The sequence below is a fragment of the Microcaecilia unicolor genome, chromosome 3 (assembly GCF_901765095.1).
Source record: "Microcaecilia unicolor chromosome 3, aMicUni1.1, whole genome shotgun sequence".
Taxonomy (NCBI): domain Eukaryota; kingdom Metazoa; phylum Chordata; class Amphibia; order Gymnophiona; family Siphonopidae; genus Microcaecilia; species Microcaecilia unicolor.
In genome coordinates, this window is record NC_044033.1 from 397,424,372 (window position 1) to 397,568,550 (window position 144,179).

At 46.1% G+C, this 144,179-nt stretch overlaps 1 protein-coding gene across 1 annotated transcript; it reads left to right on the forward strand.

The window, feature by feature from the left end:
- The first annotated feature begins 19,141 nt into the window (after positions 1-19,141).
- On the forward strand, positions 19,142-104,902 carry MCM3 (minichromosome maintenance complex component 3). The gene is made up of 17 exons (XM_030198734.1): positions 19,142-19,400; positions 19,848-19,960; positions 22,835-23,043; positions 26,275-26,405; positions 32,766-33,004; positions 35,260-35,368; positions 46,028-46,181; positions 47,209-47,340; positions 51,565-51,773; positions 55,549-55,723; positions 58,903-59,029; positions 63,807-63,957; positions 64,857-64,997; positions 68,180-68,280; positions 69,004-69,110; positions 100,660-100,744; positions 102,089-104,902. The coding sequence occupies exons 1-17, from the start codon at positions 19,323-19,325 to the stop codon at positions 102,285-102,287; spliced, it is 2,460 nt and encodes an 819-aa protein (XP_030054594.1). The 5' UTR covers positions 19,142-19,322; the 3' UTR covers positions 102,288-104,902.
- The last annotated feature ends 39,277 nt before the right edge of the window (positions 104,903-144,179 follow it).

The following is a 144,179-nucleotide window of genomic DNA, read 5'->3' on the forward strand; positions in this document are numbered from 1 at the left end:
CTGGGATTCAGGGACCTCACCAAGCTGCTCTCTCTTCAGCTCTGCACTGCTCCCAACACACTCCAGACCCCCTTCTCCTCCTCCTTTGTTCCTGCCTGTTTTAGTGCCCGCCCCCCCTTATAGGACTCACCAGCTCCCTCTCTTCATCTGGGGCTCATCAGTGGATTCTTCTCTTCCAGCTTGCAGCTCTCTTCTTGCCAGAGAATGCCCTTCTCTGCCCCAGCTTGTACACTCCTGCCTGGATTCGATTTTCTTTTGCCCTCAGACCATGCTTGCAGCCTCCATTCTTTGTCTGGCTTGCCTTTCTTCTCCCCTCAGACCATGCTTTCAGCCACCTTTCTTTGTCTGGGCTCGGACTTCCTCCCGTAGAGCATGCTTTCAGCCATCTTTTTTTTTTTTTTTTGGGGGGGGGGGGGGGGGCTTGCCTCTTGCCTTTCTTCTCCCCAGGCTGCCTTGCTTGATCCTTTAAAACATTTTCTTTGTTCCACCCCTCTTGTCCCCTGGAGTGGCTTGAAATTCGCACCAATCTAAGGGCCAGACTGCCTCCTGCCACCTCATTGGTCCAAATTCGTGCCCTTTAGCAGATCCTGACTCCTATTGGCTGCCTTCCACACTGCCCATCCTCTAATTCCCAGCTTGCCCTGGGGCTTCAGACAGCAAATCAGAAGCTTTGTAACAAGCTCCACTGCCCATTCTCCCATAGATTCAACCTCGTGAAACTTTAAACACACCTCCAGCAGCCATGGCCACCTGAGTTCTTTGTACAACAGTGCTGGAGCATTTTAAACACGTTAAACATTTTAACTAAAAGGTGTCAATGCTGTGCTGCCCTGAGACATCTGTACCTCCCTTTCCTCTGCAGGATGCCTCCCCCTCCCAGGAAAAAAAAAAAGAGGGGGGGGGGGGGGACAAGGTAAAGGCTTCTTTTTTTTCTAAAAACTTACACTTCTCCCGGGGTACACAAATGTTGCCCCCAACATTTCTCCTAACAGTTCATCATACCACATCACATTCACAGTTTTAGGTCAGGCCCATCACAGTAACACTTCTCCAATTTCTCTGCCTGTCTCAATACAGGTAGTAATTATCTGACAGATACCTGGAAGGGTTCCCTTTATTTGATCGGTAGGACCTCCTGGGGGGATACAGATATTCATGAGGGTCAACACCCGCCTCCTCTCCTATTACTTCGGGTTCTACTTCCCCCTCTCCATCAGGCTCCATCCCTAAATCTGGCACTTCTCTGTTTGGGACTACATCTTCCCTTGCAACGTAAGTACCAGGCTTTCCCAATAACAAATGCAGTACACTGTCATTTTCGTCGTCATCATTCTCAGTATCTCCAATATCTGGTATCTCAGATAACCACAAGGTGGACCCTAAATCACACATGGTATTGGGTAACACCTTCACATGGTTTCTGTGCACTACTTTGACAGGACCACCTTCCTCAGGGACAACTTTGAGGCTACTTCCCCCAGGTTCGTTCACCTGGTCTATCACATATATTCTGCCATCCCACAGGTCCTGAATCTTGTGGCGGCCGGCAAACCTCTGGACTCGCAGCAACACCCTGTCTCCTTTCTTCAGTAGGGCCCCCTTTGCTCTCCGGCTCACCTCTTCCGGGTCTGCCCCCTCTTCTCGGCCACCTGTCTGGCGATTTCCCATGACAAGGCCATCTTGTCATGATGTTGTTTGACCCAGCCGTCCAAGTTTGTTACGGTGCCATCCTCCTCTCTAGCAAACACATCTGAGAACATTCGTGAATCCCTCCCAAACATGAGGTAGAATGGGGTGTAGCCTGTCGATTGGTGAACCTGACTATTGTAGGCAAGCATCAGTTCAGGTAGGTAGTCACCCCAGTGTCTCTTCTTGGAGGGTGGTAGCGTCCTCAGCATTTCATGCAGGGTTCGACTGAAGCGCTCACATTGCCCATTTCCTTGAGGGTGATAGGGCGCTGTTCGGCTCTTTCTTATCCCGTATAACTGGCAGAGGTTCTTGATCACCTCCGATTCGAAAGCCCGGCCCTGGTCTGAGTGTAGTCGTTTTGGGGCACCATAGTGGACTATCCAGCGTTCAACAAGGGCTCTGGCAGCAGTTAATGCAGTCTGGTCTCTAGTAGGGACTGCCACAGTATACCAGGTGAACATGTCAGTTATAATCAGAACAGTTTCAACCCCGCTATCTTTGGGTTCTAGAACCATGAAATCTAGTGCAAGGACTTCCAATGGGTATGAAGTCTTGAATCAATTTAGAGGAACTTTCTCTCTGGGTGCCACATCTCTTGCCAAGAGAGACAGCCTTTGTTTACAGTCTCGTCCCCACTTTCAGACATCATCATGAATCTGCAACTAATAGTATTTTCTTTGGATGGCTCTTGTCACTGCCTCCTCAGCTCTGTGTCCCATTTCATCATGGTAGGTGGACAAGATTTCTGCTTTTAAACACTCTGGTACTACTAACTGATCAATTTGCTCTTGGTCTCTGGGGTTCTTAATCACTCTGTATAAGAGGCCATCTTTCAACTTCAATCTCTCTCGCATTTTCCAAAGCATTTTGCTGTCTTCGGACCAAGTCTCAAAATCTTCTGTCCTGGCACTCAAAAGAGCTTCGATTATGGGGTTTAAGGTGCAATCTGTTCTCTGTAGCTCTCTCACAGTGAGGTCAGACAGGTAGAACACTTCAGACTCTGGTTCTCTCACAGGAGGGTTATTGGCTCCAGAACGGATGCTTTGGCATTAGGCTTGGAACCGCTGCTGAATCTCGTTGGCATCCACTATCCAGGATTCAGCACCACCATCTCCCCCAGCCTCTGATTCGTGTAATCTGGACAGTATGTCAGCATTGGTATTCTGTCTTCCAGGCTTATATTGCACCTCAAAGTTGAAGTCAGCCAATTGGGCTAGCTAACGTTGGATTACTGCTGACACCTTTGCTGTATCTAAGTATCTCAGGGGATTATGGTCTGTCTTCACAATGAACTTTTTGTATACCAGGTAGTCGCGAAACTTCTCTGTGATCGCCCATTTCAGAGCAAGGAGCTCCAATTTAAAAGGACTGTAGTTTTTGTCATTTCTCTCGCTTTTGTGTAGGCCCCGGCTGGCATAGGCAATTACCCATTCCACACCATTTTGTTCTTGATTAAGTACTGCTCCTAACCCACTCCGGCTGGCGTCAGTAGTCAGTATGAATGGTCTACTGAAATCGGGATATACCAGGACTGGTGGCGACATCAACTTCTCTCTTAGCACATCAAAGGCCTTCTGGCACTCCAAGGTCCACACAAAGGAGGCCAAACTTGGCTTTGTAGGTTTGCCCATTAGCACATGTAGCGGTTTCGCTATCTGTGCATACCCGGGGACAAATCGCCTGTAGTAACTTGTAAACCCGATAAACTTACGGACATCTTTGGCTGTCTTTGGAATTGGCCAGTCTTTCAGGATCCTGGTCTTGTCTTCGTCTGCTGCGACTCCCTCCTCAGACACCACATGGCCCCAAAACGTCACTTCTCTCTCAAACAAGCAGCATTTGGACGGCTTTAGCTTCAACCCATGTTCTTTAAGTCTGGAGAACACTTTTTCTAGGTGGTCCACATGATCTTCGAATGATGCGGAAAATATCAGGATGTCATCCAGGTATAGTAAGAGGATGTTGGACACGTAGTCACTGAAGACCAGTTCCATGAGTCGGGAGAACGTAGCAGGTGCATTGCTCAATCCAAATGGCATCTGGTTCCATTCAAAGAGACCGAATGGTGTAGTCACAGCCGTTTTGGCCTTGTCTTCTTCAGCCATTGCCACTTGGAAGTAGCCAGACGTTAAGTCAAGTGACGAAAAGTATTTGGCTTTTCCCAAAGCATCCAGTGACTCTTCAATTCGTGGGAGGGGGTACGCATCTTTCACTGTTACTTGGTTTAGCCTCCTATAGTCCACGCAAAACCGTATCCCTCCATCCTTCTTCTGTACGATCACTGCTGGGGATGCGCATGGACTGCAACTCCTTTGCAGGATCTTCTGGTCTACCAGTGTTTGGATGTGCCTCTTGAATTCCTCATATATGTGAGGTGACACTCTCCGGTACGGCTGTTTTATGGGAACTACATTCTCTGTGTTGATGTAGTGTCTTACGAGGGTGGTAGACCCAATGTCACCCTCGTCTTTAGAAAACACATCTCGGTGCCTCTGTAACAATCCTTCCACCTCTTCAGCCTGCAGGATGGTTAGATTTTCCCACCTGACCTGCGGTGTAGGGGCTAGGCTGTTCTCCAATCCATTTGCCGCTGTCAATTTGATCCATGCGGCATCTAGCAATTTTGGCTTTGCCGTTAGCTTGGTACAGAAGTGGCTAGCAGTAATTGTAGACACTTCAGAGCCGGTGTCCACCCATAAGCACTTCAAAAACGGGTCTTGGTCCAATGGCGCTTTCTCTCTTCTGGGCCTCGGGGATGCACATTTTACTGCCAATGTTTGTAACCTGCCCCTGCTCACGTGACGTAGAAGGTAGGGAGAAATCTCTCCTTTGCACTTCCTGTGTCGCTTCCCTTCTGCCACTCGCCCTGGGGGCCTCTGCAGATCTCCCATCGCGAGCTCCCTGTTCGCCTTCCTGAGGTCCCCTTCCGCTACTTTCTGGGACTATTTTGCTTCAACAATATCTGCTTATGTGACCAGGTTCTTGACAACGATTACAGATAAGTTGTCCCCTCTTGTTTCGCCTGGGTGGGTTCCTTTTTGGCGGAGCTCTGCCACCCTGGTAGGGCCTGTTTTGACTTTCTGTCCGTTGGTCCATGTCTTGCATAAGTTCCTGTTGTCTCTGTTCCAGGCCTTTACCCAATCTCTCAGCAACAGCACACAGCTGTTGTACGGCTTCAGATAACCCATCTGGTTCTCTGACTGCAGCTTTCACGCTGGCCTCACTTCTCCTCGACAGGAGCCTAGGGTTACGATCTCCTTCTACTGGAATGCTCTCTTCTTCCTCTGACCACTAAATTAGCAATGAGAGTAGGTCTTCGTAGGATAGCCCTTCAAACTGGGCTTCCTGCCTCTTGACTTCTCTCCTTAGGGCCGCATCATTCAACCCGACAATGAGAACCTCTTTGAGTGCCCTCTCTACGTTCTCTATGGCAGTGGCTCTCCTGTTCAGGATTTTGGCAGTTTGCTCCTGCAGACAACACCCAAACATGCGTATAGTCTCCCCAGGCAACTGTCTTCGCGCATAGAACTCTGACAGCCTTACAGTGAGAGGGACTTTGTCTCTAAACTCTTCACCAAGTTTCTTGAATAAGGCTGCTACGTCTCCTCTGTTTTGGGGACTGTACAGCTTCATTACGTTATAGGCGGGCCCCTTCAGATGATCAAGAACTACATCCCACTGATGTTCAGGGGGAACTCTCAAGACCTTCAGGGCAGATCTGGTCTTCACGGTCCATTCTTCCACTGAGAGGTCGCCAGCCTTCTGCTGATGGCCATGTATCCGTTTGTCTCTCGGTATGTAGAGAGTGGGGACTTGAGCTGGGGGAGGTGCTGGTGGCTGCTGGCTAAACGTTTCTATAATCGTCCTGACCAAGCGACAGGATTCCTGTTGAGCCTCTCTTTCTTGTTCCCAGGCTGCCGTTTGTTTCCGGTACAGCTGCTTCAGGGCTTCAAACTCCTCTTTCCAGTCGGCACTCATCTCTGCTCCTTCTTGGGCGTGCTGCATATAACCAGAGGCCTCACAGACCGCCACACAACAGAGAACTAACTAGACCTGTTAAAGCAAAGCTTGTACAGAACACTTTCCGTAAGATTCTTGTCAGGATATGCCAGACAAGGATCTTATACAAAACAGAACTCTCACCAAATACTAAAACAGAATTCTAACACAAGTAGGATCCTTACTAAAGATGGTGGACTAGGTAAGGAAATCCTATGTCCGTGACGCCACTTGTAAACCCCCTAGTCGCGGAGCAGGTAAATTACAATAATTAAAGAGATAAATATATATGAATGTCACAGTTTCAAATAGGGTTCCCAAATAAACTCCACGCAGCCAAGGGATTTTAACAAGAAAAAAAAAGTATTAAAGTTTATTAAATGATAAAATAAATAGCAACACTTGTTGGTTATGTTCCTAAATGTTGGTACCAATTGTTAAGCTTTGATGGTATTAGATAAAGCTAGTGCAAGTTGTTAAATATTTTGTGGTAAGTTACAAAGGAAATAAAGATAATAACATGTTCAAAATTACAATCACAGTTACCAAGACCCCAACCCCACTTCTGCAATAACACAAAACATCCCAAACATGTATACAGCTCTAATTATTGCACTCAGATCTGATATATATTTTTTTGCAGTTTGCACACAATAATGTTACCGGTATATCAAATCTTCGCTAGCATCGCTGCTTTCTTGCGTTGGGTACCTTGGTCTTCTCCACATCCACGTCTCCTTGGTTGGCAAGGTCAGCTCACAGGCTCAGGAACTCCAGGATACCTACTGCTCTAACTCAAAAAAAAATCAAAAAAGGAAAACCCTGACTTTCTGTGCTCGGTGTATGTGAAGGAGTGGAACTACTGACCACCAGAACAACCTCATGTTTTGTGCCTACTGATGGACTTATACTTATGGACTCTACCTCTGCTTTTGGCCTTTTAGCCATACTTTATAAATGCACTGGACTTTTGTGCCTTACCCAGTTTTATTGTTTACTAATGTAAGACAGAATGCAGGGCTAGTAGACATATAGCTTGTAACTGTAACTGTAGTAGCAAGGCCAGTACAAGATCAGCTTGCACGTAGATGCCACATGAAAAGGTGGCCTTGGAGGGTGCTAACACCCCCGCCCTGCATCTCTGAGCCGACGAGCCTTATCTCCTGTGCTAGAAAGGAGCATTGTGTGTATGTAGAATAAGCTGCTAAGTTTCGTTTCTCTCGCCAGTATCTTTTCAGTATTATGACGTATGTGCGTACTGAGAACTACAACTATGCACTGTAAAAACTACAACTGTTTACTGCGCATGCCAAATGTGACGTGTAAGGGGCCTAGTGCGCAGGCCCAGTAGGGAAGTATAAATGTAAGTGTCAGGTGATTCGCGACACACAGTGTCCCGAGACTACTCGGTACTGTTCACTTGCTAGCAATAAAGTTGCCTTGTTTGGAACCAAATTTGGCCTTTTGTCTTCTGATTCACTAGCCTGTTTCATTGGCGAGCCAGCCAGGAGTGTTATCAAAAGGGAAATCGGATTATATTCTTCCCCTCCCCCACTGCGGTCGGATCGGGTCATCGATCCCCTCCCGAGAAGGTGGTGAGTGGCCACCGCTGATTTCAGCGTCCATCTCCCGGAGGAGGGCCGATCAACTCCGCCCGACTGCAGAGGGGGCTGTGTGGTTCCGGCAAGGCACCTTTTCTATTTCAGGGAGAAGCGTACGACGGCGCGGCCTGCGACCCCGGCGGACAGGCGAGTATACTCTACGTAGTGACCGGCCCAGTAAGGGCCGAAGAAGAGGCGTGATCACCCTCTTTTAGCCAGTGACTAATACGGGCTATTGGTAATAGAGACCAGGTCCCGAAACTCACTAGGCTCCGACGAAGAAACCGAGCGGCGAAGGGGAGGGTTTCTTGTGGCGTATGAGAGTGTGTGAATGGGCTTGCAGTTCCAGGCCGGGCGACCGCGATCTGGTCAGGCCGAGTGTTGAACCTTCTGTGTCTGGTGGAACGAGACCCCCTACTCCTCCACCTCCCCTTTCCCCCTTTTGTCCGTCACCTATCCTTTGGCACTCAGGTTAGGATGGGCGGGGGTGGGTCCACACCGTTAGAATTAATGACGAAACACTTTAGCGAAGTGTTCGATCAAGATAAATGTAGCAGGGCCGGGATGATACAGCGATGTCAATTTATGTGGCCAGGGCTAGGGATTGCTGAATGGCCCCCGGGAGGGTCATTTGAGTACGAAAAGGTGGCGGCAGTCATGAATATAGTCATAGTGGAAGGGAACCCAGGCTGTCCCGAGGACATTCCGTACATCCAAGCGTGGTTGGATGTAGTCCGGGATCCGCCGGCTTGGGCCCAACGGAAGGTAGAGAAAGCCGCCCTCAAGGTGGTAAAGCAGAGAAAAGGCCGGAAAACTAAACTTAAAGCCCTGCCGACCTATGCCTTCGCTCTCCAAAGCCCGGCAACCGCTGCCGTTCAGAAGGCCGCAGGGACCGCCCCTATATGGCCGACCGCCCCTAGCGTAGAAGCCACTGAGACCACGCCCCCTGCTACCATTGTTAAGGCAGGAATTACGCCCCGTACTACCAACACACTTTCTAAAATAAAAACCCCGAAGGAAACCCGAGGGAAAGTTCAGGGTTTGCCCGAAAAGAAGCCTCCAAAGGCCCCGATACTTGCTACGGCGGAAGCATATGAAGATGATGTTGCACCACCTCCATATGCCCCTTTATACCCCGATTTCGCGGGCCTAGCAGAAGGCCCGGATAACGCCGAAGCTACCGGGTCAGAGTCGGAGACCGAAGAGATTTCCCCTCCAGCCTCACCTGAACCAGCTGGCCACGCGAGTACCCGGAAGAGCAAACGGGTTGTGAAGAACATTACCCGGTTTCCCCAATCAAGTCCGCGACAGGCCCTCCCTCCCGGCCGAAAATGGGGGCCCATCAATATATACCCAGTCCGACTATCTACCACTTTTACCCCTAACCCGGCAGAGGAAGGGGGCCAGCCCATTGAATCAACAGTTTACAGCCACGTTCCCTTCTCCAGTGCCGACTTGTATAATTGGAAATTGCACGGGCCATCATATGATCAGAAACCCGAACAGTTGGTAGAATTGGTGGAAGGAATTATATACAGCTACAATCCTACGTGGGGAGACCTTAGACAATTGAGCGCCCATATTCTGACAACGGAAGAACGCCGTCTCTTGCAGCAGAATATGGAGCAAGCTGTTCGGGATGCGAACCCAGCCCATGCAAACTTACAGAATCTAATAGAAACGGAGGCGCCCCTCGCTGCCCCTGCGTGGGATTACCGAACGGCTGAAGGCCAGACCCTTATCCGCAGGTATCAGCAGGCGTACCTGGCCGCCTTAAGGAAGGGGAAGCAGAAGGTTACAAATATGGGAAAAATCCACAGTGTAGTCCAATTGAAGAACGAGAGCCCGGGGGATTTCCTTGAACGACTTATGGAGGCATTCAGAAGGCACAGTCCAATAAACCCTGAAGATCCCAAGAACCTCCCAACCGTGGTTATGAGTTTTGTTAGCCAGTCAGCACCGGACATACGAAGAAAGCTGCAGAGAACGGAGGGGTTTGAAGGGATGAGCATCAGCCAACTGAAAGCTATAGCTGATCGCGTATTCGGATATCGCGACCAAGAAGAGAAGACGGAGGCCCGGAAGGAATCAACTAGACGGATGCGGGAGAAGGCAGATGTGCTGGCCACGGTACTGGAGGAGCGCATGAGGTCTAGACCAAAGGGGAGGGCAAGAAGGACAAGAGGAACACGGTCCCCCATAGGACGGAACCAGTGTGCAAATTGTCGGCAAGAAGGGCACTGGTGGGCTGACTGCCCAGAGGAGCTACGGGACCGTCCGAGAGAGGAGGAACCTTGGGACCGCCCGAGAGAGGAGGAGACCAACGACCACGCAGGGGGCCCCAGACGAGGCCGGGGCCGAGGAGGTCGAGGACGGGACGACCAAAGGGAATGGCAGATGGCTGTCGACGCTACCCGGGACAGTACCGCATGAAGAGACCGGGAGGGCAGAGTCCCCACTGACCCTCTGGTGGAAATTCGAGTGGGGACGCAGTTAATGAAAGCCTTACTAGACACGGGGGCCCAGCGATCTGTTATCACCACTGCCATAGCCCCGGCCACGAGAGAAACCATACCAATTGTGGGGGCCTCGGGAAAATCACTTGCAGCACCCCTTCTCAAGGAACGCCAAGTCCAGATCGGAGGGACGATGGTGTCTCATCAGTTCATACACATCCCCGGGTGCCCAGTCCCCTTGATTGGTCGAGACCTACTCTGTAAGCTCCAGGCCACTTTGAAGTTCAAGACCACGGGTGAAGTGGAAGCCAGCTTTGAAGATCGGCCATTATGGCCCGTCTCTGCTGAGCAAAAGGGGTGTTCTGGTCGTATCGACAGTCACCAGGCCCGGCAGTTGGGGGAACGTGTAGTCTCCATTCTTCTCTTACTGGGCAGATAACACTTATCTGCCCAGTAAGAGAAGAATGGAGACTACACGTTCCCCCAACTGCCGGGCCTGGTGACTGTCGATACGACCAGAACACCCCTTTTGCTCAGCAGAGACGGGCCATAATGGATGAGGTGCCTGATGTATGGGCAGAAGTGAACCCCGGAGGACTGGCCGTTAACGCTATCCCCATCTGGATTGAACTCAAACCAAATGCTCAAGTTGTCAACCAAGGACAATACCACATCCCTTATGCCGCTCTGCATAGTATGCAAACTCATCTACAGAAATTCTTTCAACAAGGGGTCCTTAAACCGATCAGATCCGCGTGGAACACCCCCTTACTGCCCGTTAAGAAGCCAGGAACATCAGAATACAGACCCGTCCAGGACCTGAGAAAAGTCAACAACCAGGTGGCCGACATAGTTGCTCTCGTACCGAACCCCTACTCCATTTTAGCCCAAGTGCCGGCCCAGAGCAAGTGGTATAGTGTCATTGATCTGAAGGATGCCTTCTTCTCCATCCCCCTTGCTGCCGACAGCCAGAAGTTGTTTGCCTTCACGTGGGAAGACTTACAGACTGGTAGTAAGCAGCAGTTTACCTGGACACGACTCCCCCAGGGATTCAAGAACTCGCCCACCCTCTTTGGTGACCAACTCGCCCAGGACCTGAAGACGTATCAGGACGAATACGGGCCGGTCGTCCAATACGTAGATGACCTGTTGGTGGCCCGTGAAACGTACACGGACTGTGCAGAAGCTACCCTTTACCTCTTGAAAACCCTGGAAGCCCAGGGGTACCGGGCCAGTCGCAAAAAGGCCCAGATATGCGAGATCGAAGTTGAGTATCTGGGGTTTCGCCTCCGAGAAGGAACCCGAAGGCTCGGTACCCCCCGAACCCAAGCCATTCGCAACCAACCCACTCCTGCGAATAAGAAGGAGTTGCGGGCACTCCTCGGAGCTGCTGGATATTGCCGGATCTGGGTCATCAATTTTGCTATCCTGACCCACAGTTTGTATGCCAAACTGAAGGGGCCTGAACTCGAGGGCCAAGATCTCCGGTGGGAGAAAAGCGAACTGAAAGCCCTTCAGGACCTTAAGGATGCCCTTGTGGCCCCACCAGCGCTCGGACTGCCAGATGTGACTAAGCCGTTCCACTTGTTCATCGACGAAAAGAAGGGATTGGCACTTGGAGTCCTCACCCAACTGGTCGGCACCTGGCAACGCCCTGTAGCATATCTCTCCAAGGGAATGGACAACGTAGCACGAGGATGGCCGGGGTGCCTTCGAAGCATTGCGGCGGCCTGTCTGCTGATACACGAGGCCCATAAACTCACGTTTGGCCAAACACTTTTTGTGACGACACCTCACACCATCCGCGGCCTACTTGAAAGCCACGGACCCAGATGGATGACCAACTCCCGATTGGTCAAATACCAAGCCCTCCTGTGCGAAAATCCGGAGGTGCGGATCCTGGACACAACTAACCTGAATCCCGCCACCCTCCTTCCAGCCCCTGAACCACCATTCCATGACTGTGAGGAGGTAATGGCCACAGTGCATTCCAGCAGGCCTGACCTCAAGGACCAACCCTGGCAAGGGGGCATCAACCTGTTCACCGACGGAAGTAGCCAAGTGATAGAGGGAAGTCGAAAAGCTGGCTATGCTGTTGTATCGGAGGACCACGTGATCGAGGCTATGGCCCTGCCGCCCGGAACGTCAGCCCAGAAGGCGGAACTGATTGCCCTCACCAAAGCCCTCCTGTGGGCGGAAGGAAAAGTTGTTAACATCTACACTGACTCCAAATACGCTTTCCTCACCCTCCAGGTGCATGGAGCCTTGTACAAGGAGAGGGGATTTCTGACAGCTGAGGGGAAAGGACTTGCAAATGCCACTGAGATCTGCCAATTACTCGAGTCGGTGTGGAAGCCAAAGAAAGTAGCTGTGATGCATTGTAGGGCCCACACCGGCCGGACGGACCCTATTGCCCGCGGTAACCAACGGGCGGATGATGCTGCAAAAAGGGCAAGTCACCTCTCTTACTCCTCTCGCCCTTCTGATCCCGTACTCGTCGTCCAGCTCCCCACAGAGACCCCTATCTATGCCCCACAAGAGACTGAGTGGGCCCGGTAGGAGGGCCTAGAATCACGAAATGGCTGGTGGATACTACAGGATGGGCGCATATGGATACCCGAAGCCTTGGCCTGGACGGTGGCCAAGGAGGCTCACGACCGCACCCACCTGGGCAGGGACGCCTTGGGGCGCCTACTTGAGAAAACCTACTACATCAACAAACTATCTCTAAGGACCAAAAATGCTTCTAGTCAATGTGCAACTTGTGCTCGGAACAACCCCAGAACAGGGCCTGGTCCTGCGCCAGGACATGTTCTCCGAGGCACTAGGCCCTTTCACGTTTGCCAGATCGACTTCACGCATATGCCCCCGGCCCGGGGCTACAAAGCTATCCTAGTTGCGGCATGTACATACACCGGATGGATTGAAGCCCTGCCCACTAGAACGGAAATGGCTAAAGAAGTCACTTCCCTCTTGATGCATCATATCTTACCCAGATACGGTCTCCCCAAGCAGATAAACTCTGACAACGGCCCTGCCTTTGCCAGTGAGGTAACTCAACAGCTCAGTACAAGACTGGGCCTCGACTGGAAATTGCATTGTGCCTGGCGACCCCAAAGCAGTGGAATAGTGGAAAGAGCTAACCGATCCTTGAAGAACCAGCTAGCCAAGCTATGCCAAGAAACTAAAGCCAAATGGCCCGACCTGCTGCCACTGGCTTTGCTACATCTCAGGTGTACCCCCAAGGCGACCGGCCTTACCCCTTACGAGATGATGTACGCCAGGCCACCACCACTACCCTCTTTTCCCGACTCCTTGCAGATACAGGGCGAGAATTCCTTAGTGAGACAGATGAAAGCCTTACACGAGGTAGTGCAGGACATCCAGCAATACACTGAGAGGGTAGCTCCCCTGGTTTTTACCAGCCCCATACACCGGTTCACGATAGGAGAGGAGGTATGGGTAAAAGAGTGGGATGACTCTGACTGTCTGAAACCCAAATGGAAGGGGCCCTCCCTTGTTCTCCTAACAACCCCAACCGCTGTTAAAATTGCAGGTAATCCAGTGTGGATACATTGGACCCGACTGAAGCCCGCTGCTTCTACTAGTAGCGCCCCGAAGCACTGGACTGCACATCAACATCCTGACGCTCCACTACGGCTAACCCTCAGGAAAACGTGAATCGTCAGATCCATGCCTGCCCAGCAACAGGAGCTCAGCTTTTGGACCCACTGCGTCTTTGGCTCTTTGTTCATTGCAGCCATCATCGTGGGTCTCATCATCTTCCTGCTGCAAAGGCTCGGATACCTCCCACCACATATATAATGCTGAGCCTACTCCTCCTCCTTTGCTCAGTTTCGAGCCATCCTACCACCCTGAGCCAGAATTGCACTGAATGTTTGCGCCTGGTGCACTATCGTATAGAGGGAGGATATCACCTGGTCACCACTCTCATCCACCAGACGCAGCCACCAGAGGGCGATTGCAAGCTCCTACCGGCGTGTGCCATCATCACCCCGGAAGGCCTCCAACAGCTCCACAGATGCCTCCAAGGCAACCTCACCGTCTGCCATAGCCCCACCAAGCCGAGATATTACAATGTCACCCTCAGTGTAGGACTCCCAGCGTATGTGGCCGGGCCCCCGGGGGTCGAAGGAGATGGCATTCTGTATTACGTCAATTCCACTCGCATCCTTGTTGGCGGTATCCAAACTGTGGCTACACTCACCTTTGACGTTTGTGCCGCCATGGACAAACACCCCTGGTCCCGTAAGTGTGGAAGCCAAAGTTGGCGTCAGGCTTATGTGAACGACCACAAGTATGTCTGCCCCTTCAGTCCAGACATGAGATGCTGCTCCCCTTGGGTTTGGCTCCCCTGTGCTGGCGACACTCGAGCCTCGGGCTGGGAACGAGTCTGCGCTTATACGGGAGGAGGCTATACCGGATGTGCCGGCCTGGGCGAATTCCGTCGAGGTGCTGGTAACTCTGTATCTCTAGATTGGCCCATCCGAGGCCACGACATGCCATGGCGCGGGACGTGGGGCCTTGGCATAGACGGAGGAGGAATGGATCCGCTGACGTATATTACCATATATCAGAGCCTTGAGGAGAAGTCACCCACACACTACCAGACTACGGTTGTCGGGTACCAGGATGTATTCGACGAAATTGCCCGCGCTGAAGAAGCAGCGACTAAGTTCCCCATCTCCACAGAAGCTCGGAATATGTTCCTCAACCTGGCCGAAAACATCGCCTTCTCCCTGGGAATTACCAACTGTTTCGTCTGTGGAGGCACCGATATGGGTGAGCAACGGCCGTGGGAAGCGAAGGAGATCCGACAGCATACGTGGGATGCGCTCAACACCACTAACATTACCTTTCCCCAGCGCCCGAAGCCATACGAATGGGCCCTGAGAACCAACATCATAGGTACCCTCTGCGCTAGTCGAGCGCCATCGAAGCGTTATTCTGTGCCCGTGGGAGATTCCGCTTGCACGGGGGTCCTTCAGTTTAACGGAAGTCGACATACCTGGTGGCAGACGGACCGCCTGCCTGCCCCGGAGCCCATCTGGACTGAACCCACCTTGAACGCAACATGGACACACGGAGGGAATGCATCCCTCAAGTGGGTAGCCCCGGAGGGCTACTACTATATTTGCGGCCGTAGGGCATATGAACAGCTCCCGGTCCGCTGGTACGGTACCTGTCTCTTGGGCACCGTCCGACCTAGTTTCTTCCTCCTACCCCTGCGAGTCGGCGAGACGTTGGGCATCCCCCTTTACATGGAAAAGGGGCCTGCAAACATGGGCAGACGTAAACGGTCCCTGCCAAACACCAAACCCAAAGTCCAGATCGGAGACTGGAAAGACAACGAGTGGCCTCCAGAACGTATCATTCATTACTATGGACCGGCCACATGGGCTGAAGATGGTACCTACGGGTACCGTACTCCTATCTACATGCTAAATCGCATTATCCGCTTGCAGGCGGTGCTTGAGATCCTTACCAATGATTCGGCCTTTGCCCTCAACATCCTAGCCCGACAGAACACTAAGCTCATTACCGCAGTCTACCAAAATCGCTTGGCTCTTGACTACCTCTTGGCCCAGGAAGGCGGAGTGTGTGGCAAGTTTAACCTCAGTAATTGCTGCTTACAGATTGATGACCAGAGCCAAGTCATCAGTGAGATAACTGACCGAATGGTCAAATTGGCCCACGTCCCCGTCCAAACCTGGAACAGCGCTTGGGACTGGACCTCTTCCCTACCCAACTGGCTGCCGACCTCAGGGAGCCTGAAGGGCCTCCTCGTCATGGGTGGCCTGTTCTTGTTGTCCTGCTTATTAATTCCTTTGTCTCTCCCCTTAGTTTTCAGGTGTCTCCGCTCCACCATGGAAAGCATCGCTGACCGCCGTGCTGCTGCCCAACTTATGGCTCTCCAGATGTACTCCCCCATTCCCCAGTCTGATGAAGCTGACGATGAAGCACCTTGTGGCTGACGTGCACCTTTCACCTCCTGAGTCACCTAATGGGCCAGTACCCTTGTGTCAGCATAAGACCGGATACAAAGGGGGGGGGATTCCACTAGGGGCCCTCCGTCTCAACCCCGGCGAAGCAACCAACGGCTGCGCAAGGGCTTAGGGCTCGCTTGTGGCCTCTCGCTAACTATCCTTGTCCTTTCTTTCCTCTTTCAGGGTTCCTGGAGGTGATACTCTCCACCAGATGGATGTTCAAGTATCAAAAGGGGGGAATGAAGGAGTGGAACTACTGACCACCAGAACAACCTCATGTTTTGTGCCTACTGATGGACTTATACTTATGGACTCTACCTCTGCTTTTGGCCTTTTAGCCATACTTTATAAATGCACTGGACTTTTGTGCCTTACCCAGTTTTATTGTTTACTAATGTAAGACAGAATGCAGGGCTAGTAGACATATAGCTTGTAACTGTAACTGTAGTAGCAAGGCCAGTACAAGATCAGCTTGCACGTAGATGCCACATGAAAAGGTGGCCTTGGAGGGTGCTAACACCCCCGCCCTGCATCTCTGAGCCGACGAGCCTTATCTCCTGTGCTAGAAAGGAGCATTGTGTGTATGTAGAATAAGCTGCTAAGTTTCGTTTCTCTCGCCAGTATCTTTTCAGTATTATGACGTATGTGCGTACTGAGAACTACAACTATGCACTGTAAAAACTACAACTGTTTACTGCGCATGCCAAATGTGACGTGTAAGGGGCCTAGTGCGCAGGCCCAGTAGGGAAGTATAAATGTAAGTGTCAGGTGATTCGCGACACACAGTGTCCCGAGACTACTCGGTACTGTTCACTTGCTAGCAATAAAGTTGCCTTGTTTGGAACCAAATTTGGCCTTTTGTCTTCTGATTCACTAGCCTGTTTCATATGTACTAACCTCAATCAGTAGTCTCTTTGGCAAGGAACTTGTGGACTAACTAGGTTCAAATAAAACAGATAGGCAGGGGAAATTCCTATCTAAACTGCCCAAAACATGACCCCTTTTCTTTTGTTCTGCTATACCACCACCCTCTAATCCCACTGATGGCCTGCTAAGCTAAATCTCATAAAGGCAGGCAGACTCTTAAATGCAGACCCTTCCAGGGCTCAAGGGCAGGCTTAGGCTGGACAGTTTTTTCCCAGGACAGGCTTCTGTCGGTATTTTCCTGAGGCAGGCACTCAAAGGAAAAAGTTCCCTTTTAGTCCGGACACTCAGTGTAAAGGGTGGGGGTTGTCTCTCTCTCTCTCTGTGGACACTCAAACTAGCAAGCTTCTGGGCTGGATCCTCCTGAGGCAGGCACTCAAAAAAACAAAACCAAACAGTTCCTTTTTAGTTTGGGCACTCAGTGCAAGGGGGGGTGGGGGTTGTCTCGCTCTCTCTCTGTGGACACTCAAACTAGCAAGCTTCTGGGCTGGATCCTCCTGAGGCAGGCACTAAAAAAAAAAACAGTTCCTTTTTAGTCTGGGCATTCAGTGCAAGAGGGGTGGGTTGTCTCTCTCTCTCTCTTCTTGTGGGGCTTCTTCCCTCTCCGGATAAGCTTCTTCTTTACAGGCCAGACAGTCACACGGCCGGCTTTCTCCTCTCTGGACAGGCAAACACTCACACAAAGGGATGCACTGGGGGGACTTCTGGGATTCAGGGACCTCACCAAGCTGCTCTCTCTTCAGCTCTGCACTGCTCCCAACACACTCCAGACCCCCTTTCTCCTCCTCCTCCTCTGTTCCTGCCTGTTTTAGTGCTCCCTCCCCCCTTATAGGACTCACCAGGTTCCTCTCTTCATCTGGGGCTCGTCAGTGGATCCTTCTCTTCCAGCTTGCAGCTCTCTTCTTTCCAGAGAATGCCCTTCTTTGCCCCAGCTTGTACACTCCTGCCTGGATTCGATTTTCTTTTGCCCTCAGACCATGCTTGCAGCCTCCATTCTTTGTCTGGCTTGCCTTTCTTCTCCCCTCAGACCATGCTTTCAGCCACTTTCTTTGTCTGGGTTCAGACTTCCTCCCTCAGAGCATGCTTTCAGCCATCTCTTTTTTTGGGGGGGGAGGGGGGTTGCTTCTTGCCTTTCTTCTCCCCACCAGGCTGCCTTGCTTGATTCTTTAAAACTTTTTCTTTGTTCCACCCCCGTCCCCTGGATTGGCTTGAAATTCGCGCCAATCTAAGGGTCAGACTGCCTCCTGCCACCTCATTGGTCCAAATTTGTGCCCTTTAGCACATCCTGATGCCTATTGGCTGCCTTCCACACTGCCCATCCTCTAATTCCCAGCTTCCCTGGGGCCTCAGACAGCAAATCAGAAGCTTTGTAAGAAGCTCCACTGCCCATCCTCCCACAGATTCAACCTCAAAGGGGGGGGGGGGGGGGGGGGGGGGGGGGGGGGGAGGTAAAGGCTTCTTTTTTTTCTGTATTTACATAGCATAGCATAGTAACATAGTAGATGACGGCAGAAAAAGACCTGCACTGTCCATCTAGTCTGCTCACGATAAACTCATATGTGTATACCTTACCTTGATTTGTACCTGTCTTTTTCAGGGCACAGACCGTATAAGTCTGTGCAGCAGTATTTCCCGCCTCCCATCACCGGCTCTGGCACAACCCCATCCTAGCCTCTCAACCACCAACCCCCCCCCCCTCCCAATTTCAGCTAAGCTTCTGTGGATCCATTCCTTCTGCACAGGATTCCTTTATGCCTGTCCCACGCATGCTTGAATTCCGTTACTGTTTTCATCTCCACCACCTCCCGCGGGAGGGCATTCCAAGCATTCACCACCCTCTCCGTGAAGAAATACTTCCTGACATCTTTCCTGAGTCTGCCCCGCTTCAATCTCATTTCATGTCCTCTCGTTCTACCGCCTTCCCATCCCGCGATCTGCTTCTGCTTATTCTTCCCACCCGTCTCTAGTCGGGGAGAAATCTGCAAGCAGTCTTACCGGCAGCTATCAGTTTTTCCAAATAGTGTCCCATTCGTGGTAGTTTTAAAATGTTTTTCTATTCCAATGCAGGAGGGGGAGGGGTCAATATGCTGCTTTACCTAAGACCCACCAAAAATGTAATCCAGTGTCAACAGAAATCACAGCGTAACCAGTGCAATGCTGTTCGTTGTATTTAGAAGCTGCTATCAGTAACCACAATAAAATTGTTTTCCCGCGTTGCCGTTTAAGTACACAGCACACAACCCTCCACCCGTCGAGCTGCTGTACTTGAACGAACGAAGCGTGAAGAAAGAAACCGGTTAACCCCACCACGCCGGCGTACTAGATACTCTTCCTATTGGGTGGCTCTCTGAAGGCGCGATTCAGGGACAGCTCCGGCCGGCCAATCAGGAGCTAGGACGGCGAGCGACGGTGACCTTTGTTGGCGGGAAATTGTAAGAGTTTCGCGCTACTTCTGTGGGATTGGTATCGTGCTTTCCTCTAAGGCTTTACCTATCGGAGCGGGGAGATAGCGTGTTTGCCTCCGACATCCAGGTCTAGTGTATCCGGCACAGGGTTCAAGTGGCGAGCGGCGCGTGTCCTGCACAGCGTTCTTAGTATTTTTTTTAATCTCATTTGGGTGCGGAGTAGCAGAGAAAGGTCCGACCATGGCGGTTCCAGCTGTGTTAGATGACCGGGAGATGCGGGAAGCGCAAAGGGATTACTTGGATTTCTTGGACGATGAGGTAATTGGAGTTGATATATTTGTAGTAAACTGCATGGTAGGCGCGCATAGCCCATCAGTTGGGACCGGTCCGGGGCAAGCAAATTAGCAGGTAAGATCTAATTTCTCTTTGTCTCGGGTGAACTTAGATTGTTGTCTCTCTCTCAGGGCAAGGAAATGGCCTAACGTAACTGAGCATAAATTCACTTTGAGCTGCTACTGAAATGGTGTGAGAAAAATAAAAATCGACTTTTTTAAAATCGGGATGAATCTTGGGCTGTGTTTGTCATGTCCTTATACCATTATGCCTTCAGTGCTCTAGGTGCTTTTGAGCTACAGGGCCATGGGGAGACTCGGGGTTCAGACCGCACTGCAACTGCTGATGAAAATATTCTGTGTTGTACAGCAGTTGAATTTTAAAGGATGTTAATGTACCCTCCTAACAACAATGCAAATATTAATGTTGCAGGAAGATCAAGGGATATATCAGAGTAAAGTGCGGGACATGATCAGTGACAACCAGTACCGTGTCATTGTCAACATCAATGATCTTCGCAGGAAGAATGAAAAAAGAGCCAGCCAGTAAGTATATGGCTAGGGATTGAAGGGGCATTGTTGCTACCTAGGGAGGAGTATACTGTTTTATGGAAGACAGATCATTTGTCATAGATGCTGGTGGTAGAATTTTTATTTTTGTTACATTTGTACTCTGCGCTTTCCCACTCATGGCAGGCTCAATGCGGCTGGTTCTGATAAATCTTGGTGAGTGTGTTGCAGATATGTATGCACAGACAGGACATGGTCTCTCTCCCCATACCTGCATGAATTTTGTTTATTTGACATCAGTTGGGAACAGGCCTGGGGTACCCATCAGTGTCTTGAGACCCTCCAGTACAAGTAATTTGCTAACATGTAAAACTGAACTGAGCTTGCAAGTCTCCAGGTTTTTTTTTTTTTTTTTTTTTGGGGGGGGGGGGGGGGGGGACTGATTTAGCGCATCTTGCAAGTCAGCCAGACCTCACCAATCCAAATACTCCTCCCCCCACTTCAGTATGGTGGTTTTATATCAGCAAAAGACATTATAGTGCGTTCTCGCTATTTTGCGCAGCCACAGAGCGAATAGAGGTCACAATTTGGCATTTGGAGAAATGCAAATTTCAAAACAGCCTTCTTTGCTTTTACTTTTGCGTTTTTGGCATTTGCTTCTGTATATGGCCACAAAGGGTCCAGGGAGTGAGCTGCAAGCTACCAATTCTGTCCCGTGCAGGAACTTAAACCTGTATTTCCCATGGTATGGAGTAATTATTCATGTTCCTCAGTTTCGTGGAAACATAGTATAGCTGGAATCTAACCCTTATTTTCTTATATGACATTGTTTGGTATTCCTGGTTTGCGATTTTTATGACACAGCAGAAAAACAGAATAACAGTAGCCCTTGTAGACACACAAACCAAACAGTCAGAACAAGGGTGACAAAAGAGAGCAGCAGACGATGTCCGAATTAACGTCTTTATTATATCATCCAAGATTCAACACGAGTCATGTTTCAGCCTACAAAGGCCTTCCTCAGGAGTCTTTGTATGGATGTATGGTGTTATTAAGCTAAGCTTAATGTTATGCAGGTGATATTTGATATCTTGCACAGTCCACGCACACAAAGCACCACGCAGACCAAAAGGCGTTAATTCAGACATCATCTGCTGCTCTTTTGTCACCCTTGTTCTGACTGTTTGGTTTGCAATCTTTATGAACCATACCATCATGAATAGCGAGAATGCACTGTATTCATCTTTGCAAATCAGTATCTTTAGAAAGCTCCTGCATGGAATTTGAAAGGGAAGAACACCAGGGTGAATTTTTATGATCACAAATGGTTGTAATGAGATTAGATTTGCAGTTCAGAGGGGTCTCAGGTACAGATGGGTTACCTTTCTTTTGATCTTGAAGTCGTATCAATCTTGGTTACATCAGGTACAAACCCAGATTGAAAGCCCTTTGGGGACAAGGAAATTCCTACTATAGTCAAATGTGACATGCTTTGAGCTTCCAATGAAGACTTGAACTAACTCAAAGTAAAACTAAAAAAAAAAGATACAACTTTATAGTTGTGCATGAGTCTTTGGTGGGTAAGATCTGTCATAGCCCATTTCTCTAGGCTTCAGTGATCATCTTCTCTGGTTTGTAGACCTGGTTACAGCCCTTCATCTCCCATCACAAGACCTTAATCTCCTGTTTGATGGGTATAGAGTTCATGCTGAAGCCCTCTTCTTCCCTCAGAATTCACACATCCATAGTGCCAGCATTTGGCTTCAGCAATCTTACTGGGGACCCGGTGAGGATCTGTATCATAGCTGTCAGGAGGAAGGAGGGGTGTGGAGACAGGAAAAAAAAATCAGTTGTTTATTTACAGGCAGTGTATTACTTTTCTACAGTTTAGGTATTATGATTGTTTCATCAAAATGTAACTTGATAGAGTTTTGTGTATTGTATCATCACTGTTGGGACTTGGGGGTGGAGTGGGAAGATGACTCTTAATCCAGGTTTTAAACATTCCTTCCTTGAATATCATGCCCTTCACTATTTGATTAATGATATTCAAGGAAGGAATGTTTAAACCTGGATTCTCTCTCTAAACCTTTTTTTTTTTTTTGTAATCTGTCTCTTGTGGTTTGGCCAGTACTAGGCCTGTTCCAAGGCATAAGACTTGTTTCTGCACTAGAAGATTAATGTTGAATCTTCTCTACTTCCCCACTGAAACATCCATGAAGCTTGACAAAAGCCCACAAACTACTTAGTATATGGCAAATTGGTTTCCGGGATGGGGGCGGGTGGGTGGTAGTAGTGAAGGCTGGTATCTAGATACCTGCTGCTGAAACACCACTCTAATTTATTTATTTATTTTGGTTTGTTTTTTTGTTGGGAGTAAGATTTATTTATTTATTTTTATTACATTTGTACCCCGCGCTTTCCCACTCATGGCAGGCTCAATGCGGCTTACATGGGGCAATGGAGGGTTAAGTGACTTGCCCAGAGTCACAAGGAGCTGCCTGTGCCTGACGTGGAAATCGAACTCAGTTCCCCAGGACCAAAGTCCACCACCCTAACCACTAGGCCACTCCTCCACTCAGATGGGTTTGTCTAGTGTATTTTGACATTTTTCCAATGAGAATTATTTCCATACTGAATATAATTTGGTGGTCTTGCACTATCAGACAATGAGAGTGAGTCATGCTTCTTGGATAGTCTAGAGAAATGCATCCTGTGTTGTTACTGTGGAACACTGATAAAATTAGATAATGGGTGAACATTTTCTTGCACTGCTGATGCTGAGGACCTAGTTATATGTTAAGTGAATAGATAGTGGAACTGGGAAGAACAGGTTTGAGTGTTTGGGGATTGCTGGTGCTATCCATGCTGTGATATAGACACCTAGCTTTTGCATTTGTTCTATACCAGGCTTCTGAACAATGCCTTTGAGGAACTGGTCGCCTTCCAGCGGGCTCTGAAGGACTTTGTAGCTTCAATCGATGCCACTTATGCCAAACAATATGAGGAGTTCTATATTGGTCTGGAGGGCAGTTTTGGGGCGAAGCACGTCACCCCCCGTACCCTAACATCTCGCTTTCTCAGCTGCATTGTCTGTGTGGAGGGCATAGTCACAAAATGTAAGTGTGAATGGGGGGGGGGGGGGGGGCGGAGGGTCAGGATAACCCTGGGTAACTTGAGTTGTTGGAGGTACAAAGTTGTATACAAGCTTGTGTGGTACTGTAAATCTCTAGGGAGATATATAATTGAGAGAGGCATCCTTTAATTTTTCTGTTCAACATAAGTAAGAGGCCAAGGCTAATCAAAGTAGTTTTGGGGTATTTTTTTGGGGGGTAATAAAATTTTCTTTACATTAGCTTCCTAGTTCGTGATACAGATTTCTTGCCAGATTGACATTGATGAAATATGCTTTAAATTTGTATGTAAAAAAAAAAAAGTGTGTGTGTAGGGGGGATGGGACTCTTGGATCCACTGCTGCCCATGCTGTCTATCTCTGGGCATTTGGGGTCCCGTGCAGAAAGTCTTGTGGTAGAGCTCACACTCAACCACAACCCCCCCCCCCCCCACACACACACACACAAAAAAACTCTGCATGTTCAAATCAATGAGCTTGCAAATTACTGCTGTGTTAAAATCGCAGCACTAATCTGCAGCTCATTTGCTAAATGTGATTCTTCATCAGTGACTGAGTGGTAATTGGCTCAGATACTGACAGGAAGTGTAGTAGAGTGGGCAGATCACAAAAACACCAGCATCCAAGTGTATAGAAAACATAGATTATTACAAAGCCTGGAGTTAAATATCAAGACAGCCCAACGTGACCACATTTTGCCTATAAAAGCCTGGGTCAGGTGCAGTAACCAGAAAGGTTCACTCAAGCACACTTCACTCTAGAGCTAGCACAAGCACTGGCAAATTGCCATACAACTCCTTCTCCAGACCTCTGAGTGGAGTCAGGAAAGGACAGTGCAGCATGTAATGTGTTGCACATTATGCCCCATAACCGGCAAAGCCGGTCCCATCAGCCACCCAAGACTGTGGGAAGCTCGTTGAAATTGGCAGAGTTTGTCCTGCCTCTTGCCAAAAACAGGGAGAGTGGGAGACATGATATGGTTGGCAGAGCACATACCTCCATTTGCCAAAGATTGTGGGAACAGGTGGTCACTCCTATCAGCCACCAAAGACTGTAGACCCACACAATATAAAAGGAGCAGTGGCAGTGCAGGGTTGATAGTGCTACCAATATTTGTCCTTGTGGTTCACTGCCTCCATTTTTTCTATGGCATGTACATTTTGGTTGGGTGGAAGTGAAAATAGGATAGGAGAAGACAGGGCATAGATAAGCTACAACTATTAATCTTGCTGTCTTGTATTTCATAAAAATTTGAGAGAGGTGGTGAAAAGGTATAAAGTAGAGAATGACGCGGGGACGGGGGACAGAACTCGCGGGGACAGATCCCACGGTGGTGGGGATGGGGACAGAGCCCACAGGGATGGGGACAGGGGACCATCTTTGTCCCTGTGTCATTTTCTACTTTTGAAGCCTGTTAATGAACTGGACTGTTGTTTATGTTTAAATGATGCCTACAAAGATATTTTGATTTTTTGGAAAAACAAGCAAATATACTGGCTACAGCTAGCAAAATTTGCATGGGGGATCCAGTACATCTTCTAGGAAGACAACTTTATTCCAGGAAGTACTGTGGAAGACAGGAGAGCTAGATTGAATCCTGAGATTGTTGATGACTTCTTATTTATCCACAGATTAAAAAACACATAACAGTGCTTCATAGGGCATATTTTTCCCCTCCAGGGCATATAGAACATGTTGTAGTTTATACCCCTGGACATTTTAACAGTGTGAATTAGGATTCTGTGGTGTAGCTTTTTATATTTTAATAAAAAGATTTAAATATAAAATCATAAATGTTCAAGGCTTCTGCAGAAGACAGAGCCCACAGGGGCAGAACCTGCGGGGACGGGGTGGGGATGGAGACAGAACACGACGGGACAGGGACAAACTGTGTCCCCGTGTAATTATGTACTATAAAGTAGACGGGTGGGGATGGAGATAGAACCCATCGGGACGGGGACAAACTTTGTTCCCGTGTCATTCTCTAGTATAAAGTAGTCATGACTGTGCACTTTAGATATTTTGGACCAACTGTTTCTGGTTTGATTTATCTCTGCTCTCCAGTAAGCTGTATGGCCCAAAGATGATGTTGATGTCATTGTCAACATGAAGTGGCAACTAACCAACTTTCTTAAGTGATAGTACCTTCCAGGAGATCAAGTGCTTATTTTGAACAGAGTACACTTTAGATCAGCTGTTTCTGTTTTACAATTCTTCTCTACATGCCACACTTTCTATCACTCTATTGTGCTACAGAATGTTGCAGATCCTTGCCTCTGTTTTCTGCTGTTACTGACAGGAAGTGTGACTTTTTTTTTTGGTTTAAACTGTCAGCACCCCAACCTGGCTTTCTGCATGTCCCCTATCCCCCAACAGTTAAAATACCTGGTAGTTTATTGGGGCCCCTGATCTGCCCCACCCCCAACATCAGCATAAAAATCCTTGATAGTCTAGTGAAACCCATCCCTTCCCCCACCCTGACAAGCCCACTTTGGACTATAAAAACAACCTCCCTGGTGTCTAGTGGTGCCTGCAAGACCCCCTGTACCTGAAGGCAGGAGTGCCCACTCACCCCTTCCTCTGGTGCCACCATCTTCAAAATGGAGGTGCTCCGCCTCACACAGTTCATCCTTCGATGTACTGTGTGGGGCAAGTTTAGGATACATCATGCAGGGCAGGGCAGGGCGCCACAATTTTGAAGATGATGATGCTGGAGGCAGAAGTGAGTGAGTATTGCTTCTGCCTTCAGGTACAGGGAGGGAACTTGAAAAAGAGTGATGAGTTTCCATGTGGGTTAGTACCTGTGCTGAAACCCTTTCTGCATTCCTGTCCCATGGTAAATTTGGGTTAAACCTGCAGTAACATGTGGGAGGTTTTCTTCATGGGTCTATGTAGGGATCCTGCACTTCAGTTGGATCAGATCCTTGAGAGCAAGATTTCAGCATCCTGAAAAACACAAGGTTTTAGTGGAAACAAATTGTTCCAGTCAGAAGAACTTCTGTTTCATTATCCATTACAATTAGTATTTGCTGTGTTACTAGTCCTGGCTCTCTTTTTGAGTGGGAGAAAAAAGCCCTATGTGACGTTTCCTTAGCCTGCTTAGAAGCCCCCTACATTAGGTTTTCATGTTTTCCATTTTAATAGCATGGATGGTGCGGGTTTTGCTTGAGTTGTTTAACAAGGTTTTCTACTGATGTACTTTTCTTTGTTTCACTAGGCTCCCTGGTGCGACCTAAGGTTGTCCGCAGTGTCCATTATTGTCCTGCCACCCAGAAGACGATTGAACGGCGGTATACGGACATGACCAGCCTGGAAGCCTTCCCCTCTACTGCTGTCTATCCTACTAAGGTGAGCCAGGGTCCTGCATTGAGACGCCAAGACCCTAACGAGTTCTAGCCCAAGGGTGTATCTCCAGTTCCTGAGTAGTAGGTAGCAAATGCATTCTGTCCTGTTCAACCCTTTCGTCTTTCTGCTCTTTTTGCCTTAAGTATGAGTTATATATCGCCCCAGCCTATTTCTAACAGTAAATGGGAAAGAATCTAGTAGCTGGGATGGAAACTTCCTTAAGAGCTGACCCTTAGCCCATCCTCTAATTAGTTACACAAGGTACATGCATTGCCTGTCAGTAGAAATGGAGGTCTGACTGTATCATCTCTGTAACGTGTAACTTTAGGGATATGTTCCTCCACCAGAGGAATTCTCTAGTGTCACGTTTTTGAGAGCTGTAGCTAAAGGCATTCCATTTGGTTTGGAGGTAGAAGACAAGCCCATGGCTGAGATTTTGGATGTCCTTGACCATGAGGATCACCCTAAGGAGGTCATGATGGTACCGTGTACAGCATCCTGTGGCAGGCGCAGATGAAGAATTGGAAGGCTCCTCTATGTGCATTCAACTCTACAGAAGAGGGCCTATGTATTGTCAGAAGGCTACCGGATTCAAGAAGCAACAGCTTCCACGCTACTCTATAATAGTTGAATCTGCTCTCAAAAGGGCTAAGAGTTCTAGGACCCTTGCATCGGCACCCCTGAGGTGAAAAGTTAAGACCTTAGAATCTTTTGGGAGAAAGGTTTACCAGGCCTTTTATGCTAGTGTCCCACATAACAGTCCTACTGGCTCTACATAAGCATTACTTGTGGAACTCTGTGCACAGTGTGGCAGAATTCTATGTATTAGTAGCCAAGCAGGGGGAGTGTCAAAGTGAGCACTGGGTATGGGCAACCTATGATACTTTTGATGTGGCATCCTGGTTTTCCGCATTAGGTATTGACATGCACAGACTCCCCCTCGTTGTGTTTCAGACCTATAACCAGCAGTTCAAGAAAAACTTGCAGACATCTTTTGCTGAAGTGACACAACCTTTCTGGGAACAAAGTGGAAAAAGTTGCGGACCTCATCAAGAAAAGAACCAGTACCATGAAATCCCAATCTCAACCCATTCCTGCGGCCTCCACTTCTCAGAGGTTTTCAGGTGTGAACCAAAGGAGATCCTACTACTCTTTAGGCATAGGTATGTTCCTCTGGTCTGGCCGTCTCAGCAGTCCCAGGGGACCTGCTCCAGACCTAGGCAGCAGAAGACACAACCAACTTCCCATTCAAAGCAAGGGACAAGCTTTTGACTGGCTCCAAGAGAGCACAGCCACAATAAGTGACTCTCCTGGACTACCAGGGGGAGGCTAAACTTTGTTTTTTTTTTCTTCCATACAAGATGGCCTCTTATAATCTCTGACTGGTGGTGGTGGGGGTACAGCTTAAATTGGTGACAAGTTCCTCCAAATTTCCCACCAGAAGCATCAAATTTCAGTTCACTGCACCTAGCATACTTGCAGGGGAATTGTCTTACCCACTAAGGAAAGACCAATTATTATTTTTTTTATTTTTTTGATGCTATAGGAATTAAATCTTGTCAAGCAGCTTTGCTTACTCTCAAGGTTGTAGCACATCAACTACAAATACTACACTATCAACATTTCTTCCTCCAGCTGTTGGAGGAAACAGCTCCATCAGGGTAAGATCTGTCTAACACATACGTCTCCCTTGGATTTCTACTCCCTAAATGCATCACTTTGCATTTCTTCGCACTGAATTTTAATTGCCAAACATTAGACCATTCTTCTAGCTTCTGCAGATCTTTTTTCATGTTTTCCACTCCCTCCGGGGTGTCCACTCTATTACAAATCTTGGTATCATCTGCAAAAAGGCAAACTTTTACCTTCTAAACCTTCAGCAATGTCACTCACAAATATACTGAACAGAATCAACCCCAGTACCGATCCCTGAGGCACTCCACTACTCACCTATTCAAAAAGGCATACCCTACTGACCCAACATAAATGCCTAAACTATGCAACACAACAGAACCGAGGCTTAGATTAAACACAAATAACTCTTCCTCTCCATGAAACCATACTTCATAATGGACACAAAATCATCTGTCACATATTGAACTTTATTCTACCATGACATCACATGTATTTGTTCATACCGGAACTGGTGAATGCCATTACGGATCCATGTAAGCCACATTGAGCCTGCAAATAGGTGGGAAAATGTGGGATACGAATGAAACAAATAAATGAATGTTGGGTCCTATCTTCAGCCTGTCAAGTTTATTCAAGAGCCTCCTGTGGGGAACCGTGTCAAAAGCTTTGCTGAAGTCTAAGTAGATTACATCTATAGCATGTCCTTGATTCAATTCTCTGGTCACCCTGTCAAAGAATTCAATGAGATTCTTTTGGCATGATTTACCTTTGGTAAAACCATGTTGTCTCGGATCCTGCAACTTATTAGCTCCCATGAAATTAACTATCCTTTCCTTCAGCATCGCTTCTATTACTTTTCCAGTAACCGAAGTGAGGCTTACCGGCCTGTAGTTTCCAGTTTCTTCCCTATCACCACTTTTGTGAAAACCTAATTGAAAATAATATGCTTTCAAGTACCTTGAACCTTTTGAAATTCTCCTCAGCTCTAATATATTAAAGCAGCCCATTCCACGAGGAAGGGACTAGCCAAAAAAAACCCCTTTCACAGGTAACTTCCCAGTGAACCTTAGATAAAGGTGGAAGCACTAAAATATTGCAATGAGTGTATTGTTCTGCTTAGATTATAGGGAATTGCCAGAGAACTTTAGTAGTCTGGTTGACACAAATAAAAAGTTCTATGCGCTACTCAAAGTTTTAAAATTAATCCTGTATTTTATTGGAAGTCAATGATATTGCAAAAATAATGGTGTAATATGGTCAAACTTAAGTGAATTCCCTAAAAGTCTAAGCGCTGAATTTTGCAGTGTTTGCAATCGCTTTATATTGCTACTGGAGATCCTTCATATAATACATTACCATAATCTAATCTAGATATAAACAACGCATGGATACGAGTATGTAAAACATTTTCTTACAGAAGGTATTTAACTGACCTTATTTGCCTTAATTTACTAAAATCCTTTTTGACTGAAACTGATATTTGATCATTAAAAGTCAAACTTGTAATCTATTATTACACCCTAAGTATTTAAAACTATCCATAACTGAAGAAGGCTTGCCAAAAAGAATAGGTTTGAAAGTAGGTTGCTCTAAGTGGCCTGATATCCAGCAAGTAGTGGTTGTAAGTTCAGTGCCAGGTGATTTTCCTTCAACCAACTTGAAACTGTTTAATAATCCTGAAGCACAGAAAGATCAAGCATCATGGGAGAAACTTTCATAAAAACTAAAATATCAGTGTAACAGTAAACTCTTAAACCAAAACTCAGAATTAAAGTACACAACAGTCTCTCCCTCAGTGAAATTTCTCTGCCCTGGAAGAAGGCCTTAACCTGTCCAATTTTGAAGAGTTAGCTTGTCGAATTACAGACCTATCTCTAATCCCCCCTGTTCCTGTCCAAACTTTTGAAGAAAGTGGTCTTCATCCTGTTGATTGAACATGTTGAGGTTTTCATCCTTGCGAGTCCGGGTTCCGGTCAGGGCGTTCTATGGAACCATTCTGGCCTCTCATTTTAATGATCTCCATTCAGCCTTGGACAAGCATAATGATGTCTCCTTGGACCTCATGGCAGCATTTGACCTTGTTAGCCACTCCACCCTCCTTGCTAGGCTTTTCTCCATTGGTCTTTCGGGATCTGTCCTTCAATGGTTCTCTTTCTTCCTGTCTGGCTATTCCTTTCAGGTTTCCCTTCCATCCTCATATTCCCCATCTTATCCTTTGCACTGTGGTATCCCCCAGAGTTTTGTCCTTTCCCCTTGTTTTGTTGGCATCCTTGCTTCAAGAGTTTCAAATGCAGTTCTGTATATATGCTGATGACATTCTCCTGGTCTCGCCACAGGATCCCCTTAATCATGATCTGACCAGTGTTTGGACACTACTGATCTTAGGCTATTCTCCAACCGCATGATCTCAAACCCTGAGAAACCTGTGGCACTTTGGTTCTCAGTTTGCCGTCCTCACCCCTCCCTTGTGCGTACCCTTGGCAGCTCCCAGATGACCCTTGTGGAGTCCATGAGATACCTTGGTGTTTTTATTGGACTCTCAACTCTACTTTTCTCCCCAGGTCTCCTCAGTTGTTCAGTCTTGTATTATCTGTTTGCACCACATTTGTGCACATCAGTCATATGTTGACCAGGATACCTGAGCTATGCTCCTTTATAGGCTTGTGGCTTTGCAGCTGGACTACTGTAATGTTATTTACGTGGGTCTTCCAAATTACCAGCTCAAGTGCCTTCAGTCTGTGCAGAATACATCCATTCGCCTACTCACACGCACTGGTCGTTATGAACACTACTACTACTATTAATCATTTCTATAGCGCTACGACATATGCAGTGCTGTACACTTGAACATCAAGAGACAGTCCCTACTCGACAGAGCTTACAATCTAATTAGGACAGACAAACAGGACAAGGGATAAGGGAATGATAAAACATGGGTACTGAACAAATGAGTAAGGGTTAGGAGTTAAAAGCAGCATCAAAATGGTGGGTTTTTAGCCTAGATTTGAAGATGGCCAGAGATGGAGCTTGATGTACCGGCTCAGGAAGTCTATTCCAGGCATATGGTGCAGCAAGATAAAAGGAATGGAGTCTGGAGTTACCCCCCTCTGTTGATCCAACATCACTGTGTCTCCATTCCTCCGTGTACCTGCTTTAAGGTCCTCACACTGGCTCATAAGGCTGTTTTCTTGGTGATGCTTTATCTCGCTTCACTTATTATGCCTTGTCATCCTGCCTGCACTCTTTGTACGTCATTTAATTTTTTAGGGTGTCCCCCTCTTCCCCCACACACTTTCTTCATCCTATTTAGCAGTTACTTGGTGCTAGACTTTCTTCTGTCTGTTCCCTTCGTTGTGGAATTCACTTTCGTCGGAGCTTAAGTTGGAACGTTCCTACCCACGCTTTAAGGCCTTGTTTGAAGACTAAGTTTTCCAAGAGGTCTTTAGGTGAGGCACTTGGGAAATGTTGGCAGAATGGTATGCTCACAGGCTAGTTCTGTGTCTGCCTTTTATTTCTTTTTTTTCTCTGTCCTTGAGTTTTGTAATTCTCTTCTTCCTTATCTTACGAGTGATTCTTTGTCATTGTACATTGCTTTGATTCCACTCCTGAAAGGCAGTATATCAAGTCCAAAAATAAACATACACTAACAATCCTGGGTTACCAGCAGCTAAACACACATCTCGGCTTGGATTGCCGATTTATATAGTCCTCTGCTACACCCACTTGGGTCTCCAACTCCTTTCAAAGATATCTGCTCATAGTCTTAGAACTACAGCAACTTCTGTAGCCAACATCCATTGAAGACATCTGCAAGGCTGCTACTTGGTTCTCTCATTTATTTCATTTCATTTATTTAGATTTTGCTCACACCTTTTTCAGTAGTAGCTCAAGGTGAGTTACATTCAGGTACACTGGATATTTCTCTGTCTCAGGAGGGCTCACAATCTAAATTTGTACCTGAGGCAATGGAGGATTAAGTGACTTGCCCAAGATCACAAGGAGCAGCAGCAGGATTTGAACCAGCCACCTCTGGATTGCAAGACCGGTGCTCTAACCAATAGGCCACTCCTCCACTCTGCACATTTACAAAATACTACTGATTAGATTCCCCACAAGCATGACCTAGCCTTTGGACAGGCTGTGCTCCGCAATCTATTCACCTACTAACTTCCAACCACCTTTAATCATGGGGTTGCCACAGATAAAGGAATAAATGGGTGGCCCTCTGCTAAGGAATCGCTATACAGTTTGCCAGTATTTCCCTCTGCTTTTCTGCAGAGAAAGTGAAGTCTGTTACCTTTTAATTGGGGCTCTCTCTAAACAGCAGGGAAATGCAGCTACACTTAAACACCCACATTCTTTCTTAGTACGTCCTGCTGAACTAGAGGAAAAGAATGATGGAGAGGAAGGAATCTCAGCCAGAGTGGGAATACCTGTTCATGCTCAGGAGAAGTCTGTTGTTATGGGCTGGGGGAGAACTAGCTGTATTTTCTTGCTGTTACACGTAAGCAACTTAGCTAGAGAGGTCTCGTCTACACAGCATGTCACTCCATTCACAACAGTCAAAGCTCTAAACCCTCATTGAGCAAAGGTTATAGCATGTTTTTATATTGCACCCTTGTTGTGGTTATGAATTGAGGGATTCTTAAGTTGCTTTGTCAATGGGTGAACTTCATCTCACCATCATCCAGTAGGAAGCTGAACAAATATTCTTTGCTACCTCTGCAGGATGAAGAGAACAACCCCCTGGAGACAGAGTTTGGCTTGTCATCTTACAAGGATCACCAAACCATCACCATTCAAGAGATGCCAGAGAAGGCACCAGCCGGACAGCTGCCGCGCTCTGTGGACATCATTCTGGATGATGACCTTGTGGATAAGGTGAAACCAGGGGATCGAGTGCAAGTGATTGGGACGTATCGCTGTTTGCCTGGGAAGAAAGGAGGCTACACTTCAGGAACATTCAGGTAAGAACATAAGAATAGCCATACTGGGTCAGATCAATGGTTCATCTAGCCCAGTATCTTGCTTCCAATAGTGGCCAATCCAGGTCACAAGTACCTGGCAGAAACTCAGTTATTAGCAACATTCCAAGCTACCAATCCTGAGGTAAGCAGTGACTTCCCCCATGTCCATCTCAGTAACAGTCTATGGACTTTTCCTCCAGGAACTTGTCCAAACAACCCAGGTACACTAATCACTATTACCACATCTTCTGGCTGCGAGTTCCAGAGCTTAACTGTTCTTTGAGTGAAAAAAATATTCCTCCTGTTTGTTTTAAAAGTATTTCCATGTAAATTCATTGAGTGTCCCCCTAGTCTTTGTTTTTCTTGAAAGAATGAGCAATCGATTCACTTTTACCCATTTTACAGTACTCAGGATTTTATAGACCTCAGTCATATCCCCCCTCAGCTGTCTTTCTTCTAAGCTGAATAGCCCTAACCTCTTTAGCCTTTCCTCATATGGGAGGAGTTCCATCCCTTTTTATCATTTTGGTTGCTCTCTTTTGAACCTTTTCTAATTCCGCTGTATCTTTTTTGAGACATGGCGACCAGATTTGAATGCAGTACTCAAGGTGAGGTCGCACCATGGAGCGATGGAGGCATAATATTCTTCGTCTTACTTTGCATCCCTTTCCTAATAATTCCAAGCATCCTGTTTGCTTTTTTGGCTACTGCCGCTCAATGGGCAGAAGATTTCAGCATATTGTCTACAATGACACGTAGATCTCTTTCTTGAGTGCGGACTCCTAAGGTAACTATGATTCGGATTATTCTTCCCAATGTGCATCACTTTGCATTTGCCCGCATTAAATTTCATTTGCCATTTGGATGCTCAGACTTCCAGTTTCCTAAGGTCTTCCTGCAAATCTTCACAATCTGCATGTGTGTTGACAATTTGAATAGTTTTCTCATTTGCAAATTTAATCACCTCATTTGTCATTCCGATTTCCAGATCATTTATAAATGTGTTAAATAACACCGGTCACAGTACAGATCCCTGCGGTACTCCACTATTCACCCTCCTCCATTGAGAAAAATGGCTATTTAACCCTACCCTCAACAAACCAATTCCTAGTCCACAGAATGACATTACCTCCTATCCCATGAGTACCTATGGGTGACAAAAGTGGTGGTCTTTGTCAACAGTGCTGTGTGGATAAGTACTCGCTGCTTTCTTAAAGTTTTATGTGATTTTTAATTATGGACACTGATGTTTGAGTTTGACAAAATTGAGGGCAGGGGATCTAGAATGATTTGAGGGTTTGGACACACTGTCAATCCCAAATTCATTTCACTGTCTACCTTTGTGAAGTATTGAAAAGAAAATTTAATTTTTAAAAATTAAGAATTAAAAATTAGACCTGTTCATACAACAGTATGTTTTTCCCATTTTTTTTTTTTTGTGATTTGTGTTTAGGTGGGGGTGGGAGCATTTTTACCTCTTTGATATTAGTGAATGTTTTCCTTTAGTCCTACTAGTCCAGAAGCTCTTATCTGTGCTCTCCTCTGTTCAGGTTGCTTAAGTCATTATTTTCTTGATGCTTCGCTGATGTCCTCCATTTTAGGCATCTCATGAGTTGGTGAAAGATCTTTGTCAGTGGAGCACGTGCTATGTTCTTGGCACAAATTTTGGCTTGGTGGCGTTTTGCCTAAACTTCACTTTTCTGCTACCAGCAGTATAAATGGGAGAAACATTGCTTGGCTAGTTGAAATACTGAACATTCAGTGGTTATACAAGACCATAATGGGGCAAATCGCATGGAACTACTTCCTTTTTCTGTCTCCATCTGCTGGTCAGCAGACACAGCATTCCAACTTGTCTAGACCGGTCATCTGCTGGTCAGCGGACACAGCATTCCAACTTGTCTAGACCGGTCATCTGCTGGTCAGCGGACACAGCATTCCAACTTGTCTAGACCGGTCATCTGCTGGTCAGAGGACACAGCATTCCAACTTGTCTGGACCGGTCTGGTAGGACTAAAGGAAAGAAAATTATCAGGTAAGACACAGTTTCTTTCTTGCCCGTCCTTAGTCTGACAGTATCTTGGGTGTCTCACTTGTTCTTCAAGAGTCAACCTGTGTTAGTTTGTGTGTATTTAAAGTATTTATACACGGTCAAAGTGCTGCCCTTACTACCACCACCCCCTACCTTCTGTGTTGTGAGGAAGTTTGGTGCTTGATATATGAGGGTAATAATGGCTGTTTGCACCATTTCTTAGGACCATCATGATTGCCTGTAATGTGAACCAGCTAAACAAGGAAGCACAACCGTGCTTTTCTGCTGATGATGTGTCCAAAATCAAGAGATTCAGCAACAGCCGCTCCAAGGTATGAGAGATGTTCTCCAAATGCTAGTGAATGTATAACTTGCCGATCTGTCAATTTTTATAGCTGCTATATGTATAATATTAAACAGAAAATCCGTTTAATTGGTAGGCTGAGAAAATTACCAGGAGAGCAGTGATAGTCAGTTGCTATCCAAATGAGCTATACCAGTGGTGTCAAACTGCAGTCCTGGAGGGCGGCTAACTAGCCTGGTTTTCAATGAATATGCAATTCTTAACATTCATGCCAGGCCAGCTCAGATGAGTGGATTATGTCCCCCCCCCCCCCTTCCAACAGATGGAGTCAGGTCAGGGCTGACTTCACTCCCCTTTAAAAGGGGCTAGTACTGCCTTCAGCTCCTCAGTATTTCTCTGGCTTCAGCGGATGGTGCTCTTTGCCTGGTGCAGCATCTATATGTAGGCAGAATAGGCTGCTTATAGGAAAACAGTAGGCCCAGATTCCCAGTGGAGCATAAACATAGTTCAGGGGATACTGTGGGCAATAGTCCTTTTGAGCCTAATTTCCCTTCCCCTGGAAACAGACTAGAGAGCTAGGATTTGCAGAGGGTGCCTAAACTTAGTGGTGCCAAGTCCCTTCTCGTCCCCCTCCCCCTGATCCTTCAGGAAATTTATAGCTGCAGTGCCTGCACTTCTGTACTCTTGGAAGGGGACCTGAGTGCTGGCCAGTAAGTTTTCAGAAGAGTAAGGGGAAAAAAATGCCTCCAGTACAGCTTTTCCCCAGAATGCCTACTGGTCTCCTGTGGTGCTTTGTCTGTCAGTGTCTGAAGCGATTACAGTCCCCTTTCCTTTCTCTCTACTTGTTTCCAGTTTGTCTGGAGGAAAAGGTGATGTGCTTCAGGTAAGTCATGGCAGTTTAGTATGTCAGCCAGTGCATTTGGCTTGGCTGAGCAGGTGGGTGGGTTCTCTATCTCCACTGGATGGGTGATCTATCTATCTCATTGGTTAAAAGTTATCTAATACAAACTTCAATATATCCATTAATCTTCATAATATCTGAAGGCAAAGTATTCCATATCAGTGGGTATTGATAATGTAAGGAAGAGGTTAACTGTTAAAATGTGCCAAATTTGCAAAACTTTTGGGTAAGGAGGTATAGAGGCTCATTTTCAAAGCACTTAGCCTCCCAAAGTTCCATAGAAACCTATGGAACTTTGGGAGGCTAAGTGCTTTGAAAATGAGCCTCATAGTAACCCACTAAACCAAAATTGGGCATGAAGAACCACAGTGTATCAGGTAAAGCACCACCAGGCACAAAATGTTGTTCAATTTGTACAAAGGGCTTGGGTGTAGTGGTAACTCTGTAGTGCCTAAGATGCCTAATCTGAGAAGCCAAATAGCAATTTTTTTAAATCAGGTACCCCAAACCATCTAACTATTTATGCTTCAGTAGTATGGTCTTCACTACCCTTGGATGTTTGTTCTGCCAGATAAAACTGTGTAAAAGCCTTTGCCAATAATCCGGTGTAGAAAATGGAATCCTGTGTGTGAGAGAGAAGAATCTTGGGATTCCCCCCTCAAAAAAAAAAAATTCCAATTCTGGAAGTCAGCTTTCACTTTGTTTGCAAGTGGATTATAATTACAAGAATACACCTTGTCTAGATCTGCAGGTACCATGGTTCCTAGATAATTTATTTTATAAGATACCCCTCCTCTCCACCTCAGAAAGTGTTATTCATTGCCTTATTTCTAAATTTACTTTGAAGCCAGACACTTTTCCATAAGCTTGCATCTCATTCATCTCTATTGGCAAAGAGAAGCAAGGTCTAGTAATAGACAAGATAATGTCTGTGAATAGGGAAATCTTCTGGGAAATCTGCACAATCTCTATTCCTGCAAAATTCCCATTAGATCTCACCATCTGAGCAAATCTATATATATAAAAGGCAAGACCAACGTTCTATGAAGCCTCCAGCCTGAAGTGTGAAGCGCCAGAGATATCCGGTTTCCCCATGAGTGAAGGAAAGCAGCACAGCATGAAATCCCTCTCTCTGTAAACAGTGAAGGACTCAGAGGGGGAGGGGAGAAAGATGCCCTCACTCTCTCTGTAACACAGAACAGCAGGAAACTTAACACTGAAGGACTGGACTCCAAGGGGGGAGGGGGAGGGAGAGAGGCCAGAGGGCAGGGACACACACTACATGCACACTCTGAAGAAAACCTTGCTAGCCCCCCGTTTCATTTGCATCAGAAACGGGGCTTTTTTTACTAGTGGTTCCATAACAAGGGCAAATAGCAGGGGAGAAAGGGGGCAGCCCTGCAGTGTACCCCTCCCCATGGAAAAATTCAGAGTGTAACTTTCCATTGATCTTGTACATGCCTGGAGATCTGTATATACCAACAGAGCCATCTTCATGTTGTTTAAATACGTGGGCTGGACTTAATAATTTCTTGAGGGTGGAATTACAGTATTGCAGTACCCTTAGTCTTTTTTTTTTTCCTTCCTTATTAGAACTTAAATAAACATTAGAGTAAGCCATCAAATAAACTTCAGTAGTCTGCATTAAAAGCTGCTCCAAAAGCAAAATTTTACAGAGAGAAGACTGACATCAGAGATGAGAACCCCGGAGCTCTAGCCAATTGCTGCCATCCTGACCGCTGATATCACTTTCTCCTTCATTGCTAATACTTAATGGAGGGTCCTGTCAGTGGAAAGGGGTCCTTCATAGTTTGTTAGTAGTCTGACAGGAATATCTGGGATTAGGGAGTTCATTCTCCTCTGAGTTTGGGAGGACTTTATCAAGTACTTTATTGTAGCACTCCGAGGGAGCTCAGAGAGTAATAGTGCTCCTTTCCTTAGCGTCCCTCCGGACCGGACCAGGATTGGACTGATGGGTTGTGCTCGCCTACCAGCAGGTGGAGACTGAGAAAAACTCTGACTCTTGAGAGCCAATAGGAGCCCTGGCCATGTGACCTTAGCCTCAGTATTTTCTCAGTCTCCCAGCAGGTAGGAAGTGAGCCCTTTAGTCTCTCTCTATCTCTTTCTCTTTTAGAGGTTCATAATTACAACAACAATAATACTACCTCTTCTTCTGTGCCTAGGAATTCTCTATTAGACGCTGGGCAGGTAGGAATTTCTTTTTCCTTTCTTTTACAGCCTCTGGGGGTGTTAAACTCGGGTGTCCCCGGGTCCCTCCCCCCTTCCTCCCCATCTCCCACATGTAGCTGGGAAGGGCTACCCTTTGTTTAGAAAGGTGTATGTCTTTGGGAGAGGCAGCCACTCTAGAAAGTCACAATTTTAATGAGCAAGCTCAACTGTTTAAAAAAAAAAAAAAAAAAAAATGTATATACCGAGGCTGTTAACGAGCAGGCAGCTCTGTGCTAGTCTACTTCTCTTCAGCACTGTCTTTTCTAACTCGGAAAAAAAAAAAAAAACTTAAGAGAATATTTCTCTTTGGGGATTGTACTTTAAAAGAGTTAAAACAAATAGAAGGAAATTACGAGGAGAAGCCCTTTTTTTCTTTCCCCAGATTTTTCCTGGCAGTCAGCTCGGTTGTGATTTATTATGCTTGCGGAGTTTTTTTCTTTTCTACTTCAGCTGTGAAAAAAATAAATAAATAAATAAATAAAAGATTGGAACAATTCAGTGTTTTTAGACTTTAAAGGGCGATTTTTTATTTTCACAATTATGTTCCTCCGTTTTTCTGGCGTTTTAGTAGCTGTGAATTGAAATTAAAAAAAAAAAAAAAAAAAATGGCGCGAACCGCTTCGGCGCACGCCCGCTCTTCTCCGATCGGTCTGAAAAGCTCAGGATGTGCTGCGCTGTCTATTAGCGTCGGAGGAGAGGCTAAAGCATGTTTTTGCTCGGCACTGGAGGGTAACTTTTTGCTTCCTCTACCAGCGGCAGCGATTTCCGGCTTCTTCGTTTGCGATCGCATCTCCTTTCATGTCCTCCGTGTTTTTTCTTCTTTGATCCTCGTTCTTTTACTTTGGGCGCGCTAGGTAGCCATGTTTGCCTCCAGCTGCAGTTCCCTTTACGAGGCAGCGTTTCTCCGGTTCGGTTTTGTTTTTCTCGGGAGTGTAGAAGGAAACGGAGATGTTGTTTCTGGGGTAGTCTGGGGATTTGCAGCAGACGGGTATATTTCCCTCTGGTCTTTTCTTCTTTGGCCCAGGGTCTGGCCATGGGTCAATGACTGCTTCTCTATACTATATGTTATATAAAGACTCATGTGGGCTCTTTGGAGCAGGGATTGTCTTTCTGTGTGAGGTGTTCTGCGCTGCGGGCATCTGGTACCACTATACAAATGTTAATAATAATTATAATAATATTTTGCTTGTCCCTTATGTTCTTAATGTCAGGTCACCCTTTAGGAGATACCTGTATGTTTTGGTGTCGATATCTTTTGCTTTTGTATTTGGTCAGACTGTTTGATATTTGTGTGTGAGTAGATAGAGCACAGTGAGGATAGAGCACAGTGAGGACCTCTTTCACAGTATTTTTTGCCTTTTCTCATGTCAGGTATTTGATTTTTGTGGCAATTCAGGTAGCTGCACTTGCTACAGTCCTGTCTACCAAGCTCCCAATCATTCAGCTGCCTTAGCAGGCATGCTTTATTCATGTCTTCCCTTCTTTTCCAACTGCCTTGAAGCCTCTCATATTTCATTTTAGCTTTCTTCTGGTTTTTACAGGACATATGGTCACTTAGAGAATAAAGTCATCCTTTCACTTAGATAGTGGACGGTCCTCAAACCATCTACTCGTGTTTTTCTCTACTCTATCAGTTCAGCATTGGCAGATTATAAACATCCTGGTTTGGTCCAGTATGCCTATATATACCATCTGCTATCTCTTCCTCTTCCTTAGAGACCTGATGTTATATCAAGCTTTCTTGAATTCAGATATAGTCTTGTCTACACTGCCTTCACCAAGTGGCTGTGGCACAACTTCACCTTTTTCATTTTCATTCTATGCGCCTTCACTCCAGAGTGTTCTTTCAATTGGAAGGGGATTCAATCACTTCCTGTGTATTTAGGCCATAGGTATATAAGTATGGTTATGCTGGGTAAGGCCTAAAGTCCATCAAGTCCAGCATTCATATCTAATGGGCATAGGTACATAAGTTTTGCCATTCTGGGGAAGCTCAAATGTCCACCTTTCTACAGCCAGAACAGCATTAAAAAAAAAAAAAAAACTCTCACGAGAGTATCGAACAGAAATCTCTGCTCCAAAAGCAAGGCTGTGCAGTAATTCTGCAAACTAATGCATACAATATTTGTCATGGCTGTTCACCACTAGGAATACTGGGGACCCTGGGCCTAGGTTCGGTGTTTTAACCTGAAACAAGCTCAACATTCATATCTATTGGGTGTGAGTCTGGTACTACTTCTACTACTACTTAACATTTCTAGAGCGCTACTAGGGTTACGCAGCGCTGTACAAATTAGCGGAGAGGGACGTTCCCTGCTCAGAGGAGCTTACAATCTACATCTCAGTGAGGGAGGACGCATGACCGTGGTACGTGGATTAGTGGTATGTGGATTAGGGAGATCCAAGAAATTACAGGCCGGTGTCTCAGACGTTCATACTGGGACAATTTTTTTCTGTCCGGAGCGTACTACCATAGCTGGTGGACTCCTATATTCAGAACTTTCTATATTCAGAACTTACCCAACTATGGAACGCCATACAGATAGGGTTGGAGTTTGTAGCCCTATTTCACTGGTGTCCTTGGTCACCCTTCCTCTTTTCCTCAGGATCCAGAGAATGGTTAATTTTTTTTGCTTATGCATTAACCGGTCATTTTCAGCAGTACTCTCTCTTCCGTTTTTATAGATCTAAGAGGATGTTCATTGCGCTCTTAGGGTCATTTCATTCTTACCTAGACTGCCTAATTGGAGAAAGTCTTATCAGCAGAGTTCTCAGGTCACGCACCGGGTGTTGCATTTCTTACAGTCTCTAGGTTGGGTGGTGATTGTAGCCAGGCCTCTCATTTGATCTCTCATCAGATATCTCTGATTTTCTCTTTGTTTAGTCAGGTTGGCGCACAGTCTTTTGTCTCCTCTGCAAACATCCCAGTTTATATTTTTCTTGGTGACCTTGGGCCTTCGGCCATTTCCTCGCTCTATTCTGCAGAATGCAATTTTACTTTCTAATGCCCAAGAAGGAATTTTCCTTCATCCTATTGCGAATCTCAGGGTCATCAATCGCGCTATTTAAGTGTCATCTAGTTATCTCAAGAACCTTAGTTCTGTCATTGGGATGCTTCGTGCAGTACACTTTTTGGCAGAAGCTTGGCCTCAGCAATTCGTTTTACCTTCGGGTGAATTTTGTTTTCCCTACTGACAAACAAGGCGGAGAGAGCTATGTTGGTCCTTGCCATGGCAATGGGTTATGTCTTCCGCCAAGGAGGAGTTAAGAGTATACTCTTGAGTTTGTACGCATTTTTTCTTAGTTGTGTCACCCTGCATTTAGGTGAATGGACTCTCATTTTTTCAGCCTTACTTCCTCACTGCGACACTTCAGGGCTATCTCTTTTTGCCTTCAGGCTCACGAACATTTCTTGCTTCTTCCGTTCAGCAACAGTCTTGACGGAGACAGGGACAGATGCCAACGTCCAGCAGGGGTTTTTCAACCTTCTTTATGCGTTTCTTCCGTCATCTCACTAGGTGTTTACGCAGAACCAAGGCACCCTTCTACATCCGGCCCCCCAGTCACTCAAACTTATGGCGTGGTTACTGGGTCCGCAACATCTTTGATATTTTCGCAGGAAGTACTTCAAGTTTTAATTGCTTCCAGACAGAAATCTACATTAAAGTCCTATGAATCAAAGTGGCGACAGTTCACTCTGTGGTGCTCCTCTCGCCTCTTCATTCCACAAACAGTACCATTTTGCATGTTTTGGAATGTCTTCTGCATAGTGCGAAACCTTGTCTGTCTTACTCATCCATTAGAGTTCATTTGGCAGCTCTATCAGTGATGCATGATACTGTTGACAACCGCACGCTTATGCAGCATCCACTGTCAAAGCGGTTTCTTAAAGGAGTCCTGCACCTGTACCCCCCGCTTCGTCCACCAGCTAGGTGAACTAGGTGAACAGACTCTTAAAGTTCTGTTTTCTAGTAGCCATAATTTTTTCTATAAAGTTTTCCTCTTCAAGCAGGGTTTCCTAGTAACCATTGCAGCAAGTAGATCTATGTGTGGAATACTTCTACGGTTGGTAACTTCTTTTTGGTCTGCTGTAGTTTAAAGTTTTCACCTTTCCCAATCGGTTTTTTCTTATTGGTTTTGTCCTTCTAGCCAGTAGGCGTAAAAGTCTTTCATTGTTTCTAACCCGCTATATCGCGAAGGATCAAGGAAATGAGAATGTCTATTTCTCTTCTCGCTGAGAGGGCAGTTCCACAGCGTATTACAACATATTCCACAACTTCAGAAGCGGGCTCTATTCTTACTATGGCGATTTTTGGTGCTCTCGGTGCACATTGATAAGTTGGCAACTTAGTCCTAGTTTCATTTTATTTTTCTCATTGGGTCACACTACATGTTAGTTGTCGCCAGGTGGCCTATGCAGCATGAGCATTTCTCTGCAGTTTTCATAGGGTCCCTCCCTTCAGATTACTGCTTTGGTACTTCCCATCAGTCCAATCCTGGTCCGGTCCGGAGGGACGCTAAGGAAGGAGAAATTAGATCTTACCTGCTAATTTGCTTTCCTTTAGTCCCTCCGGACCGGACCAGGCCCCTCCCATGTTCTCTCTACTCTTTAGCTTCTTTTATTAAGTAGAAAGTGTATTCAGTAGGAAGGGTATTCATTCCTTTACGATTCGTGGAACAATACTATATATATACAGAACTTTACCTGGTTTATATTGCTGGGGAGCTCAATTGCTGGAATCTATCTATAAAACCTTAAATACGCCATACCACTTCTCTGGTGAGAGTTGTGGCTGAGCTCAGTTGCTGGAATATCTATAAAACCTTAAATATGATTTACCACTTTTCTGGTGAGAGTTGCTGGTAAGCTCAGTTGATAGAATATATATAAAATCTTAAGTGGGCCATACCACTTCTCTGGTGAGAGTTGCTGGTGAGCTATAAGACAAGTGAGCCATACCACTTCTCTGGTGAGAGTTGCGGGTGAGCTATATTATACGTGAGCCATACCACTTCTCTGGCGAGAGTTGCTGGTGAGCTATAGTACAAGTGAGCCATACCACTTCTCTGGTGAGAGTTGCTGGTGAGCTATAGTACAAGTGAGCCATACCACTTCTCTGGTGAGAGTTGCTGGTGAGCTGTAATACATATCGGGCCATACCACTTCTCTGGTGAGAGTTGCTGGTGAGCTCTGATACTTGGCATTGCCGAGTGCTTTGTGGCTGCTAGGATTCCATACGGCACAGAAGGTCTTTCTTTCCTGCTTTGTTATTCAAATACTGAGGCTAAGGTCACATGGCCAGGGCTCCTATTGGCTCTCAAGAGTCAGAGTATTTCTCAGTCTCCACCTGCTGGTAGGCGAGCACAACCCATCAGTCCAATCCTGGTCCGGTCCGGAGGGACTAAAGGAAAGCAAATTAGCAGGTAAGATCTAATTTCTCCTTTCCACTTCAACTCTAGATTATATAATGGCATAGCAAGGGTGGATCCTGAGCTCCACTGGATGTTTCCTGGTCAAGATTTTCAGTCTGCATAGTTTCTAGCATCTAGAGTTGGATTCCTGTCATCAGTGTGTGTACCTGGTGTCCATAAAGACTTCACTGGTTTCACTCTTTTGCAGAGTAGAGCTTCCTTTGCATAATTCCTATTCTCTGGTATCCTTGAGAATGGCTTTTATTTTCTTCCCTGGACCCTGCCTCGGTAAGGGGGCCACTGTGGAGAAGATCTGAGAACCTGCGAATCCTTGTGTTTATCTAGGGCTTTTTTTGAGGGGGTACTTGGGGGGCACGGAGTACTTGGCACCTTTTCCATTGTCTTAAAATTGAACCATGATCCCCAAGTTTTAATGAAAGAGCTCAGGCTCTACACACCAATTCTGCCTTGTCATAGATTCTGTGACTGGTTTCAGGGAGCCTGACTATTGTGGGGTGGGTCCCTCAGTGATCATCCCACCTCTGAAGGGTGGCCTGGCATTTGAGTACTGGCACCTTTTTCACTAGAAAAAATGCACGGTGTTTATCAGGCTATTCAGGCTTTGATTTAAGCCTGCACTCTAGTTTTGGTACTTGAGAAAGTGGGAAACAGCCACAGGATTTGGTCTGGTAGGACTGAGGTTCTTGATCTGACAAATTCAGAAAGCTAACAGTATGCTGTAGCTTTCTCTGAAAGTAGTTGTACTCTTGGTGTATGCAGACCTATAGAGTCAGTTAAAATGTACTGACTCCAGCTTCAAAACAAAAACAGCATTATAATATATGGTAGATATATCATTTGATTGTATAGATATATAGATCTTTGTCCTAAATCTAAAGTACTGGTAAACATAGATCCAGAACAAGAAATTTAAATCCTAATATAAGTAGAGGAGTCGGAGCTTGAGTTGGAGAGTAGAAAAATTAAAGGAGTCTGAGTCAAAAGTTTGGTGTACTGACTCCACAGCTCTGGGCGTATGGAATTCTCATTCTTGGGATAGTGACAGTGAACTGATTTGGGTTTCATAAGGTTTGGCTTTAGTGGTGAATTGGAAACCCAAAACATTGCAATTGCCTTCAGTAGCTTTGTTTATAGCATACTATGGATCTAAAGGCAGCCTCATACTCCTATAAGAGGAGTGAAATGGGCTCTGAGCTGTTTTTTTCTACCTTCTTCTACTGGCAGTATGACATGGAGGTGTATTTTCAAAAGCACTTAGACTTATAAAGTTATGTAGTAACCTATGGAACTTGGTAAGTCTAAGTGATTTGAAAATAAGCCCCATAATCTTCTTGACTAGACTAGTCTGGCAGGACTCAAGAAAGGAAATTAACAGGTAAGTCCAAATTTGCCCATCTCATGAAAATCAGACTGGTTTGCAGCCCTCCAGGATTGCAGTTTGATACCCTTCAGCTATAAGTTTATTCCTGCTTAAGTAAAATGTCCCTGCAATAAGACTACATCCTGTGAAACCATGGGATTGACCTACCACTCTCTGGCCACAAAATGTGTTCTCCAGCTTCAGGAAATGGCAGAAAGAAAACTCTTCATATAAGATTCACAGTGTACACTTTTATGGCAAGGTGGAAGAGTTGGCTATCCTCCTTTATTGGTGCTGAAACTGTTTTCCTGGCACTGTCCTTGCACCTTCTGGCTCCTAGAAAGGAGTTTTTGTGCTCGGCAGCCAGGCTGCTTGTATTCTCAGGGATGACTTCTGTTGGTGCAGTGTTCATCCACACTGCTGCATCAGGGTCAATAGCTTTGTTCTGTAAGGATTCCCAAATGCTACACACAATGCTCTGTGCATGACATTCTAGAACAAGAGGTCCAGGCAGGGGGTGGAAGGGAGGTGGATTCAGGAGTAACGTTGGGAAGTAGTTGTTCATGGAAGAGGTAATGGATGCATGGAAACGCCCTCCGGGAGAGGTGATAGAGGCAAAAGCAGTACCAGAATTTGAGAGAGCCTGAAATAAGTATGAGGGTCATTGGTTATTAGGAAATGAAGCAAAAAAAATCTCAAGTGGAATCTGTTCATTACATCCTTTGTTTCTGTGGAATTAACTGTCCTCCCTCCCCTTTTCTCAGGATATCTTTGATCAGCTTGCACGATCTCTGGCTCCCAGCATTCACGGACATGAGTACATTAAGAAGGCAATCCTCTGCATGTTGCTTGGAGGGGTGGAGAAGATTCTGGATAATGGGACACGCATCAGGGGAGATATCAATGTCCTGTTGATAGGTACTTTGAGGAGCGAGGCTTGGTTTGCTTTGGGTTGAGTAGATCTTACCTGAAATTAGATGCTTCCCCCTCCCCCCAAACACACACACACACACACTTGGCTTTTATCCCGTAGCATGTCTCCATCTTTTTGTTCCCCCCCCCAATATCCTCACCACCTCTATTTTTTAACAAATGTAAATTACAATCCTTGTTACCTACTTAGCATACAAGGACTAAAGGATCAGGACATGGGGAGTAAGAGGGCACCTGGTGCCCTCACACCATTACTTTGTTTTCCTTTCATTTGATAACCTCCACACGTGAGCCTTAAAGTGGCAAACAATAAAATACTACTACTACTTATTTCAGTAAACTTGCGCAGCATTGTATACAAACATGTAAGAGTTTCCCTGCTCGACAGTCTATTCAAGATGGATAAATAGGACAAATAAGGATTAAGAAGTCCCATTTATTATGGGAATGATTAAAACAGCAGATATTGAACAGGTGAATAAGGGATTAAGGGGTCCTTTTACTAAGGTGTGCCAACAGATTTAGTGTGTGCTGATTAGCGGGGGGTAAATGGCATGCAGCCCATAGGAATACAGTAAAAGGATGCCTAAGAATTAAAAGCTATAGGAATCCTTTTACTGTATTCCTATGGGCTGCATGCAAAGGATATTTAATCAAATGGTATAAATCCTTTTACATGACATAATCAGACTCTCCCTTTTCCCAGGCCTTTACATGTATTCCCATGTATTGTCTATCTGAAAGGCAGGTTGGTTTGTTTTACAGATTACCAATTTGGCCCAAAGGTCTGTTTAGAGCATTGTACAGCCCCCCTCCACTCACCCCCTTTCTGAAACCATAAAATAACAAATGTACAAAAAGTAAATAGACACAGTTACAATTATGTTAATATACAAATCTAATCCAGAATGTGGCTTGTTTTCCACAGAATAAATTGTATATTCCAAATAACTCTCAAAACGTGCTTGCAGCTCTTTTCTCACTTTTTTTTTTCTTTTTTCCCTTTTTTCAGGAGATCCATCTGTTGCAAAATCTCAGTTGTTGCGGTATGTGCTATGCACAGCACCCCGGGCCATCCCCACCACGGGTAGGGGGTCTTCTGGGGTGGGTCTTACTGCTGCTGTTACCACAGACCAGGAGACAGGTGAGTAGAAGCCCTTCAGGCCAAGGTTCATATAGCTTAGCACAAGACTTCCTTTTTCCACTGAGGGCTTTTGAGGAAGGTGAGGATGGGGATGGGGATCCCATCTTGAAATGTGAATGTCCTTAACCTGTCATGGGGAGAACACCAAAGAGCACTATAATGGAATTTGTTTTAGAAGGAGCAGTAGGTATACCACAGAGAGATATTTGGTCTTTTGCAATTAGTGTGAGAAAGTGAAGCCCATTTTGTGCTTGTTTTCTCCCCCCACCCCCAAACCTCTTCCCTGTCAGTTTGGTTTCTGGAGTAAAATGATCAAGTCTGGCCTTTCCTGGTTTGCATTGTTGCATGTAGATTTGGGGTAGGGGAAGTGGTTATTTCTGTAACAGTACCTCATAAAAAGACTCCCTGGGATGTAGTATTCTGCTTTACATAATACTTGTGGTTGGGGGTTCAAGGCCCATCTCCATGGGAAGTTTATGAGTAGATTGGGGAGGAGAGATGTTACTTTTGGGGTTTAATATTTGTCAAATGCAGATGACTCTGTTTCTGATTTGCTCATGTTTGTTGTTTCCTGTTGCTCATCAATAAAAACTGTTTGAACATAAGACTCCCTGATATGCTGCACACACCACAGTCCATAGCACAGTGCATGTTTTCACCCAACAGAGGGAGCTTTGCTTTGTTTCAGTTGATATGCTGCAGTCTACAAGGAGATACTCCTGGGAGAAATCTGCACAGAATTCAGCACTTGCTGTGCAGAATTCAGCACATGCACCAGTATCAGCTGCTCTTCCTGAATCTGTCCCTCTCCTCCAAAGAGATCATGTGGTAGGAGGTGAACTGCTGCACCTCAGACTCCTGGCTTCTCCTCTGCTGGCCTAGATCCAGCTGTAGATGTGAACCATTAGGCTGTACATGTGCAATTTACATGAACAGTCAGGACTAGTCTGGCAAAAGAGGAAAAAATGTCCTGATGTTCAGTGGTTCACTGCCTGCTCCTCTTGATATGCAGTCTCTGTGGGGAGAGAGAGATTGAGGAGACTAGTTGATGCTGGTGGCTCTGTTTGTGCTATGGGGATGAGAGGTGGGAGAGCTGGGAGCAGAGCAAGGCAAGTATGTGATGGGGTGGGGTGGGGGGGCAAGAGAAGGTGAGTGTATGTGATGAGGATGGGGGGGCAAGAGAAGGTGGGTGTGTGCAATGAGGATGGGGGGCAAGAGAAGGTGAGTGTGTGCGATGAGGATGGGGGGCAAGAGAAGGTGGGTGAGTGCGATGAGGATGGGGGGGGCAAGGGAAGGTGAGTGTGTGCGATGAGGATGGGGGGAAGGGAAGGTGAGCGTGTGCGATGAGGATGGGGGGGCAAGGGAAGGTGAGAGTGTGCAATGGGGATTTGGGGGGGGGGGGGCGACAGAGCAAGGTGAAAGTGTGCCGTGGTATTTGTCTCATCACAGTTGCCCGGCCTGTTCTTTCCCGGCTGCATGGGCAGCCTTCAGCTTGTGCCTGCACTTGCAGGAACATTTGCTGCCTTCTGCTGTGTTTACTGCAGGTACTGGATTACGGGATTCCTTGTTCTGGTTGCTACAGTTCTATGCCACTTGGGACTGTATTTTCCCCTTTCCAGAGCTATGGCCATTTTTCTCCTCTCTGATATGAGGGCAGCTGGCGGTCCATGTCTGCATGGGCACCTAGTGGTGCGCTGCTGCAGTGGCTGCCATGGGGACATATCGGTCATCCTGGCATGGCCTCTTTTTATTTATTTATTTTATTTATTGGTTTATCATTTCTTACACGATTAACATGCAATTGAAACACATTGTATGACTTGGATACAAAAAAACCGAAAACATTTGTTATAAGTTCTGAAATTACGGGTGCATATACTGAACCCATTAGGAAAAACAAGTTATACAATTCTTTAGACCACAATTAAAATTAAGGTGGGGGGAGTGATTTAGATAATAGGAGATCATAAGGAAAAAACTGGCATGGCCTCTTTAAGGGGGCAATCCCATGTGGCGCTGGGAATGTTAGACTACCGGCTGTCTGACCTGTTTTTTGGTTCCTTGTGGCACTGTCGGCCTTTCGCTTCTGACTACATTTGTGGACTTCAACTTCAGCATATGGTGGCATTTCCACCTCTCAGCTGTCAGCACTTTTAGCCACCTTGGGCCCATTCCGGCATGGGCGATTGCTATTCAGATTATTTAGCGCTTGCACTATTGGCCTTTGGGCCACTGTAGCCTTGTGGCTTGGAGTAGGTGCCGGTTGGGATGCCCCCTGGGCACCTAGCAGGTTGCAACCTTCTGTTTTTTGCTTCTGATTGTTGGAAGACAGTTGTGGCACCTTCACCGACCTCTTTATGGCCGTTGTTTCAGGACCCTCCTGTTGGGGGCTGTGTGGGCTGCCTGGCCTCACTGCCCACTTCATACTGTCAGGTTCTTGCTGTCTTGAGTGCTCTCTCTCAGCTGGGCAGGTGGCGTGATTGTGTCTGCTTTTGTAGGCACTCCTTCATTGTTAGCAGATTCAGCTGCGTCAGCCTCCAGCAGTTCCTGTAGCCACTGTCAGCATCTGCCTCACAGTGACAGCGTCAGCTCAGTGCATGGCTACGGCTGCTTGGCTAGCTTGTGGCTCTGATATTGGTAGAATTCATCTCTTTCATGACTGTTGAGCATCTTCCATTTGTATATGTGGAGTGCGGCTCCATCATGGTCTGTACAGCATGGTTTCCGCTTTCCACACTGCTCGGTATTTGGAGATCCAAGTCACCGGAAGGAGAGCTGTTCTGCTGACCTAGAAACCATATTCAGCGGTGGCCACAGTCAGGAGTACTATTTCCCTCTTTGGCTGATGCTAGGCTATATAATGCAAAAAGTGGAGTCAGACCCAGGACTGGTGATTCTTGTGGCCCCAAATTGTTTTTTCCTGTTCAAGGTTCTGTGATGAGAAGACCCATCTTGATTTACAAAGTTTGGCCTTTGAGAGGGCACACCTAAGGGAGAAAGGCTATGTGGATGGAGTTATTGTAACACTATTGCAGGCCAAGAAGCATTCAACTTCCTTAGTCTGTCTGGATTTGGACACTCTTTGAAGGTGATGTGTGGAAAGGGGACTTGCTGTCTTTCAGGTGTTGAAAGGTCTGAGTTTATCCTTCTGCAGGATGGACTAAAGAGGAGGCTAGCCTTGAGTTCCCCGAGTTCCCTTAGACTCCAAGTAGCTGCTCAGCAGTGCACACCAATGTCTGTCATTCAGTTTCTTAAAGGAGTGGTCCCCTTTGGAGTCTCAGCTTGGTCTTGATGGCCTTGTTGTCTGCTCTCTCTGAGCTCCCCAGGAAGGTGACAGTGAAGGACCTTACCCTGAAGATGGTGTTCTGATGGGCGGCTTGTTTCTGCTAGAAGAGTCTTGGAGTTGCAAGCATTATTCTGCAGGGATCTCTTCCTGAGAATTGCGGAAGAGGTGGTGTATATTTGGACCATTCCTTCCTTTCTTTCTAAGGTGTTTTCATCCTTCTATATCAGGTGGTAGTCCTTCCAGTCTTTTATCAGGAGGACTGGGGAGAAGACTTTCCCCTTTTGAAACTTTATTGGCTGTCCGTAGGCATTGCGCGATACCTAGAAGTGATGAACGAATTTCATAGGCTTGGTCATTTATTCATTCTTTACCACCTTGAGCCTTCTATATTCCCGGACTTGGTACTCTCTTCTCCAGAACCTGTAAGACACATTGAGCCTACTGCTATGCGGGAAAATGTGGGATACAAATGTAATAAAATAAATATCTGGTTGCTGCACGTAGGGTGTGAATGTCTTCACTGCTGTCCCTGAACATTGTTTGTTGCTGACTGCTTGATTGGGCTCAGGTTAATTATTCTGTGTTCCACTCAGAGGTGAGCTGCCTTCTGTTCACAGCAGACTTTTTAAGCTTTCTGCTTGATAGCTGTCTGTCCCACAGATTCTAACTTGTTTTGCATCATATCAATTAATAGTTGATCCTAGCTTATTTGGTGTTGGTGTCTTGTAGAGATACTTAACCCCATTAATACTATAACCATTTTATGGCGTATCACTGGCACGAACTAAGCCAGAAATGTAGACATCTGCCTGGACTGGGAAGATTTCTAGTCCTATTTAGTGTCACTGTCTGTTTACATGATGGTAGGCAGATTACCTATTTCTTGGTAGACATGGGTGTCCTGGGGAATCCATTAATGTATTTGATCTGTTTCTCAGGGGAGCGACGCTTGGAGGCAGGGGCCATGGTGTTGGCTGATCGGGGAGTTGTGTGTATTGATGAGTTTGATAAGATGTCTGACATGGACCGCACAGCCATCCATGAAGTCATGGAGCAAGGGCGTGTCACCATCGCCAAAGCAGGAATCCATGCAAGGCTGAATGCACGGTGTAGTGTATTGGCAGCTGCCAATCCTGTCTACGGAAGGGTGAGTGTGCCATGGAGTGGGTCTAGTGCAAGTCATTTTGGGTGGCTTGCACCCTGTAAAGTAGAAGGGGCTGGGGGAGGGAGACATGAACTAGTTGGAATGTTCTAGAACTCATTCAGGTTGGATAGACTTAATTATAGCAGGTCTGTGTTTGGCTTCCCCAGTGGTGAAAACAGTGGGAGCAGGTGAAAAAAAACAGCAATCGAAAAGTAATTTTTTATAACCTTTTTCTTACATGAAATGCTGATATGCACATGTAGAAGACCTCTTGTAAAATTAGGTCATGCCTAATATATATATATGCTCTAAGTAGGCATGTATTTGTAGAATAGGCTCGTATGAGAGGAACTTGGGCAGAGCTTGGGCGAAGTTCATCATTTGCAACCAATGATGACAGCTGTTTACGATCTAAATATATACATAAAGTAAAATAAAAGGAACTCCATAACAGATAGGAAAGACCTAACCACACAAACAGTGATACATAGTAAACATAGCAAAGGATAGGCTACAGATACAATGCTTAATCCCCTGTTCTGAAGTATCCAGAAAACCAAATGCCTGGGCAAAAAAAGTATGTTTTAAGTCTAAATTTTGGTAAAGATTAGGGCTGTTCACTGATTTAAAAGCTTTAACTGCAAAACTAATAGCGATTAAAAAATTTAATTGCATGGTTAATCGCATAGAGCTCCCCCTCACATTTCCTCCTGTACAGTGCAATACATAGCAGATGTAAATTCTCAAAGCTGACCTATTTCAATTACAAAACATATTTCAATTACAAAACTACAAATCCCACCTTTGTTGTCTGGTAATTTTTAACTTTCAAATTATCTTGTTCACTGTCTCTGGTTCTGCTTTCCTATTCTCTGAACTCTTTCTGGGACCTATTGTCTATTCACTTTTTTTAACTTCCATTTTTCTTCCTTCTCAAATCTATCTGGTTTTCATCTCTTCCCTTCCCTCCATGAGCACCATCTCCTCCTTTCTCTCTTCCCTTCTGTGGACACCATCTCCTCCCGTTCTCTAATCCCTTCCCTTCTCTCCACAGGCACCATGTCCTTCCATCTTCCTCACCTCAGTGGGCAGACTGGATGGACCGTAAAGGTCTTTTTCTGCCGTCATCTACTATGTTACTATGTTAACTCCCCGAGCACCATGTCTTCCCATTTTCCTCCCTTCCCCTCCAAGGGCACCCTCCCCTCCCATCCTCTGTTTCCAGCATCTGTTTCTATCCCTCTAACACACCCCTCCCCACTTTCTCCCGTGCTTCAGTGGTTCTCCCTCCCCCCCCAACGTGATCTGCATCTTTCTTTTTGTCTTCTTTTTTTCTGCTTTCACTTTCTCTCGTGGCCTCGATCCTGCCGTGGTCCTCATCTTTCACTTTCTTTTTTTCTGCTTCCTTTTTCTCCGTGCCTGCCGTGGTCCGCATCTTTCTCTCTTACTGTCTTCCTTTTTTCTGCACGCACCTTCCAGCTGGCACCTCTTCTTATCTCTCCTGGCACGCCACTCCAGTGGCCTGTCTCTCCTTCGCATGCTCCTTCTCCCTGCTCCTCACTGCTGCAGTGAAAACAGTGCGGCTTCTCACCCGGCCTGAAGTGTCTCTTTAATAGGAAGTTCCACCTCAGAACTTCCTGTTACAGAGAGGCGCTTCAGGCTGAGGGAACTTCCTGTTACAGAGAGGCGCTTCAGGCTGAGTGAGAAGCCGCACTGTTTTCACTGCAGCAGTGAGGGGCAGGGAGAAGGAATGTGCACATGAGAGGGGCCGCTGGAGTGCTGTGCTGTACTGCGAGAGGTAAGAAAATATGCTGGCTGGTGGGGGAGAGATGATGATGGTGTTAATGCGTTAAAAATGTTAATGCCAGTTAAACATTTAACACGTTAATTGCATTATTAATGCGTTAAATGTACTGCCCTAGTAAAGATTCAATTTTCCGGATATTAGCACAAAGCTAGTTCCAATTGCAGGTGCCACTCAGAAAAAATATGCATTACATATGAATAGTTTACACACTTTACTCCATGCATTGTTAATCTCCCATTAGATTATGGAAATAGCGTTTATTCTGGTTTATTTGCTTGTACCATTAAACGGTTGCAAACTGTACAAAATGCCATATGTTGGGGAATGCTCATCAATTTGATCATGTCAGTCTCACCATTATGTATACAATTTCACTGGTTACCTATTCAATATCATATTCAGTATAAGGTTTTAGTATTAACACGTAAGGCATTTTTCACTTGCACAGGTAGAACTCTAAGATCATTGACTCAGGATAGATTGGATATTTCCTTCCACTACCCAAGCACAATGGGTGTATACCCATGAAAGTGCATTAATAGCCCTTAATTGTCTTAATACACAAAAAAACTTTTTTTTACCACATTAGATATTTGTTCATCAAAAGTCAGACTCCCAAGTACCTAAAAGCACTTACCAAAGTATTGGGTTTATCTAGTAGAGTTGGGAGTATTTCAGGTGGTTTTCTAGTGCCTGAGGTTCAACGAGCAGTAGTTTTTATCAGCATTGAGAACCAACCTAGAATATCATCTAGACAATTCTGAAGTGAAGTAATATCTAATGTCTAATGCAGTTAGTGCCTAATGATAAAGAGCATCAAGCTGAGAACCAGGGGAAGCCTGGTTCAAATACTCTTCACTCCTATTAGGCAAGTCGCTTCACCCTCCTCCATAGCCTCAGCTGCAAACAGGGAACCTTTTACTAAAACTAAGTTTGTGCTAATGGAATTAGTGTGCAAAGCTTAATGGATTCAGTAAATGGTGCCCAAATTTGTGCGCCGGGAAAACGCTTGGCAGCATTCTGTAAAGGGCACTCTGTGTCCTTTACAGAATAGCTTATAATGCCAGGACTTGTGCCTGCTGAAACCAGGTGTAAATCCTGGCACGCAAGTTGAGTGCGCAGCCCTTCAGTTCTTCAACACTGTCCCTAACTTTTGGGAACACCCACGATTCGCCCATGCCCTTTCTTTATAGAATCACTCATAGGTAGTTGTGTGTGTCAACTCCAAATTAGTGCCAATTTAATGCCAGTAATTGATTGTTAGCAGCCAGTTGAGTATTAATGGCTCATTAATGTAGTTGTGCGCACAACTCAGGGTTGCGCCAGATTTGGGTGACCATTATATAAATCCGGGGGTTAGTGTGCACTAATTTTGTTAGCATGCAAAAACTTTAGAAAAAGGGCCCTTTAGATTATAAGCCCTCCAGTGTCAAGAAACCATCTACGGTATCTGAATGTAACTTGCATTGAGTTATAAGTGAAAAGGGCATGAACTAAAATTGGCAAAAGTAGATTCCTTCCTCACAGATAACTTAGGCAGCCTATCATAAAATTACCCTCCACATGCCAATGTCTCCTCTGGAATGAATTAGGAGTCATGATGGTAAAAGATCTTAGTATTTGCTTTGTTTACTAGATTCTTGATATACCGCCTTTCTGTGGTACAATCAAATCGGTTTACATGTTATATTACATACAGGTACTTTCTCTGTCCCCAGTGGGCTCACAATGTTAAGGTTTGTACCTAGGTGATGTGCCCAGGGTCACAAGAAGCTGCAGTGGGAATTGAAACTTGTTCTCAACTCACTTCGCTAACCATTAAGCTACGCCTCAAGCTAATAGTTTTCCTAATATGGATACAAGACGCTGTAAAGAAATAAAAATGACCCATTCATACAGTGGCAACAGATACAAAGTGGTAGTCATATGTGGATATGTGTTTTTTTTTTTTTTTTTTTTTGACTCCTCCAGTATGACCAGTATAAGACTCCTATGGAGAACATTGGGCTCCAAGACTCTCTACTGTCTCGATTTGATCTACTTTTCATCATGCTGGATCAGATGGACCCGGAGCAGGATCGTGAGATCTCTGACCACGTCCTGCGAATGCACCGCTTCCGTGCTGCAGGAGAGCAGGATGGTGATGGTGAGCTTGCCTTTTCTACCTACTCCAGTTGGTATATTGACCTGTACTGGCTATCTGCATCCTCTGCACTCTGAGCTTGACATCAGCCTGTTCTATTGCAGCAGTTGCCTTATTCTCCCTTGCAGACAGATTTAGAGTTCAAGAAAGTCAGGGAGAAATGCAAGGTGAAGGGCCAGAGATCAATACAGTCAGTGGCATTGTCAAAGGAAAGCAAACAGCATACTGATGGGTCTTGCAGTTGCGATCTCCCATCATAATCTGTGGTTTGTTTTGTTTGTTTGTTTTTTTTTTTAATGTGAAGGAAAATAATAGCTTATGTACTTCACTTATCTTTTCATATTTCACTTTAATTTGATATACTGCATGCAAAATTATAAAAAACTTCTAAGGAGTTTACAAAATTGCAAAATTAAATCTAGACAAGTAAAAGGGAGAAGGGAAAGAAACAGAGGAAGGCCTAGGTTACCTTATATGTATTAATAAAACAGGATAAAATTAGACTTGTGTGTAGGGATGGGAAACGGAAAGAAACGCACATATTAGGGCAATAAACATGTGAAGGGGGCAGTATGCAACAGATGGCCACAAACACTGAAGGCTTATGAAACCACTTAACAGATGAAAATGCCTGAAAAAAACTTGGATGCAAATTTATAGTAGGCATGTTCAGGGGAGGAGTTTAGGCAGAGGATGGGCAAGGTCAAGGTTTTCACACTTGGTCAAATGTTAGTAAGCTCAAAATAGGTGGTACTAATTATTTTTCTTTTCAGTATTTATATACCACTTAGACCTAAGTGGGTTTACAGTTTTTTCTTTTTCAGATACTGGTACCTGGGGCAATAGAGAGCTAAGTGACTTGCCCAGGGTCATATGGAGCTGCAGAGGGAATTGAACCTGGTTCACCAGGATCTCAACCCAGTGCTGACTTTTAGGCAGCAGCAGGAATTGAACCCAGTTTCCCAGGTCCACAAACTGCTGCACTAACCATTAGACCACTCCAGGATTTGTGGTGGTAATTTCTCAAGACACGTGGAGGGGCATAATCAAACAGCGCCGGCCATCTGTGGCCGGAGCCGTAAAGGGGCGGAGCCAACCGTATTATTGAAAAAGATGGCCGGCCATCTTTTCCTACGATAACATGGTTGGCGCCGGCTAAATCTCAACATTTAGGTCAAATGTTGAGATCGCCGGATTTAGAGATGGCCGTGTTCGGTTTTCAGCCATAATGGAAACCGGGCCCGGTTTTCAGCCATAATGGAAACCGGGCCCATCCCTCTAACATGCCAGGACACCAACCGGGCACCCTAGGGGGCACTTCTAAAAATAAAAAAATTAAAAAAAATAGCTTCCAGGTGCATAGTTCCCTTACCTTGGGTACTGAGCCCCCCAAATCCCACTCCCCACAACTCTACAGCATTACCAAAGCCCTAAGGGGTGAAAGGGGGCACCTACATGTGGGTAAAATGGGTTTTGGAGGGCTCAACATTTATCACCGTAAGTGTAACGGGGGGGGGGGGGGGGGGGATGGGCCTGGGTCCACCTACCTGAAGTGCACTGCACCCACTAAATACTGCTCCAGGGACCTGCATACTGCTGACATGGAGCTGGGTATGACATTAGAGGCTGGCAAAATTTTTTTTTTTTTTTTAATTTTTTTGGGTGGGAGGGGGTTGGTGACCACTGGGGGAGTAAGGGGAGGTGATCCCCGATTCCCTCCGGTGGTCATCTGGTCAATTGGGGCACTTTTTTGTGACTTGGACCTAAAAATAAATGGACCAAGTGCAGCCGGCGAAATGCTCGTCTGAGTCGGCCATCTTTTTTCCATTATGGGGTGAAACCGGCCATCTCATAACCACGCCCCCCGCCCCACCCCGTCCCGCCTTCTCTACTCTGCCTTGAAGGTCGGCCGGCTCCGCGACAGAAAGCAGTTGGTGCCAGCCAAAATCGGCTTTCGATCAAGAGATCGCCGGCCAGCTCCCGATTTGTGTCGGAAGATGGCCGGCGATCTTTTTCGAAAATGAGCTGGATAGATGCCTTCTATGTGTCTATGTAAAATAGACTGCAAATAGGTGCTACCCCCCCCCACCCTTCACACATAGGTGACTTTTTATAAAATTATCCTCTGAGGGTAATTTCTATAAAGGGACTCATATGTTTAGGTGCCTACAATGCACCTACTTGAAACCATTCTACAAAGAAAAGTAGGTGTCTGTCTTTAGAATATCACCAATGTGCCAAGAATGCACCATATTCTAGGCGCAATCACTTAACACCAGCCATAGAGTTGGTGTAAATCAGGGGTGTCTAACCTCGGTCCTTGAGGGCTGCAGTCCAGTCCAGGTTTATCAGGATTTCTTCTTGATAATATAGCCTGTGAATTTGCGCTTATGTCCGCCCTGTCAAAGATTTGCTGTAATATCTTATCCAAAGCTGCTTCGACTGCATCTGCCACTTCAGCTGGTATGCTCCCATATTCTTACATACCTTTCATTTTAAAGAGCTTTGAGTCTTCTCATTTTTTGACAGTTACTTAAAAAAAAAAAACACCCTGAAAGTTTCCCTTTTTTCTTTTTGTTACCAGAACTCTATTCATATTGGCAGTACAGGTATTCCTTTTTTCAGCACCTTTATAAAGGAGTTTATAGAGTCAAGCTCAGTAATGTTGGCTACATGTTTCTGTGAAAAGTTTTGAATTTTTTCTGATGCTAGTACAGTGTTCCCATGTCTCTCCTGGTCTGTATGGTAACCATTCAAGAGTAGGATCCTCGGTGCTGCCATGGTGGGATTTTCTTCAGGTGCAGTGTTAGTGCTTTCAGAAGTAGAATAGTTTATTCTGGAAGGTGGCTGACTTTCAACCAACCTGAAGGTCACAGGTTCAAGGCTGGTTTGTGCATAATATTAGAAGCAGTGGAACTCGGCTGTATTTCAAATGGTGCATACTTTATAGAACTATCCCCATGTGTTTTGAGAGTTAGTGATGTCAGCGATTCTGTCATGTCAGCATAAGCTTGATAAAATGGGATCATTTTATGTGTGAATATGAAATAAATGTGAACAGCATTATCAACATGAACAGGAATGAAATCTAGAAGGCCATATTGGGACTTCCTCTGTTAGCTGGATTGTGGTTTGGGGTGCTGCATACAATTTGAATAAAATTATTTACTTTCTCTTTGCAGCCATGCCTCTGGGCAGTGCAGTGGAAGTTCTGGCCACTGATGACCCCAATGTGATGCAGGATGACCAGCAGGAGCTGCAGGTGTATGAGAAGCATGACAACCTCTTGCATGGAGTCAAACGGCGCAAGTACGTGTGTATGTAGCGACCAATGAAGACAGTAGGGTGGAAGGGAGAAGCTACAGTATTAAAGTTTTGATAATACATTTCTTGATTTAATGGTCTGAAGATCATGATGTATTGAGCAGTAAACATTTGGTCACAACTTCCAGATGGGATTAAAGCTTTGTCTAATTTTGACAATTTTTAAGAAGCTTAAAACCCATCTTTTTAGGAAATATGTCTTGAATACAGTGAATTAGTTTATATTTTTGTTGGAAACTTGATGTATGATCCTAGAAGTATAGTCTAGTTTTCTTATTATCTGCTTTGAAATATTTCTGGTAGTAGCGGACTATAACTTCTGAAACAGTAACTGCGACAGGGTTCCCTCAGAGCTCCCAACAGTGAAAACTGAGTATTCCTCATGGGGAGTAAGTTTATCAGGAGTTTCACTTCAGAGACACTGAAGGCTTGAAATGTGCATACACCATAGCATATCTGTACCAGTAGGGACCTGTGGGTGGAAGGGGTTGTCAGCCTCTCAGAAACAGACCCTGCTGGGTAGCTGTGTAATTGAAACTAAGTACTTCATGCTATACAATGGTATTTAGGCATCAAATTGAGTGAGCAACAGGGGCCATGGTCACTGTTCCCTCTAAGCTGAGAGGGAGTCCTCCAAGCACATTGCTGCTAGTGGGGGGTGGTGTTTTCAATAATGTGCTCAGTTACTATTGATAGGCAGGTTCCCTGGAGTCCTACAGAGCTTGGCTGTCCCTCACTATTGAAAATGTGATGGTGAAACAGCACCCCCCCCCCCCCCACCCCCAGTCGGCAGGACTGTAGGTGGAAGACTCTCCTCAGCTTTGAGGGAACAATAGCCATGGTCTGACCAACCTTTTCTTTCACATGGCATTAGCAAGTAGGGTGCTTGGGGGTGGAGGCTGGTTGATTTGGCCCTAGCCAAACCCAATCCAAAATGTATACATTTTCATACACAAGACCAGCCTAGAAAGTAGGGATTATGCCGCTCAGTCGACAGATGGAGAGACAGACTTAAGAACTGTGAGCCCTACTCTATAAAAGGCACTTTGCAGCCATTTGCTCCAATATTTTCTGTCTCCAGCAGATGCTGATAGGCATTCTTTGCAGTTGATTGGTCTGGTGAGGTAGTTCCTGGACCCAGTTGGAGTACTAGTTCCCTTGGTGAGCTGTGCCAGTTGTTGGGCTGTCTCGGGCCCTGCAAGGGACGGCTATATTCTCGGGGCATACTTGGAGAAGTCCAGGTCCTTTCCCATACCTGGCAAATTGTAGAGGAGGGGTTTTTATTTTTTATTTATATTATCCCCCTACTTACCTCCTCTTTAGTGAGGGGGACAGGTTGCTTTTTTGGGGGGTGTGGTGGGGGGTTGCCGTCTCCTAGCTATTGCTCCTGTCTCCCCTTACAGCCTGTCCAGTAGACTGCAGGGGAGGAAGGAGTTGCTATAATCTAGCAGCAGCCGATGGGGAAGGCAAATGCAACAGATGCACACCGACAAAAGGAAAAGACCAGTAACTTTATTGGCATGACAATTTTATCTATGTTGCTAAAGTTATACCTATAGCAGTTAAGGTGAAAAAGGCACAGAAGTACTGGGAAATGAATAAAGGGGGCTCGGAAGGAGCGAAGGGAATGGAAAGGGGTCACTGGTTAGAAGAAACAGTGCTGCTGTGAAATGCTGGAAGAGGCAAAATGTTGCTGTAAAGGGAAGAGAGGCTGGGTGATGGGAACAGGGACTGATAGTGGAGCTGTGGGAGAGGAATAGACACAGGCTGTGAGGGTGAGAGGAACTCGGGGAGAGCATGGGTAGGGTGGGAGAAGGTTGCTAGCAGGAGGAGACATAATCTAGGAGAGAGAGAGAAGAACAGACAGAAGAGGAGCTGAAAGAGATGGAGAGTAGCTTTGTGGGACTGGGAAAAGCACAGCTGAGGGAAAGGAGGGTTATGGTGGAGAGAACAGACATTGAAGGTGAGAGAAGGGTAAGAAGTGGAGGAGGGAGTAAGACGGAAGTGAGATGAGAGAAGCTGGAGAGAGACTATGGAGAGACAAAAATGCAGAGAATGACAAAATGGAAGGAAGTCTAGAAGAATCCTTAAAAGAAGAAATGTGAGTTCAGAGAGAGAACCAAGAACATGCAGAGTCAAAGGACCGAAGTTAAACAGACATAAGGCTGAAAATTTGTTTACATTTTTAGTAAAGATTGCTGTGCCAGCTGGGTTGGGTCAAGGGTAGGCAATAACTATATTCTGCCCTTCAATTAATTTGTTGTTTTACTGGAAGGACTTGGGAGAGCAAGGTGGGAATTGTGCCAGTATTTGATTCCATAGTCTGAAAAATACCTTTAAAATTGCTTCTCTTTGGAAAAACAAGCAAACATGCTGGCCACGTCTAGCAAAATTTGTTACTACCAGCACATCTTCTAAGAAGACATCTTCTATTGCAGGAAGGACTGTGGAAGACAGAGCTAGACTGAATCCTGAGATTGTTGATGACTTCTTATTCATCCACAGATTAAAAGATCTTAACAGTGCTTCATAGGGCATATTTCTCCCCTCTAGGGCATACAGAATGGGTTGGATTTTGTACCCCTGGACATTTTAACAGGGTGGATTAGGATTCCTTGGGGTAGTAGAAATCAGCTATTGTTGGGGTTGGAAGGCTAGAGGGTGGTGGTGAGGAGGGTTATTAAAGCTGCTCGCTGTTATTGTTTTCTATTTGTAACTTATACACAATAGTTGCATAGCATATTGTTCCTTTTTATACTTTAATAAAAAGATTTAAATATAAAAAGACCTGTTCGAGGCTTCTGCAGATGAGGACAGAGCCCATGGGGCAGGGACAGGGCCTGCGGGGACGGAGGAGAGTCAGGGCGGTGATGGAGATGGAACCTGCGAGGACGGGGAAATACTTTGTCCCTGTGCCATTGTCTAGTTACAGGAATACTGAAGATCAAGTGGCTGGCTGCTGGTTGAGGGGTGTAACTCGTGCATTCTGCACTGGTCTGGTAAGACCAAGTTATCCCTTCGGTTGTTCCAACAATCTCATTACTTTTGGCTTTATTTTATGGCATAATCATTATTCTTGTGGGGTTCTGAGGTTTCCTCTTGGTCTGTCTTGTTGACTTGAGTCATGCATGTGATTCTGATACTTGAAAAGGACATATGGGTGGCTGCTGGATGCCTCTGCTCTCTGCATGGTGCATTTGTGGATTTGTTGTTATTCCAGCGATCACTGTATTCAGTTAAGCCTGGGGGAACATGCAAAAAGACTTCCTTTTGACCTGTGAGCCAAATGGAGAATGAAAACAAAGTGCCTCTTTAATAGCTCAAGTTGCAGGGTGTGATACTTTTTGGGATCTTGACAGTTACTTGTGACCTGGATTGACCACTTTTGGAAATAGAATGCTGGACTAGATGGACCTATTTAATGTAACCCGATACGACAATTCTTATGTCCTCTTGGCTGACGGGCAAGCAGGTCTGCTCTCCCAGGGTTCAGAAACCTCTAGAAAACACTCCTAAGATTGCACGGGTGATCCTGCATTCCACTGGATATAACCATCCCTTCAGTTTTTGGTTTATCTACGCTAAATTTGCTCCAGGGAATCCATAGAAGCTTGGCACCACTTAGGAGTTGGGGGGAAGAGTCTGCAGCGTAAGTCATTCTTGAGAAAAGGGGCAGAAAGAGGGAGCCATTGCACTGACATTCACGCAAGGAGGGAGGAGCTGCTGAGACCCAAGGCACAAGGAGAAATCTGTTGAGTGCTGGCAAGGTTTTCTGCCTGCTTTTCTAGGTTCTTTTTAATTTTGGCATCTTTTATAGCAGCACCATGGAATCTCTCATTGAGAGTCCTTATGGTGTTTGTTCAAGTCTGATACATTGGGTTTCTTCTGAGAATGGTGTGATTTTGAAAAGTTGATCTTTCACCATCCAGGTATTTTGTACTGTGGCTTTTGCAAGCCCTTGGAGACGTGGGCACATTTAGAACAATTGGGTACATCATGTAAGTACACTGTATACACAGTTATTTGCATCAGTAACTGACATTTTGGACACTGCTTAAACCCAGGCTTATTTAGTATTGTGAACAGCAGCATTGCCAAGTCACTTGGTTTTTGTTTTTGTGTTACATACACTGGAAAACCAGAAGGGAAGTGTGACCTGACTGACTGCAACTGTAGAAAACTGAAAGGAAGGTTGTCAGTGGAACACAGGAATATCTGCGCAAATTCAGAAGCTTTTTCTAGAGGTTTTTGAGCTCTGGGAGAGCAGACCCATGTGGCTCTTATCAATGTGGTGACATTGCCATTTGGGTGGCTGTAGCAATCCTGCTGTTCATGTAGAGTGGCAGGTTCTTGCTCAGATTTGGTGGTTTGGAGTCTGCTCTCCCCCACTCTGCAGAGGACCTACACATTCAGTACTTACATACATCCATGCCCTATCTTATGGCCACGCTGTCTGCGTGCAGGTATGGTAAAGGACAACAGGGTGCCTTGCTCTGTCAGGAGATCACATTTTGAAGTTCTGTGCTATGAAAGAGCCATCCTTGGGCATTCCATCTTTCTGTAACGAGTGAAAGGCTTCCAGTAGCGCAGGTTGGATCATTTATTTGCCTTACACAAAGGACAAGGTCTTGAATAAGAATTGATGGTGGTTTTATGGAACTTGAAGAAATGCCCAGTAAGAGATTTTTGCCAGTGTTCTATGTCAGCCTGGGGCCTTTGAATGCTGGAAGGGGCTAACCCCTGACCTCCTCTTGTTTTGCAGGGAGAAAATAGTGAGTGTGGAGTTCATGAGGAAGTACATCCATGTGGCAAAGATCATCAAACCCACCTTGACTCAAGAGTCGGCCAACTACATTGCAGATGAGTATTCTAGGCTGCGCAGCCAAGACCAGATGAGCACGGATGTTGCCAGAGTGAGTATGCTAGTGTGCCAGCTTGGTTGAGAAAGGCAGTTGGTAGCTTTCCAGCAAACTTTTATTTATTTATTTGGGGGGGGGGGGGGGGATTGTTCATTTCACAAACTTCTATAAGATCCAGAAATATTTGACACCCTTTCTTCAGAGTACATAAGACATATTGCCTGTCCATGTAGTAGATCTTCAGCCCTGGAGAGAAGGTTGCTTCAAAGCTATCTGAGCAGGTTTATCTCATGGATCTTCTACAGTGAGACCTTTCTGAAGCCTTAAAGCTCTTTTATAACATGTTGCTTGGAAAGAGTCTGAACATTGCATTATAGCAAGGGTGACAATATAGGCCCACCGAGGGCAGACAGAGCCATTCCTAATTTTAGCACACTAGATGACTACTCCTTACACAAAATGTAATATCAGGAGTGGCTTAGCCTTCCCTGTTTTGGATTTATGTGGTCATCCTTGCTATATGGCTTAGCTTAATCTTCTGTATCAGTGAACACCTTATAGAGATCAGTATCTGCTCAGTGCGAGACAAACTTATACCCTTAATTTTTCTCCCTGTCATAAGAACTTGGGTTTGGTATGGTTTTGAGTGACCCCTACCTTCATGTTACTGTCTCACTGTGTGGCCTTCACACAGGGCACATGTCTGCAACCAGCAAAATATCGACCTGTTAGGCAGTACTTGGTAGTTAGAGCAGTTCTTATTTCTCCAAATCTGTGGTGAAGGAATTTTGGTCAGCCATGGAGAACACTTTATTGCACAGCTGCTGCTAGTAAGACACATAATTTTGTGTGGTAATGTCTTGTTCATTTGCTATGGTTTAGAGGAGGGGAATGGGGAGGACAATAGTTGGATTGAGAGTCCTCTGCTTACTACCATAACTGTTTGTTTGCAGACTGCTCCTGTCACTGCCCGGAGCTTGGAGACATTGATTCGCCTGTCCACAGCTCATGCCAAAGCACGAATGAGCAAAACTATTGACCTCCAGGATGCAGAGGCTGCTGTTGAGCTGGTGCAGTATGCATACTTCAAGAAGGTGAGCACCGGTTAGTGGGCTCTGTTCCTGAATCATTGTGGATGCTGCAGGTTGGGGAGGAAGTCTTAGTTATTGCTGAACAGCAGCATCGATGGAGCAGGCTCAGGGTGCAGGCAGTTGGGTTCTAGAGGGAAAGTGAGGTTGCTTACCTGTAATGGGTTCTCTGTAGACAAGGGAATGAAGTCACACTTGATAGTCCACAAATAAGGAAAAAGAACAAATCTCCACAAAGAATGCAAGCAACACCAAACAATGGAGACAACCATAACAACAACATAGTAAGAGGATATAGCGGACAAACAAAATACTTAAAAATTCCTTTGTAAAAATGAATGTTTAGTTTTTATGAAGGACTCAACACGGGCTGTGTTTTGGCTTTATAGCCTGCATCAGGAGTCCGGAATTAATCTCCATGTTGACTCCTGATGGAAATTGTAAGATTGGGCATCCAAATGGCAGATGAAATTTAATGTGGACAATTGGGAAGAACAATCCAAATTACAGTTACCTAATCTAGGGTCCAGCTTGGGAATCGCACCCAAGAAAAAGATCTAGATTTCATTGTAGACAATGGGCTGAAATCTTCTGCCCAGTGTGTGGCAGTGAGCTAAACAAACAGGATGCTAGGAATTATTAGGAAAGGGATGGTAAATAAGATCGTATTATAATGCCTCTGTATCGCTACGTGGTGCAATCTCACGTTGAGTATTGCGTTCAGTTCTGGTTACCGTATCTCAAAAATGTTATAGCGGAATTAGAAAAGGTTCAAAGAAGAGCAACCAAAATGATAAAGGGGATGGAACTCCTCTCATATGAGGAAAGGCTAAAGAAGTTAGGGCTCTTCATCTTGGAAAAGAGACGACTGAGGGGGGGATATAATTGAGGTCTATAAAATCCTGAGTGGTGTAGAATGAGTAGAAATGAATCGATTTTTCACTCTTTCATAAAGTACAAAGACTAGGGGACACTCAATGAAATTACATGGAAATACTTTTAAAACAAATAGGAAATATTTTTTTTCACTGAAAGAATAGTTAAAGCTCTGGAACTTGTTGCCGAAGGATGTGGTAACAGCGGTTAGCGCATCCGGGTTTGGACAGTTTCCTGGAGGAAAAGTCCATAGTCTGTTATTGAGATGGACATAGGGGAAGCCACTGCTTGTCCTGGGATTGGTAGCATGGAATGTTGCTACTATGTGGGTTTCTGCCAGATATTTGTGACCTGGATTGGCCACTATTGGAAGCAGGAGACTGGGCTAGATGGACCATTGGTATGACCCAATATGGCTATTGTTATGTACTTAATGTCTTTTCTGGCCTTGCACTAATTTCTTTTAACACTGAGGAGAAGGAGAACTGACCGTTGGTAAATGCAGACAAAATTAGACTGCGGGGAGGAAGGATCTACACAAGCACAGGAAAAGCCCACACATGCTCATGAGAAACAAAAGGTTTCTCTTGAGCTGGAGGAGAGCGCCAGCATAGTAAATTTGTTGGATGACATCAACATCAAGGGTGCCTGCATTTTCCCTGCTTGTCTGGAGAATTGCAGAACTCCTTCGGCAATAACTGGGTTATAGGTAGAAGGGTATAAAAATGGGGGGGGGGGGGGGGCACTCTGATGATAGTGAAACTGAAAAAGCATGTGAGGTCTCATGTTGAGATGTAGTAGTGTGTTTGCTGTGTTAGTTCATTTAAGAGTAATAAAAAAAATTAGAAAAGAATGTAAGACTGATATATATATATATATATATTTATATATATATATATTTTTAATAGTACATTTTTGAGTAGCTTTTGGAGGCTTAGAATTTCTTCCTCTGATCGGAAATGTATAAGCAAAAGATGACAGTACAAGAATGTAAAGTGAGTCTTAAAAACATTTCAGTGATAGTCTCATGAAGTACACCTCTCCTTTCATTTGCATTTTCCAAATGCCACTTTGATTTCCCTTGTAAAGAAGATGGTATATTACATGTGAATAAACATAAATATCAAGAGGAAAAGGTGTGTTGAGGGGTGAATATAAGTATTGCCATACTGGGAAAGACAGAAGGTCCATCAAGCCAACATCCTGTTTCCAACAGTGGCCAATCCAGGTTACAAGTACCTGGCAAGATCTCAGAACAGTACAATACTTTTTATGCTGCTTATCCCAGAAATAAGTAGTGTATTTTCACAAGTCCATTTTAATAACGGTTTATGGACTTTTCTTTTAGGAAGCTAGCCAAACCTTTCTTAAACCCCGCTAAGCTAACTGCTTTTACTACATTCTCTGGCAACAAATTCCAGAGTTTAATTGCACATTGAGTGAAGAAATATTTTCTCCAATTCATTTTAAATTTACTACTTCGTAGCTTCATTGCGTGCCCCCTAATACTAGTATTTTTGGAAAGAGTAAACAAGTGATTCACGTCTACCCGTTCCACTCCACTCATTTTATAGACCTCTATCATATGTCCCACTCAGCTGTCTTTTCTCATGGGGAAGTCATCCCATCCCCTTTTTCCTTGTCACCTGCAGCAGATGAATCCAGGAACTGGTGGGTTAAGTCCGTCTACCAGACATAATTTTACCATCATTTTCGTTGCCCTTCTCTGTACCTTTTCTAATTCCACTGTATCTTTTTTGAGATGTGGTGACCAGAATTGAACACAATATTTGAGGTGCGGTCGCACCATGGACTAATACAGAGGCATTATAACGTCCTCACTTTTGTTTTCTTTTCCTAATAATACCTAACATTCTATTAGTTTTCTTAGCGGCCGCTGCACACTGAGCAGAGGGTTTCAACATATCATCAGTGATGCCACCTAGATCCCTTTTCTGATCGGTGACTCCTAATGTGGAACCTTGCATTACATCGCTATAGTTCGCGTTCCTCTTTTCCACATGCATCACTTTGCACTTTTACATTAAACGTCATCTACCATTTGGATACCCAGTCTCGTAAGGTTCTCTTGTAATTTTTCTCAGTCCTCTTGCGCTTTAACAACTTTGAATAACTTTGTGTTGTCAGCAAATTTAGTTACCTCACAGAGAGAGATGGATGGTGAGATGCAAAATGATGCTGGGTTTGGCAGTGGGGAGAGCTTCTGTGGTCGGAGCGATGGGAATTTGGGTTTTCATACAGCTAATTTTTTGTGCTTGTGACCAAGCTTGTACTATCCTTTGGTTCTGAAGGTGCTGGAGAAGGAAAAGAAACGACGCAGACAGGAGGATGGGGACACAGACACAGAAGGCGAAATGGAGACCCAGGGGGATGGAGAGTCTGAAAGGAAGAAGTAAGTTGGGATGTTAATGTGAAATGTAACATGAATAGTTGAACACATTGAGCATGGTTAGTATTTTAAGATACCTATATTGGTCTTAACAAAACATTTGTGCTTGCCCTCTGTTATGCCCCAGAACTTGAAGATTTATCTGCTTCATAATTTCATTCTATTGAACATTTGGAAATTGATGGGGAAAAGACAGCACTCTGTTTTACAGCCATTTGACAGCTTGTCCTACATTATTTTAAAGCTTTGAGTGTACTGTGCATGACGCTTAATCATCTGGTGATGTTGCTCCAGATAGACATAAAACGGTGGTGGTTTGGCAAGCAGTTTCTTATGCTCTGTGCCTGAGGAGATAAAACTGTGAAGGTGGGCACAGTGGCCAATTTTGCTTATAGCAGTGGTGACAGGTTATACACTCCTGAAAATTTCCTGTTTGTGGTTCTAGTGAAAATATGAAGAGGGGAGCATGCATAATAATTTAGTACCTATTTTTGGGAAGGAAGTTCTAAAGGAAGACTTACCACTAGTGAGGTGTTTTGCTGAAAGAAATCAACAGCTCTTCAGGAGAGAATGAAAAGTTGTTGGAATCAGAGCAGCAGATAGCTGCTTGCTTCACCTGTAGTATGGCAGTGGTAGCAAAATTTAGGCTTAATTTTAGATTTCCAGTGAATTGGAAGTGGTTAGGTTTTGATGTGCTGTATTGGAACCCTCCCTCCCCCCCAACAGGAGGAAGCTGCGTTCGAAGGATAAGAAAGGACGGGCAACTGAGGCAAAGGATGGGGAATCTTACGACCCCTATGACTTCAGTGACACGGAAGGTGAAACGCCAGATGGTGAGGCTTCCAATTGAGTCTTAAAGTTAGAATTGAATAAGTAATTTTAAAACTAAAGAAGTTGGAAAAGTTTAATTTGCTGCTCATATCTCACAAAGAAACGAGCATGAAGTTGGAAAATGTATGCTTGTTTCTTTGTGAGATATGAGCTGCAAATTAAACTTTTTGGGATCATTTTACTACTTTTTATTATCACTGGTGTTCCTTATTGTCCCTCCAGGTCAACCCAGACTGATCATTGTGGTGGTTCCTTTTTTTTTTTTTTTTTTTGTCTGGTCTGGAGGGATTAAAGGAAAGCAAATAAGCATGTAAGACCTAATTTCTCTTTACTTGCATAAAAGTATGCTCGGTGACAAAGCAGCATATACTTTAATGTGGCACAGATATAGGTATATTCTGGGGCAGAGTTTAGGTGGAATGAAGTTAGTTGCAAAGTATGCATGTTGTTTTTTTAAGAACAGTTACACAGATTGTACACGTGCATTTATGCTTGCTTCTGTGTTAGTGTACATGTCTGCCTGTTTACCCCTGGTACTTTATAAATACATATAGATGGCTATGTGCCTTTATAAAATAGATGTGAAACAGGTCCTGCTTGGCCTTTACACTAAGCAACCTGCTAATAAAATTATCCCCATTGGGAGTGGGTGTGGGTAGGATGTATAGGTGGAAGTTTGATTGGAGGTGGGGGCTGTGTACCAAACATACTGGTATACAGCTGGCTCTTCAATGCACCAGCTGTAACAAATTTCAAACCAAGAAGACGTTCCATTTCTGCTGTTTCCGAACAGACAAGGGCTTCTTCCAAGATCACAACCCTTTTGGGCCCAAACTTTCTTCTTTGATGGGCTCTCACCTTTCCCCTCCAGGTTCAGGTTTATTAAATTTGATTAACTGCCCAAAGAACAGACATCCATCAAGGCAGAGTACAATAAATAAACCTCATAAAACACAACATTTGAAAGGAACACCAACATTATGATAGGGCAGAGAAGAAAAGAAGAAAGGATTGCCTGCTTATTGTGCCTCCAGGCCCTGGCCCATTGGACCGTGCCAGCCGACCCAGCTAGACACATGAAGAATGCAGATTAAAGATTAGTATTAAATGCTTCCCTTAAAAAATGTGTTTTCAGCAAGTTCTTAAAAAGAAGGCAAAGAAGATTCAGCATTTAAAAATACTGGAAGCTGATTCCAGAACTCAGTACCTGTCCCATTAAATGAGTTTCTGTGAGTCACTTGGGAGACTTGGCAAAAGGATGGCACTACCAGCAAATGCTGTTGAGCGGTCTGGAGAGACCTAGCTGGAATATATGGCAACAAATAACTGACAAAAATTCCAGGATGCCCACTCGCAGGATCTGGTACACTGGACATAGGGTCCCCACACCATGTCAAATTCTCGTATACCTGCATTTTACAGAGCCATCAGCTTGGATAACCAGAACAGTTGATGCAAGCGAGTATACATTTTTGCCTTCATGGGGTAGGGCTTGTAATCTCCACTCTGCATCCACTGTTATCCTCATCACCAGCATAGTCTGCCACCCCCATCTTTTTCCAGCATAGTAAAATAGTCCCCATATCCTCCTGTATTGCTTTCTCTAGTAACGACTTCACTAGTCCAAAACACCTGAATCATAGGACATGTCCATAACATGCACAAATGTTCACACTTCTCTGCACTTACTCCAGCTTTGGGTACTTCTGTCCTTTTTAACCCCTTAGGGTCTGATACCAACTGTATAACATTTATAGTTATCCTTTAAAAAAAAACAAATAAAAAAACTAGCCATCATCAGACTCTTATACAGGTACATGGACTCTGTGAGAAGTTTCCAGAAATTTTGAAGTGATTTGGAAATAGATGGGTGTGTTCCATTATTTGGGAATAAACTATATATGCAGAAGGCTTATTCCTTAATATCCACCAGACCAAGCCAGACATATGGTTTATGCTTCCCCCACCAGCAAATGGAAACAAAAAACAAACACTTATGGGCTCTGTTCTATATAGGGCCTCATGCAGCTTGCCACTCTCCCATATTCTCTGTTCTCCGAGGACAAACAGGCTGCTTGTTCTCAGGCAGCCCCAGATCCAGAAAATCTTCCTAGCAACAAAGCTTGCTGGAGCCTTCGAGCACGCAGGTGCGCGCACATCTTCCTGCCCGTTGCGCGAGAGTCCCGCTTCAGTCTTCTTTTTTCCGTGGTCAGAGCGGCTGTTTTCCGGTTGCTCTGTTGCCCCAGAGAAGAAGAGCCTTCACTTTGGCGGGATTTTTCGAGATGCTTTGTGTCGGCTCGCGTTTGAGCTGTTCCTCGTTTAAAAAGAAAAAAACAAATTCCTTTCCTTTATTTCTTAGTTTGTCCCTATAAGTTTCCTTTCGTTTGTGTGTGCGGCCTTTTTGGCCACCCGTACGGGGTTTCCCCCTTTTTGTGCCCTCCTTTTGGCACCATCGCGAGTTTTGATTTCGCCGCCGCTATTTTTCCGACGATGACATCGAGGATCGCCAGTGGCTTTAAGAAGTGCACTCGATGCAACCGGGCAGTCTCAGGCACCGACCCACACGCATGGTGTATTCAGTGCCTTGGGGCCGAGCATCGGCCCGACGTGTGTAAGTTGTGTCTTAGCCTTAAAAAGCGGACACAGGCGTCGAGACAAGCTCAGCGGGAACTTCTGTTTGGAGCTTTGCCCGGTTCTTCGGCGTCGATGTTGACAGCGGTACTGAGGTCGGCGGTGTCTATGTTGGCACCGGAGAGTGCATCGATGTCAGGAGCGCAGGTAATGGCTGTCCAGAGACCATCACTTGCTGGCAGCAGTGAGCCATCGAGTGGGGTCTCCACCTGCCTTCTTGTCACGGTACCGAGAGCTCCGGGGCATCGAGGGATTTGGCACCCGTGAAGCGTCGACACCGGGAGGACCGCTCACCCTCCATTCAAGAGGTGTCGATGCGCTGGTCTCTGGACAGCCCGGTACCGCCTCCTCATCCTCTGCAGATTCTGCCTTCGACTCCTGCACCGATCCCACAGCCTTTCTCGACAGACACTCTTGACGAGCGCCTCCGAGCCATTCTTCCAGGGATTCTGGAAGGGCTGCTACGACTGTCTGTTCCGGTACCGGGGGTGCTTGCGCCCACGGTACCGTTGATAGATGCGGCGGCTGGCTCCCCGCCTATGGTGAGGTCTCAGACATCTGTGCCGCTTGCGGCGGCAGCCTCGGCTGCCACCCAAGTTGACTCCCTGTCAATGGAGGGAGCTTCATCGCCGCCGGTACGGGAGTCGACTTGTCGACATCGCCATCGAGGATATGGTTCCTTGGCGTCGAGACGGGCCCGACTTCGGACTGCAATTAGAGAGCTCATGTCCGATACCGAGGGACAGGCCTCGTGGGAAGCAGAGGAGGACCTAAGATATTTCTCTTCTGAGGAGTCTTGTGGTCTTCCCTCTGACCCTACTCCGCCAGAGAGAAAGATTTCTCCCCCAGGGGCAGATGATCTAAAGCAAACGCCGGCGCTAGAGGCTGTTAGCACCATACTAGCGCCAGCGTTTGCTATCGCCCCATGATCAGAGCCCTCGAGCGCGTGAAACAATGTGCTCGAGGGCTCTTACCGCAAGCAGCATGCAAATGCATGCTAAACGGGGCTTAACGCATTCATCCCCAATGATCAGCGACCAGCGCGCCAATGATTGGGTCGCTGGCCGCGACAAACCTTACGCCAGCTCCGAGCTGGCATTAGGGTTTGCAGATCATTGGGGAGGAATGGTGAGCCCTGTCCAGCATGCATTTGCATGCTGGCAGGCCCCCGTTCCCCAACGACGCAAAGCAGCCCCCCCCCAGCGACAGGGGACTGGAGGTCCGGCGGTCCTCCGATTTCCCCCCCCCCCAGGTTCAGGGAGGGCTGGAGATACGGTGGGTCTCCAGCCTCCCCAAACCCCCAGATAAAGACTCCCTGGTGGTCCAGTGGCCACCGGTCAACTCCTTCCCTCCCAGCGAGTGACAGGGGTGGGTGGACCTCCAGCCCACCCCAACTCCCAGAGTGGTCTGCCGCCGAATCCCTGGTAAAAATAACCCCAAACCCCCTCCCGGCCCCCCTACCTTAGTTTGAGGAGGGACGCAGCCTGCCTCCCTCCTCTTCCTTCAGTGCCGCAAAATGGCGGTGCCCTGCCCAGTGCATCCTGGGATGCACTGGGTGGGGCTACACACCATATAGGGGAGTTGCTCGGGGCAGGGGTAGTCAGGGCCTGGTTGTCCCATGGACCTCCAGCCCCTGTGTTTGACAGGTTTGGGATTTTGACAGCCCAGACCTGTCAAGTGCGGGAGGATGCGCTTAGCACAATTCGCCCGCACTTCTACCCCATGAGCATAGTTAATTGCGCTGCTTAAATTTGCATGCATTATCTCTGATCATCAGTACGGTAAAGCCCCGCGCTGTTCCAGCACTATTTTAGAGCGCTGTTTGGAACAGCGCGGGGCTTTTGATCATGAGGGTGCCAGAGAGTCTGTCTTTCTCTTCCTTTGTGCGGGAAATGTCTACGGCCATTCCCTTCCCTGTGGTATCTGAGGATGAGCCCAGGGCCCAGATGTTCGAGGTCCTGGACTATCCTTCGCCACCTAAGGAGTCCTCCACTGTTCCTCTGCATAATGTCCTCAAGCAGACATTGTTCAGGAACTGGATGAAACCATTATCTAATCCCACCATCCCTAAGAAAGCGGAGTCCCAGTATCGGATCCATGAAGAACCTGAGTTGATGAAGTCTCAGTTACCTCACGACTTTGCAGTTGTGGATTCCGCTCTCAAGAGAGCCAAGAGTTCTAGAGACTATGCCTCGGCGCCCCCGGGGTGGGAATCTCGAACTCTGGATTCTTTTGGGAGGAAGGCCTATCACTCCTCTATGCTCGTGTCCAAGATTCAGTCGTACCAGCTCTACATTAGTATCCACTTGCGGAATAATGTGAAGCAACTGGCGGACTTGGTCAATCAGCTCCCTTCAGAGCAGGCCAAGCCTTTTCAGGAGGTGGTCAGGCAGCCTAAGGCGTATCATAAATTCCTGTCCAGGGGTGCTTACGACTCTTTTGATGTGGCATCCAGGGCCGCTGCTCAGGGTATAGTGATGCGCAGACTCTCATGGCTGTGTGCCTCTGACCTGGACAATCAAGTCCAGCAGTGGCTTGCGGATGTTCCTTGCCGGGGGGGGGATAATATTTTCGGCGAGAAAGTCGAGCAGGTGGAAGAGCAGCTCCACCAGCGGGAAACTGCACTCGACAAACTCTCCCACCGGGTGCCTTCGGCATCTACCTCATCAGGTAAACATTTCTACGGGGGAAGGAGGAATGCTCCCTATATTTATTTATTTATGACATTTATATCCCACAGTATTCCCGCCCAAGGGCAGGCTCAATGCGGCGTACAATAGTTAATTAGCAAACAATAGTACAAAATACAAGGTCACAAAAGGGAGAAAGAAATAACTGAGGAGGAAAAGGAAGAGAGGGGAGGTGATAAATTAGCTCAGAGAAAGCTGTGGGTTGAAAGAGCGTGGCACCAGAAGGGCTTGCAGCATATGCTCTGCCAAAAAGGAAGGTCTTGAGTTGCTTCTTAAAGGTCGGGTGATCTGGAGTGAATTTGACCTCTGGAGGCAGCCCGTTCCACAATGGAGTGCTGAGATAAGGGAAAGAAGAACCATAGATGGTCTTATATTTGAGGCCACAAGGAGCCGGGTAGTGGAGATTGAGGTACGAGCGGTCCGACCTTCGGGAATTCCTGGGCGGCAGGTTAATGAGAGTGCCCATATAGGAAGGGGCTTCTCCATAGATGATTTTGTGCACCAATGCGCAGATCTTGAACGCGATGCGGTCCTTCACAGGAAGCCAATGCAGCCGCTCACTTAGTGATCTCGAGCTTTCAAATCTCGACTTGCCGAAGATGAGTTGAGCTGCTGTATTCTGAGCAGTTTGCAATTTTTTTAGGAGCATGTTTGTGCATCCCCCGTAGATACTGTTGCAGTAATCAAGACGGCTAATTACCAGGGACTGGACTAGATTGCGGAATACGTCTTGAGGGAAGTAAGGCTTGATACGCTGAAGCCTCCAAAGAGAGTAGAACATTTGCTTGACTGTAGAGTTCACATGCTGCTCCAATGTCAAAGATCTGTCAACCAGGACTCTCAAGATTTTTAGGGATGCCGAGATAGGCAGGACGAGCTCAGAAGTAATTAATGTAGGGGGCCTGAGTTTGTTATAGGGAGAGGAGAGGATCAAACAGTGCGTTTTCTCTGCATTGAGTTTAAATCAAAAAGAATTGGCCCAGTCGAGCATGGTGTTTAAAGCCTTGCCGAATCCTACAGGTAATTTGTTAGGCCTTTCTCAAAAGGGATACAGATAGTGATATCATCTGCATAGATAAACGGGTTAAGTCCCAGTTTAGAGAGAGCCATTGCCTCGACAGGCCCCTGCAGCATAGCCGCAATAAAAGTGTCCGTGCCGGACGACCTGCCGGTCTGGGGGAGGTTAGCATTTTTTCACCAAAGGTGGGTTCTCCAAATAGTCCGGCTAGGTTACTCCCTCAATTTGATCTCAAAACCTTCAGATTGCCCACCGGGAGCTCAGTCCTTCAGCTTCCAGCACAGGCAGGTAGGCAGGTTCTTGCAGAGGAACTAAGGGCTGGGATTCTATTCCAGGTACTTCCTTGTGCAAAAGAAAACAGGGGGATGCGTCCCATCCTAGACCTAAGGGCCCTGAACAAATATCTGATCCGAGAAAAGTTCAGAATGCTTTCCCTAGGCACCCTTCTTCCCATGCTTCAGAAAAATGACTGGCTATGCTCTCTGGACTTAAAGGATGCTTATACACACATCCCGATACTGCCAGCTCACAGGCAGTATCTTCGATTCCGTCTGGGAACAAGGGCCGGTCTTAGCATGTGCGGGGCCCTATGCAGACCAATTTGGTGGGGCCCCACCCTAGCTCCACCCCATTGATAAGATTATTCAATTTTTAGAAAATTTTTTTATTTATGAAATTTCAAATAAAGACAAATGAAGCTAAACTGGTACAAAAAAACTGATTTGAAATAATAAGCACAATGCTATCATGAAACCTCCCCTCCCCAGAAATTATTCAGTTCAAGTCCACTACAATTAGTAGTTCCAATTCTCATAACAAAGGAGAATAAAGGAAAAATATTAAGAAAAGATCCAGTACTTCCAAATTCCCCTATTACTCTGTAACCCATCAAACCAGAGAGGCAAGTAGCCACATCAGTTACTAAAATAGTTTGAACTGATTGTACCTACTTTATATCAGATTTTGCTACTTCATGATTTCCATTCTCAGATTTTAGCTTAGTAATCTTTTCTTCCTGTGATTGCAGTCTAGCTTCCAATTGATTAATTCGAGGTGTCATATCATTAATTACTGGAAGCAGTGTTTTAGCTAAATCTGCTATTGCCATCCAAATTTTTATCAGGAGAAATATCTGCAGATTTATGTGAAAATAACCCAGGTATGTTAGAAACAGCCTCTTCCAAGCCAGAAGATCTTACTTGCTCAGCTTCTCCAGCAACTAATGTTGTTGGGCCAAATTCCTCTCAGGTAGGCAGACATTTCCAACCCTTGCACCGTCCGCAAGCGTCGTTGGATGAGAGAGACACTTCTCCTGATCTGCCTGCCTGCATGGAATCCGATTTCGATTTCCAATTTGGCATAAGTGCACAACTGTTGGCGTCAGCAGCGATGGCTCACCTCACTTCCTCACCACCTCCGACCAGGCTCCAGCTTTTCCCGCTCAGTGACTCCCGCCCTCGCGTCCGGAAACAGGAAATACATCAGAAGGCAGGACATTGAGCGGGAAGCTGGAGTCTGGAGGTGAGCCGTTGCGCTGCAACTGTCTGACATCGCTGTCAGGGGCGGGGCTGTCGCTGCCTGGGCTGGCTCGCTGGCATCGCTCAGTTAGTCGCCGGGGTCCGGGGACTCGGGAGCTGATGGTGGGCTCAGCGGGCCCAAGCCGGGGGTGGGCGCTGCGCCGGTGGTGGCGGGAGCGGAGCAGCTGAGCTGCAGGAATGGGGATCATCTCAGGCGACTAAGACGGAGGTCGGAGCGGAGGCACGAGCGAGGCAGAGTTGAGGCACGCCGCGCGGGGCCCCCTTAGGTGCGGGGCCCTATGCGGCCGCCTTGGTCGCCTCTGCCTAAGACCGGCCCTGCTGGGAACGCAGCACTTTCAGTATTGTGTGCTACCCTTTGGGCTCGCCTCTGCGCCCCGGCTGTTCACCAAATGCCTGGTGGTTGTTGCAGCGTCGCTACGCAGGCTGGGAGTGCATGTGTTCCCTTAACTTGACGATTGACTGGTGAAGAGCACCTCGGAGGCAGGAGCTCTACAGTCCATGCAGATGACTATTCAACTCCTTGAGCTACTGGGGTTTGTCATAAATTACCCAAAGTCCCACCTTCTTCCAGTTCAGAGACTATAATTCATAGGAGCCCTGCTGGACTCGCAGACGGCTCATGCTTACCTCCCCGAAGTGAGGGCAGACAATTTTCTGTCGCTGGTTTCCTTGGCCAGAGCGTCTACTACTACTACTACTACTACTATTTAGCATTTCTATAGTGCTACAAGGCATACGCAGCGCTGCACAAACATAGAAGAAAGACAGTCCCTGCTCAAAGAGCTTACAATCTAATAGACAAAAAATAAATAAAGTAAGCAAATCAAATCAATTAATGTGATCGGGAAGGAAGAGAGGAGGGTAGGTGGAGGCGAGTGGTTACAAGTGGTTACGAGTCAAAAGCAATGTTAAAGAGGTGGGCTTTCAGTCTAGATTTCAGCAGATCACAGCGCAGCAGATGTTGAGAGTTCTAGGCCACATGGTCTCCACAGTTCATGTGACTCCCATGGCCCGTCTTTATGAGATCAGCTCAGTGGACCCTAGCTTCCCAGTGGTATCAAGCTGCAGGGGATCTAGAGGATGCAATCCAGTTGTCCACCGTTTTTCACAATTCCCTGCTATGGTGGACAATTCGATCCAATTTGACCAATTCCTCAGCCACAAAAAGTGCTGACAACGGATGCATCTCTCCTGGGGTGGAGAGCCCATGTGAATGGGCTTCCCTACAGGAAACAGGTTTTCAGATCAATCTCCTGGAGTTGCGAGCGATCTGGAATGCTCTAAAGGCTTTCAGAGATCGGCTGTCCTATCAAATTATTCAAATTCAGACAGACAGTCAGGTTGCCATGTACTATGTCAACAAGCAGGGGGGCACCGGATCTTGCCCCCTGTCGAGAAAGCCGTCCAGATGTGGCTTTGGGCTCGCCGTCACGGCATGTTTCTCCAAGCCACGTATCTGGCAGGCGTAAACAATAGTCTGGCCAACAGGTTGAGCAGGATAATGCAACCTCATGAGTGGTCGCTCAACTCGGGCGTGGTTCACAAGATCTTCCAGGAGTGGGGCACCCCCTCGGTAGATCTTTTTGCCACTCGGTTCAATCACAAGGTCCCTCAGTTCTGTTCCAGGCTTCAGGCCCACGACAGACTAGCGTCAGATGCCTTTCTCCTTCATTGGGGGAGGGGCCTTCTATATGCTTATCCTCCCATACCTCTGGTGGGGAAGACTTTGCTGAAACTCAAGCAAGATCGCGGAACCATGATTCTGATTGCTCCTTTTTGGCCGCGTCAGATTTGGTTCCCTCTTCTTCTGGAGTTATCCTCCGATGAACCGTGGAGATTGGAGTGTTTTCCAACCCTCATCACTCAGAACGAGGGGGCGCTTCTGCATCCCAACCTCTGGTCTCTGGCTCTCACGGCCTGGATGTTGAGAGCGTAGATTTCGCTTCTCTTTCTGAGGGTGTCTCCTGAGTCTTGCTTGCTTCCAGGAAAGATTCCACAAAGAGGTGTTACTCTTTTAAATGGAGGAGGTTTGCCGTCTGGTGTGATAGCAAGGCCCAAGATCTTCGTTCTTGTCCTACACAGACCCTGCTTGAATACCTTCTGCACTTGTCAGAGTCTGGTCTTAAGACTAACTCTGTAAGAGTTCATCTTAGTGCTATTAGTGCTTATCATTATCATGTGAAGGGTAAGCCTATCTCTGGACAGCCTTTAGTTGTTCGATTCATGAGAGATTTGCTTTTGTCAAAGCCCCCTGCAAGCCTCAACGTTCTCACCCAGTTGATGAAACCTCCTTTTGAGCCACTGAATTCCTGCCATCTGAAGTATTTGACCTGGAAGGTCATTTTCTTGGTGGCAGTTACTTCAGCTCGTAGAGTCAGTGAGCTCCAAGCCTTGGTAGCCCATGCTCCCTATACTAAATTTCATCATAACAGAGTAGTCCTCCGCACTCACCCTAAGTTCTTGCCAAAGGTGGTGTCTGAGTTCCATCTGAAGCAGTGAATTGTCTTGCCAACATTTTTTCCCCATCCTCATACCCGCCCTGCTGAACGTCAGTTGCATACACTGGACTGCAAGAGAGCATTGGCCTTCTATGTAGAGCGGACAAGCCCCTTCAGACAGTCCGCCCAAATGTTTGTTTCTTTCGATCCCAACAGAAGGGGAGTTGCTGTCGGGAAACGCACCATTTCCAATTGGCTAGCAGATTGCATTTCCTTCACTTACGCCCAGGCTGGGCTAACTCTTGAGGGTCATGTCACGGCTCATAGTGTTAGAGCCATGGCAGCGTCTGTGGCCCACTTGAAGTCAGCCACTATTGAAGAGGTTTGCAAGGCTGCGAAGTGGTCCTCAGTCCACACATTCACATCTCACTACTGCCTTCAGCAGGATACCCAACGCGACAGTCGGTTTGGGCAGTCAGTGCTGCGGAATCTGTTTGGGGTTTAGAATCCAACTCCACCCCCCCAGGCCCCGTTTTGTTCTGTTCCAGGCTGTACTCTGTTAGATGTTTCTTCGTAGGTCAATCTCTGTTATGTCATCACCGTTGTGATGTCCAATTGACCACTGTTTATTGTTTTGAGTGAGCCTGGGGGCTAGGGATACCCCACATGTGAGAACAAGCAGCCTGCTTGTCCTCGGAGAAAGCGAAGATACTTACCTGTAGCAGGTATTCTCTGAGGACAGCAGGCTGATTGTTCTCACAAACCCGCCCGCCTCCCCTTTTATTATTATTTGTAGTGTTTGTATCCCACATTTTCCTACCAATTTGCAGGCTCAGTGTGGCTTACATTTGCCGTAATGGCGGTTACCATTTCCAGGTAACAGAATTACAATTGGTAATGCATACGTGGAACAGATAATGGTATACCTACATACATGGTAACATACAAGTAGCATAGCATATTTGGAAGAGAGAGGTAATCAGTCAAGTGGTAAGATTCTATTTGTGTCTATGTAATGTAAAGTCTTGTTATTTAGTATTTAAGATGGATGTTTATGGTATGCTTTCTTGCACAGATCTGTTTTCAGTAGCCTTCAGAAGATAGTTAGGTCTTGCGTTATTTTTATGGCCTTTGGTAGTGTGTTCCATAGCTGTGTGCAGATGTATGAGAAACTTTGGAGTTGTTCCTTTTCTTTGGTTTTGCTTTATAAGTTGACTGAAGTGGGACTCTCGCGCGACGGGCAGGAAGATGGCAGCGCATGCGCGGTGCGCACACGCGCGCTCAAAGGCTCCAGCAAGCGTTGTTGCTAGGAACATTTTCCGGATCTGGGGCTGCCGTGGACGTCACCCACATGTGAGAACAATCGTCCTGCTGTCCTTGGAGAATACCTGCTACAGGTAAGTATCTTCGCTTTTCCAGCAGATGGTTGATGGGTAATGCATGCAATTGCATGTTAGTACTCCTCGGCCCTAGTTGGAGAGCTGAATGCCTGGTAGTGTGAGGACGCAGCAGGAGGCTGTCAAAGCAGTTGGGGGCCCAGCCCTTGAAACTAGGGGTACAGCTGAAAGAGACCAAGTTCCTTCTCCCTTGCACAGGTGGTTTACTGGCTTGGGGGTTTAAATTCTGCCTCCCTTCCTCCTTAGTTGAGGGCTTGTGGTGCCACAATCTATTAAAAAAAATATATTCTTGGTGAGGATCGGTTGTAGGTAGGTTCTTGTAGTAAGAAGCAGTGGTGAGTGCCAGACACCCTGTGGTACAGACAATGAAGACAAAACTTATGAGCAGCTGTGTCTCTCTGCTATTGCTTCAGTGGTGCAGGGTAAATCACATTGGGAGCGGCTCACTCAGGAGCAAAATGGTGTCTGGCATCTTTATTATTATTATTTGTTACATTTGTATCCCACATTTTCCCACCTTTTGCAGGCTCAATGTGGCTTACATATAACCGTTAACAGCGTTAGCCGATTACGGTCTGAACAAATACATGGTATGAATGAATACAAAGTGATATTGTAGTAGAATGAGGTACATGTATGGTAGGTACAGTTGGGGGGGGGGGGGGGGGGGGAAGTTAGAGAGGGAAAGGGGGAAGAAGAGTCAGATAATGTCCGTTACGGTCTTTGGTTACATTGTGTCGCAAGTGACCAGGTATTTTTATGTTGGGTCGATGGGGTATGGTCTTCTGAACAATACCGTCCCTCAGCTCTGTGATGCTGAGGATAAGTATTACCAACTGAAGAAATGATAGCTATAAAGGGGGAACACTTCAGTGGAATCCTATCAAATTACTGAACAAAGCTATATATTGTAAAAAAAAAAAACCAAATAAACATAACATATATTATCTTGTGTGAGAGAATCTTTTTTGCTAATAATTCTGTGTATGCGATTTGGGGAGAGTCATTATGATACTAGGAGTGGCCTAGTGGTTAGGGTGGTGGACTTTGGTCCTGGGGAACTGAGGAACTGAGTTCGATTCCTGGCACAGGCAGCTCCTTGTGACTCTGGGCAAGTCACTTAACCCTCCATTGCCTGCCGCATTGAGCCTGCCATGAGTGGGAAAGCGCGGGGTACAAATGTAACAAAAATAAAATACTTGGAAACATCCAATTCTAATTTCTCCAAGATTCTTTTAAGCTACAGTTTTGTTTTTTTTTAAATAGAAACAGGTATCCATCCTAGACCATGAGGGTTCAAAACATTTCAATAATATTGGGACCAAGTCTCTGGGGTTTCCCCTAGGGACTAGTATCCACCTCATTGGGTGGCGGTAAGTGCTTCACTTGCCACATGGCCATTTCTTTAAAAAAGAAATCTCCCTTTTACCTGCTGCGGTAAAAGGAGGTCTTGGTGCTCATCAAAAACATGTCAATGCCAGCTTCCATATCATCAAGCTGATCAATCCATAGACTGGTGGGTTGTGTCCATCTACCAGCAGGTGGAGATAGAGAGCAAACGTTTGCCTCCCTATATGTGGTCATGTGCTGCCGGAAACTCCTCAGTATGTTCTCTATCTCAGCAGGTGGTGGTCACACACAGCAGCAGCTCTGGCTAGGCCTCCAAGCCTAATTTTTTTTTAGGTTTTGTTGAGTGCCTGGGGTTGAGGGCTCTTTTGAGCAAGTGCAAACCTGGTGGTGCCAGGTCCCTCCTTTTCTCCCCCCTCCCGCTGGCTCCGTTAAAAAAAAAAAAAAAAATTTTGAACGTCCTTAAAGGCGTTTATTTCGACGTTTATTTAAGCGTCTATTGCAGCTACTCACTGGGACACCAGGTCGTTACAACTCGGAGCGGACAGCAGGTAATTTTTACCTTTTTATAGCGGGCAGGGGGTTCCCCGATTCTTCTCCTTGTGGCATATGGCGTCGGAGGGCGAGGGCGCAAAGGGTCGCTCCCCGGGTCGCTTGAGCGCTTCTAGAGGGGATGCGGGGGTCTTAAAGCCTGATTCGCCCTTGTTGGGTGACAGTTTTGTGACCGATGAATGTCCCGGTCCTTCCTCCGGCGTGGCGGTTTTTCCCGCCATAAACGCCCATCCCCCGCTCCTCGCCTCCGCCATCTTGGCCGGCCACGCGGCTCGGACGGCTTCTTCTTGGGCCGCCCTTGAGGTTGGAGACATTAATGCCATGAACGCCCTTAATTTGGGCGACGGCACAGAAGCGGCTAAAGTTAAGAGCCGTTCTTCCCGCGCGGCTCCTTCGCGGAGTTTCGCGCCGGACGCCATTTTGGATGCGCAGCATGTCTCTCCCCCGCTATTGCGAGCGCCGGTTGAGGGTGCGTCTAGGGCTGTTGCCCAGGCTGCGGAAGTGCACAGTCTGGGGGGTTTCTCCCCCGAGTTTGTTTTGCTGCTGCATCAGGCCTTCCTCATGCACAACGCTGCCCCTGCTCCCTCGTCTGGTAAAGAGGTTGAGGTTCCCAGAGGTAAACGCCCTCGGTTGATTCCCAGGCCTTGGAGGAATTTGTCTCCTCCGATGTAGATGAGGGCAGCGTGTCTGAGGTCTCCCAATGGTCCTTTGCGGATTCCTTGGAGGAGACGGATCCCCGCTCGGATGGAGCGGATGACCCCTCTGCAGCGCGGCTTTTTAGCCCAGAGGATTTGCCCAACCTGTTGTTACAGGCCATGGACACTTTGAAGATTTCCTCTCCGGAGGACGTCTCTCCCTCAGCCCCTGTTGGCTCTGCCATTATGCTGGGGACGAAGCGCCCGCCTAGAACCTTCCACGTGCATGATGCCATGCACACCTTAATTTCGGCTCAATGGGATGTCCCAGAAGCGAGCCTTAAAGTGGCTAGGGCTATGTCCCGCCTCTATCCTTTGGCTGTGAGTGAACGTGAGGCCTATCTGTGGCCTACCGTGGATTCTTTAATCACTGCGGTGACTAAGAAAACGGCGTTGCCGGTGGAAGGTGGCACGGCCCTAAAGGACGCCCAAGACAGAAGATTGGAGGCGGCCTTAAGGTCGTCCTTTGAGGCGGCTGCTTTAAGTTTGCAGGCCTCAGTTTGCGGCTCCTATGTGGCCAGGGCGTGCCTGACTATGGTGCAGCGGGCTTCCCCCTCGGATCATTCCTTGAGGGCTGATTGGCCGGCCCTGGAATCGGGCTTAGCCTATTTGGCAGACTTGCTGTATGATGTCTTGAGGGCTTCAGCGAAAGGCATGGCTCAGACAATCTCTGCGCGGCGGTGGCTTTGGCTGAAACATTGGTCTGCTGACCACGCCTCTAAATCCCGCCTGGCTAGGTTGCCTTTTAAAGGCAAGCTGCTCTTTGGGGTCGAGCTGGACAAAATCGTGACCGATCTCGGCACGTCTAAGGGCAAGAAATTACCAGAGGTCAGGGCTCGGGCTAGTACTCGTCCCGGTACCTCCAGAGGACGGTTGCAGGAAGCCCGTCGGTACCGCCCGGGCAAGTCGGGTTCCGCTGCCCCCTCTTCCTTCAAGAGGAATTTCTCCCCCAAGCAGCATTCCTTTCGCAGAGACCGCCGTCCCGGAGGTGCTCCCTCCGGTCCTCCCCCAGGGTCTCGTACCCAATGACGGGGTCTTGGTCCACGCCCCAGTGCAGATTGGAGGACTGCTGTCCTCGTTTCTGGGCGAGTGGACCACAATAACTTCAGACGCGTGGGTGCTGGAAGTCATCAGAGACGGCTACAAACTAGAGTTCTGCCGACCCTTAAAAGACGGGTTTGTACTCTCTCCCTGCAAGTCTCCGGTCAAAGCTGTGGCAGTGCAGCAGACCTTGGACAATCTGATCTGCCTGGGCGCGGTCGTTCCGGTGCCAGAAAGTCAGCTTGGCAAGGGACGTTACTCCATTTACTTTGTGGTACCAAAGAAAGGAGGTTCTGTCCGGCCTATCCTCGACCTCAAAGGGGTCAATCGGGCCTTGAAAGTGCGGCACTTTCGCATGGAGACTCTCCGCTCTGTTATAGCGGCAGTGAAGGCAGGAGAGTTCCTGGCATCCTTGGACATCAAGGAAGCGTACCTGCATATTCCCATCTGGCCTCCTCATCAACGCTTTCTGCGTTTTGCAGTCCTGGGACGACACTTCCAGTTCAGAGCCCTCCCTTTCGGGTTGGCTACTGCTCCGCGGACCTTTTCCAAAGTAATGGTGGTCATCGCGGCCTTCCTACGAAAGGAAGGGGTACAAGTCCATCCTTATCTGGACGACTGGTTGATCCGAGCCCCCTCTTATGCAGAGTGCGGCAAAGCTGTGGACCGGGTAGTTGCTCTTTTGAGCTCCCTGGGATGGATCATCAACTGGGAGAAGAGCCAGCTGCGCCCGACTCAGTCCCTGGAGTACCTGGGAGTTCGATTCGACACCCAAGTGGGCAGTGTTCCTGCCAGACAATCGGATTGTCAAACTTCAGGCTCAGGGGGACCAGTTCCTAGTAGCCTCTCCCCTTCGGGCTTGGGACTATGTGCAGCTGTTGGGCTCTATGACAGCCACGATGGAAGTTGTGCCCTGGGCCAGGGCTCATATGAGACCACTTCAACACTCTTTGCTGCAGCGCTGGACTCCGATGTCGGAGGATTATGCTGTGCGCCTTCCCGTGGACCCAGCAGTGCGCAAGGCGCTGAGCTGGTGGATGCAGACAGACAAGTTGTCTGCGGGAATGCCTCTGGTGACCCCAGAGTGGATTGTCGTCATGACGGACGCCTCGTTGTCGGGCTGGGGAGCCCACTGCTTGGGAAGGACAGCGCAGGGGCTCTGGTCTCCTGCAGAGGCAAAGTGGTCTATCAACCTCCTGGAACTCAGAGCCATTCGGTTGGCGCTTTTGGAGTTCATCCCGGTACTGGTGTTGAAGCCTGTACGGGTCCTGTCGGACAATGCCACGGCTGTGGCCTATGTCAACCGCCAGGGAGGTACCAAGAGCGCCCCTCTAGCCAAGGAGGCTATGAATCTTTGCCAGTGGGCGGAAGCGAACCTGGAGCAGCTTTCAGCGGCCCACATTGCCGGAGTCATGAATGTCAAGGCGGACTTTCTCAGTCGCCATACCTTGGAGCCCGGAGAGTGGCAGCTATCTGCTCAGGCGTTCTTGGACTTCCACGAGCACTCAATCTGCTCTCTTGCTCTGAGGGCGGCGTGTGTGGCAGCCCAGCTGCTCCAGCTTGCTCCGATCCGCACGATCCAGCTTCTCCCTGCTTGCCTGCCCCGGTCCATCTACCCCAGCTTGCTCCAACCTGCCTGATCCTGCTTCTCCCTGGCTGCTCCAGTCCAGCCTGCTCCAGCCTGCCAGATCCTGCCTCTCCCTGCCTGCTCCAGTCCACCAACTACAGCTTGATCCAGTTTACCTGATCCAACATCCTCCTGCTTGCCCCCGGTCCAACTACCCCAGCTTGCTCCAGCTAGCCTGATTCTGCTTCTCCCTGGCTGCCCCAGTCCAGCTTGCTCCAGCCTGCCAGATCCAGTCCATCGGCTCCAGCTTGTCCCATCGGCTCCAGCTTGTTCCAGTTCAACTGATCCAGCCTCTTCCTACTTATTCATCTTCTCCTGCCAGCCTGATCTGGCTGCTCCAGTCCATCGGCTCCAGATTGTTCCATCGGCTCCAGCTTGTTCCAGTTCATCTACTCCAGCCTGCCCGATCCTGCTTCTCCCTGGCTGCTCCAGTCCATCGGCTCCAACTTGTCCCATCGGCTCCAGCTTGTTCCAGTTCAACTGATCCAGCTACTTCCTGCCTGTTCATCTACTCCAGCCTGCCTGATCCTGCTTCTCCCTGGCTGCTCCAGTCCATCGGCTCCAGCTTGTTCCAGTTCAACTGATCCAGCTACTTCCTGCCTGTTCATCTACTCCAGCCTGCCTGATCCTGCTTCTCCCTGGCTGCTCCAGTCCATCGGCTCCAGCTTGTTCCAGTTCATCTGATCCAGCTACTTCTTGCCTGTTCATCTACTCCAGCCTGCCCGATCCTGCTTCTCCCTGGCTGCTCCAGTCCATCGGCTCCAGCTTGTTCCAGTCCGTCTATTCCAGCTTCCCCCAGCCTCTCCCAGTCCGTCTGCTCCAACTTGTTCCAGTCCCCTGACCCAGCTTCTCCCTGCTCCCTCCAATCCATCTGCTCCAGCCTGCTTGCTCCAGTCCATCAGCTCCAGCGTGTTCCAGCCTGCCTGTCCCAGCTGCTCTAGCATGTTCCAGTCCAGCTGCTCCAACGTGTTCCAGTCTGCCTGAACCTGCATCCCCTGCTAGCTCCAGTCCATATGCTCCAGCCTGCCTGTTCCAGTCCGCATGCTCCAGCCTGCTTGTTCCAGTCCATCTGCTCCACCATGTTTCAACTCGCCTGATCCAGCCCCTAGCCAATCAACCTGTCTGCTAGCCAATCACCTGTTCCCGCCTGCCTGCTAGCCAATCAACCTGCCTGCTCAGCCATTGACTTACCTACCTGCCTGCCAGATTTTCAGCCATAGACTTACCTAATCGCCAACCCAAAACCAGCCATTGACTTACCTACCTGCCTGCCAGATTTTCAGCCATAGACTTACCTAATCGCCAACCCAAAACCTTGCTTCAAGCCCTATCTATCTGCCTAATACTTCAGTCATTACAGACTCACCCACCAACACTTGTTAACTGCTCAACACCTCAGTCACTATATAGTCACCTGCTACACCTCAGTCACTACCTATGGCCCCTGTCCATGTTCTCTTCCTTGCCCTGTCCCTTCCTAATCTTCTTTCCCCCCCACTCCCACTGTCTACCATTAGAACTACCCGCTGCCCTCCCACCCTGCCCGCAACCACAATACCCTATTCACCTCCATCCCTCACCTCACCATCCCTCTTGTCCCCCTCCTCCTTCCTGGCTCTCAACCTTCAGCACTTCCTTCCTGCCATTAACCCATCCCCTTTCCTCCTAAGTACACCCCGTCTTCGTCGCCTTCGTCGCCCGACCTCCCCCACCCTCCTCCGCACTCTCTTGCTCCTCCTCCTGCTATCCGCAGGAGACATTAACCCTAATCCGGGTCCCCCCCACCTGTCCCCATCCTATCCTTGTGAACGGTCCCGGGATGTTTCCAATCTCGTCTCTATTCCCCTCCTTCCCCCCTCCTCCCTCCCCTTCTCATGCGCCTTGTGGAATGCCCACTCAGTCTGCAACAAACTGCCTCTCACCCACGATCTCTTTATCTCTCGCTCCCTTCAACTGCTCGCCCTAACCGAAACCTGGATCTCCCCGGAAGACTCTGCCTCAGTTGCAGCCCTCTGCCATGGAGGCTATCTCTTCTCCCACACGCCCCGCCCAATCGGCCGCGGCGGAGGCGTTGGGCTACTACTATCACCCTCCTGTAGTTTCCAACCCCTCCACCTACCGCAATCGCACTGCTTCCCATCCTTCGAAGTCCATTCCATCCGGCTATTTTACCCGCTACCACTCAGAGTGGCAGTCATTTACCGCCCCCCGGATAAATCCTTCCCTTCCTTCCTTACCGACTTTGATGCTTGGCTCTCTGTCTTTCTTGACCCCTCATCTCCGTCCCTCATTCTCGGAGACTTTAACGTACATGCTGATGACCTATCCGACCCCCATACTTCTAAGTTCCTCACCCTAACATCCTCCTTCAACCTCCAGCTGTGCTCCACCACCCCTACTCACCGTGACGGACATTGTCTTGACCTCGTCCTCTCCTCCTCCGGCTCACCCTCCAATTTCCACGTCTCAGCTCTTCCTCTCTCCGACCATCACCTGATCACATTCACACTTCTTCACTCCCCCCCCCCTCCACCCCGTCCAACTTTAACCACCACCTCCAGGAACCTCCAGGCTATTGACCCCTCCACCCTATCATCTACTATCTCTAATCTCCTCCCCTCCATCACGTCCCTCGTAACTGTCGACACAGCGGTCTCCGCTTACAATACCGCTCTCTCCTCTGCTTTGGACACCCTCGCGCCATCCATCTCCCGTCCCACAAAGCGCACCAATCCCCAGCCCTGGCTGACTCCTTGCATCCGTTACCTTCGCTCCTGCACCCGATCCGCTGAGCGCCTCTGGAGGAAATCTCGTACCCTTTCAGACTTCCTCCACTACAAATTCATGCTATCCTCCCTCCACTCCTCCCTATTCCGTGCAAAACAGGACTACTACACCCAATTGACCAATTCTCTCAGCTCCAACCCTCGTCGTCTCTTCACCACCCTTAACTCCCTCCTAAAAGTGCCCCCCGCTCCTACTCCCCCTTCTCTCTCTCCTCAATCACTGGCCGACTACTTCCGCGACAAAGTGCAAAAGATCAACCTTGAGTTCACGACCAAACCTCCACCTCCCCTTCACCCTTTAACCCTCTCCCTCAACCAACCTACCCAGGTCTCCTTCGCCTCCTTTCCTGAGATCACCGAGGATGAAACTTCCCGCCTTCTTTCCTCCTCGAAATGCACCACCTGTTCCTCTGATCCCATCCCCACCAACCTACTCAACACTATCTCCCATACTGTCACCCCCTCCATCTGTCGCATCCTCAACCTCTCTCTCTCCACGGCAACTGTCCCTGACACCTTCAAACACGCTGTTGTCACACCTCTCCTAAAAAAACCTTCACTTGACCCTACCTGCCCCTCTAACTACCGCCCCATCTCTCTTTTACCCTTCCTTTCCAAATTACTTGAGCGCGCCGTTCACAGCCGCTGCCTTGATTTTCTCTCCTCTCATGACATCCTCGATCCACTTCAATCCGGTTTTCGCCCTCTGCACTCGACAGAAACAGCACTCTCTAAAGTTTGCAATGACCTGCTCCTGGCCAAATCCAGAGGTCATTACTCCATCCTCATCCTCCTCGATCTTTCCGCCGCGTTTGACACTGTCAACCATGATTTACTTCTTGCCACGTTATCCTCTTTTGGATTCCAAGGCCCTGTCCTCTCCTGGTTCTCCTCTTCTCTCCCACCGCACCTTCAGGGTACACTCCCATGGATCTTCCTCCACTCCCATCCCACTATGTGTTGGAGTTCCCCAGGGATCTGTCCTTGGACCCCTTCTCTTCTCAATCTACACCTCTTCCCTGGGCTCGCTGATCTCGTCTCATGGTTTCCAGTATCATCTTTATGCCGATGACACTCAGCTATACCTCTCCACACCTGACATCACCGCGGTGACCCAGGCCAAGGTATCGGCCTGTTTATCCGACATCGCGGCATGGATGTCCAACCGCCACCTGAAGCTGAACATGTCCAAGACCGAGCTCCTCGTCTTTCCTCCCAAACCCACTTCTCCTCTTCCTCCACTCTCTATCTCTGTTGATAACACCCTCATCCTCCCCGTCCCATCTGCCCGCAACCTCGGAGTCATCTTTGACTCCTCCCTCTCCTTCTCTGCGCATATCCAACAGACTGCCAAGACCTGTCGCTTCTTCCTCTTCAACATCAGCAAAATTCGCCCTTTCCTCTCTGAGCACACCACCAGAACTCTCGTCCACGCTCTCATTACCTCTCGCCTTGATTACTGCAACTTACTCCTCACCGGCCTCCCACTCAGCCATCTATTCCCCCTTCAATCAGTTCAGTACGCTGCTGCACATCTTATATTCCGCCAAAACCGATATACTCATATCACCCCTCTCCTCAAGTCACTTCATTGGCTTCCAATCAGATATCGCATACAATTCAAGCTCCTCCTCCTTACCTACAAGTGCACTCAGTCTGCGGCTCCTCACTACCTCTCCACCCTCATCTCCCCCTATGTTCCCGCCCGTAACCTCCGCTCACAGGACAAAGCCCTTCTCTCAGTACCCTTCTCCACCACTGCCAACTCCAGGCTCCGCTCATTCTGCCTTGCTTCACCCTATGCCTGGAACAATCTTCCTTTACCCATACGCCATGCCCCCTCCAACCCATCTTCAAATCTCTGCTTAAAACTCACCTCTTCTATGCTGCCTTCGGCGCCTAACCGCTCTAGATAGACAGAATGCCCCTATCTATCCACTCTATCAGATTAACTGTTCACTCGTCCTCTAGATTGTTCACTTGTCTTTAGATTGTTCTCTTGTCTTTTAGATTGTAAGCTCTTTGAGCAGGGACCGTCCTTCTATGTCTAAATTGTACAGCGCTGCGTAACCCTAGTAGCGCTTTAGAAATGCTAGTTAGTAGTAGTAGTAGTAGTTAGTAGTAGTAGTAGGAGTTCGATTCGACACCCAAGTGGGCAGTGTTCCTGCCAGACAATCGGATTGTCAAACTTCAGGCTCAGGGGGACCAGTTCCTAGTAGCCTCTCCCCTTCGGGCTTGGGACTATGTGCAGCTGTTGGGCTCTATGACAGCCACGATGGAAGTTGTGCCCTGGGCCAGGGCTCATATGAGACCACTTCAACACTCTTTGCTGCAGCGCTGGACTCCGATGTCGGAGGATTATGCTGTGCGCCTTCCCGTGGACCCAGCAGTGCGCAAGGCGCTGAGCTGGTGGATGCAGACAGACAAGTTGTCTGCGGGAATGCCTCTGGTGACCCCAGAGTGGATTGTCGTCATGACGGACGCCTCGTTGTCGGGCTGGGGAGCCCACTGCTTGGGAAGGACAGCGCAGGGGCTCTGGTCTCCTGCAGAGGCAAAGTGGTCTATCAACCTCCTGGAACTCAGAGCCATTCGGTTGGCGCTTTTGGAGTTCATCCCGGTACTGGTGTTGAAGCCTGTACGGGTCCTGTCGGACAATGCCACGGCTGTGGCCTATGTCAACCGCCAGGGAGGTACCAAGAGCGCCCCTCTAGCCAAGGAGGCTATGAATCTTTGCCAGTGGGCGGAAGCGAACCTGGAGCAGCTTTCAGCGGCCCACATTGCCGGAGTCATGAATGTCAAGGCGGACTTTCTCAGTCGCCATACCTTGGAGCCCGGAGAGTGGCAGCTATCTGCTCAGGCGTTCTTGGACATCACGAAGCGCTGGGGCCAGCCGAGCCTAGATCTGATGGCGTCATCGGCCAATTGTCAAGTGCCGCGCTTTTTCAGCAGAGGACGGGTCCCTCGATCCCTGGGAGTAGATGCTCTTCTCCAACAGTGGCCGACACAAGAGCTTCTCTATGTGTTCCCGCCCTGGCCCATGTTGGGCAGGGTGCTAGACCGGGTGGCAAAGCATCCCGGCAGGGTAATCCTGGTGGGTCCGGATTGGCCCAGGCGTCCCTGGTATGCGGACTTGATCAGGCTCTCAGTCGACGATCCTCTGCGGCTGCCAGTGGAGCAGGGCCTGTTACATCAGGGTCCCGTGGTGATGGAGGATCCCTCCCCCTTTGGTCTTACGGCCTGGCTATTGAGCGGCAGCGTCTGAGGAAGAAGGGCTTCTCAGACAAGGTCATCGCCACTATGCTGAGAGCGAGGAAGCGCTCTACTTCTACTGCTTACGCCAGGGTTTGGCGTATCTTTGCAGCGTGGTGTGAAGCAGGCTCACTTTCTCCCTTCACTGCTCCAATTGCTTCAGTGTTGGCGTTCCTGCAAGAAGGTCTGGAGAAAGGCCTGTCGCTCAGTTCCCTTAAAGTCCAGGTAGCGGCTCTGGCTTGCTTCAGGGGCCGCCTGAAGGGTGCTTCCCTGGCTTCGCAGCCAGATGTGGTGCGCTTTCTCAAGGGAGTTAATCACCTGCGCCCTCCTCTGCACTCAGTGGTGCCTGCGTGGAATCTCAACCTGGTACTAAGAGCATTGCAGAAGCCGCCTTTTGAACCCTTGTCGAGGGCATCTCTGAAAGACCTGACGTTGAAAGCAGTCTTTTTGGTGGCTATCACTTCAGCCAGAAGAGTTTCCGAGCTCCAGGCGCTCTCATGTCGAGAGCCTTTTCTGCAGTTCACTGAGGCAGGAGTGACTATTCGCACAGTGCCTTCCTTCCTGCCCAAGATTGTTTCTCGCTTCCATGTGAATCAGCAGCTCTGTCTCCCTTCCTTTCGTAGGGAGGACTACCCAGAGGAGTACTCTGCTCTTAAATATCTGGATGTGAGACGAGTCATCATCAGATACTTGGAAGTGACCAATGATTTCCGGAAATCGGATCATCTGTTTGTCCTGTTTGCAGGTCCTCGTAAGGGTCTGCAGGCTGCTAAGCCTACAGTGGCAAGATGGGTCAAGGAAGCCATTGCAGCGGCTTATGTGGCCGCGGGGAAGGTGCCGCCTATCCAGCTGAAGGCTCACTCCACGAGAGCTCAGGCGGCCTCGATGGCAGAGGCCGGATCCGTCTCCTTGGAAGAGATATGCAAGGCGGCAACTTGGGCTTCGGCTCATACATTCTCCAAGCATTACCGTTTGACTGTGGCTGCACGGGCGGAGGCCCGGTTTGGAGCTTCAGTGTTGAGGTCAGGGATTTCTATGTCCCGCCCTGGGTGAGTACTGCTTCGGTACATCCCACCAGTCTATGGATTGATCAGCTTGATGATATGGAAGGTAAAATTATGTATAATCATACCTGATAATTTTCTTTCCATTAATCATAGCTGATCAATCCATAGCCCCTCCCAGATATCTGTACTGTTTTTATTCTGGTTGCATTTCAGGTTCAAGTTTAGTCTTCAGTTACTTCAGAAAGACTTCGTGTTCAAGTTTTTTCACTTGGATTCTTCAAGAGTTAAGACGAGTTTGTGTTACAGTGAGCTGCTGCATTCCTCTCCCCTCCGTTTTACGGGGCTGGATTGAGACTTAAAATTCTGCCGGCACTCCCTCCCGCTTCGTGCGGCTGTAGGGCAGCTTTGTACCCCTCCCGCTTCGGCGGTGTTAGGGTCAGTCAGCTCCTCCCGCGGTTGCGGTTGCAGGATAAGCCAGATCCCCCCGCATCGGCGGGGTGGTGTCCCTCCCCCGCTCCGCGGGGATGAGCTGGACGGATTCCCCTCCCCCACTTGTGTGGGGATGAGCTGGGTTAATTCCCCTCCCCCGTTTCGGCGGTGGTGAGCTGGGCAGAGTGTCCCTTCGTGGGTGTAATTCTCTAAGTGCTGAGTCCTGCGGATGGAGCTTTGATATCGACATACTGAGGAGTTTCCGGCAGCACATGACCACATATAGGGAGGCAAACGTTTGCTCTCTATCTCCACCTGCTGGTAGATGGACACAACCCACCAGTCTATGGATTGATCAGCTATGATTAATGGAAAGAAAATTATCAGGTATGATTATACATAATTTTACCATAGGCTCCCTTTTGCTGCAGCTGCTCTGGCTGACTTTGTGAAGATAAATGCCTTGTGTGAGAATTGCAGGGGGAGCTTGGGGCACTGTTCTCTTGCTGCGCAGATTTGGATGGCTGTGCAGACTGCAGGTGAAAACGGATCATGCAGTGTCCAAGTGCAGGGAAACGGATAGGGATGTTTTGGATGGGGTCTGAACTGAGGCGAGTAGCAGCGTGGGTATGGTGCCCATTTTGGTTTGACAAACTAAATGTGTCAAAACAGGTTCTTAAAAATTCAGTAACATAAACTCCACCATATAAAGATAGGTAATTGAGAGGTTCCCAGTCTGAAGTATGTAGGCTAATTGTGTCACTAATCTCAGAATAAATATTTGACTATGTCTTCCACAAGTATAAAACTTGATACAGAGAAAATATATTTTAATATTAAACGTTCTCCATCTCTAAATTGCCCAGGAATGGGTCCCCAGGCAAGTAAATGTTTTATAAATAGTTTACACACAAGACAGGAAAATCAAAAACATTTTGACCATATACTGTTGCTTGCTGGACTGTGTTCTGAGTGAAATCTCCCCTTCAGTCTGTAAAGACCAAATAGAATGAGACAGAATGGCTCAAAATTTGTCATGCAGCTCATCACACCAAGATTTGTCACAAGAGAGCAGCTCTAATTTATAGAATCTTCCACTGCACTTCTAGGCACCTGACTTTCTTTGCAAGATTTGGTCCATCCTGCATTTTCCTTGTGCTGGAAGAAGTGCAGGGCAAGGGACAGAGATTTTAGTGTTATGATATGCAATTAGCTCCTCTCCAGAGCTGGTGATTTTGGGTTACTTAGGCTATGTATATAATATCACGTTCATTGTTGATATAATTTAGAATTGAGAACATGACTGTTGGGCAGACTGGGTGGACCTTGACATCATGGATGGGAGGGCAGGGAAGAGAGGAGAAATCGCTGCTGGACACGGAGAGGAGGACAGGGGCAGAGGACTCGGAGAAATCACTGGACATGGAGGGGAGGGCAGGGGAGAGGAGAATTGCTGTATTTGGATGACTGGAGCCTGGAGGGGGCAGGGGAGAGGAGAGTTGCTAGATATGGATCATGGAGGAGAGAGCAGGGAGAGAGGAGAGTTGCTGGACATGGATGGATGGATGGATCATGGAGGGGAGGGAAGACTGCTGGAAGGAGATGCACATGGATGGAGGGGAGGGAAGAGAGGAGAAATCTGGACATAAATGGAGTGGAGGACAGGGAAGAGAGGAGAAATGTTGGGCAGGAATGGAGGGAAGGAAACACAAAGGAAGGAGATGCACATGGATGGAGGGGAAGGGAGAGGAGAAATACTGGACATGGATGTAGGGGAGGGGAGGAAAGTAGATGCACATGGATGGAGGGGAGTGAGGAGAAATGCTGGATATGGATGGAGGGAAAATTGCTGAATTTAAGGGCTGGATCAGAACACTTTGAAGGCAGATGCTGAAACTGGAGAAAGGATAGGGGACAGGGCTACAGATGGTAGACAGGACACATAAGGATATAGGAGGATGGTGGACATGATGAGAGAAAAAATATCATATGGAAAGAAGACACTGGGACCAAAGCGAATAGAAAAACTAAATGATCAGATAAAGGTAGAAAAAAGTATTTTATTCAGAATTTATTAATTGGAATATGTGAGATTTTGCATGTAAGTTTCAATTTTTCTAGTATTGCTGCATGCTGAGTCTGACTTCTTGAGGTAACTTTCCCCTGTGCATTCTATCGCTAGACGCTGAGAAGGCGTTTGACCGAGTGGGGTTGCCCTTTTTGTTTGCAGTGTTAGAGAAGGCTGGTATAGTAGGGCGCTATGAACACTGGCTGCACCTGATCTATAACACCCCAACAGCTGCAGTACGAGTTAATGGTAACCTGACTACACCATTCTAATTACACAGAGGGACTAGGCAAGGGTGTGCATTGTCCCCACTGCTCTAGTGATGGAGCCCTTGGCTATACAGATCAGGGCTCATCCGCAAATTAGAGGCCCAAGATGGGAAGGGGTGGAGACCAGGATCCTTCTGTTCGCTGATGATATTTTGCTTACGCTGAGAGATCTGTTGATCTCACTCCCAAAAGTAGATGAGCTGATTCAAAAATATGGAGAGATCTCTGGGTTTAAAATTAACTTCAATAAGTCAGAGACATTAGAGATCAATATATCCCCTGAACAAATAGAGCAATTGCGAACGACATGCATAAACGGTACTTGGGAGTTAATATTCCACGTAGAATAGAGGATATCTTTAAAAATAATTTCCCAGAGGCGGTTCGGAAGCTTTTTGAAGAGGTAAAAAGTTGGGAGGGACTGACACTGTCATGGCTGGGAAGGATTAATGCTGTAAAAATGATACTTCTCCCAAAACTTCTATACTTATTTATGGCATTACCTATTGCCTTACCGGAAGGCTTTATCCATGGCCTGCAGAGGAAATTGTTCTCGTGTATATGGAAAAAAAAGCCGCCTAGGGTGCGCCGAGAAGTGATGTATCAATCTAGAGACAGAGGAGGAATGGGGGTCCCTTCCCTGTAGGCGTACTATCAGGCTGCCCATCTACGGATCCTAGCAATTTGGTTACAGAGAATAGAGAAAATAGGAGTCCGACTGGAACAGGGATGGCTAGCCCCAATTCCCCTGAGGGCGGTGCCGTGGCTTCCAAAGGGCAGATTGGAGGAGATAATAAAGGAGAGTCCCCCGCCGATTCAGTGGCCTCTAAAGGTGTGGACCAAAGTGAGAGAACAGTTTTTCCCAGGTCGCAGGTATTTTAAACATATGTTTCTCAGATTTGCCCCCCAATTTGGGCTGGGACAGTTAGACTCTGCTTATGTAGAATGGGAAGCTCTGGGACTATGCGAGTTGGGTCAGATGTGTGAGCAAGAGGGAATGACCTACTATGTAGAACTTTGTCAAGAGCATGGGTTATCCCCTCTACAGGCCTTTCAATACTACCAAGTGCGGGACTTCATTAAAAGAAGGGCGGGGGAAGAGCTTAGCCTGACTGAAACGCTACTGGAACAAGGGCTGATGACAGGTGGGGGACGAGGAAGCATTTCCAGAATCTATAAGGCCCTATTGCGGTATGGGGCCCCAGTGGAACACTAGCTAAGTGGGAGGGTATGATGGGAGCAACATATACATTTCCATAATGGGCTCAGACTTTCAAGTCCTTGCTATGAGTGTCAGTCTCGAGTGCGATGATAGAAAATGGGCACAAGATCCTGTATAGCTGGTACTATACACCCAGTTGTCTAACGCGGATGTACAAGACTGGATCTGATTTGTGCTGGCGTCAATGTAGGTTAAAGGGCGACATGGCTCATATCTGGTGGACCTGTGGACAGGCCCAATGGTTTTGGATTGCAGTGGTGAAGTTTCTAAACAAGGTGTAGTGCCTGTCTCATACTCAGTAAAAATGGACTATTGCTTGCTGCACTTTAAACCAGCTGGGATTAAGAACGCTGTTCATCAATTTGCCACCCAACTGTTAGTGGCAAGTAAAATGGTCATTGCGGCAGCATGGAAAAAGCCCAAACTACCAGAATTACATGCTGTCCTGGAAAAGCTGGACTATATTAGAATAATGTCAAAGCTTACCGCTATAAGAAAGGGAAGGGTGTCTAAACATTTTGAAGTATGGGACTTATATGATAAATGGCTTAAGGGTCATAAAGAGCCTGCCTCAGTCCACACCTAGAATCCTAAGGCAGGGAAGGATTGGAGGGGGGGGGGGAGTGGGGGAGGGGACAGTAGGGGATAGGATATCTGAAGATTAAATTGTTAGAAGGTTTGTTTGAGCTTGTTGTAATAGTTGACATTATGTGAATGCTGATGTTATGTGACTCAGAGCAATACCTTTGAGCTAATGTTATGTTTGATTGCAAACTTTAAAATAAAAATACAGAAAAAAAAACCTGGACAATTGCGACACAATGTAACCAAAGACCGCGATGAACACTACTTGTACCTTATTCAACCACATTATCACTTTCTTTTCATTCATACCCTGTGTTTATTCAGACCGGAATCGGCTAACGCTGCTAACGGTAATATGTAAGCCACATTGAGCCTGCAAATGGGTGGGGAAAATGTGGGATACAAAAGCAACAAATAATAATTCTATATATTAAGAGAACTCTGCATTGTACTTACTGCGGGGCTGCAGCTATTACCCCACTGATGCTTACAGAATAAATATGGCACCTGCTCTTTTAAAAGGACGCCTACAATACTTTCTCCAGTGTCTAAACAGAAAAAGCCATGCTCAAATCTGGTTGGGTAAAAAGCTGTAAAAAAAAAAGTGTTCTTAGCTATAATTAATAATTAAACAATTATATTTTTTACAGCTTTTTACCCATAAAATATAGGACAGTAGCAATCTGAGCAAGCACACAGATCCTCAGTGTCGCAGGTTGGCCCAGCTGAAAGGTGTTGGCAACCTAGTGTATCTGAAAAGCTAATTGAAAAAAGAAAATGAGCCTTAAGGTGGGTTTTAAACTTGGTAAAATATTGTTCATGCATCATTTCTAGGAGAGTATATTTTAAACTTTTTGTTTTTCAAAAATTCTAGTGTTTCCACTTCTAACTTCGGGGGGGGGGGGGGGGGGGGGAGGGGAATGGGGAGCTCCTGGAACATGAGTAGCCATACTGGGTCAGACCAATGGTCCATCTAGCCCAGTATCCTCTTTCCAAAAGTGGCCAAGCCAGGTCACAAGTACTGGCAGAAACCCAAATCGTGGCAACACTCCATACTACAAATCCACGGCAAGCAGTTGCTTCCCCATGTCTGTCTTGATAGCAGACTATGGACTTTTCCTCCAGGAACCTTTTTTAAACCCAGATATGCTAACTGCTGTTACTACATCCTCCGGCAAAGAGTGAAAAACTTTTTCCTCCTGTTTGTTTTAAAAGTATTTCCATGTAACTTCCTTGAGTGTCTCCTAGTCTTTGTACTTTTGGAACAAGTAAAAAATTGATTTACTTCTACTCATTCTACACCACTCAGGATTTTGTAGACCTCAATCATATCTCCCCTCATCCTTCTCTTTTCCACGCTGAAGGGCCCTAACCTCTTTAACCTTTTCTCATATGAGAGGAGTTCCATCCCCTTTATCATTTTGGTTGCTCTTCTTTGAACCTTTTTTTTTAATTCTGCTATATCTTTTTTGAGATACGGTGACCAAAACTGAACACGGTACTCAAGGTGAGGTTGCATCGTGGAACGATATGGAAGCATTATAGTATTTTCGGTCTTATTTACCATCCCATTCCTAATAATTCCTAGCATCTTGTTTGCTTGTTTGGCTGCTGCTGCACATTGAGCAGAAAATTTCAGCGTATTATCTATGACGCCACCTAGATCTTTTTCTTGGTTGCTGACCCCCAAGGTGGACCCTAGGTTCAGGTAATTTATGATTTGGATTATTCTTTCCAATGTGTATCACCTTGCATTTGTCCACATTAAATTTCTTCTGCCATTGAATGCCCAGCCTTCCAATTTCCTAAGGTCTTCCTGCAATATTTCACAGTCCGTGCATGTTTTAACAACCTTGAATAGTTTTGTCATTTGCAAATTTAATCACCTCACTCGTCTCAATTTCCATATCATTTATAAATATGTTAAATAGCACTGATCCCAGTTCTGATCCCTGCGGCACTCCACTGTTCACCCTCCTCCATTGAGAGAAATGACCATTTAACCCTACTCTCTGTTTTCTGTCCAGTAATCCACACCTGAACATTGCCTCCTATCCCATGACCCTTTAATTTTCTCAGGAGTCTCTCATGAGGAACTTTATCAAAAGCTTTCTGAAAATCTAGATACACTACATCAACCGGGTCACACTTATCCACATGTTTATTCGCACCTTCAAAGAAATGAAGCAAACTGATGAGGCAAGACTTCCCTTTGCTGAACCCATGCTGACTCTGTCCCATTAAACCATGTTTATCTATGTGTTCCTTAATTTCATTCTTTTATAGTGGTTTCCACTATTTTTTCCGGCCCCGACGTCAGGCTTACCGGTCTGTAATTTCCCGGATCACCCCGGAACCCTTTTTAAAAAAATCTGCATCACATTGACCACCCTCAAATCTTCAGGACGATTTTAACAGGTTACATATTACTAACAGCAGATAAGCCATTTCATGCTTGAGTTCTTTGAGTACCCTTGAATGTATGCCATCCAATCCATGTGATTTACTACTCTTTTTAATCTTGTTGATTTTGGCCCAGTACATCTTCCAGGTTCACAGAGATTTCTTTCAGTTCTTCCGCACCATCACACTTGAAAACCATTTCCAGTACAGACGGATCTCTTGCATCTTCTTCTGTAAAGATTGAAGCAAAGAATTCATTCAGTTTCTCTGTTATGGCCTTGTCCTCCCTGAGCGCACCTTTTGCTCCTTTGTGATCTAATGGTCCCAGGTGTATAGCTGGAGTTTGTGTGGAGAGGGGTGTCTGTGTGTGAGAGAGAGAGAGACCTTAATGGAAGTGAGTGGCTGAGTGCAGTGTGTTTGGGAGGGTGAAGGGACTGTCTTGTTTGTAGTTGGGTTTTTTTGTGCAAGTGTTCATGTGAATGAGTGGAGGCTATGGGTTGAAGTATCTAATAGTGTGTAGTTAAGAGCCCTATTTATTTTTATTTATTTTAACTTACAGTCCAGTCTCATCCTCCAAAGTCTTCTAAACAAGAAGAGCCTATGGAAACAGAAGAACCAAAGAAGATAGTTCTGACAGATAAGAGGTGAGGCATAAAGAGCTGGGGTATTCAGCACTGCAGCCAAATGTGGGGACAAAGCTTTTTATTTTCTCTCTCTCTCTCTAGACCAGTGGCGTAGCTACAGGTGGGCCCCAAAATTGTGGTGCTCTTGCTATGGCTAATGGGAATCCCCAAACCCCACCAGCTGAAGATTTCTTCCTCAGGCAGCCAGTGCGCTTCCAAACGGCAGCAGGTACCACACACTGGCCCCTCTGCACATGCTCAGTTTTCACCCATGTGGAAGCACTGAGCATGTATGGACTACTGGCAGCAGTGTCAGCTCAAGTCAAGTGCTGCCAGCTGCTGTTTGGAAGAGCACTGGCTGCTGGAGGAGGAGGAGGAAATCTTCAGTTGGTGCAGTTTGGGGATCCCCACCAGCTCAGGTATTTAATATTTTATATTTGAGGGTAGGGGAGAGGAAGAATGAAGAGAGCAGAATGGAGGGGGGCCAGGAGGGGCTGAATTCCGTGCCCATCCATTTTGAGCTCGGGCCCACCCAAAATTGGCTGTCTGGCTACAGCCCTGCTCTAGACCTCTTGGATATTTCTGCCATGATTGCACCTACCTGCCAGCAGATGGAGGCAAAATACCTGCAAAACTCCAAGGAATTCTAATTTAGTGAAAAGAGCATGGTTCTTCAGAATATGATCAGGGTGTCATGGTTTCTGTTTAGTGAAAAACTGATGCACAGCTTATAGAGGAAGAAAATGGAGTTAGGTGGTGGTACCGTATTTCCCCGAAAATAAGACACTGTCTTATATTAATTTTTGCCCCCCAAAATGCGCTAGGTCTTATTTTCAGGGGCTGTCTTATTTTTCGGGGGAAACATCGGGGTTGGATCAGGGTTGGCCCGCCCGCCCTCCGTCGCTCCCGGAACTAACCTTACACGCCTCCTTTCACCTTCGCAGCAAGCAGCAGCAGGGCAGGCCACTCCTTCCTTCCGTGTCCCGCCCTCACCTGACGTAACGTCCGTGAGGGCGGGGCACGGAAGGAAGGCGAGGTCTGCCCTGCTGCTGCTTGCTGCGAAGGTGAAAGGAGGCGTTTAAGGTTAGTTCCGGGAGCGACGGAGGGTGGGTGGAGGGGGGGGGGGCGGCGACCTCGGGTGGGGGGGGCAGCCCGGGGGTGGCCTTGTCCGGCTCTCGGCGGCCCTGCTTTCAAACAAAAATTTGCTAGGTCTTACTTTTGGGGGAGGCCTTATATCTACCAATTCAGGAAAACCTCTACTAGGTCTTATTTTTGGGGGATGTCTTACTTTCGGGGAAACAGGGTAGGAGATAGGTATTGGTTTACCACTCTGTGGTGTCAACGTTTTTCCTCCTTGTTTAACAGGTTGAAAGCATTCAAAGCTGCCCTGCTAGAGGCATTCAAGTCTGCACATGCCCAGAGCATTGGAATGCAGAGCCTGATGAAAGCAATCAACCAGGACAACGAGGCTCCTTTCTCCCCAGCAGAGGTGCAGGTGGCCCTGGGTCACATGCAGGATCAGAACCAAATCATGTTGTCTGACGAAATAGTTTTCTTAATTTGAACCAACACAGGCTGACTTTTGCATTATCTTTCTAGGACTCTGCTCATTCTCTGTACCGTGTACTGTAAATGGACCTCTCAGCTTTTTTACTCATAAAGTGTTAATCAGAGAATGTACTGACAAGCCATCATAGGTTCTTTGCACCAGGAAAAGAAACAACTTGACTGAGCTTGGCTTCAGATTCGATCATTCATCCAAAAGGGACATATTTTAATTTCAACTCTCTTTCAAGAGGAATTAAAAAAAAAATAAAGACTGACTTTATTATGAATAAGGATACGAAATAGGTATATACACACATACAGAAAGCCTAGGAATGCAATACAGAGATTGACGGTTCATGTTTTAATTACACTTTTTTTTTGTACCAAACACCTCCATTATTTTGAAACATTGGCAGTGTTTTATAGGTCTAAAATGCTTTTTCTGAGACCAAGAAAAGATTTTAGAGAGAGTTATTTGTACTAGCTTGCATTTTTATTTTTTGAGGTTTTCTGAAGTGATAAAACCTCCAGCATGAGGCTGTCGGAAGCAAGGGCACCCAGTTTTGTTCCCCATAACTCCTAAACTGGGGCACGGTGAGCCGGTCACTAAATGTCTTTGTTTCTGTGAGGTTTGTGAGAGGGTTTATAAACCTTTAATTTCTGCTTTTGTGGAATTTTTGAGTGTGTAAGTTTTAATTGTTGTAAAAATTGTTTATTGTAAGTCTTATAGCTTGCATATCAAAATATTCCTATGCAGATAACATAATTGACATAACACAATCAGTTAAAACATAAACATAATGTATTTCCTGGGCTTTGTATTGTGTTTTGATGTTCAGCTTGCTCAGCATAGAATACAAATTACTGTTATTAGTCATGTGAATCTTGTTTGTGCTAATCTTTTGGTACCACTGGAGGCTTGTAGTGTGTGAAGTATGTCCACTGGTAAATAGTATAGGAGCCTGCCCCAGCTTTTCCTAAGAGTATAATTAGGTGGAAAACTAGTGATGGGAAGATGCAGACGATTCCATTGTTTTAGGGAAGTGTCCATTTTTTTTTTTGGGGGGGGGGGGGGCGGTGGTCATCAGTTTTATGGGTGAAAGAGGACCCAATTCCAGGAGAAAGATGCTATAATGATGTAGTAGCTGGTGTGTGTGGTATACATTGCAGAAACCAATGTGAGGAGCTTTCAGGGCAAATGGAGCAAAGGCGCAGGAAATGCTTTGAAGTTAGTCCAAGAGGGGTAACCCTTTCGTTTGTGAATTTGAGTGTTTTTGATAAGAACATTTGAAGAAATTGTATATACTTTTCTAAGTGCTTCTAGAAAGATTTCTGGAGTCTTGGCTATAAGTAGCCTATGTTTTTATAAACTGTCAGTGGTGGAACTAGAGCAGTTTCTGCAATGATGACCTGGATAAATATTTCCTTTTAAGTACAAAACCTGTTCCTGACATGTATGTAAAGTGCGGTAGACAGCACCCTTCTGGAAGCTTCAGCAGGGAGGGCACACTTGTTTGTTGAGAGCTTGCCAAACATAGGCTGCCACATGTGTATAGTGTTACTTTGAATCAGATCCACTTGTTTTTGTCTCCACACAGTGCAGCAATTGGATTGACTGAGTATAGACAGATGAGACCAGGCCTGGTGTCTCAGTGGCAGTGCTGTTAAGGATAGAGATTTGATTCTTGGTTCACTCGTGAGCTAATTGGGATCGAGGTTACTGTAGAGGCAGCACTCACTGACCAAGTCCCTCTCACTCAGGATCTTTGAGCAGTTGTGCCATCTAGAGACTGAATTTGGGGCTCATGATTTCAGGTTTCTGGAAGGGAGCCCTGGTCTATGTCATCAGCCTAGAAGTAACTAGTCTGTAGTGACCTGGGAGATTTTTAATTTAAAAACAAGGGAGAAAATTCCCTGTGACTCTCCAAACAAAGGCCTGCGGTGCTGGATCGTAGCCCTGATTCTGATTGAGCTGGAATCCCAGAAGAGCTTGAACAAATGGCAAGCTAAAAAAAAAAAAAAAAAAAAGGTGGCTCAAAAGTTTGGTGTTTATGTGAAAAACCTAGAGATCAGGTTGCATCACTTCATAGCTAATTTTGCTTGTTAACTTGCTACATACCAAGTCCAATCTCTGTGCATCCTAGGGCTTTTAATTTCACACTTGCGGGTGATGCCTTTGCCAGTTTTAGTTCTTTGGGGGTATGCTCTGAGAAACTGCTTATGCCTGATTTTCATTCCGTGGAAGCAGCTCATATTTTGTGGTCTGATGAATTTTGACATTTGGCTATGGAGGGTTGCAGGCAAGTGAGTAACACTTAACATATGAGAACTGCTTAAAAACCTTGCTTTTGTTTCCAGAATGAGACTTTGTGTGTGTGTGTTTTTTTTTTTTTTTATTTCCTGGTCTATGAGCTCAAATGCTCCCTTACAATGACAAACGTTTTTAAACTAGCTCTGTTTTCTGTGTGCAGCACACAAACAAAACATTCAAGCACATGAATTGTAGAAAGCTACAGGAGCCATTCACATTACTTTTCAGGTGTGAATGTTTTTGTTTTTGTTCTGGTGGTGGGGGGGGGGGGGGTGGCTTGTATGTGACTGGAGGAGCAAAGGGACTTACTAATAGCTTTAAAGCAGGTCTTCAAAATGTTTTGCTCTGTAATACTTATAAATAAAGTTTGTACAAAGTAGATCCAAACAGTGTTTCCCATCATGTTGATAAAGGAGGGGGTTGAAATATTGCTAGTCTAGCTGTACATATACAGTGTGGCATTGTCCTGGTCTGCTTGTATGTGCTCTCTGGCCTTGCTTTATCAGAACATTTGTGATGGCTTACCCCTGGAATGTCACTCATTTTAGTGTTTGGCTGCACCAGGGAAAAAAAAGCACTGTAGAGGGTCCCCTTGGGTGTTGTGGTCAACTGGGCAAGGGTACATTTGCATACATTATGGTAATATAATACTTACAGCACTACTTAAATATATGTAGTGAAGTACATGTTAGCCCGTATGTAACAAACTAAAACTGAATGCGTCGAAAACCAGGATTCTGTGGTTCCATAACCCAGGGGTAGATGTCCTATCCTCATTATCTCTACACGATAGCAAATCATTTACAATTGAGGCGGAAGCAAAGGTACTAGGAGTAATACTAGATTCCTCTTTATTTGCCTCCCACATCATCTCCGGAAAAAAAACATTGTTCAAAATGAGACGGCTAAGAGTATTTTGTTCACTTTGACCAGAAAGCATTCATCCTGCTGATCCAAATGATGATCTTGCCACATTTGGATTACTGTAACATTCTATTCTCCGAGGACAAGCAGGCTCTTATATTCTTACAAGTGGGTGATGCCGATCTGTGTCTCCCGGTCCGGCATTTTTCCAACGCTAAAAAGGAGAGCTTTGTGGAGTGTGAGCTGTGCTCCTCCGTGCATGCATGAGTGCCTTCCTGCCCGTCACACAAATGCGGTCTCCTTTTTTCCACGTGAGGAGAAGGTGCTGTTTTTTTGCCTTCTCATTCGTCCAGTCAGATCTTTTTTATGCCTTCCAGCTGTGTATTGTTTTCTTTGTCGCTCCTCTTATAGGACCTCTTTTTTACCTTTCTTTAATTAGTTTTGCCTGGTTTTAAGTTTTCTTTTTTTTTCGTATCAAGCCATACCTTGCCCTTTTTTTTTTTCAGGCACCATCGAGTCGGTTGATTTAGCCGGCGAAGTTTTCCCATCCATGTCCACAAAGACTCCCAGTGGCTTTGAGCGCTGTACCCTGTGCAATCGGACTATCTCGGTGAAGGACACCCATTGTTGGTGTCTGCAGTGTCTTGGGCCCGACCATAGCCCTGCTAACTGTCTTTGCATGAAGAAGAGGACCCAGGTTTCCCGAGAGGCTCAACAAGAGAATTTTTGGAACCAAGACCGGTTTCTTGACGTCGTCATCGAGGTTGGGGGCGTCGACATTGAGCATTGCATTGGGGAGTGTTGGTAAGTATGGCTGCTTCTACACACTTGGACACTAGGAGCAGTGAGGCGTTGAGTGGTTCTCCACTTGTCTCGAGGCCTCTTGCTGTGCAGGCCCCCCCAGGACCATCCATTGTCAAACCCAACCCCCAAGGTGAAGTGAGGATTCAACGTCATCCTTGTCAGCACCGAGGAGCCTTAGTGATGTGCTTCGGTGAAGGCAAAGAAGCATCGTCATCGGTCACTCTCGATGCATGGTGCCGGGAGCTCTGGGGCGTTGGATTTGTCACCCGAGAAGTGCCGGCGCCGGGAGGATCAATCCCCCTCCATACAGGAGGTGCTGATGTATCTGTCTCCAAGCAGCTGAGATCCTGCATTGACCCCAGTGGTTCTGTAACCTGCACCTCAGCTTTTCCCAGTGTTAGTCCTTGATGAGCGCGTCCAGTCCTTGCTCCCAGTATCGGGGGTGCATCTGTATCGGGGGTGCTTGTGCCTACCCCACCTCCCATTGTGGCCTTGCCTGGTCCTTAGCCTGTGGTACGGCCCCGGTGTCAACTGCCACCCAGGCTGGCACCCCCCAACACACACATGATGTCGGTGGAGTAAGTTTTGCTGATGTCAAGGTGGGAGTCGACTTCTCAACACTGCTCTTGAGGACATGGTTACTTGTCACCGAGGCAGTTTCGGTCTCGGCAGTCTCACAGGGAGATATTGCTAACTTGGAGGATCTGGATTTCAGCTTTCTACCTAAGAGTCTAAGGGGTTGTTTTACTAAGGCATGCTAGGGGTTTTAGTGTGCACTTAAAAAATAAATTTAAAAAAAAGCACATGCTCAATGCTAGAGCCATCCCATAGGAATATATGGATGTCTCTAGTATTTAGTGCGGGCTGAAAACACTAGTGTACCTTTGTAAAAGACCCCATAAATTTGGCTTCTAGAACCTCCCTCTTATATTTTCCTATGGCCACCCACATGTACCAAGACAGCTGGTTCCTCCCCAACATTTTCTAAAACACCTCAGTGGACCTGAATGTAAGTTACCTTGAGCTCCTACTGAAAAGGTGTGAGCAAAATCCAAATATAAAAAAATAGGTGATGTGTGAGGTCTGCCACCTTCACACCAGGCATGCAAGTGACCAGGTGGTCCTCCCAGCCACCCAGTTATCTACATGCCTAATGATTGAATCACTAACTACAACAGCTGTCCTAACCCTTCCCTCCTGGGCAGAAGCTCCTGGAGCGACATCCTCGGTAAAGGAAGGTAAAGAAACTAATATCCAAATACATTTAGAATGTAATGGCCCACAAAGAGGATTACTAAGAAACAAAACTTGCCCCTTCAGCAGCATGCCTCGGAAATTGCATTCTTTTCAAACCACAAAGTTATAGCTCTCATCTAAGGAATGGGGCTTTGCTGTACTGCTGCCAATGTTGCTTCTGTCAGGGGTTTCAAGAGTGCACTGTAGCACAGAGACTTGTGCTGAAGTAGAAATATACAGAGTCAAAGTGATGGGACTAGTGTGATAAAAAGTACACTTGCCACTTCCTGAACCTGGCACTACAGAGACAGGTCTGTTAGATAATGTTCTTAATTTGCAAACATCTGTGCATTGTAAACCCTGTATAAACATTTTGAGTGATGATAGTGACAGTGAACTGTGTTCATTGCTAACACAAAAAAGTAAAGGTGGCCTTATTTATCCTTAACAGATGTTATTGAAATTTGTATGAAGTGTGAAAATTTTTTTAAAGACCAAAAATAGTACATTTTGTTGTTATGATTTGTTATGGGTGGTGTATAAGATGATCGGGATGTATCTGGATTATTTAACACAACTGTCTCTGTAGTGGCAGATTCAGGAAGTGGCAAGTGAAGTTCTTTATCAGGATTTAGTTTGAGTGGTGAATTAAATGATTGTGATTTTGGAGGTTTTTGGGTCTTTTTGACTGTTTGAAGATGGAAAAGCGTCAAACATGCTTGGCACAGCACCTTCAACACAAATGACCAATTAACAAACTGCTTCTTTCAAAGTCCTCTTCCTTGAAGTGCTTTGAGCACAAAACTACAGTACATCAAGGGGCAAGATCTTTATGCTGAATAGCAGAAATCCAACGCTGTCGAAGAAAGGGCTCTGATGGAAACCTAAGAAAAGAAGATGTGACAAATTACCAAATTGTGGACTGTGGCTACTATTTATTGTATGAATGATTTAGGCAAGTGAATCCTAAACCTGGTCGTTGAGGCAACCCAGGCAGTCAGATTTTCAGGATATCCACGAGGAGTATTTGCATGCACTGCCTCCACTGCATGCAAATCTCTCCCATTAATATTCATTGTGGATTTCCTGAAAACCTGACTGCCTGGGGTGCCTCCAGGACCAGGTTCGGGAACCACTGGGTTAGCTTAACTACCCTCAGAGGCAGACATATAATTAATATTATAATTGTGTTTGCATTTGGGTAATAACTGAGAAAATGCTATTATCAAATCATATTAGGAAGCTTGAAGTTGACTTGGTTAACTTCTGCTAAATATCAACCAGCTAATACTTTGAAGGCTAGATTTTGTTTGCTGAACTCGTGCTGACTCATTTCCCCTCCACCAGATTTGTTCCTCCTTGATTTTAAACAAGAAGCTAAGAAATGATTTATTCTGGTCTTACAAAAAGGACATGCTATCAAGCTATGGATCACCATTAGGAAAGCATAAATGCCATTCAATGTCAACTCTTCTACTGCTGCTTTTCCTTAACCATCGTTATTCCCATGATGTATCTATATACATTATTTGATAAACAATATTAAGTGCATTTTTATAATAAATCACTGCATTCCACAAAGCAAAAGGAGCAAATTGCCACAAACAATCTTTCTCTTTTGATATAGGCACAGGAAAAAAAAAGATTTTAAATGCTCCCAGGTTTCAACTTAATTCATGTTTAATGTGGAATATAAATGTCATAAATAAGTAAATAAATAAATAGAAACTGAATGTTGAGCACCTGATTCTCATAACATGATGTCTGTTTTAGTGGCCCTTTACCGGGAGAAAAAAAAATTTCTGCACCAATACAGCACATGCTAGGGAGTCCCTATAACTAGCCCCTCCAAATGGCACACTGATTATGACATTACAAATTACTACTCTACCTATGAAAAGTTATTCTGTTATTATACTTCCTCTGTGTACATCCATATGCTGCACAAGCTTACATGTTTGAAAATATACGTGAGATTAAATAAAAAATGCTACCAGCAATAAAGAATGACAACATAGATGCAGCAGCTCATATATTTGCTTTGTTTTGAGTGTATTTGAATGACGGCTGCATGGGGGGGGGGGGGGGGGGGGGGGGGGGGAGGGGAAAGAGATTAACTTAAGTAGCTTCAACTTTTTGACATCATCCTGTCTCCTGTTTTCTTCATCCTCAATGCCAGGGGTTCTCAGCACAGTCCTTGGGGCACACTGTTCCAGTCCAGATTTTTAGAACACTCAATGAATATGTATCAGACAGACTTGCATACAATGAAGGTAGTGCATGCAAATTTAGCTCATGCATATTAACTCACCCAAACCCTACTGTACCCACATATAGGTTCCCATTTCACCCATAAGGGCTATTGTAGTGGTGTACAGTTGGGGGGCAATGGGTTTTGGGTGGCTCAGCAGACAAGATAAGGGAGCAACAGTGAGATGAGTAACTGGGAGCACTTATCTGAAGTTTACTGCAGTGCCCCCTAGGGTGCCCCATTGCTCGACTGAGGGAGCAGTCTACTGAAAATGCTGGACCCTCCTACATACCAATGACTTTATTTTCTCTGTTTTTCACTTGGATGGGATTTGTTTTCCAAAATGGTCAAAAAAAGTATAAAGCAAACGTGCAAAACTTAACGGCAGGTCTGAAGATGTCATTAGGTTTTGCACGGTATCTCTGGTGGTCCAGTGGACCCCCCTCCTGACCCCCAAACCTTAAAAAACCCTAGTGGTCCAGTGGACCCTGACAGCCCCCAATTTTTAAAACCTCCTTGGTGGTCTAGCAGACCCCTTCCTGATCCCCCTGACCCCCTCCCCCAGAAGCAAAAAATCCCTGGTAGTCCAGAGAACCCCCTCGAGCCTCCCCCTCTGTGTAACTCAAATTCTGTAGGGATCTAGTGACCCCCTCTCCTTCCCTTTTCCTCAACTCTACATACTTGCAAGTGTTGGGAGGCAGGAGGGCAGGAGCAGTTCCTACTCCTTCCTGCCTCTGGGCCTTGAGGGGGTCTACTGGACCACCAGGGATTTTTTGGTTCTGGGGGGGGGGAGCGTGGGGATGGGGGTGAGGTTGGGAAGGTTAAGCTGAACCAGTAGGGGGGTTGTAAAAGTTTTGGGGGGGGGGCGGTTGGGGTCTGATGGACCACTAGGGAGTTTTAAAGGTTGGGGGGGGGGAGTCAGGAGGGGTCTAATCATCTTTAGACACGCTCACAAAAGCTGTTCCTATTGCACGCGCCACAAATGCTTTGACCCTTTAACCGACCAATGCTCAAATGTGAGGGCATATAATTTGCATGGTGGTAGTGTTGAGCATTGGTTGGTAATTCCAACTCATTAATGAGACAGTGTTTCTCCAGCGCTGTACCTTACAGTGCTGGAGTTCCATCCATCGGACCTTTAGATTTATATTGGGGCTTATTTTCAAAGCACTTAGACTTACAAAGTTCTGTAGGTTACTATGAGGGGCATTTTTGATCTGACGCCTAAGCAGTGGTGTGCTGGAGCTGGCTCGCACTGGCTCAAAAGAGCCGGATGTTAAATTTTTTACCGACTTGCGAGCCAGTTGTTCCTGAGGGCGAGCCGGCTCTCCTTCCTCCCTCCCTCCTACAGGGTCTGGTCCCTCCCCTCCCTTGTCCAGCGAATTCTTTGGGGCAGGCAGTCTTGCCTGCCCGCTGCCGGTGCTGACCCTCCCCCGCGCCTAAGTCCGACTTTGGATGTTTTGCACAAAATGTCTAAAATCCGAATAGGAAATAAGGTTATTTTCAAAAAAAGAAAAAGTCTATCCTTTTTTTTTTTCAAAAATACTGTTTCAAACAAGGTTTTGTGCTTTGGATGTTTTGTTTTTTGGTCTATTTAAAAAAAAAAAAAAAAGAAGTTGCAAAATGTAGAGATTCATGCCATTGGGATGTAGGAGGATGATCTGCTATGGATTTACAGCCTGTCTTACTAACACAGACTACCCAATAATTACCGTGGATTCTTTTGGATTCGTAATGAGTAAATGAAACCTTTATTAGAGGAAGCTATATTCTACAATTGGTTAACATACATACATATATATAATGGTTAGCACATATACAGTAATTAGCTCTAGAAACACAATGGTTAAATCTCTCAGACCAGGGAAAGAAACAAACACAATGATCAAGACAATTATTACATCACTGGCCTCTACATCTAAGCAATGCAAAGAGTTCTTTGACCAGGAAAGAAACAATAATTACATACATACAATCATCACTGATCTCCATCATCCAAGCTCGTATTCATCAGCTGGGGGGCCCGAAACACAGCGACCGAGCTAGGAGCTTTTTGGACCAGGAACAACAGATTTCTGCACAGCCCGTACGTGCTCACAGATGAACCCCACTGTGCTGTGACAAGCCCTCCCTTTTATTAGGTTCTGAGCCCATGTCCAGAGCTATGGGAAGTTACAGGAATGCCTCTATCCCAGCACTATCCCCGCCTCCCAACCACCAGCCCCGCCTCCCAACCACTGGCTCTGGCACAGACCGTATAAGTCTGCCCAATCCTCACCTCCCAACCACCAGCCCTGCCTCCCAACCACTGGTTCTGGCACAGACTGTATAAGTCTGCCCAGCACTATCCCCACCTCCCAACCACCAGCCCCGCCTCCCGAGCTCAGGAGCTTAGTCAAGATCGGGAGGCGGGGCTGGTGATTGGGAGGCGGGCATAGTGCTGGGCAGACTTATACGGTCTGTGCCAGAGCCGGTGGTGGGAAGCGGGACTGGTGGTTGGGAGGCGGGGATAGTGCTGGACAGACTTGTACGGTCTGTGCCAGAGTCGGTGGTTGGGAGGCAGGGCTGGTGGTTGGGAGGTGAGGATAGTGCTGGGCAGACTTATACGGTCTGTGCCAGAGCCGGTGGTTGGGAGGCGGGGCTGGTGGTTGGGAGGCAGGGATAGTGCTGGGCAGACTTATACGGTCTGTGCCCTGAAGAGCACAGATACAAATCAAAGTAGGGTATACACAAAAAGCAGCAAATATGAGTTATCTTGTTGGGCAGACTGGATGGACCGTGCAGGTCTTTTTCTGCCGTCATCTACTATGTTACTATGTTACTCTAAGGGAAAATTACAGAATGTACATGAGGACGCAGCCACATGCTTCCGGCCCAAGCAAACAAACCACTGGCCAAGTGGTTCCCTTCTTAGGCTTTGAGCATATCCTGTTTCCCCCCTGCACAAACTGAATTGGTTAGAGACATACCTTATCTTCCACATTCCAATTTATTTTTGTATTCACAAGGAAAGTTACTTTCGGTCAGAAAAACAAGATTTCAGAGGGTATTATCAGACAAAAAGCAGGGTAGAAAAGCAATCCTTTAAGATGACACTTAAACAATGAATGAAACAGAATTACTTTTAATCAAAAACACAGACCCCAGGTGCAATGGTCGTACAAGACAGGGTTGAAAAGCAATCTTTTTAAAATTCACTTCCATTACAGAGGACCCAGTGTTTTTAGTAGACTGGTCCCCAGACATCCCAAAAGAGCAATGGTGCACTCTCCAGGGCACTTCTGTGCACTTCATAAAAATGCTCCCAGGTACATATCTCACCTTTGCTGCCTTATCTTGTTCCCTGAGCCCCCCCCCCCCCAAAAAAAAACACACTATCCCCCACTGTACAGCCCCACAATAGCCCTTAGGGGTGAAAGGGCACTTATATGTTGGTACAGTGGGTTTTGGTGACTTTGGGAGGATCACAGTTTCCACCACAAGTGTAACAGGTAGAGGGAGAGATAGGGACCTGGATCCCCCACTGTGTACTGCACTGACTATTACTCTATGCCAGGAATCTGCATGCTGCTCTAATAGACCTGACATCAGAGGCTGTCATAGATGCTGGTAAGTCATAATTTTATTCACATTTTGGGGGGGGGGAGGGGGTCAGTGAAAACTTGGGGGGTATTGGGGGGGGTCACCTCTGATTCCCTCCAACGGTGGTCTAGTCATTCAGGGTACCTTTTTGTGCTTTATTCATTCTGAACACAGGTCTAGATCAAAACATCTTGGTTTTAGTCCTGGATGTTTTTGTTTTGTTCTATTATGGCTGTAAAACATCCAAGTGTAAGGCACACCCTAAGCCTGCCTTCGAAATGCCCCCAATATGCCCCCTTGTGATTTGGATGCACTGCAGACAAATTGCATAGATAAACGTCTGCAAAATAGGTTTTGAAAATACTAATTTGGATGTTTTGAGAAGAAAAACATCCAAATGGTGCTTTATGACACTTTTTGGATGTTTTTCTCTTTCGAAAATGAGCCCCTATGTAGCTTTGTATGTTTAAGTACTTTGAAAATATGTCTCATAGCAACCTATGGAACTTTGTAAGTCTAAGTGCTTTGAAAATGAGCGCCTATGTAACTAAGTAAGTCTGTGTACTCTGAAAAGGAACACTTTTTAATAAAATTCTGTGGTACAAATTTCAAAACAAAAGCAGCCCAGATCCCTATGTACTTCTGAAACCATATAAGCTTCACTGGCTTAAAGTACTTTTAGCATTACTTTAGTCCTATTGGGGGTAGCAGAGGACCATTTTTGCCTCAGCAGAACTTCACATAAGAGTCTGTGTCTGTGATTTACATATTAACAAAAAATGAAAGTAAAAAAGCAGCCTACTTAAAAACACTAAAAATAAGAGTCACCGAATGTTAAAAATTAATGTAACCACATCAGAGGTGCTCTGAGGGTGTGCAACATACAAATTAATTTTAAATGAAAAAACAATTTTAAAAGACCCAATGAAAATTACTAAAAATAAAAGCAGCCAAAGAGTAAAAAATACATTTCTTGCCTTAACAGAGGTTCCCAGAGGGTGGTAAAAAATATTTACTGGTATAACAGTGTAAATCTAACCTACTTTGATTCAGCTTATTTAAATCATGATTTTGGTGTCAAAAATGCATTGACATCATATGGGGTCAAAAATAAAAAAATATATAAAAAATTTCAAAAACCCATTCAAACACCTCATTTTTAAAAAATAGGGCCATCTAAATGACAACCTGAAACCTGGAAGAAGATCAGAAATGAGAAAATGCTGACTGAGAATTTCTTAGAAGCCTTGGACTATCCACATGTGGATGAAAAGACAACTAAAGTGTCAAAGCAGGTTGATATTTGAAATACATACTTAGCTAAGACCCTCAAGAAAACTGCACCACTAAAAAAGGTCTTATGACCCTCTCACAAATACTCACCTTGATTCTCTCCAGAACTTTGGAGCCTTAAACACGAAGGACAGAAAGTGGAAAAGAGATGGCATAAATCTCACCTGGATTAGGACAGGCTAAACTATAAAAAAAACACATGACAAAGTACTGCCAAGCCTTTACATCATTGCTTATTGGCTGATGTTAATATTCGACCAGCGGCAGTCAGCATTTTGTTTGGGCGGCATTATGCCCGGATAGTCAATGTTAGGCCATGTCCAGGCACCAGTGGTGTGGAAGTCTTGCAGTCCATCTGCATATTCCTCCCAGCATTCTCCAGGGTAGGGTTACCATATGGCTCCAGAAAAAGGAGGACGGATTGAGCCAGCCGGGTTTGAAAGCAATGGAAGTAAAACCCGGCTGGCTCAATCCGTCCTCCTTTTTCTGGAGCCATATGGTAACCCTACTCCAGGGTGACTCCCAGGTCCTTCCTGATCAACTCGGGGCTTCCACTTCAGGTGCCGTGTGCTGACAGGCATGCAAAACATTTGATCTCTACAGGTTTTTATTGTACTTTCTCCTATATACAATAGCTCCACCCATACCTAAATCTACACTACCCAAGCAGCAAAGGACTCAAATACAAATCAATTTACTCATCCAGCTTTTCCTATCTAAGCGCACAACTATGGAACGCACTGCCAAAAGAAACAAAAACTATGCTCAACCACCTAAATTTCCGCAATGTACTAACAACAAACCTGTTCAAAAAAGCCTACCCCACCGACCCAACATAAAAACCTGGGTACCCGCGACATAACCAAACTAAAGACCGTAATGGACATATCCTAACTTCCCCTCTTCTCTCTAAGTTCCCCCAATGAATCTACCCTACATGAACCTTACTCTACCACAATCCAGCTTATTTTCGAAAGAGATCGCCGACCATCTTCCGACACAAATCGGGAGATGGCCGGCCATCTCCTGAACCCGGCCAAATCAGTATAATCAAAAGCCGATTTTGGCCGGCGCCAACTGCGTTCCATCGCGGAGCCGGCCCATCTTCAAGGAGGCGTTTTGGCAGGGTAGCAAAGGCGGGAAGGGGCGTGGTTATGAGATGGCCGGCTTCGCCCGATAATGGAAAAAAGATGGCCGGCTCTGACGAGCATTTCGCCGGCTTCACTTGGTCCATTTATTTTTAGGACCAAGTGTTAAAAAAGTGCCTCAATTGACCAGATGACCACCGGAGGGAATGGGGGATCACCTTCCCTTATTTCCCCAGTGGTCACCAACCCCCTCCCACCCAAAACCCCCCCAAAAACAACTTTTTTGCCATCCTCTATGCCAGCCTGAAATGTCATACCTAGCTCCCTGACAGCAGTATGCAAGTCCCTGGAGTAGTTTTTAGTGGGTGCAGTACACTTCAGGTAGGTGGACCCAGGCCCACCCCCCCTACCTGTTACACTTGTGGTGGTAAATAGGAGCCCTCCAACCCCCCCCAAAACCCACTGTACCCACATCTAGGTGCCCCCCTTCACCCATAAGGGCTATGGTAATGGTGTAGAGTTGCGGGGAGTGGGTTTTGGGGGGAATTTGGGGGGCTCAGCACCCAAGGTAAGGGAGCTATGCACCTGGGAACTTTTTTTTTTTTTTTTAGAAGTGCCCCTTAGGGTGCCCAGTTGGTGTCCTGGCATGTTAGGGGGACCAGTGCACTACAAATGCTGGCTCCTCCCACAACCAAATGCCTTGGATTTGGCCAGGTTTGAGATCACCGGCATTAGTTTCCATTATGGCCGACCCCAATCGTATTATCAAAATGAAAGATGGCCAGCCATCTTTTTCAATAATACGGTTCGGGACTGCTTTTTGCGGCGCCGGCCAAATAGATGGCCGGCCATCTATTTGGCTGGCGCCGATGATTATGCCCCTCTAGGTTAGCCAAGTCTGTCAATGAGATTGTCTCTTCCTATAATACTATTCTCTCCTCTGCTCTGGAAACTCTCGCTCCTCCCATTCCCCATTTTGTAAAATGTAGCAAACCCCAGCCTTGGCTGACCTCTAGAATCCACTACCTATGTTCCTGTGCCCGCTCTGCCAAACGCCTTTGGCTGAAATCGCGTGCCCATGCTGACTTCATACATTTCAAATTTTTGCTGACCTCCTTCCAGTCTGCTCTTTTACTTGCCAAACAGGACTATTACATCCAGTTGACAAGTTCTCTTGGCTCAAACCCTCGACGTCTCTTTGCCACACTGAACTCTCTCCTCAAAGTGCCTTCACCTCCAACTCCCCCTTCACTTTCCCCCCAGACTCTGGCTGAGTTCTTTCATGATAAGGTTCACAAGATTAAACTTGAATTCTCAACCAGGTCACCTCCACCTCTCCTTCCCTTAGTCCATTCTCTCAACCCTCCAACCCCTGCTTCCTTTTCTGAAATCACTGAAGAGGAAACTACACATCTTATTTCCTCCTTGAAACTAACTACCTGTTCCTCTGATCCTATCCCCACCCATCTACTTAACACTATCTCTCCTACTGTCATCCCTTTTATCTGTCATATCCTCAATCTTTCACTTTCCACTGCAACTGTTCCTGATGCCTTCAAACATGCCGTAGTTACACCACTCCTTAAAAAAACCTTCATTGGACCCTACCTGTCCTTCCAACTATCGCCCCATCTCTCTCCTCCCTTTCCTATCCAAGATACTTGAACGTGCTGTTCACCGCCGTTGCCTTTGACTTTCTTTCATCTCAAGCTATTCTTGATCCACTTCAATCTGGCTTTCGCCCCTTCATTCAACTGAAACAGCGCTTGCTAAAGTCTCCCATGATCTGTTCCTGGCCAGATCCAAAGGTCTCTATTCTATCCTCATCCTTCTCGATCTGCTGCTTTTGACACTGTTGGTCACAGCGTACTCCTTGATACACTATCCTCACTTGGATTTCAGGGCTCTGTTCTTTCCTGGTTTTATTATTATCTCTCCCAGCGTACCTTTAGTGTATACTCTAGTGGATCCTCCTCTACTTCTATCCCACTGTCAGTTGGTGTACCTCAGGGATCTGTCCTGGGACCTCTTCTTTTCTCCATCTATACTTCTTCCCTTCAGTATCATCTTTACGCTGATGACTCCCAGATCTACCTCTCCACACCAGAAACCTCAGCCGAAATCCAGGCCAAAGTATCAGCCTGCCTGTCTGACATTGCTGCCTGGATGTCTCAGCGCCATCTGAAACTAAACATGACCAAGACTGAGCTTCTTATCTTTTCCCCTAAACTAACCTCTCCTCCTCCCCCATTCTCTATTTCTGTGGGTAACACTCTCATCCTTCCTGTCTCATCGGCTCGTAACCTTGGGGTCATCTTCGACTCCTCCCTCTCCTTGTCTGCACATATTCAACAGACTGCTAAAACCTGTCATTTCTTTCTCTATAACATCACCAAAATTTGCCCTTTCCTTTCTGAACACACTACCAGAACCCTCATCCACACTCTTATCACCTCTCGCTTAGACTATTGCAACTTGCTTCTCACAGGTCTCCCACTTAGCCATCTCTCTCCTCTTCAATCTGTTCAAAATTCTGCTGCACGACTAATATTCCTCCAGTGTCATTATGCTCATATTAGCCCTCTCCTCAAGTCACTTCACTGGCTTCCTATCCATTTCCGCATACAGTTCAAACTCCTCTTATTGACTTATAAGTGCATTCACTCTGCAGCTCCTCAGTACCTCTCCACTCTCATCTCTCCCTACATTCCTCCCTGGGAACTCCGTTCACTGGGTAAATCTCTCTTATCTGTACCCTTCTCCTCCACCGCTAACTGCAGACTCCGTTCCTTTTATCTTGCTGCACCATATGCCTGGAATAGACTTCCTGAGCCAGTACGTCAAGCTCCATCTCTGGCCTTCTTCAAATCTAAGCTAAAAGCCCACCTTTTTGATGCTGCTTTTAACTCCTAACCCTTATTCACTTGTTCAGAACCCTTATTTTACCATCCTCACTTTAATATCCCCTTATCTCTTATTTGTCCTGTTTGTCTGTCCTAATTAGATTGTAAGCTCTGTCGAGCAGGGACTGTCTCTTCATGTTCAAGTGTACAGCGCTGCGTACATCTAGTAGCGCTATAGAAATGATAAGTAGTAGTAGTAGGTAGTTTTTTAACCCTTAGTATCCAATGTTCCTGTAATAAGCCATATGGGAACAGATTGATGGGAACATTGGACACTAAAGGGCTATATCACTGGGGTTACAATACTAACTTTCAAGGCCTGCCAAGTAGTGCAGGAGTGGCCTAGTGGTTAGGGTGGTGGACTTTGGTCCTGGGGAACTGAGTTCAATTCCCACTTCAGGCACAGACAGCTCCTTGTGACTCTGGGCAAGTCACTTAACCCTCCATTGCCCCATGTAAGCTGCATTGAGCTTGCCATGAGTGGGAAAGTGCGGGGTACAAATGTAAAAAAAAAAAAAAAAGTAGGTCTGCCTGACTACCTTTCTTCCCTCACAATTCCTTGTTCCCCAGGAAGAGTCCTACGTTCCGTAAATGATCATCGTTTAATCTTTCCAAGCCCCAAATTTGTATATTTAGAATCCACCAGACACTATATGTTTCTCTATCTTTCTCCTCACATCTGGAATTCCCTCCCCCTTTCTGTTTAAAGCATCAGCTCCTTTAAAAAGTTTAAAAACAAACTTAAAACTTGGTTATTTGTGTAGGCGTTTGGAGTTCCAGATACATATGGTGTGCCAATTATCCCTTTTGTTTTCCTTGTGTTCCCTTTGATATCTATGATGTTTTTATTCCCACTTCCCTGGTCTCTTCCCCAACCTGTCTCCAGCCTTCTTCTAAGAATGAGTGCTTTTGCTTTCTTGTCAAACAATGGAGTTCTATTTCCTTTTACTTACATGTTGTTTTAGTATGTACACTGCCCTGTCCTCCAAAGTCAGTTTGGGCTGTATAGTAATCATTAATAAAATATAAAATATGGGCCCTATTTATTAAGGTGCACTAGCATTTTTAGCACGCACTAATGCTAGAGGCACCCAAAGGAATATATGGGTGTCTCTAGCATTAGCGTGTGTAAATTTTTAGTGCGTGCTAAAAACATTAGCGCACCTACAGCGTGGCTTAGTAAACAGGGCCCTATAAATCGTTAATGAAATTAACAGGCCAAGAAATTATGTTAATTGGAGGATGAGTTAGTAAAGAAGAAGGACAGCTGTCTAGTACACAGCAACAACTGGCAAGTTTGGGCAGTAAAGAGATAACATCCTCAATGTTAACAGGACTAAAAGATTTCCAAACTTAACGAGAGTGTCTAAATAGAAAGTATCAGTACAAGACCGATCTTTTAAAAGACCATCATGAATTAATTATATATCTTTACAAAATAAATCAGCACGCTCTTGAGAAGTAGGTTGTGACTTAGTAATAGATACAGAATCAATAGCAGATGCTGATATATTATCAACAATCTGAAATAGCTTTTTAGAATTTCTAGGACCAGCATTAATAATTGTAGCATAGAAAACCTTCTTTTTAAATTAATATTAAAGGTTTCTTCCCTTTGGGTATTACAGCTTCTACAATCCTTAGTAGACTTCACAAAACAGAGTATACATATATGGCAGCAGGGTATCGTATAAAACTTTGTGAAGAAAGCAAAGAAATTTAAAAATGATTCTCCTCTCCATAGGTAAGCAATGCAATTTCTGATAATAGGGAGTGATTGTAATAGCTTTAGGCAATGAAAAAATTAATCTGACAGAAGTATTTTGTATGGTTTGTAGTTTTCTCAGTAGATTTTTTGGGCACCCTAAGAGATTAAATTACAGTAAAGCACCTGTGATAATAGCAATGCTTGCACAAATAATTTAAATTGATCCACCTCAAAATATTTACGAATGTGTCACAATTTACGCGTTAGTAGAAAAGATTTCTTAGTCAATTGATTAATTTGAGGTTCTAAAGACAGTGTCTTGTGCAAAAGAATTCCCAAAATCCTGATTGTAGAAGCTAAATTATACGCAGTATTGTTCACATAAACCGATGTGAGACATGGATGAGCAGCCAATAGGCTGAGTAGGTACTGGAGGACGGTGGGAGTGGGGCATGGAAAGGGGTTCAGTTGCAGTGAAGTACACCAAATCTGGAACATTTTCCACTTGTGGGCATAAGATTTTCTGGTAGAAGGCTACCTGGCTGCTAGTAGGGTGTTGGTAACCTCAGGCGACCTGTGGAAAGGGGCCAGGGTCAGCCTTTCAACATCCATGCAGATAGGGTGAGAATTCTCAGGTTGAGGTGGAGCGTTGTCCCTTGATCCTGAGTGATGAGATCTGGCTGGTCCGGTAGATGTATTGGCAGCTGCATTGTTAGATGAAGGGGAACCATGTTTGTCTTGGCCAGTGGGGCGCTATGAGGATCACGGTGGCTTTGTCTTGCATGTCCTTCAGCAGCAGCTTGTGGATGAAGGGTGTATAAAGCAAGTGGTGTCCCAGTGGATTGTGAAGGCATCATGCCCCAGTCTGTGTTGTGATGGTTGCTTGGAGCAGAACAGAGTGCACTTTGTGTTGGAGTCGGTGGTGAAGAGGTCAATGATAGAGTGCCCCACTTGCAGAACAGGTATTTTGCAACCCTCGGGTGGAGAGACCGTTTGTGGGGGGTTCAGCTTCAAGCTGAGGCTGTCCACCAGAGTGTTGTGGAGACCTGGAATGTAGGTCACTTGTAGGAGGCAGTTGATGGAGAGAGCGAACGTCCAGATCCTGTAGGTCTCCCTGCAGATGGAGAGAGAGTCTGTGCCCCCTTGTTTGTTGATGCAAAACAAGGCAACCTGGTTGTCGGTCAGGATTAGAATAGTTTTGCTGGTGATCCAGGAAGCGAAGGCCTTGGAGGGCATTTTTGATGGCTCTGAGCTTCAGGAAGTTGATGTGGTGCCTTGTTTTGAAAGAGGAACAGATGCCCTGGGTTTGAAGGTGGAGGAAGTGGGCTCCCCACCCAAGCTTGGAGGCATCTGTGATGAATATGAGCTGGTGTTGAAGTTGTTGGAAGGGCTTGCTTTTGTAGATGTTATGTAGATCCAGCCACCACTTGAGTGCATCGCAGGCACACTGATTGATGCCGATTTTGTGAGACAGTGGCTGGGCGTACTGGTTCTGTCTTTTCCAGAGGTACCACTGGAGTGGCCTCATACGGAGCTTGGCAAAAGGCACAACAAGGATGGATGCTGCAACGTTCCCCAGGAAACCTAAGAAGGTCCAGAATGAAATTCTTTCCAAGGATGCAATGTGTTGTGTTAGGGAAGATATCGCCTGACCCCGCATGGGTTGCAGAAAAGTCATGTTGTGAGTTCAGATTATTGCCCCAATGAAGTCCAGCGATTGGGTCAGTTGTAAGTGAGATTTTTTCATGTTGACTAGGAATCCGAGCATCTGGAGGAGTGTTACTGCTGCACTGACTGAGACTGTGGTTCAGGACTGATGTTCCCACAAGCAGCCAGTTGTTGAGGTAGGGGAACACACATATCCCACTCTTGTGGAGGTGGGCTGCCACAATTGCCACATATTTGATAAAGACTCTCTGAAGGACTCTGTACTGGTAGTGATGGTTGAGCACTGAGAAATAGAGACATTTTTTGTGGGATTGATAAATCAGGATGTGTGAGTACACATCTTGGAGGTCAAGGGAAGCCAACCAATTGTTCCTCTGGATCAGAAGGAGGATGATTCCTTGGGAGTGCATGCGGAAATTCTCCTTGAGGATGCACTTGTTGAGCTGGCAGAGGTCCAAGATAGGTCTGAAACTTCCTATTTTTTGGGGATGAGGAAATTGCGAGAGTAGAACCCTTTGTTGAGCTCTGCTGAGGGAACTGATTCTATGGTTCTCACTTGTAGGAGGGCCTGAACTTCTTTGAGAATGAGGGAGGTCAGGGGTTCTGGTGTCTTCTCTGGGTAGAGGCTGGAAGAGCAGGTGGGAGTGGAATCTGATGTTGTATCCATGTTGTATTATGCTGAGGACCCATTTATCTGATGTTATTCACTCCCATAACTTGAAAAAGAGGGAGAGACAGCCCCCCACGGCAATGGCACCTTCATCTGGGAGTCAAAAACTGGGGCCCGCCTTTGAGGGGATGGAAGGGGCTGTTTTATTGTGTTTTTGCTCTATCAGATGCTGTCTTTGCTGGTAGGTATCACCATAGAGCTGTGGTTTCTGACAGTGGGATTGCCACTTGGAATGGCCATCATAACATCTTATGGCGTGGTGATGCCTGCAAAACTGGGCAGTTTGTTGCCTTCTTGAAGTAGAGTGGTTTGTAGAGTGGTGCAGTGGTCCTTCAGCATGTTAACTGTTTCTTTGATTTTGTCACCAAACAAGATTTTCCTCCATACAAGGGGCATCAATAAGGTGTTGTAGGTATCTTCATGGAGACCCAAGGCCCTCAGCCATGCCATGCGTCTTGCTGAGATTGCTACTCCAGCTGTGCAAGCTGCAGTCTCAAAAGCATCAAAGGCAGCTTTGATGATGTGTTTTCCACACTCCATGTCTTGGAGGATGGGAGATATGAGGGTTTTGCTGTCTGATGAGAGAGAGGTCAGAGCCTCCTCAGCTTTCTTGAGGAGAGTCATTGTAAAGGATGAGTTGAAAATGGTGAGCATCAATTTTGGCATTCACCATGGTCCCGTCGTAGACTTTTTTTGCCTATGGTGTCCAGGCTTTTAAGTTTCAGGGTGGGTCACTGGAGTAGGATCGAGAACTCCTAGCCTTCTTGAGGGCTGAATCCAGAATGATGGACTGGTGCAGGAGCTGTGGTTTGTCGAAGCCTGGAGTGATGAGAACCTAGTACTTGAGATTGAGTCTTTTTGAGATGGCTGGCCCAGAGAATGATATTTGCCAGATTCTGTCATGGCAGGTCAAGAAAAGTTTGGGGCAGGCATCGTTACTAAGAGTTTTGGTGTGTCAAGGTACTTGAGAATGCCCAGCACTTCGTTGCATGGGTCTGGAGCCTCAGCTGGTATTAGCAAGAGTCTGGGGTATAATGTTTGAAGGAATTTTGGGTAGGTTAAGTTCTCCAGTGCGGAAACTAGCTGGGATGCTGACAGTGCTGGTTCCATGAGGATACCTAATGGGTCCAGGTGTGGCAGCATGTGGTGGTCTTCTGTGTCTGAGGCCAAGTCTTCAAGGAGGCGGGCTTCACTATGGTCTGAGGCGTAGTCCTCTGAGGTAGACACCTGTGAGGAGGTTGCACTTGGGGTAGGTTCAGAGATTGTAGGTAGAGAGTCTGCATAGTTTGAATTCCCAAGGAGGGGATGTGATTCTGCTGCTGATTACAGAGAGCTGCTACTTGATGAACCTGCTGAAGAGGTCCAGGAGTTGTTAGTGCGGTAGGGCAGGACTAGCAGATGACATGAGGAGAGGAGGCACAGGGGTGGCTCCTTATATCTCTATTAAGTCCATGCTGTCCAGGATGGGTGAGCTCTTGCATGGCTCTGTGTTTGGATCCAGACTGGTAGTTAGATATTTCCTGTTTCCTCCGCTGGTCCAGAAAGGAGGAGGAGGAGGGTGTCCGGTGGTGTTTGTGTCTGCTGGTACCCCTAGAAGGGCTTTGGTGCAGAAGCAGTTCTTTTCTTCTGCCCCATTTGTTCACTGGCTTCCTAACCGTTTCCGCATACAGTTCAAACTCCTCTTATTGACCTATAAGTGCATTAACTCTGCAGCTCCTCAGTACCTCTCCACTCTTATCTCTCCCTACATTCCTCCCCGGGAACTCTGTTCACTGGGTAAATCTCTCTTATCTGCACCCTTCTCCTCCACCACTAACTCCAGACTCCGTTCCTTTTATCTTGCTGCACCATATGCCTGGAATAGACTTCCTGAGCCGGTACATCAAGCTCCATCTCTGGCTGTCTTCAAATCTAAGCTAAAAGCCCACCTTTTTGATGCTGCTTTTAACTCCTAACCCTTATTCACTTGTTCAGAACCCTTATTTTATCATCCTTACCTTAATATTCCCTTATCTCTTGTTTGTCCTGTTTGTCTGTCCTAATTAGATTGTAAGCTCTGTCGAGCAGGGACTGTCTCTTCATGTTCAAGTGTACAGCGCCACGTATGTCTAGTACCGCTATAGAAATGATAAGTAGTAGTAGTAGTAGTAGTAGTTGTTCCTATGGTTGTAGTCCCAATTTGAAGCTATGCAGGACAGCTGGGTTTTTTGGTGGAGCTTGAGGCAGTGTCAGAGCCAGTAGGTGCAGTCAGCATCTGGATGAGTCCTGAGGCATAGCTGCAGCTTTGTTAGGGCCATGCAGACTCAGAAGTGACTGTTCTTTGGTACCATTGGCGGGTGAGAGTGCCGGTTCAGCAGGAAGAGGGAGTGGTCTCCCTTCAGCAGAGGTGCCATGCAGCATGGGATCAGAAGCTGAAACCAGAGCTTGTTGGGGCTGCTTGGGAGGAGCAATAGCAACCCTGGAGCCAGGTAGCCACAGGATCAATTTTGTTGGTGCCGGTCGTATCTGGATTCGGGCGGTAGGGGGGGCCAGAGCCAGAGGGAGGGGGCACATTTTAGCCCCCGCCACCGATCCCCCCTGCCATTGTCAGACCCCCCCCCCCGCCACCAACGACTCTTTCCACCCCCCCTCCCGCCGCCAACCCTCCCCTGCTGCCGTCGCTTACCTTTGCTGGCGGGGGACCCCAACCCCCTGCCAGCCGAGGTCCTCTCTTCCGTTGCAGGCTGCAAGTTGCAAAGCTTCCTGTTCTTCTGAGTCTGACTCAGAAGAACAGGAAGCTTTGCAACTTGCAGCCTGCAACGGAAGAGATGACCTCGGCTGGCGGGGGTTGGGGTCCCCCGCCAGCAAAGATCGGTGACGGGTTGTCGGTAGGGGGGTCCAGGGCAAAATCTGCGGGGGCCCAGGCCCCTGTGGCCCCAGGCCCCTGTGGACCCACGCAGATACGCCCCTGGTTGGTGCTGAATCTTCTCCTTGGGCCCCCATGTGAGATGGGGCAGGCAGGGCTGCATGGGAGGAGGGAAAGCAGGACAGGCAATGTACAGAGGACAGCACTGCAGAAACGCTTCAGCTGGCGGAGGTTGGGAACCCCCACCAGCCAAACCAGGGACATGGATCCAATTTGAGGGGGCCCGGGCCCCCAAGGCCCCCTGTAGCTACGCCACTGCTCTGGACTACTTTCAAGTGACACTATACATTTTCCAGTTAAAGTGGAGTCACCTAGTATTCAAGCACTGGCAGCTTCCTCGGAAAACCAAATGGCCCCACCCCCAGGGGCCCAAAGTGGATTATAGAAATGTAATCAGAACAGTAAATTCAAATTGTTCAAACAAATTTCTATAGTCATAGAAAACCCCCCAGAAACATAATTTAAAAAAACACATTTAAAAATAAAAATGTTTTTAAATAGCAGCAAAAAAACAGGTAAGATGGTTGAGAATGAAGAGTGCTATGTAAGCTATTCTAGAAACAGGGCTGGCTTAACCTATGGACCAGGTGAAGCTCTGGCCCAGGGTGCCAGAGATAAAGGGTGCCAAATGCCTGAGCCTGTGATGTCACTAGCCCTATAAGTTAAGCTGGTCCAGAACTTACCTGACGGTGTTGCACGTGCTGAAAAAACAGAAGAGTCTCTTCCTCTCTCTGTCTCAGGCCACCTTCCCTCATCTACCTTTAAAGGCAGTTTTCAACTCCCAAATACAGACCGAGTTTCACCTAACACTACCCTGGCCCCTCATAAGTACATACATATTGTCATACTGGGACAGACCAAAGGTCCATCAAGCCCAGCATCCTGTTTCCAACAGTGGCCAATCCTGGTTACAAGTACCTGGCAAGATCCCAACACAATACAATACATTTTATGCTGCTTATTCTAGAAATAAGCAGTGGATTTTCCCCAAGTCCATTTTAATAATGGTCTATGGACTTTTGATATAACATCCTATTTCCATAGGGGCGGGCAGAGGGAAGATACAGGGGCTGATGCGGGTAGCATCAGATGAAACACTGTCAGTATTCAGGAGGGGAAAATTGCCTTTAAAGGTAGGTTGGGGGGATAGCCTGACGGGGGCATGCCAGTGGGGAGGAGGCACCAATGGGAGGACGCCAAACCAAAAGTTGGCTCAGGAAGCAATGGTCCCTTGAGCTGGCCTTGTTTAAAAGATGCTATATAAGGAAAAGAACTATCTTAATACTTTCTTAGAGCATAAGCCTTTATTTTTTTTTTTTATTTTTTTTTTTTTATTTCTTTATTTATCATTTTCATTAAATTTACAAGAATATATCTTGAACAAGTAAAGCAGTTTAACAAATTACAGGCAATTTTCTTTAAAGAAAAAATTAAATAAGGAAATTATAAATTGTCAACTTGTATTAGACCCCAAATTGAAGGGGCTGAGCCTTAGTACTACTCAGGAGATTAGTTTCAAGAATCTTACAAAAATATAGGTAAAGGCTTAACAGTATATACCGCGCATTTAACTTTTCCATTAGTCTCTTTTTCCAAGGCTAATCAGACTTACTAAACTCCAACATAAATTTATAAAACCTTTTTCTGTAAAATAAACTGTTTCAAATGCTCAGGAAGAAAAAATACATATTTGACCCCTAAATATTTCACATTGCATTTACACGGATAGTTAAGATTAAAAGAGGCTCCCAAGACTAATGTTGCAGATCTTAATACTAAAAACTCTTTCCTTCTAGCCTGAGTCTGTTTAGTGACATCTGGAAAAACTAGTACTTTTTTCCCATAGAATGGGATTTGTAAATGCTTTAATGCAGTTTTTCTAACCAGTTCCAGGTCCTGTTGAAAAATAAAAGATACTAAAAGAGTTTGTCTTTCAGTTTTTTCAGTCAAGGATGATTCTAATAATTCTGAAACATTTAAATCAGGTTCTGTTTGCAATAGTTCCTGGGGGCCATCTTTCAATTTTCTTGCTGGCAGATAATATACTTTGTTAAGTGGAGGTATTTTATCTTCTGTGAATTTCAAATTTTCCATCAAATATCGTTTGAAAATATCTAAAGGGGAATAAACTAAAGTTCTTGGAAAATTCAACAAACGCAAATTGAGCCTCCTGTTGTAGTTTTCAAAATACTCCAATCTGGTATGAATCAATGTGTTATCTTGTATAAGCTTTGCTGAAACTTCTTTCATTTTTACATTTTCATCAGATAAATGTTTCATTCTTTCTGAGACTTCACTTTTCATTGCAATAAGGTCTTTAGACAAAGTCTGAACGTTACTCACAAGAGAGTCGATCTTGCTAGTTGAGGTTAAGACCGTCTGAAGTGTCTCCCATATAGCCTCGAGTGATACCGGCACTTTCTGAGCCTTAGATGAAACACAGGCTTCGACTGGGGAAATCGCTATGGAGCCCATTTGACTCGCCGCTACGCCGTCATCGCGGTTTTGCGGGTCGCCTCCATAATCGGCCCCAGTCGGTTGTGGCGGTTGAGACCGCGTTGGAGGGGACAACGAAATATCCTGTCCCAAGAGGTCAGCCTCTCCTGGCGCTGTAAACTCAGCGGGACCTCCGAACGCCGTCGTCGCGGTTCTCACGAGAAAACTATCGAGCGTCTGCTGGGTAGGTGTAGAAGTTAGAGCTGCTTGGGCCGCAGCTCTAACAAACGCCTTTCTCTTTGTATGCGGCATATTTCTTTAGAGGTAAAGACAAAATTTTTTAGGTAATAGAGAAAGGGTTTGTGCTCCTGCTAACTACCAGATGTTACTCGCGAGGAGATGTTGCTGCCGCCATCTTGCTCCGCCCCCTCACCGAGCATAAGCCTTTAACATGTGGAAAATGTAGAAGTAGGTTACTTTTTTACCTTAAAGATTTAAAGAACCTAGAAAAGGACACAGGACAAATAAAGCTCTCTGGGCTTTTTCCTTCAAATACCTTACGTACCAGCAGGGCTTTTTTTGTGGGGGTACTTGGGGGTACTGAGTACTGGCACCTTTTCCATTGTCTGCTAAAATTGACCCAAGGACCCCAAGTTTTAATGAAAGAGCTCAGGCTCTACACACCAATTCTGCCTTGTCACAGGTTCTGTGACTGGTTGCAGGGGGCCTGGCTATTGTGGGGTGGATCTCTCAGTGATCACCCCACCCTTGAAGGGTAGCCTAGCATTTTGAGTACCGGCACCTTTTTTGCTAGAAAAGATGCACTGCGTACCAGACAAACTACTTTGAATATAATTCTTGCTTGAAGAGGTAGCCAGTGAGGAAGAGTTAATAAAAGTGTAAATATCATACTTACATGATTTTCAAATCAATTTAGAGGCTGTATTCTGTAATAGTTGAAGCCGAGATCTTGAATGTACAGACAGACCAGCACACAATGCAATACAATAGTCCAGGTGCGACATGAATGCTCGCTATAACAGTTGAAAGTATTCTTCCTCAAAGAATGAATGTTAGTTTGTTACATTTATATCCCACATTTTCCCACCTATTTGTAGGCTCAATGTGGCTTACATAGTACCGGAGAGGTGTTATAGACTCCGGTGTAAACAAATACAAAGTGATGTTGTGGTAAGATAAAGTTCATGTGGCACAGCCACACTAGGGAATCGTACAACGGAAGAGTTGTGTTATGCCCATTACGTTCTTTAGTTTTGTTGTGATGCAGAGATCAAGCATTTATATTGGATCGGTAGGGTATGCCTTTTTAAACAGGCTAGTTTTTAGTGTTTTCCGGAAGTTTAGGTGGTCGTTCGTAGTTTTCAAGGCTTTTGGTAATGCGTTCCACAGTTGTGTGCTTATGTAGGAAAAACTGGACGCATAAGTTGATTTGTATTGAGCGTAATTGATACAATCTAAAGAAGACTTTTTTTAACAACTAGATGTTCTTGCAGCTCCAATGCAAGTATAGTATCCAGAACAATGCCTAATACTTTAAGAGTTTTCTACTGGAAGTATTCCTAACGACAGAATTAGGAACAGAATGTACAGAATTTTAGGTGTTCTATTATAGAATTGCCCTGGTAGTGATTGTTACCTATTGTTGTTTATCATGGACTGGTTTCTTATCTATAAATGTAAAGTGCATCCTATTTCTGCATCAGGTTTGCTTGTCTTGTACGATCCTTTTGGAAATGCAGCAGGGAAAAAATAAAGGAATCACTGTGCTAAGCTATTCACATCATTTTAGGATATAACCATGTATAGAAGTTTTTAGATTCTGACTACCAGAGGGGCACTACTCCAAAAATGAAATTACTGATGCCATATAAAGTTAAAGATGCTCTCAATTCTAAAAGGGCAAAAACGTAAGCAATTGTTTTTTTAGTTTGGAAACAAAGAAAGGGGTCGAGCACGTCAATGAGTGGGCTGCTGCAAATGGAAAAAAAAAAGGGGAGGATGAGCAAAAGTCGAATGCTAGAAAGTCACGTGTGAGGTTGGCTGTGCTCCACTTTCTTTAGCAATGATTTGTAGATAGTTCTGGACAGATGTCTTATAGTAGCATATCATGAAACTTTATCTGGCAAGGCACTTATTAAGACATTTTAATTATGCATTTTAGAACTAATATGGCACCCTAATCCAGATAAATCTATACAGTAGGTGCAAATATTTACATATCAGTTATGCACATAAATGTTCAGAATACCAGCATATACGTAAGCATATGTGCGCACATATGTGTGTAAATACCAAAAATCCACCTAAGCACTATTCTATAAGTACTCGTATATTTTACATAGCACGTATTTTACACATGGGTGGGACTCCATCTAATGTGTGTAACATATAGAATACTGTAAGTTACGTGTGTATACTTAATGCCAGATCTATGGCTGGCAAAAGTGCTCACACCAAACCGCATACTCATGTATATACCCAGTTATGTTCTGATACTAAACATGCATCTGAAAGTAAACATGGCCAAGACTGAGCTTCTTATCTTTCCCCCTAAACCCACATTTCCTCTTCCCTCAGTCTTTTTCTCAGTAGATAATACTCATATCCTCCCTGTCTTGTTAGCTTGTAATCTTGGGATCATCTTTGACTTCTCTTTCTCTGCACATATCCAACAAACTTGTAAACCTGTTGTTTCTTTCTCTATAATATCACCAAATTTGTCCCTTCCTTTCTGAGCCCACTACCAAAACCCTTATCCACAGTCTTATTTTCTCATGCTTAGATTACTGCAACTTGCTTCTCATAGGTCTCCCACTAAGCCATCTCTCTCCCCATCAATCTGTTCAAAATTCTGTTGCATGAGTTATATTCTGTCAGTGTCGCTAGGCTCATATTAGCCCTCTCCTCAGGTCACTTCATTGGCGCCCTATCCATTTCCGCATACAGTTCAATCTCCTCTTATTGACTTACAAGTGCATTCACTCTGCAGCTCCTCAGTACCTCTCCACTCTTATCTCTCCCTACACTCCTCCCCAGGAACTCCGTTCATTAGGTAAATCTCTCTTAACTGTACCCTTCTCCTCTACTGCCAAATCCATTCCTTTTATCTTGCTGCATCATACACCTGGAATAGACTTCCTGAATCAGTACGTCAAGCTCCATCTCTGGCCACCATTTTGAGGCTACTTTTAACTTCTAACTCCTATTCACTTGTTCAGTACCCATGTCTGTTTTATCATTCCCACTTTAGTAATTCTCTTTTCCCTTATTTGTCCTGTTTGTCTGTCTTGATTAAATTATAAGTTTTATTTAGCAGGGACTGTCTCTTACATGTTTAGTGTACAGTGCTGCATACATCTAGTAGCGCTATATAAATGATAAGTAGTAGTAGTATATTGTAAAAGCAAAGTTGGTTCCTACTTTTCTTTATTGAATATGCTTTTGATCAGGTGCCCTCTAGGTACCTATATACAGTGGTGGAAATAAGTATTTGATCCCTTGCTGATTTTGTAAGTTTGCCCACTGACAAAGACATGAGCAGCCCATAATTGAAGGGTAGGTTATTGGTAACAGTGAGAGATAGCACATCACAAATTAAATCCGGAAAATCACATTGTGGAAAGTATATGAATTTATTTGCATTCTGCAGAGGGAAATAAGTATTTAATCCCTCTGGCAAACAAGACCTAATACTTGGTGGCAAAACCCTTGTTGGCAAGCACAGCGGTCAGACGTCTTCTGTAGTTGATGATGAGGTTTGCACACATGTCAGGAGGAATTTTGGTCCACTCCTCTTTGCAGATCATCTCTAAATCATTAAGAGTTCTGGGCTGTCGCTTGGCAACTCGCAGCTTCAGCTCCCTCCATAAATTTTCAATGGGATTAAGGTCTGGTGACTGGCTAGGCCACTCCATGACCCTAATGTGCTTCTTCCTGAGCCACTCCTTTGTTGCCTTGGCTGTATGTTTTGGGTCATTGTCGTGCTGGAAGACCAGCCACGACCCATTTTTAAGGCCCTGGCGGAGGGAAGGAGGTTGTCACTCAGAATTGTACGGTACATGGCCCCATCCATTCTCCCATTGATGCAGTGAAGTAGTCCTGTGCCCTTAGCAGAGAAACACCCCCAAAACATAACATTTCCACCTCCATGCTTGACAGTGGGGACGGTGTTCTTTGGGTCATAGGCAGCATTTCTCTTCCTCCAAACACGGCGAGTTGAGTTCATGCCAAAGAGCTCAATTTTTGTCTCATCTGACCACAGCACCTTCTCCCAATCACTCTCGGCATCATCCAGGTGTTCACTGGCAAACTTCAGACGGGCCGTCACATGTGCCTTCCGGAGCAGGGGGACCTTGCGGGCACTGCAGGATTGCAATCCGTTATGTCGTAATGTGTTACCAATGGTTTTCGTGGTGACAGTGGTCCCAGCTGCCTTGAGATCATTGACAAGTTCCCCCCTTGTAGTTGTAGGCTGATTTCTAACCTTCCTCATGATCAAGGATACCCCACGAGGTGAGATTTTGCGTGGAGCCCCAGATCTTTGTCGATTGACAGTCATTTTGTACTTCTTCCATTTTCTTACTATGGCACCAACAGTTGTCTCCTTCTCGCCCAGCGTCTTACTGATGGTTTTGTAGCCCATTCCAGCCTTGTGCAGGTGTATGATCTTGTCCCTGACATCCTTAGACAGCTCCTTGCTCTTGGCCATTTTGTAGAGGTTAGAGTCTGACTGATTCACTGAGTCTGTGGACAGGTGTCTTTCATACAGGTGACCATTGCCGACAGCTGTCTGTCATGCAGGTAACGAGTTGATTTGGAGCATCTACCTGGTCTGTAGGGGCCAGATCTCTTACTGGTTGGTGGGGGATCAAATACTTATTTCCCTCTGCAGAATGCAAATAAATTCATATACTTTCCACAATGTGATTTTCCGGATTTAATTTGTGATGTGCTATCTCTCACTGTTACCAATAACCTACCCTTCAATTATGGGCTGCTCATGTCTTTGTCAGTGGGCAAACTTACAAAATCAGCAAGGGATCAAATACTTATTTCCACCACTGTATAGAGGCACTGTTATATATTGGGCACAATAGATTTTTATAAATAACATCTTGCCATATTCATCTGCCCGTCATTTCTGTCCAGGGGTATAAATTCCACCTAAGCAGCCCCAGCAGTGTGTGTGTGTATGGGGGGGGGGGGGGCAGTGATGCCATTTTATGACATCACAGAGAGAGAGCATAGCACACATGATGTCTAAATAAGTTGTCACACTGTTTCCCTCTGCTTTTCTCCAATGAATGTAATCTTCCACTGCCTCTAAGCAGCTGGAGTTCCCCTTCTGCTGTCACGCCAAAGCCTCACCTCACAGCGACTTACATCCACTTGCACATGTAGCAGGAGTGCAGGACCCCTGGAATTGTCCTATGTTTAGAGTGTGGAAAATTCTGGAGTCCCTGCTCCTAATGTGCCCTGTGTTTGAAGTGATGTAATGGAGGATGGGCTCATATGTCTATCACTGGGCAGTGTGTGTATCCTTGTGTATTTCGGAGGGAACTATTTAAGGTTCTGCATATTGGGGAAAGGAATTCAACTTTTATTTATATATTTGTTACATTTGTATCCCACATTTTCCCACACATTTGCAGGCTGAATGTGGCTTACATAATACCGTGAAGGCATTCGCCAAGTCCGGTACGGGATAAGTACAAAATGTTGTAGTGGGGTAGGGAAGATAAGATTCAATCAAGTTGGGTTTGAGGTAAAATGGTTTGTCAATGTTCAATATGATCTATGATAGTGAAGTGTTGCAGGGTTGAGTCACTTAATTTGGACCATTTGGATATGCCTTTCTCTTAAGGGGAGGTTGTTCGGATAGGTCATAGCATAGGAAGTGTTGGGAGAGTGTCCAGGGGGTGCATGAAAGTGTTGGGAAAGTGTCCAGGGGTGCATGACTGCCCTAGGTCTTATATAGGGAAAGTTGCTGTTGTGGACCAGGACCGTCCTGAGCTGGAATCACACCATGTGCAACATGCCCCCTAGAACCCCAGCCTGCTCACTATGACATGGCCATCACAGAGGAGACATAAGAACATAAGCATTGCCTTACTGGGACAGACTATCAAGCCCATCCTGTTTCCAACAGTGGCCAATCCAGTTCACAAATGCCTGGCAAGATCCCAAAAGAGTAAAACAGATTTTATGCTACTTATCCTAGGAATAAGCGTGGATTTTTTCAACTCCATCTTAATAATGGTTTATGGACTTCCCTTTTAGGAATTTGTCCAAATATTTTTTAAACCCTACTATGCTAACTGCTTTTACCACATTCTCTGGCAATGAATTCCAGACTTCGTTTACACGTTGAGTGAAGAAATATTTTTTTGTTTGTTTTAAATGTACTACTTACTAGTAGCTTCATTGCATGACCCCTAGTCCTTGAATTTTTGAAAAGGGTAAACAACTGATTCACGACTACCAATTCCACTCCACTCTGTATTTTATAGACCTTGTGAGAGGGCAGGTGATAGGAGAACAAAGGAACTAAGGGAGCGAGGGTTGCAGAGAGCAGGGGAATGCCGACTGAGAAAGTTCCAATACCAAGTTCCTAGTATACAGAAAGCTTGCCCTCTGGTGGATGAAAAGCCAACTGAAGGGGGGAAGCGAGGAAGGAACTACCAATCCCAGGAACCCTCTCTTCCCAGATGAGCTATGAAGAAACTAGGGGAGGGTGTAGAGGATTGGGAGATGATTTCTGATGAGGGTAATGAGGGCCAGCTGGGAAGGCTTGGGGAGGAGGAGGCTGGTGATGAGGATAAAATGGAGGTGACTGAGGGACAGGGGGAGGAGAGCATGGAAATTGCTGCTCTGGCCCAGAAGGAGAAGGATACAGTGAGAGGTTTCCTGGCAGCTCCATTAACCCGGTGGTGGAAGACTGGAGGAAAGAAACTGAGGCAGTGGGGAGAGACTCTAGTTCAAATGGGACAGGTACACTTGCCTCTGAAACTAGGAAGAAAAGCTGTTTTGTTTCCTTAATTGCTCTATTGAACTGTGAGGCTGTGAGAGTATCCCCAGCACAGGAAAAGAGGAGGGGAATGAGAAGAGGCTGTATGAACTGATCTAGGGCCTGAAAAGTGTTTGACTAAAAGACACAGAGTAAATGATTTTTGGTGGTGTTTGAACCAAAAGGAAAGAATAAGACTGTGTTGGCAAAAATAAAGACTTTTTATTAACCACACTGGTTGTGAGCGGAGCATTTGTGAAGAGGAACAAGAGAGGATTTGGAGAAGCAGAGGCCTCTCTCCCGTGAGGCCAGATCAGTGAGACATCCATTTAGGGGTGAGACCAGATAGTCATGGTACTTGGAAGAAAGCTAAGCAGGGTCAGCCCTGGCCAGGTCCTGGAAGAGTGACCCAGTTACAACCTCTAGCCATCTGTTCTCCAAGCTAAACAGCCCTAGCCTTTTCTCTTAAGGAAGTCATTTCATCCATTTTATCATTTTGGCCCTTCTTGGTACCTTTTTAAATTCCACTATATCTTTTTTGAGATGCAGTGACCAACAGTGGAGGAGTGGCCTAGTGGTTAGGGTGGTGGACTTTGGTCCTGAGGAACTGAGTTTGATTCCCACTTCAGGCACGGGCAGCTCCTTGTGACTCTGGGCAAGTCACTTAACCCTCCATTGCCCCATGTAAGCCGCATTGAGCCTGCCATGAGTGGGAAAGTGTGGGGTACAAATGTAACAAAATATAAAATTGCACACAATATTCGAGGTGTGGTCGCACCATGGAGCAATACAAATGGATGGGGAGCGTTTGCATCCCTATCTTCCTTGTGCCCAGTACCCACTGGGCCACCAGGGAACTTTTGTGGGTGGGATGTATTGGGTGTATTGCAGGATCCATGGCCCACCGGCATAGGCGTAGTTTGACTGTTTCATTTGGGGGGGGGGGGGGGGGCAAAGAATGGGTGGAGCATATTAGCATATCATTTGCATATATACATATGCAAATGATATGCTAATATGGAGGAAGGAATTGAAATTTACAGGCAAAATATCACAGATGCACATTTCAAAAAGCTGACACATTTCAATTAATAAATTATGAATAAAATACTTTTATCTACCTTTGTTGTCTGATCATTTAGTTTTTCTATTCGCTTTGGTCCCAGTGTCTTCTGTTTTATGCAGTGTCTTCTTTCCAGTAGGCTTCCCTCTGCTCCCCACCCTCCCAGTCCCATCCATTTCTTGCTCCTTCCCTCTGCTCCCCACCCCTCCCAGTCCCATCCATCTCTTGCTCCTTCCATCTGCTCCCCACCCCTCCCAGTCCCATCCATCTCTTGCTCCTTCCCTGTGCTCCCCACCCCTCCCAGTCCCATCCATCTTCTGTTCCTTCCCTCTGCTCACCATCCCTCCGTCCCATCCATCTTCTGCTCCTTCCCTCTGCTGTGCCTGACCTCTCCCAATCCCATCCATCTCCTGGTCCATCCCTCTGCTCACCACCCCTCCCAGTCCCATCCATCTCTTGCTCCTTCCCTCTGCTCCCCACCCCTCCCAGTACCATCCATCTTCCCTCTGCTCCCCACCCCTCCCAGTTCCATCCATCTTCCTTCTACTGCCCCCCCCGCGAGGTCCAAGATCAAGACTCCGTTTACCCCCTCTCTTCCTCCCTCCCTCCGGCGCAGGCAACAGTCTTCAGCTTTTTCAGCGTTCCTGGCAGCGGTAGCGATGTACACGCTGCCTTCAGTCTGCCCCGGAAGCCTTGTCTTCAAGTTCCTGTTCCCACCTATGCGGGAACAGGAACTTGAAGAGAAGGCTTTGGGGCAGAGCCGAAGGCAGCGTGTACATCGCTACCGCTGCCAGGAACGCTGAAAAAGACTGCTGCCTGCGCCGGAGGGAGGGAGGGAGGAAGAGAGAGGGGTAGACGGACACGCTCCTCTCCGTCCGCTTGGCTTCCCTGCCCTCTCTGTCTGCGTCCCACCTTCCTCTGACGTCAGAAGAAGGCGGGACGCAGACAGAGAGGGCAGGGAAGCCAAGCGGATGGAGAGGAGCACTTGCCTGCATGTGGTTTTTTTTTAAACTAATGGCGCGGCGGCGCCTCGTCGTCGTTTGGGGGGGCATTGCCCTCCTTCGCCCCCCCAGTCTACGCCTATGCCCACCGGGCTACCAGGAAACTTTGATAGGTTGGGAATGTTGGAGGAGAGGGTGTACTTTACCTCTGATGATCTATTTCATCTGCATCTTTATACCTGCCTTTCGAGCCTGAAGCCTGTGCTAGAAAAGAGTAGAAGACTGTGAGAGATTTTAGCACAGTTTTTTTTTTTTAATGTTAGGGAGCAATATTTTTTACATCAATTTGTAGGCATTTTATATGCCTGTTGTGCTACCCTTAGTTTAATGCTTTAATGCTAATTTTCCATTGCTACACTTTCATCTTGCTTTGGGGAATAAGACTAATGTGAGAAAATCAAGTGTAAAATGAGATGCATCAAACAGAGAGTGTGGGGACTCTTCAGAATCTCTACATTTGGCTTCAAAGCTTCTTCTTTGACATGCCAGACAAGAAAAGCAGGTTATCTGGCTACCTTGCTTCAGGCTTCCTTTCCTCAGCATCTCACCTCAGGACTAGGAGCTCTCTCTTCTGTCCCCTAAACTTCTTCCCCTTACACTCCCATTTTGGAAGCCGCAAGGAAGAATACAGGATTTGAACTCTTCATTTTCCTTTTGCTCTTCATGAGGAAAGGGAAGGTAGGAAAAGATTCCTAAGTCACAGTTCTCCTTATACTGGGGGTGCTGCCATCTACTGGAACAACAAAATTATTACACCCCTTACACTGTTCCAATTACTGCTAATATTATCCCAGCTGGAAAACAATAGTATATTTACCACCTCCTACATTTTATCTTGTATATTATAAACTCCTGCTTCACTCTCTAATACAGAGAAGCTGAGGATATTGGTGCCAGCAGCTGTGTCAAAGTTAATAGCATAGCTGGGTTTAAAAACGCTTGGACAAGTTTCTGGAGGACAAGTCTATTAACACTTATTAAGCAGCCTTTTACATCTGGAAATGAGCAATAGGGAGAAATGATCAGATGAGTCAAGTGCCCTGGACTGGACCATTGGTGCCATCCAATATGATGTCTACCAAAAATCCACCCAAGCACTGGTTGTATTTGTTCCCTATTAGTGTTTATCAAGGATTGATTTGTTATCTAAAGTGCATCCTATTTCTGCATTAGGTTATCTAAATCTTGCACCCCAAACTTCCCTCGCTTGGCCTACCACCCCTCCTTCCCTCTCTTTTCTCCTCCTTTTACAGTCCTCTTTCTATCCTGCCCCCACCCATATACTTCCCTATTCCCCTCTTGCCACTCCAAACTCTCCCCTCTGTACCCAAAAGCATTCCTGCCCACCTCACCCCACCCTCTTTCTCATTTTTGTTCCCCAATCCTTCTCCTTATTCTAAGACCCAACCCCACCCCACACTCATGTAATCCCCATTATAATGGGGATTACTAAAGAACCTGAGAATACTCTCCAGAGTTTCTGAGGGAAGGGTTCTGAGGTTGTAGGTGATAAAAGATCCAGCCAAAAGGGGTGGGTTCTTGTATAAGTTGCAGAGGAAAATGTTCCTGGCTGTTGAATGACAGTAGAGGAGGAGTTAAGAGTTAATAAATACCCTCCCAAAAAACTTTAAGAGTAACCCGATGAAAGAAGTGCTATACCACTGATTAGCAGCTCTATTGTCTGCATCGAATAGTGGGTTATATCTGAGGGTACTCAAAAAACATTATATATATATGTCATTTTTTGCAAGTTGTTACACTGAGAGACAATTAGTATATATTTCTGGTGGCTACAGTCCTGATTTTTACAGTAGTTACATTTTATGTTACCAGAGACAAGGATATTGTTGATTTCGTATTCTGTTGGTGGACTAATTTATTTATTTGTAACATTTGTATCACACATTTCCCCACCCATTAGCAGGCTCAATGTGGCTTACAAAATACCGTAAAGGCAAACGCCAAGTCCGGTAGGGGTAAACAAATATAGATTGAAATAGGGGTCAGGTAAGGTTAGGGTATAAGGTACAATAAGGGTCAACAATAATAAGGAATATATAATTTCCAATATGATCTAAGGTTATGTTGTGTTGCAGAGTTGAAGCATTTAAGTAGGGTCAGTGGGATAGGCCTTGCAAAACAGGTAAGTCTTTAATGATCTCCTGAAGTTAAGATGGTTGTAAATCATTGTCACAGTCTTTGGTAGTGCATTCCACATTTGTGTGCCTAAATAGGAGAAATTGGATGCATAGGCTGATTTATATCTGAGTCCTATGCAGCTCGGATAACGGAGGTTCAAACAGGTATGTGATGTACAAGTTCTATTTCTGGTCGGAAGATCTATCAAGTCAATCATGTATCCTTGAGTTTCAACGTAGATAATCTTGTGGACCAAATAGCAAATTTTGAAGGTAATGCGTTCTTTGATTGGGAGCCAATGCAGTTTTACTCGGAGAGGTTTGGCACTATCGAATCGTGTTTTGCCGAATATCAGCCTGATATTATTTGAGTAAGTAAGGTTTAGGAGGAAGACGGCAAAGAAAAGAAAAAGAAAGCAGTGAACGAAGACTAGCAAATTTCTCCGGGCCCCCACGCAAGAAAGAATTCTGTAATTCAGATTTCGTTTGGAGGTTATTTTCAACTACAGCTAAGTAACTGTATAAAGAAGGACAAACTGATAATACACTGATATACTCACCTGCTCTACTGGGTTCTTCTAAAGTAGATCCTGCAAACATATAAAAATACACAAAGAATCAAATTCTTATCGTATGCAAGATTAAAACCGTTTATGAAGAAATTTGATACATTTTAATGTTTTGAAAAAAATGTTTACTTATCTGATAGATGTTCCTGTTCTGTGAAATTCGAAGTAACTCTGTTAATGGAATAAAAATAAGTTTAGGTAAATTATTATAAGCACATATTGAAAATTTGTGTTTAGATGTTCCCAAAAGAAAACATTCTTGAATTAAAGAAGAAGAGATACTTACCCAGTTGTGTAAAAGGAAAATTAAAAAAATCCTAATTTGTGAATACTCGTATCTGGCTTTATAAAACAAAATATAAAAAACTGTAATTGGTTTAATTTCTTCCCTGATACTTTGAATGGGAGAGGGAAGTTGAGTTTAATGTGAACCCTCACTCTTCTCTAGGCAGTGTGATCCTAACCACTCGGTTTGACTACAGACATTAACATCTGGTATTTTAGGAACACACTCTTTACACCGTGAGTCCCAGTTGCCATATTGTACAAACCCTTTCCCCATAGTTTTAAACTGAAACCTTTTCTAGAGGTAGGAAATAAAATACGTTAGTGTTTAACTTAAGGAGACTATGATAAAATGAGAAGAATGGTGAAAAAAAACTTAGATGAGCGACTGTGAGGGTTAAAAATTTACATCAGGCATGGAAGCTGTTCAAAAACACCATCCTGGAAGCCTAGGCCAAATATATTCCATGTATTAAAAAAGAAGGACGGAAAACCAAACGACAGCTGACATGGTTAAAAAGTGAGGTGAAGGAAGCTATTAGAGCTAAAAGAAAATCCTTCAGAAAATGGAAGAAGGAACCGACTGAAAATAATAAGAAACAGCATAAGGAATGTCAAGTCAAATGCAAAGCACTGATAAGGAAGGCAAAAAGGAACTTTGACAAAAAGATTGTGTTGGAGGCAAAAACACATAGTAAAATTTTTTTAGGTATATTAAAAGCAGGAAGCCAGCAAAAGAATCGGTTGGACCGCTAGATGACTGAGGAGTAAAAGGGGCGATCAGGGAAGACATAGCTGTAGCGGAGAGATTAAATGATTTCTTTGCTTTGGTCTTCTCCGAGAAAGATTTGGGTGGGATATTATTATTATTTGTGGCATTTATACCCCGCTCTTTCCCGCTCAATAGCATGTTCAATGCGGCTTACATAGCATGTTACAAAGTATCACAGAGATAATACAGGGATAGAAACAATGTATCAAAGAGATGACAAGGTATCATATAGATAATACAGGGATGGAAACAATGTATCAAAGAGATGACAAAGAATCATAGAGATAATACAGGGGTGGAAACAATATATCAGAGAAATGATATAATTACTTAGATTAGGTTCCGTATGGTACGATGTATCACAGAAATGATACAAAGTATAGAACAAAGTGTCACAGGGACGGTATAATTTCATAGAGTAGGATAATTACATTGAGTGGGACATTGGTAAGGGATGTAAGGAGGGATTGGAGTGTAGGTGATATATAGGAGTAGAGTTGTGTTTGAAGTTATGACGGGTCGTAGGCTTGTTTGAAGATGTACCGGTGCCGGAAATGGTGTTCGAAGCTGATGAGTCAGAGAAATGTAATGAATTCTCTGTAAAGCTGGAGGATGTAATGGGGCAGTTCTACAAACTGAAGGGTAGCAATTCTCCTGGACTGGATGGTATTCATCCCAGAGTACTAATAGAACTGAAAAATGAGCTTGCAGAGCTATTATTAGAAATATGTAATTTATCCTTAAAATCGAGCATGGTACCGGAAGATTGGAGGGTGGCCAATGTAACACCGATTTTTAAAAAAGGTTCCAGAGGAGATCCAGTAAATTATAGACCGGTGAGTCTGACGTCGGTGCCGGGCAAAATGGTAGAGAGTATTATTAAGAACAAAATTACAGAGCGTATTCAAAAGCATGGATTAATGAGACAAATGAGACATAGATGAAAAGACAACAGTGGCAGAACAAGTTGACATCTGGAATACACACCTAGTCAAGACCTTAGAGAAAACAGCACCACTAAAAAAGGTCTTATGCCCCACTCACAAACACTCACCTTGGTTTTCTCCAGAACTTCGGATCCTTAAACGTGAAGGACAAAAACTGGAAAGGAGATGGCGCAAATCTCACCTGGATGAAGACAGGCTAAACTGTAGGAAGCACATGGCAAAGTACCGCCAAGCCTTAACAGCAACCAAAAAACTGTATTTCTCTCAATGCATTGCACAGGCTGCCAATTCAACCAAGCAGCTGTTCAGTATAGTAAACAGCCTACTGCAACCCCCACAACTAAACCAGCCTGCCCAGTCTAAACTGAACTGCAGTGATTTTGCTGCATATTTTGCCAACAAAATTTAAAGTCTCCACCAGGATTTATAGGCAATCCCACCCAGTGCCCAACCAGTCAACCAGGGGTGCACAAACTCGCCCCCTCCTAACAGAGACAGATGGAACACATTTAACCTAATGACAGAGGAGAGCCTTGACAAAATTCTAAGAGACCTTCGTCCAACTACCTGCTCCCTCAATCCCTGCCCATCAAAGATAGTGCAGCAGGCAAGTATGGGCCTTATAGAAGGCACCACGAAAATTGTGAACACCTCTCTTTCTAATGGGCAACTACCAACAGCATTAAAAAGGGCAGTGGTTCGCCCTCTGCTGAAGAAAAATAACCTTGACCAGGACAAACTTGAAAGTTACAGGCCAGTATCCAACATCCCGTTTCTAGGGAAACTCATAGAACAAACAGTCTGTATTCAACTTAATGAATGGCTAGTACAGAGTAACTGGGTAGATCCATGTCAATCTGGATTCAGACCTGGTTATGGAACAGAAACAGTCCTTGTATCCCTGCTAGATGATCTTCACGGAAACGGAGACAAGGGATTTGCCTCGATGTTAGTACTGCTAGATTTACACCACTAGATTTACTGTACACCGCCTTGAGTGAATTCCTTCAAAAAGGCGGTAAATAAATAAATAAAGTCAACATGGATTTAGTGAAGGGAAATCTTGCCTCACCAATCTACTACATTTCTTTGAAGGGGTGAACAAACATGTAGATAAAGGTGAGCCAGTTGATATTGTGTATCTGGATTTTCAGAAGTTGTTTGACAAAGTACCTCATGAAAGACTCCAGAGGAAATTGGAGAGTCATGGGATAGGAGGTAGTGTTCTATTGTAGATTAAAAACTGGTTAAAAGAAAACAGTAGGTTTAAATGGTCAGTATTCTCAATGGAGAAGGGTAGTTAGTGGGGTTCCCCAGGGGTCTGTGCTCAGACCGCTGCTTTTTAACATATTTATAAATGACCTAGAGATGGGAGGAACTAGTGAGGTAATTAAATTTGCTGATGACACAAAGTTATTCAAAGTCATTAAATTGCGGGAGGAAGGTGAAAAATTACAAGAGGACCTTACAAGACTGGGAGACTGGACATCTAAATGGCAGATGACGTTTAATGTGAGCAAGTGCAAACTAATGCATGTGGGAAAGAGGAACCCGAATTATAGCTATGTCATGCAAGGTTCCACGTTAGGCGTCACGGACCAAGAAAGGGATCTAGGTGTCCTCGTTGATGATATGTGCTCAGTGTGCTGCAGCAGCTAAGAAAGCAAATAGAATGTTAGGTATTATTAGGAAAGGAATGGAAAACAAAAATGAGGATGTTATAATGCCTTTGTATCGCTCCATGGTGCGACCGCACCTCGAATATTGTGTTCAATTCTGGTTGCCGCATCTCAATAAAGATATAGTGGAATTAGAAAAGGTGCAGAGAAGGGCGATGAAAATGATAAAGGGGATGGGACGACTTCCCTACGAGGAAAGGCTAAAGCGGCTAGGGCTCTTTAGCTTGGAGGAAAGGCGGCTGAGGGGAGATATGATAGAGGTCTATAAAATAATGAGTGGAGTTGAACGGCTAGATGTGAAGCGTCTGTTTACGCTTTCCAAAAATACTAGGACTGGGGAGCATGCGATAAAGCTACAATGTAGTAAATTTTTCTTCACTCAACGTGTAATTAAACTCTGGAATTCGTTGCCAGAGAATGTGGTAAAGGCGGTTAGCTTAGCGGAGTTTGAAAAAGGTTTGGACGGCTTCCTAAAGGAAAAGTCCATAGACTGTTATTAAATGGACTTGGGGAAAATCCACTATTTCTGGGATAAGCAGTATAAAATGTTTTGTACTTTTTTGGGATCTTGCCAGGTATTTGTGACCTGGATTGGTCACTTTTGGAAACAGGATGCTGGGCTTGATGGACCTTTGGTCTTTCCCAGTATGGCAATACTTATATACTTATGTAAGGGAATAAGGTGACTTGGAGAGCTGGGAAAAGGTG

What these genes read in the sequence shown, in the direction of transcription:
- MCM3 (XM_030198734.1), top strand. Translation starts at nt 19,323, where the DNA reads ATGGCGGTTCCAGCTGTGTTAGATGACCGGGAGATGCGGGAAGCGCAA. An exon ending in AATGAAAAAAGAGCCAGCCA is followed by an intron (nt 19,961 to 22,834) that starts GTAAGTATATGG and finishes GTTCTATACCAG; the next exon opens with GCTTCTGAACAATGCCTTTG. An exon ending in TACCACAGACCAGGAGACAG is followed by an intron (nt 47,341 to 51,564) that starts GTGAGTAGAAGC and finishes TCTGTTTCTCAG; the next exon opens with GGGAGCGACGCTTGGAGGCA.